The sequence below is a fragment of the Oncorhynchus mykiss genome, chromosome 17, assembly GCF_057628025.1.
Source record: "Oncorhynchus mykiss isolate SJ-2025 chromosome 17, ASM5762802v1, whole genome shotgun sequence".
Classification (NCBI taxonomy): domain Eukaryota; kingdom Metazoa; phylum Chordata; class Actinopteri; order Salmoniformes; family Salmonidae; genus Oncorhynchus; species Oncorhynchus mykiss.
The window spans coordinates 46,004,705-46,120,726 of NC_143038.1; the positions used below are offsets into that span (position 1 = coordinate 46,004,705).

Below are 116,022 nucleotides of genomic sequence, written 5' to 3' on the forward strand. Positions count from 1 at the left end.
ACTCAGTTACACCAGCTCTGTCAGGAGAAATGGGACAAAATTCACCCAACTTATTGTGGGAAGCTTGTGGAAGACTACCCTAAATGTTTGACCCAAGTTAAACAATTTAAAGGCAATGCTACCAAATACTAATTGAGTGTATGTAAACTTCAGACACTCTGGGAATGTGATAAAATAAATGAAAGCTGAAATAAATTATTCTGACATTTCACATTCTTAAAATAAAGTGGTGATCGTAACGGCCCTAAGACAGGGAATTTTTACTGGGATTAAATGTCAGGAATTGTGAAAAACTAAGTTTAAATGTACTTGGCTAAGGTGTATGTAAACTTCCGACTTCAACTGTATACACACACACACCTGTTCTGAAAGGCCCCAGAGTCTGCAACACCACAAAGCAAGGGGCACCACCAAGCAAGAGGTACCATGAAGACCAAGGAGCTCTCTAAACAGGTCAGGGACACAGTTGTGGAGAAGTACAGATCAGGGTTTGGTTATACAAAAAAATCAAACTTTGAACATCCCACGGAGCACCATTAAATCCATTATTCAAAGATGGAAGGAATGTGGCACCACAACAACCCTGCCAAGAGAGGGCCACCCACCAAAACTCACAGACCAGGCAAGGAGGGCATAGAGACCAAAGATAACCCTGAAGGAGCTGCAAAGCTCCACAGCAGAGATTGGAGTATCTGTCCATAGGACCACTTTAAGCTGCACACTCCACAGAGCTGGGCTTTATGTAAGAGTGGCCAGAAAAAAGCCATTGCTTAAAGAAAAAAAATAAGCAAACGCATTTGGTGTTCACCAAAAGGCATGTGGGAGACTCCCCAAACATATGGAAGAAGGTACTCTGGTCAGATGAGACTAAAATTGGGCTTTTTGGCCATCAAGGAAAACGCTATGTCTGGCACAAACCCAACATCCCTCATCACTCCGAGAACACCATCCCAGTGAAGAATGGTGGTGGCAGCATCATGTTGTGGGGATGTTTTTCATCAGCAGGGACTGAGAAACTGGTCAGAATTAAAGGAATGATGGATGGCGCTAAATACAGGGAAATTCTTGAGGGAAACCGGTTTCAGTCTTCCAGATTTGAGACTGGTACAGAGGTTCACCTTCCAGCAGGACAATGACCCTAAGCATACTGCTAAAGCAACACTCGAGTGGTTTAAGAGGAAACATTTAAATGTCTTGGAATAGCCTAGTCAATGCCCAGACCTCAATCCAATTGAGAATCTGTGTGACCAGCAGAACCCATCCAACTTGAAGGAGCTGGAGCAGTTTTGCCTTGAAGAATGGGAGAAAACAAATCCCAGTGGCTAGATGTGCCAAGCTTATAGAGACATACCCCAAGATACTTGCAGCTGTAATTGCTGCAAAAGGTGACTCTACAAAGTATTGACTTTTGGGAGGGGGTGGGGGTGAATAGTTATGCACGCTCAAGTTCAGTTTTTTTGTCTTAGTTCCTGTTTGTTTCACAAGGAAAAATATTTTGAAAGTGGTAGGCATGATGTGTAAATCAAATGATACAAACTCCCAAAAAATATATTTTAAATCCAAGTTGTAAGGCAACAAAATAGGAAAAATGCCAAGGGGGTGAATACTTTCGCAAGCCACCGTACCTATACTGTTTGATATCCCAAAACAGTATATTTAGATACTTTATAGGCATATCATGTTATGCCATTTGCCCACAGGATCCCATCTATAATACCTTAGAACCACACATATCCACATCCTAATATAGCAATATTATCTGTGAAGAGCTGGGAGAATTTACTTTTTCAAAAGAAGTCACTTTATGCTTAAGTTTACTTTTGAAAATACTGTACTTGCCCATAATTACAGTACTTATATTTATGCTAGTCAGTTGCATTAAGATCAGTGATTTTTGTATTATACAACTCGTTTGAGATTATCAAACGACACAGTTTGATGTTGTTTTGGGTTAATGAATCTCTAATAGAGCCCAATTGCAAACTATCAATACCGAAACATTCTTATCATTACTGTAATGCACCAATTTTGGGGAAATAATATGAAAAATAAAACATACTTTAATAATGTTGGCTTAATCTGATAGTCTGATATAAAACTAACATGTATACACAAGTAATGAAGAAAAAAAATTAACATTCAGAAAAGTTGGCCACAGACAGTATAGGCTTCGTCCATGGTGAGAAATGAGAAATTACAAATGAATTGTAATTTAATTTTAAATATACTTGTTTTCAGTGTTGTTTAATTGAGGCCTTTGCATTAGGTGAGCAATGTAAAGAAATATTAGAAATGTATTTTCTTACTAGTTTAACTTAAACTGTTGCAGTAAAGTAATGAGCATTTTTGCATTGGTAACGTTAGTTCTGGAGATTGTGATAAAATGCATAATATCTGATCAATAAACATAATTATGAAAAAGAAATACAGATCCTAATATTACTATTCCAAGAGGATTTTTTGTCAAGTGGAAGTTTCGTGAGAATCACCAATGAAAGAGTGAGAGGGGCAATGGCCTTTTATTTAACTTAACACTTCGCTGTCAAGTCCTTCAAGACCATGAACGAAGCCTATACTGTCTGTGGCCACGGTAACAGAATGATGCTAACTAGCTAACCATCTGACTAAAGTCAAAGATATAGCTAGCTAGCTAACACTTTCATCTGTGCTAACCAAAGATTATCTGTGTTAATGTAGTACAGGTTACAACCCCCACCAAAAGTGTGAGCATATAACCAGCTAGCTACATTAGCTCTAGGGCAATTCCATGATAACAGAATGATGCTGAGAGTCAGATTTTACACTTTTTAGATGCAAAGTTTGGTAACAGAATGGGTTGTTTTAATCACCCCTCCCCCCAAAAATGACCATATTCTTGGGGGTTGTAACCTGCACTAACGTTACGTTGGCGCAGATAATCTTTGGTTAGCACAAATGAACGTGTTAGCTAGCTACAGTAGTTATCATTGACGTTAGTCGGATGGCTAGCTACTTAGTTAGCTAGCTTGTTTGCACATGCTAGCTAACTAAGCTCAGCAAGTCTGCCACTAGCTAGCTAGCTATGCTAAAGTTAGCCACAAATACTGGTAACTAACCCTTCTTCTATCTTTGAGATAGCTGTCTGACCAGCCTGGCAACTGACAAGCTAACTATTAGCCAATTGCTTTTAAGTAGCGTTAGCTACCCAAGGCAGACAGTGACAGTTGGATAACATCAACAAAATAGTAAGGAACATAAAATATTACTACTAACGATGCTTTTCTAAATCATATCGGTTGCAAACATTGTAGATGCAAGTGTTTAATCTCAATGCCACGTCTTGGTTAGCATGTCTGGCTGCTAGTTACATGAATAATGCCTGTTTCTTAAGCGGTTGCTATGGTACCCACCGCCCAGAAAAATGCGCTAGGCTAGACAGCTAACGTTAATCAGTTGGCTAGCATCTCTGGTTGATGGCATCGTCAGCTACCAACTTTACATTAAAAGTACTTCAACAAACTCCAACCTCTATAGAAACAGCAACTACACAAACATTTTTGCAAATCTTCTTTACCTGTCACGATAGGCCTCGATTCTGGGATTTTATGTTTCTGCTGCTCTGCTTGTTTTCTCTTGCGACGAGAGCATCTCCCGGCACTCGGGTCGTCACTAGTTACCACAGCCAAAAAGTCGTAAACCCCGCCTATTTCTACAATTTTGCTTATTAAAATATGATTTTAAACCTAACCTTAACTACATTGCAAACATTATGCCTAACCTTAAATTAAGACCAAAAAGCTAATTTTTGTTTTCATGAATTCTTGCATATAGACATTTTGACTTTGTGGCTCTGCTATCTAGTGGAACCCCGGCACTCGGCAGCATTTACACCGCGTTCTAAACAATTTCCGGTCCGTCAAATACCGGGATAAAGACCCGCTCACAACTCCCATGGATTCTCATCAATAGAATGTCGAGTGTGTCGAGCTTGAATGCTCAGCTACCTTCATCTCTCTCAAATTACCCACTTGTTGCACATTAGGCTACATGTATTGTCACATACATAGTCCACCATTTTCATTTAGATGAAAAGGTTTATCGCCAGGAAAAACTTTCTTTCTTGCACTAATTTGTTCCACCCTCTTGCCAATTTCCTTTTCACCAGTATTTTTTTTCCACAATACTTTCTGTAGGGATAGGCTAGCCCTGTACTCGTCCAAGAGAGAATTTTATATAGGCTACAGCCCACTAGCAGTATAATTTCTGTGTGGAGGGTTGATGAATATTCAGTGGTTGGGAAGAAGTGTAGTAACAATTGTTTTATTTAGGCAAGTCAGTTAAGAACACATTCTTATTTACAATGACGGCCTACACCAGCCAAACTCGAACAACCCTGGGCCAATTGTGTGCTGCCCAATGAGATTCCCAATCACGGCCGGTTGTGATACAGCCTGGAATCAAACCAGGGTCTGTAGTGAAATTTATAGCACTGAGATGCAGTGCCTTAGACCGCTGTGCCACACGGAAGCCAGGAGCATTGATTGAATGATACAATCTCAATCATAAGACTGCAAAAGACAATAGGGAACAATAACAGGAAATGTTTAATAATGCAGATTGACATGAATTAACCATTTGTACTGACCTGGGTGAAACACATCATTATTTGTATTCCCAAAACTAGAAAATTGGCGGTGTTATGTAGCAATGTTACAGATACAGTAATGAAAACTGCCAGATGGTGGCACTGCTGCTGTATAGTGTGTGTGTTTGTGTGTGTGTCCTTCACAAGAGAAAGAGTGATTGCAAGGCACATCCAGGTGAACCCATGTAGAGCCTGTGAAATATCAGAATAGGCTAGCTTTGATTTACCTGCATAAGTCAGTTGGAACATGTGTCATTCTGATGTTTCTTGATGCATCTCGTTTATCGACACCCACAGTCAAATAGGGGGACAGGGTGTGGTCAAGGTGCATTTCAGGAAATGTGCAATAGGCCTAGTACATACAACAACTTACCCACCCCCCTTTGTCAATGGAAGTACATCAATTCACTCCCCATCTTTTTTTAGTCAGACCGTTATGTCTTCAGCAAAAGCGAGAGAGACTGAGAGAGAGCGATGTGTAGACTGATGTGTATGGGTTAGGCTATGTGTGCTGTGAGATCTCAGGATGACAGTGATCTATCCCCAGAACAGTACCTGTCAGTAAAAGAGTAGCTATAGGACACAGCAGAGAGAGTATGCCCTCATACACATCTACAGGGCTGCAGTGGAGAGGGTAAAATGTTTCAAGTTCCTCACTGAGGACCTGAAATGGTCCCTCCACACTGACACTATGGTGAAGAAGGCGCAAGAGCACCTCTTCAACCTCAGGAAGCTGAAGAAATTCAGCTTGGCCCCCAAGACCCTCACAAACTTCTACAGATGCACCATCGAGAAACGTCTGTCGGGCTGTATCACCACTTGGCACGGCAACTGCCCCACCCGCAAACACAGGGCTCTCCAGGGGCACACTGCCTGCCCTCCATGACATCTACAGCACCCGGTGTCATAGAAGGCCAAGAAGAACATCAAGGACAGCCACCCAATTCACATCCCTCATGATAAAGTACTACTGAATTACTATACAAAATCTAGGAATTGTAGGAATTGTGTAGTAAATGTATAATGTATGCACTACTCAAGATGCACTTCTCAAGTAGAGTTTTGTAGTGTTCAGTAGGAAAACAGTAGTGCTTCCAGTAGTAATCAGGTAGAGATTCTACTACTTGATGTTGGTAGTAAATAAGTAGCCAAAACACTACAGGCAAACTGCACTGACTTTTCAGTAGTGAGCAGTAGAGTTTTGCAGCTTGTGGCTGCACATCTTGTGCCCGTGACCACAGAAGAAGAGTTGAAGAAAAGTTGCTTGTTGTTAGCTAGCTAGTGTTATATAAAATATAAAATATTATCATCTTCCATCCTGTCTTTTATACCCCTTAGGCTGACACCATCTGTAGGTTTAACTTTCCTTTATGTTTTATGAATACTTACATGTCATTGTTTAGCTGTTTATAACGTTTTACTAAATCAAAAAATTTGCTAGCCAAAACGGTCTTAGCCATTGTCATAGAGATGTATTGTGTTTAGCTTAGCAGCTTGCTAGCCCTATTGAAATGTAACTTTAGCTATGTAGCCTCTGTTTTCATCATGTTAGCTAATAAGTATGTGTTTGTGTGCAAATGTATAGTATTTTCATATTAGTATACTTCCCCATTCAACTTACATTTTTTTAACCTGTTGCCAAGGAGGCCCTCAACAGGCCATTGTTGGTAAGATGGAGTTTTGTAGTGTTCAATAGGAAAAGAGTAGTGCTTCCAGTAGTAATCAAGTAGAGATTCTACTACTTGATATCTCTCTCCACAGATGATGCAATCTCTATTGCACTCCACACTGCCCTTTCCCACCTGGACAAAAGCAACACTTATGTGAGAATGCTATTCATCCCGGCACTGCCAGAAGAGGACTGGCCACCCCTCATAGCCTGGTTTCTCTCTAGGTTTCTTCCTAGGTTTTGGCCTTTCTAGGGAGTTTTTCCTAGCCACTGTGCTTCTACACCTGCATTGCTTGCTGTTTGGGGATTTAGGCAGGGTTTCTGTACAGCACTTTGAGATATCAGCTGATGTAAGAAGGGCTATATAAATACATTTGATTTGATTTGACTACAGCTCAGCGTTCAACACCATAGTACCCTTAAAGCTCATCACTAAGCTAAGAATCCTGGGACTAAACACATCCCTCTGCAACTGGATCCTGGACTTCCTGACGGGCCGCCCCCAGGTGGTGAGGGTAGGTAGCAACACATCTGCCACGCTGATCCTCAACACTGGAGCTCCCCAGGGGTGCGTGCTCAGTCCCCTCCTTTATTCCCTGTTCACCCACGACTGTATGGACAGGCACGACTCCAACACCATCATTATGTTTGCAGACGACACAACAGTGGTAGGCCTGATCCCCGACAACAACGAGACAGCCTATAGGGAGGAGGTCAGAGACCTGGCCGGGTGGTGCCAGAATAACAACCTATCCCTCAACGTAACCAAGACTAAGGAGACAATTGTGGACTACAGGAAAAGGAGGACCGAGCACACCCCCATTCTCATCGACGGGGCTGTAGTGGAGCAGGTTGAGAGCTTCAAGTTCCTTGGTGTCCACATCAACAACAAGCTAGAATGGTCCAAACACACCAAGACATTCGTGAAGAGGGCACGATAAAGCCTATTCCCCCTCAGGAAACTAAAAGGTTTTTGCATGGGTCCTGAGATCCTCAATAGTTTCTACAGCTGCAACATTGAGATATTGCATCACTGCCTGGTACGGCAATTGCTCGCCCTCTGACCGCAAGGCACTACAGAGGGTAGTGCGTACGGCCCAGTACATCACTGCAGCTAAGCTGCCTGCCATCCAGGACCTCTATACCAAGCGGTGTCAGAGGAAAGCCCTAAAAATTGTCAAAGACCCCAGCCACCCCAGTCATAGACTGTTCTCTCTACTACCACATGGCAAGCGGTACCGGAGTACCAAGTCTAGGACAAAAAGGCTTCTCAACAGTTTTTACCCCCAAGCCATAAGACTCCTGAACATGTAATCAACTGGCTACCCGGACTATTTGCATTGTGAGCCCCCCCAACCCCTCTTTTACGCTGATGCTGCTCTCTGTTTATCATATATGCATAGTCACTTTAACTATACATTCATGTAATACTACCCCAATTGGGCCGACCAACCAGTGCTCCCGCACATTGGCTAACCAGGCTATCTGCATTGTGTCCCGCCTCCCGCCTCCCATCACCCACCAACCCCTCTTTTACGCTACTGCTACTCTCTGTTCATCATATATGCAGTCACTTTAACCATATCTACATGTACAGTCGTGGCCAAAAGTTTTAAGAATGACACAAATATTAATTTCCACAAAGTTTGCTGCTTCAGTGTCTTTAGATATTTTGTCAGATGTTACTATGGAATACTGTTAGAGTTGCGTAAATTCGAATCTGGTATCAGGATAAATATAACAATGAGTCACCGATTGTATACTATGTATTTTTTATTAGCTAAGCAATAAATGGCAAATGCAACTTTCGTATATATGGGATCACTGTAATACCACGCAGGGCAGAACAGGGAACTGACTGGATGTACGTAAACAGTTGTTCTTATACTGTGATAGACATTGTTCCAACCCATCTGTTGGCCTATCACAGTAGAGGCTGAGCGTGGTTTAGACTTGCTCAGCCTATCGCAGGCACTCAGGCGGGTCCCCGCCTCTTGGCGCTTCTTGGAGTCCTCCCTCCGTCGATGTATAGATTCTTACTGTTCTGGTATCGCAGCCTAGTTATAACAGTTGCTCAGTTCCTGCTATTGTGTTGTTCAGTATTTTTCCATCTCAGTTAAACCTTGTGATGACCACCCCTCCCTATACCTACTTGACCACAACTTTGTAAGATACAGCAAGTCACACCATGTGCTCAATATTGTTACATACAATGTAACAAGGACAAAGCATCTGCTGGGCTGTTATCTACAATTTTGCAACATCCATGTTACTCAGTTCTTGTCACACACACAAACAGGCAAGTAGATGTAGCAAGCAGTTGTTTAATCTTATGATGATGCTCAAGTGCACAAATGCAGATACTTCACACAGCCAACATCAGATAATATTTAATCATATATATATATGGTAATGGCTATAATGTAAAACACAGAATCCCACAATCCCCCTTTTTCCCACACCCCCAAGGGTGTGAATAAAAATTCAGCAATGGATCATATAACAGTTACAAAGTTTAAAATCCCTTCATGTCCTCCATTCGATCCCACTATGTACTAGATTGGCTACCAGACACCTAGGACACAGTTAATTTAAAAACAGAATAAAAGAAAATGGTGTTAAATTTAAGTCCCCCTTCTGACACCCCCTAGGGTGTCACTCATGATCCTTTATTTCAGCGGTCCCAACATAGTAATATGTTAATAGCATTTCATGAAAATAATAAAATGTTTATTAACTTTATTTTTTTTTTTTTTTACAGAAAAACAGAAAAGAAAAATCAACCAAGAAAAATAGGAAAAAAAATCAACAAGTGATATATGCTTTTGTCTCCCCCTTTTGACACCCCTTATGGGTGGATAAGGATAAAACTTTATTGTTTATTGACATGTAAGATATAGGATAAAACTTTGGTCATGGAAAACAGAGTAAAGCAGAGCAAAGCATTATTATAAACCATCTGGTCCTCTCAGCTACTCCTATCCTGCACCAGGTGGGCACCATACCACCCAGGGACTCCAAACCTTCACAACAGGGAGAACAAACATACTGGAAAGAAAACTTATCATAAAACAAAAATGTAAAACAAGGAACTGTGGTGGTGTAATATTTATTCTACTACCTCACCCACAGCATACCATGGGTCATCCTCAGTCAGTCCCATTCTCCCCTGAAAGCATGATTCAGTATCAGCATCTCCAACTGGAGCATCAAGCAAAGGCATCATGCCTGAAGCCTTCACCACATCTGTAACAGACTTCTTAAAACACGGTATGATGCAAGCAGCACAACACATCAATAACAAAAATACAAGAATTAGGGTCAGAAATCCAGTAACCACCATACCAGTGTACTTACCAAACCAGGCTCCCAACCAAGAGAACAGTCCAGACTCCTCCACCCCCGCCATGGTCCTCATCTCAGCAGATAGTGCATCAAGCCCACTAAGGGCCTTAGATATACTACCATCTGGACTGGTGTTATTAGGAATATACGTGCAACATTGCTCACCGAACATCTTGCAGACACCCCCCTGACTGGCAAGAAGCATATCTAAAGCAAGTCTATTCTGTCTGGCAACCCTAGATGTGCCCTCAAGCTGTTCAGACATACCAGTGAGTATATCACGGGAGTAATTCACAAAACGCTGTTGATTATAGTAGATGTAATTAATCCATGCAGTCTGTCTAGCATCCACTATGGCTGTACCCATAATAGGTAGTAAGTGCCAGAGTCCATCGTTCCTACCCAATGCCTGAAATTCATGAGGAACCCCTACAGGCACCCCCAACAGATTAGTGTGTATGTCAACAACATCCTCCGTCCATGAAGCACTACGTCTATGTCTCCCATGGGATGGAATGTTTTCGGGTCCCCTGGATACAGAACCCAACAGCTGCTCAGCAGTAACATCAACAATGGTCAGTGGAATTATCAAACTGGTCAGAGCACACGTACCTTGCCAGTCTCCTCTAAGAATGGGTCTCAGCACTCTTTTGGGTCCACAGATCCACCACACATCAGCCAGACTACTAGTTTGGCTGGCTGAAGGCACCAGCTCTGTCAGGAGGAATGGGTCAAAATTCACCCAACCTATTGTGGGAAGCTTGTGGAAGGCTACCTGAAATGTTTGACCCAAGTTAAACAATTTAAAGGCAATGCTACCAAATACTAATTAAGTGTATGTAAACTTCTGACCCACTGGGAATGTGATGAAAGAAATAAAAGCTGAAATAAATCATTGTCACTACTATTATTCTGACATTTCCTTCTTAAAATAAAGTGGTGATCCTAACTGACCTAATACAGGGAATTTTTACTAGGATTAAATGTCAGGAATTGTGAAAATCTGAGTTTAAATGTATTTGGCTAAGGTGTATGTAAACTTCTGACCTCAACTGTCAATATATATATATATATATATAAACTCAACAAAAAAAGAAACGTAATCACTGTCAACAGCATTTTTTTTCAGCAAACTTAACGTGTAAATATTTGTATGAACATAATAAGATTCAACAACTGAGACATAAACTGAACAAGTTCCTCAGAAATGTGACTAACAGAAATGGAATAATGTGTCCCTGAACAAAGGGGGGGTCAAAATCAAAAGTAACAGTCAGTATCTGGCATGGCCACCAGCTGCATTAAGTACTGCAGTGCATCTCCTCCTCATGGACTGCACCAGATTGACAGTTCTTGCTGTGAGATGTTACGCCACTCTTCCACCAAGGCACCTGCAAGTTCCCGGACATTTCTGGGGGGAATGGGTCTAGCACTCACCCTCCGGTCCAACAGCTCCCAGACGTGCTCAATGAGATTGAGATCCGGGCTCTTCGTTGGCCATGGCAGAACACTGACATTCCTGTCTTGCAGGAAATCACACACAGAACGAGCAGTATGGCTGGTGGCATTGTCATGCTAGAAGATGTCAAGATGAGCCTGCAGGAATGGTACCACATGAGGGAGGAGGATGTCTTCCCTGTAATGTACAGCGTTGAGATTGCCTGCAATGACAATAAGCTCAGTCCGATGATGCTGTGACACACCGCCCCAGACCATGACGGACCCTCCACCTCCAAATCGATCCCGCTCCAGAGTACATGCCTTGGTGTAACGCTCATTCCTTCGACGACAAGTCGACGACCCCTGGTGAGACAAACCCTCGACTCATCAGAGAAGAGCACTTTTTGCCAGTCCTGTCTGGTCCAGCGACGGTGGGTTTGTGCCCATAGGCGACGTTGTTGACGGTGATGTCTGGTGAGGACGTTCCTTACAACTGGCCTACAAGCCCTCAGTCCAGCCTCTCTCAGCCTATTGCGGACAGTCCGAGCACTGATGGAGGTATTGTGTGTTCCTGGTATAACTCCGGCAGTTGTTGTTGCCATCCTGTACCTGTTCCGCAGGTGTGATGTTCGGATGTACCGATCCTGTGCAGGTGTTATTACATGTGGTCTGCCACTACGAGGACAATCAGCTGTCCGTCCTGTCTCCCTGTAGTGCTGTCTATGGCGTCTCACAGTACGACATTGGAATTTATTGCCATGGCCACATCGGCAGTCCTCATGCCTCCTTGCAGTATGCCTAAGGCACGTTCACGCAGATGAGCAGGGACCCTGGGCATCTTTCTTTTGGTGTTTTTCAGAGTCAGTAGAAAGGCCTCTTTAGTGTCCTACGTTTTCATAACTGTGACCTTAATTGCCTACCATCTGTAAGCGTCTTAACGACCGTTCCACAGGTGCATGTTCATTAATTATTTATGGTTCATTGAACAAGCATGTGAAACAGTGTTTAACCCCTTTACAATGAAGATCTGTGAAGTTATTTGGATTTTTATGAATTATCTTTGAAAGACAGGGTCCTGATAAAGCGATGTTTCTTTTTTTGCTGAGTTTATCTGGTAAGATATTAGGAAAACTATCGGGTTGTTCATCATGTGAAGGTTGCTTGAATAGTCTTCATCAAAGAAACAATTTCAAACAAAAACTGAAATGTCAATCATAAGCTACACCCCAAACTGATTCTGTACCAGCCAGTATATACCCACATTAAAAAATACTTCAGTATACTATGTTATAAACAGTGACGACTTTAGCATGTCAATTTTGGTGGGGAAAACTATTTTTTAGATGCATGCTAGCAAAGCTACTACACAACACAACACTACACAATACATTAATTGCCCTATGATGGTGACAACAGTGCCCACAAACTGTTGGGGCCTATATAAAGCTGTCCCAACAGCAGAGCTTTCTTCTCAGCACCTTGGAGTGAATCTTTACCACTGCTACACCTGGCTATCAGCGGAGCCTTGTCTGGCAGCGAAACAGCTTTCAGCCTCATTTAGTGCCTTTTACAAAAACATAGCGGACATGGCTGACTTGCTTAATACAAATGTGGTTTCTACTGACAATTACTATGTACAAACAATGGCATAAGGGGACTACGAGCAGATAAGAGGCAATCCGCAATTTCAATTAAGACATTAATGAGCGAGCTTGGACAGACGTAGTCAATATAACTAACTATCTGTTCAGTACTTTTAAAATGTTCAGCAACAGAATTCAGAACATGGGCCGTTCTTACAGTTTTCTCTCTGTACACCAAGTCAGAACCTGAGGATAAATAAAGGGGGCATATAAGCAGACAATGAAAGCTCTTACATTATTCAATGATGCCATTTCTTTAAAACAGGCTATCTATAGTCTACATGTGCACCACCAAGTCACAACAGTAGGCTAAGCTATGAGGGGGAAAGGGACCAAATTATTAGAGTGAGGTACATGGGCTACTAACAGCTTACTACACAACATACACTTGGTATTAATTTCTTAGCTACAATATACATATCTCCCAGGCATATTACATAATTTATGCAGCAGCATACAATACATTTTTGGACTCACCTTATTGTGCTGTGCTCACTTGAACAGGAAGGTGGTGCGGCGATCCTTGTGGGCAAATTTTGTCATAAAAGTCTAGTATTCTCTGTATTTATGGTGGTTTCAAGACAACTGGGAACTATGAAAAAAACAAGGTTGAATCATGATGATGTCAGTGATCTTCAGGTCAGAGTTCAAGATAGAGGCCTGAGTTCCCGACTTGGAATTCTGAGTTGGATGACCGTATTTTTCCAGTGGGAGCTAGTTTTTTTTCAGAGTTCCCAGTTGTCTTGAACTCACTGAAGTGGTCAATGACCTTGAGCCTTCTTGGATGGGCACTTCTAATGTAACTCTATGGCAGTACCCAAGGGGCTTGAATTTTCTAGCTCTACCTGTAGATTTTGCGGTGACGTAGTGTCCCCGTGAGTGACAGAACACTGAGAAAATCACGCCGCAACTAGAAAACATTCCCAACCCCTACACGCCGTATTTTCCGTTGGCTGCCCCACCACCACAGAAAGCACTGAGCTAGTCTGAAACACCTGCATTTTGGAGCTGCCTTACTCAAGAAAGCAAAAATGAGACCATGTTTGTGTGCCGCTTGATTAACTCAATAATTTATTTTTATTTTTACATGGTTTGCAAAAAATAGATTTTACAGACTGTACTGTTGTTTTCACTATAGTATTTATTTAGTGTAGTATACTCTTACCATTTACAGTACCATTTACAGTTAACTATAGTATAAATACTGTAGTAAAAGAAAACCGTGCTTCTTCATCTACATTGCTTGCTCTTTGGGGTTTTAGGATGGGTTCTGCATACACACTTTGTGACAACTGCTGATGTAAAAATGACTTTATAAATACAAATTTGACTGATAGTATATACTATGGTAATTAATGTAGTGTTTTTGCTGACTGTAGTATACTTAAGCAATAAGGCACGAGGGGGTGTGGTATATGGCCAATATATCACTGCTAAGGGCGGTTCTTAGGCACGACGCAACGCAATTAGAGCAGTAAAAATAAATGTTTTGTCATACACGTGATATATGGTCTGATATACCACGGCTGTCAGCCAATCAGCATTCAGGACTCCAACCACCCAGTTTATAATGTAGTATTACTATAGCGTTTTTGCAGACATGACTCTTGTTATTTTTTACAAAGAAGTGGAGGCTTTCTCCTTCAGGAAACCTACTGGAGAATTACAAAAATAACACATTTTCCATAACCAGTGAGTACAGAAATTTGCATCCTGTAGCTCTAACTCCAAAAAGTTTTGGGACACTGTAAACTCCATGGAGAACAAGAGCACCTCCTCCCAGCTGCCCACTGCACTGCTAGGTAACACTGTCATCACCGATAAATCCACGATAATAGATAATTTCAAGAAGCATTTTTCTACGGCTGGCCATGCTTTCCTCCTGGCTACACCACCCCAGCCAACAGCTCTGCACCCCCTGCAGCTACTTGCCCAAGCCTCCCCAGCTTCTCCTTCACCCAAATCCAGATAGCAGATGTTCTGAAAGAGCTGCAAAACCTGGACCCGTACAAATCAGCTGGGCTTTGTCACGCCCAGACCTTAGAGAGACGTTTTATTTCTCTATTTGGTTAGGTCAGGGTGTGATTAGGGTGGGCATTCTACAAATCAGCTGGGCTTTGTCACGCCCAGACCTTAGAGAGACGTTTTATTTCTCTATTTGGTTAGGTCAGGGTGTGATTAGGGTGGGCATTCTATGTTTCCTATTTCTTTATTTTTGGCTGAGTGTGGTTCCCAATCAGAGGTAGCTGTCTATCGTTGTCTCTGATTGGGAATCATACTTAAGTAGCCTTTTCCCACCTGTGTTTTGTGGGTAGTTATTTTCTGTTTAGTCTCTGTTGCCTGACATAATTGTACGCTTTCGTTTTGTTACTTTGTTCGAGTGTTTTTTGATAAATAAAAAAATTTTGAACACTTTTCACGCTGCGCTTTGGTCCACTCCTTCCGACGACAGGCTAGACAATCTGGACCCTCTCTTTCTAAAAATTATCCGCCGCCATTGTTGCAACCCCTATTACTAATCTGTTCAACCTCTCTTTCGTATCGTCCGAGATCCCTAAAGATTGGAAAGCTGCCGCGGTCATCCCCCTCTTCAAAGGAGGTGACACTCTAGACCCAACCTGTTATAGACCTATATCCGCCCTGCATTTCTTAAGTCTTCGAAAGCCAAGTTAATTAACAGATCACTGAGCATTTCGAATCCCACCGTACCTTCTCCGCTGTGCAATCCGGTTTCCGAGCTGGTCACGGGTGCACCTCAGCCACACTCAAGGTACTAAACGATATCATAACCGCCATCGATAAAAGATTGTACTGTGCAGCCATCTTTATCGACCTGGCCAAGGCTTTCGACTCTGTCAATCACCGTATTCTTATCGGCAGACTCATCAGCCTTGGTTTCTCAAATGACTGCATCGCCTGGTTCACCAACTACATTTCAGGCAGAGTTCAGTGTATCAAATTGGAGGGCCTGTTGCCTGGACCTCTCGCAGTGTCTATGGGGGTACCACAGGCTTCAATTCTCAGGCCGAATCTTTTCTCTGTACATCTCAACGAAGTCGCTCTTGCTGCGGGTGAATCCCTGATCCACCTCTACGCAGACGACACCATTCTGTATACATCTGGCCCTTCTTTGGACACTGTTAACAAACATCCAAACGAGCTTCAATGCCATACAACACTCTTTCCGTGGCCTCCAACTGCTCTTAAACGCTAGTAAAACTAAATGATGTATCAAATACTTATGTCATGCAATAAAATGCAAATTAATTACTTAAAAGTCATACAATGTGATTTTCTGGATTTTTGTTTTTAGATTCCGTCTCTCACAGTTGAAGTGTACCTATAATAAAAATTACAGACCTCTACCACCACTGCGACCTGTATGCTCTAGTCGGCTGGCCCTTGCTACATATTCGTCGCCAGACCCACTGGCTCCAGGTCATCTATAAAAGTCTTTGCTAGGTAAAGCTCCGCCTTATCTCAGCTCACTGGTCACAATAACAACACCAGCAGGTATATCTCAATGGTCATCACAAAGACAACACCTATTAGGTCGCCTTTCCTTCCAGTTCTCTGCTGCCAATGACTGGAACAAATTGCATAAATCGCTGAAGCTGGAGACTTATATTCCCTTACTAACTTTAAACATCAGCCATCTGAGCAGCTAACCGATCGCTGCAGCTGTACATAGCTCATCTGTAAATAGCCCATCCAATCTACCTACCTCATCCCCATATTGTTTTTATTTACTTTTCTGCTCTTTTGCAAACCAGTATTTCTACTTGCACATCATCATCTGCACATCTATCACTCCAGTGTTAATTTGCTAAATGGTAATTACTTCACTACTATGGCCTATTTATTGCCTTACCTCCTCACGCCGTTTTTTACACACTGCTTTGCTTTATCTTGGCCAGGTCACAGTTGTAAATGAGAACTTGTTCTCAACTAGCCTACCTGGTTAAATAAAGGTGAAAATAATAAAAATTAAGTAGGCCTAAACGGACAGTTCAGTTCTGTAACATGCAGGGAACACAATATATGCTATATACTTGGTATGTAACTTTTTCACTTATGGCTGGCACAAATTTGCGATATGGGGGAGGGGAATGGGCAGGGTACATGCAAATAAAATACTGTAGTTTTTACTCTAGTTAAAAAAGTGTTGTGTTTTTGCGGACATTACTGTAGTATTTACTACAGTGTTTTTTTTTTGCAGATAATACTTTATAATTTACTATAGGATTCTACAGTATAATACACCATTATAGTAAGTACTACACATGATAGAGGGATACTACAGTGTGTAGTATAGTATTCTATAGCATTCTATTGTAAGTACTGTAGACCTCTATAGTAAACTGCAGTATTTTTTCATGTGGGTATACGATATACAGTCATTGGTAGCAGATCATTTTTGGACACCGCACCGCGACAACTGCACGCCCATTGTGGCGCAGAGGGACAATCTGTTCACAAGAGCAGAGAGGCAGCGACACGACTCATTTGCATGAGGCAGCCTAGGAACGAGGACAAGCTGCGCTGCGGTTCTGGTCTGATGAGGCAGCAACAAGGACCAGAAAACATGTACATTTGAGCCACATAAAGGGCGAACAATCCGCGATATGGTTGTCGGAGCATGGAAGCTCCAGAAGACGTGTCGGTCCGGGAACAGCTTTTCCACGACCGAGTCAGAGAGACCATAGTAAGTACAGTCTGTTCTCGTCGACTGCGGTGAAATTGAGAGCTTGCCTGTTGATTGGAGTGCTCTCGCTGCACTGCCGTGATCATCAGCCAGCTGCAAATGCAATTGTATCTCATAACATTTACAATTTGCTGAATATGTCTGGCTGTAGGCTATTCCAGGAACTTGCTGTTAGAATTTGTGTATCTGTATCATATTTCTCAATTACCCTTTTGCCCTACCATTACTACTGTATACCTTCAGCGTCCCTCCTGTGTTTTTGATAAAGAGAAATGTGAGATCATGTTGCTGCTATTCAACCCCAAAATATGCCCCTACTGTAGACTACTTAAGAATATTGTGCAGCAGCATGCACTTTAATCTTACACCTGTCTACAATGTAACAACAAACCTCAGACAATAATTAGATAGTTCACCAAGTAGGCCTGATGCAGGATAGTTATTGCATTCTTGATTATATAAATTACATTTACTATAATTATTAACACCATTGTCTGTGTACTGGTAGATCCAGATGTTGAAGCATCAACATCTCAGCATCAATGAAGTGTACAATATAGCCTAACTTTAATTGAACCTAATATTCAGCTCTAAAAACCGAGTCACAATGAGTACCTGGGTATTTGTGGTAAAGATTGGTTATTGCTGCACAGGTATGTGCTCAAATCACATTATGTTATGGGATGTCAAACCTGTTGCCATTTTTATGTAGTGTAAAATGTAATTGGACCAGTATTTGTTACATTTGAAACGCATTAAATGTTGTGCTGTATGTGCTCATGTAATCCTGGCAGGATGGCTCTATCACCACAGCAGCACAGGGAAGTGACCTATGACCCTGCTTAGCACAGTAGATCTCTGTCTCTCTTCTGCCTGTCTGACTCACTGATACAGAGGACATTAAGTCATTCCAGACTCTCTCTCTATTTTCTAACGCCCATTCCTGTGAGTGCATTATAGGCTGCTAATAGCGTTTATCTTTGTGTTTATGTGGGCAATTGTGTTTCTATCCACATGCACGTGTGTCCTACGTGCCTTAGGCTGGAGAGAGTGTGCAGCCTTTTAATCAAGTAGTGGTAGTGCTAGTTAAATTTTTCATGACCTACATCTGCCCTTCGAAAGGCTGTTCAGTCTTAACAGGTACCGTGGCATGCATAGTTATCAATAATACCATTCCTCCACTTCTATTTTCCAGTAGGGCTGAATGGACACAACATGGTCTCAATGACAGAGCCATGCATTAGTAGCACAACCTTTCATCACAGAGGTGTGCCTTTTCTCACAGAAATATTCAGCAAATACTTGTTGTGTAAAGCACTAACAAGCAAAATATTTGTATGATATGATGTTTTACCTTTATATCCAAACTTTTAACAACATGCCTGAGACCGTTATCTTTTGTTCTGTCTTTACGACACCAGTGTCCAGCTCACTGACTAATAGGAAATACTGGATAAATCCTTCAGCACACAGGACTTGAGTTTGTCTAGTGGGCTGGCAGCTTAGCCTAACCTGAAAGTGTTTACACAACTGCAGAGAGGAGGATAGAGACCGACTGAGAGAGGGAGGAAATATTCTGATGTGAAAGTCAGAAATAAAGAGAAATACCAGACAGAATGACAGACAGACAGGTGGGGACAGACAGACAGATAGGAGGTGTGCGTCAGAGCTAAGACAGGGAAGGAACACTGTTGTCCTCTGGACTAGAGCAGGTGAAGGTGCCCTCAGTGGGGCTCTGTCTATCTGTCCCTTCAGGAGGATAAAAAATATAACAGGCCTGTGGTGTTTTGTCCTTCACAAAGGACAGTCTTGCTGTGACCGAACATGATGGCTGTGTTTGTTGGGATTGGAGGCTCAACTTAATGTGCATCTATATACAGTATATGCTGCATGTATATGCTGTGAACCCTCAATGGTGCTCCGTATTCTCTGTCTGTCATTTATTGGCAGTTTGCTCTGATACAGTGGGGCTTTTGTTTGGGGCATTAGCAAGCTGGGCATTAGCTGTTGGGGCTGTTGGGTATAAGCTGGTTAGCCCATGTCACAATGCTATGTTTGCCCTCTCTCCCACATCTCTCTATCAAAAGGTGGATTTACATCAGTAAAATGTGTGTAGTAAGATCTAGCTCTCTTCAACATCAGATGTGCAACTTTTCTGTTTACACCTTACTTTAGTCTTGGATGTGGTGTGGCCAAAGCCACATTCCAGCTTCATGTGTGAGTGCAGCTATTATGTTTTCAAATGTATTTTATTTAACTAGGCAAGTAAGTTAAGAACAAATTCGTATTTGCAATGACGGCCTAAGGATAGCAAATCAAACTCTACAGGAGCTTCTCATCTAAACTATATTCTACATAATGTTGCACATTTGATTAATGAAACGATTCACAAATGTGTGGATAATTTATAATCCTTTTCATTTTCAATTTAGCTAACAGAGCAAGAATGCTGTCTACTGATATTAAGGTAATTCTTGCAGGGACAGGTGGTGTGGGAAAGCCATTGTCTTTACACTATAATACCCAGAGGTAGTGTGGGAGACATCTCTAAAAGGCAGATTTGAATCTAGATCTGTCTTTTTACACTACAATATAATCTTTCCTGGAACTAGTATCCATCGTCAAAGTATTGTAGTGTAAAGAGGCCCAAAGTTCAGCTTTGTGGTCTGTGGATTTAAAACCCCTGTCTCCCAAAATCCTCAAACTGCCCAGCATGGGCTCCATTCTCTTTGAGCTGTCTGAATGCCCAGGTTGTTTCAGTCCAGCCCAGTTTATTATTCTTCAGCCTGTATCTTAGTACTGGCCAAGGACTGGTTTTAGATGGCTTGCTTGATTACAGAGCAAGTCACACATAATGTACTTTAAGCATCTGAATGTCTCAGTTGGCTATTTGGAGCACCATGTCAATCTGTAGCATCGTCTTTCAGTTTGGGAATGGGAAATTAGTTGTTATTAGGCATTTTCTGCAGTTGCGTATTTATATTGTAGTACATTGCTCTAACAAAGCTTTTACTTGTATACAGCTTAGCCTGCAACTCAACTCTCCAAAAAAGACTGGCAAGGATATGACGTCAATCCACACTTAATAAAGAGACAAACATTAGGTGAGAATAGTTTAGAAACTAAGAGTATATTGGATGTGTGAGGTATGGTAGTTCTTAATGCTAAACATGATCTGTCACAACTACTGAGCTCTGCCCTAGTTCATTGGATGTTGGTGTCACTGGGTAGGCTATGAGGTGGGGTATCCAATTCTGCCTTGTCGTTCATCCACTCACTAGGTAAGTCTGTGGTGGCTGCCATGTGTGGGTCAAGCTTATCAAATGTACATGATTATACAAGTCAGCAGGCACATCATGTCCAAGTATACATTAGGGGCATCATCACAGACACAGATTATCTCCCTGTAACAAGGATCACATTCAGATAGGAGTGCTCACATTGCTAACATTTACAGTTATAGGATGTAGCTCTGTTTTTATTTACCTTCACAACATGTTATATTGGAGTATTTTATTAGACCACCGGAATATTCTGGAACAGAACATTTACTTAGCTACCTCTGATCCCGCAGATATCTCCTTATGTCATATTTATGATATTATGTTTTTCTCTCTCTTGCGTCATCTTTATTCAGACCAGGGTGGGGATATGTTGCTTTGATTCTGGCACAGAACTGCTGCCATTCCTAGTTCCCTAAATTGGAAGTGTAGTGTCCTCCATTTTAGAAAATGTCTGGTCATTTCTGTTTTATAGGGGATGTGAGTATGTGAGTATTTAGTTTGTTATGTTGTTGGCTTTTTTTGTAATCCCAGCCGGTCTCCTCTCCACTCTCTCGTTGCTTAATCTGGTAATCCTGATCATCTGACCCCCTCATCTATCTACTACATAACTAACCCCAATGACCCTGTTTATAAAACCAGGTGCTCAATCACAGTCACAGATTGCCAAAACCTTCATTTGGTAACTAGAAATCCACTCCAATTATGTAATTCAGCATCTGTAATACAGTTAGGCTACCTACAGACAATACAGTATCACTAACCTGGGGATCTTCCATTTTCCGATAATAAACGAGAACTTAATTTTGTTGTAAAGGGAGAGAATGCAGAGTTCAACTTGATTCTACTGATCAGTGATTGATTCACATACATTAGGATGTGCCTCCTGAAATGCAGGCTTGAGGGTAAACTATTGTTTTGAAGGTAGAACCACAAGTGATGATCTGCATTCATCTCGCCAAACATGCAACAATAAATCACTCTATTCTGAGTTATGTGGCTAAACGGGTTCATAGCATGCGTCTATTGGCTTTTGTTCAGAAGTCTTCAAACAAACAGCAAGATATACAGTTTGACGTGGATGAGAAAATTGACTTTCCACTCCCTAGAATGTGCATGTTCAGTCTTATCCTTGTTTTCTCTTTGAAAGTTTAAAGACGCCTAGCTTTGACAGAGGGCATGCATGGTGTTAATCGGGCAACCATAGCAGAAATAAACACAGTGCAGGTAACCGAGAGGGAGATGATTGACTCTCCTGTGTGTTCCTGGGCTCAGTCATCTCTAAGATCATTGGGGTGATGTCTTGATGAACCAGCTGGAGGTTGAAAAGCCTGCCTGTAAATGATCTGCATTAGTGTGACCGAGAGGACTTGAAGACTTTGTCTGGTGTTTGTTTGCCCTGTGCGAACCTGCTCACCTCTGTTATACAGCAACACTCGGGGTCGACAGCAGCGTTGTGTGGATTTTCTCCATACAGTGAATTCTTGCTTTATAAATGCAAATAGAGACGAGAAAACAAACAACTAGCAACGCGCATGTTACGACCGCGGATATATTTGTAATGACCTGTCAAACACAACCCAGTATTGGCCTAAATGGACTCAATGGAATACATTGTCTTTCCATTGCATCTATAAGAACACAAAAGTTTTGTTGGGGATTTAACACATCATCTCGACACTTGCATCATAAGAGAGGAAAGATAACTTTATTTTGATTGGTGTACATTTTCTTTTGTGGAATTGAAAAAATGTAATAATTTGATACAGTTGAAATGTTAACCAATTAGATGCGCTGAAATGAAAGCATCTCCTGAAAATGAACAGTTGGATTCTAGTGATATTATGTCTGATTTCGCAAACAATGTAAAGCATGTATAGATAGGTGTAATCTAAATCCAAGGATGTTGATTTCTAATCTGAGCGTATCCTGCTATTGACACTCTTGTTGAATTATTCAACAGAATTTGACAACATGAATTAATGAGTGCAGGGAGGCCTAGACTAGGGATGGCCAACTTGGATGGGGTTGGGGGCCACAACAAAATCTGAACTCATATGGGGGGGCGCAGTTGCTTGCGGGTCTGCGTACCCACATCCATACCCCCTCCCCCACATTGCGAGCAAAACATTTTTAGCGGGCCTCCCTCTTGACAGCAGAGAGAACCATCATTTCGTGCAATTCTACACATTTTTACCATTTTGCATTTATTAGAATTGTTTTTAAAACTTTAATCAATTTTGATGACCCGTTGCTACAATAACCGAATAATAAAAGATTGTTGACTTATTCCCACAATTAGCATGGATTAATCATAGGAAGTCTGATCCTAAATGTTGATCTCAGTGTTTTTATCTCCACAGATCTGTGTCCTGCTTTTCATATGTCTCTACATTGTCTCCTATCTGGTCATCACCCACTACAAGAGGAATGCTGAGTTTACCATAGGTATGTGTGAATCTGAGAGGTCAAAGGTCAGTGAAGTGGAGTGGAGGCCAGGTCACAGTGGACTGCAAGGTCTGCTGGGTTTCTGCAGCTCAACACTACTGATTTAAGTCTAAAAGTAATTGATTGGACTCTTGATAGTTCTGTATGCCTCCCAATGTCCTCCTTTGGTCCTGTACAAGTAGGTGTTGTATTACAGCCAGGACGGCCGTATATATGTATACAGTGCCTTCGGAAAGTATTCAGACCCCTTGACTTTTTTCACATTTTGTTACTTTACATCCTTATTCTTAAATGGATTACATAGTTTTTTCCCACTTCAATCTAGACACAATACCCCATAATGACACAGCAGAAACAGGTTTTCAGACATTTTTGCTAATTTATGAAAAATACAACACAAATATTATATTTATATAATTATTCAGACCCTTTACTCAATATTTTTTTGAAGCACCTTTGCCAGTGAGTCTTAATGAGTATGACGCTACAAGCTTGGTACACTTGTATTTGGGGAGTTTCTCCCATTCTTCTCTGCAGATCCTCTCAAGCTCTGTCAGGTTGTATAGGGAGCTTTGCTGCACAGTTATTTTCAGGTCTCTCCAGAAATGTTTGTTCTGGTTAAAGTCCGGGCTCTGGCTCGGCCACTCAAGGACATTGAGAGACTTGTCTCGAAGCCACTTCTGCGTTGTCTTGGCTGTGTGCTTAGGGTCGTTGTCCTGTTGGAAGGGGAACCGTTGCCCCAGTCTGAGGTCCTGAGCGCTCTGGAGTAGTTTTTCATCAAGGATCTCTCTTTACTTTGCTCTGTTCATCTTTCCCTCAATCCTGACTAGTCTTCCAGTCCCTGTCGCGGAAAAACAACCTCACAGCAGCATGATGCTGCCACCACCATGCTTCACCATAGGGATGGTGCCAGGTTTCCTCCAGACGTGATGCTTGGTATTTAGGCCAAAAAGTTCAATCTTGGTTTTATCAGACCAGAGAATCTTGTTTCTCATGGTCTGAGAGTCTTTAGGTAACGTTTGGCAAACTCCAAGCTGGCTGTCATGTGCCTTTTACTGAGGAGTGGCTTCCGTCTGGCCACTCTAAGATAAAGGCCTGATTGGTGGAGCGCTGCAGAGAGGGTTGTCCTTCTGGTTGTCCTTCCCATCTCCACAGAGAAACTCTAGAACTCAGAGTGACCATCGGGTTCTCGGTCACCTCCCTGACCAAGGCCATTCTCCCCCGATTGCTCAGTTTGACTAGGCGGCCAGCTTTAAGAAGAGTCTTGGTGGTTCCAAACTTCATCCATTTCAGATTGATGGAGGCCACTGTGTTCTTGGGGACCTTCAACGCTGCAGAAATATTTTCGTCCCCTTCCCCAGATCTGTGTCTGTCCTGTCTCAGCGCTCTACGGACACTTCCTTCAACCTCATGGCTTGGTTTTTGCTCCGACATGCACTGTCAACTGTGGGACCTTATATAGACAGGTGTGTGCCTTTCCAAATTATGTCCAATCTATTGAGTTTACCACTGGTGGACTCAAGGATGATCAATGGAAACAGGATACACCTGAGCTCAACTTCGAGTCTCAAAGCAAAGGGTCTGAATACCTACAGTGGGGCAAAAAAGTATTTAGTCAGCCACCAATTGTGCAAGTTCTCCCACTTTAAAAGATGAGAGAGGCCTGTAATTTTCATCATAGGTACACTTCAACTATGACAGACAAAATGAGAAAAAAAAACAGAAAATCACATTGTAGGATTTTTAATGAATTTATCTGCAAATTATGGTGGAAAATAAGTATTTGGTCAATAACAAAAGTTTCTCAATACTTTGTTATATACCCTTTGTTGGCAATGACAGAGGTCAAATGTTTTCTGTAAGTCTTCACAAGGTTTTCACACACTGTTGCTGGTATTTTGGCCCATTCCTCCATGCAGATCTCCTCTAGAGCAGTGATGTTTTGGGGCTGTTGCTGGGCAACACGGACTTTCAACTCCCTCCAAAGATTTTCTATGGGGTTGAGATCTGGAGACTGTCTAGGCCACTCCAGGACCTTGAAATGCTTCTTACTTCTTCGTTGCCCGGGCGGTGTGTTTGGGATCATTGTCATGCTGAAAGACCCAGCCACGTTTCATCTTCAATGCCCTTGCTGATGGAAGGAGGTTTTCACTCAAAATCTCACGATACATGGCCCCATTCATTCTTTCCTTTACACGGATCAGTCGTCCTGGTCCCTTTGCAGAAAAACAGCCCCAAAGCATGATGTTTCCACCCCCATGCTTCACAGTAGGTATGGTGTTCTTTGGATGCAACTCAGCATTCTTTGTCCTCCAAACACTACGAGTTGAGTTTTAACCAAAAAGTTATATTTTGGTTTCATCTGACCATATGAAATTCTCCCAATCTACTTCTGGATCATCCAAATGCTCTCTAGCAAACTTCAGATTGGGCCTGGACATGTACTGGCTTAAGCAGGGGGACACGTCTAGCACTGCAGGATTTGAATCCCTGGCGGCGTAGTGTGTTACTGATGGTAGGCTTTGTTACTTTGGTCCCAGCTCTTGCAGGTCATTCACTAGGTCCCCCCATGTGGTTCTGGGATTTTTGCTCACTGTTCTTGTGATCATTTTGACCCCACGGGGTGAGATCTTGCGTGGAGCCCCAGATCGAGGGAGATTATCAGTGGTCTTGTATGTCTCCCATTTTCTAATAATTGCTCCCACAGTCTTCCCAGTCTGGTGCAGGTCTACAATTTTGTTTCTGGTGTCCTTTGACAGCTCTTTGGTCTTGGCCATAGTGGAGTTTGGAGTGTGACTGTTTGAGGTTGTGGACAGGTGTCTTTTATACTGATAACAAGTTCAAACAGGTGCCATTAATACAGGTAATGAGTGTAGGACAGAGGAGCCTCTTAAAGAAGTTACAGGTCTGTGAGAGCCAGAAATCTTGCTTGTTTGTAGGTGACCAAATACTTATTTTCCACCATAATTTGCTAATAAATTCATTAAAAATCCTACAATGTGATTTTCTGGATTTTTTTTCTCATTTTGTCTGTCATAGTTGAAGTGTACCTATGATGAAAATTACAGGCCTCTCTCATCTTTTTAAGTGAGAGAACTTGCACAATTGGTGGCTGACTAAATACTTTTTTTGCCCCACTGTATGTAAATAAGCTCTTTCTGTTTTTTATATTTAATACATTTGCAAAAATGTCTAACTTGTTTTTGTTTTGCCATTATGGGGTATTGTGTGTAGATTGCAGAGGATTTTAAAATGTATTTAATCCATTTTAGAATAAGGCTGTAATGTAACAAAATACTTCACACTGCTGTGTATAGATTTTGTATGTCTATATAAACAAGTTGTTGTTTACTATGAAGGAGCCATAACTAATTTATGTGTGCAGGCATGAGCTAGGGTGTTTTTCACTGCAGCCGCCCCCACCTCACTTGTGAGTGCATGTTTCCATCAGGAATTTACACCAAGCGTTGGTATGGTGGACAGGATGCTTTCCAAAATACACTCTGGTACAAATTACAGCCAGAGCCTGTTATGCAACCTCCCTTGGTCTCCCGGATCCTCTGTCCTGTTAGACTGGGCGAGGGGCGCAAGGAATGTTCCCCTGGGATAATAATACGCTCCGTAGGGCATACACAGTGCACAACAACCCCCACACAACACACTTGGACACACACACACACACACACACACACACACACAGAACCAGCGCCTACCTAGTCAGGAATATACGGTTTGCGGCACACCTTGGACCGCCAATATGGGTGTGTGGACTGGGGGTTTTCACAAACCAGATGTTTCTGGCTATGGTTCCATTCTAGTAATGTCTCTTGTGTAGTGTGTAAACCATGTAGGACGCCAGAGAGAGAGAGAGAGAGAAGTAAGGGAGAAACGGAGAACCAACAAAGGACTCTGTACTTAGGTTGTCTATCCAGTCTTAATTTGCTGGTACAAAACAATCGGGTACGGAATAAGCCTCAACTTCGAAGCCTGTGCCAAATATGATAATTCCGTTTTTATGACAAAATTCTTAATCGTAAGGGGTCGGGTTAGCAAATTGTTCAATACCACCCCCACCCCTTTACCAACACTTGCACATGCGTACTAATTTGTGCACTGATTTGTTCAGTTGTTGGAAATAGCTGGCCAATCTGATCAATTCCATGATCAGTCACAGATCAGGGCCATACACATATGGGGCCCAGAGATCTTCAAACAATGTATTACTGTACTTTGATAAAGATTAGCGTTTTGCTTTTGGGCAATTTAATTTCCTGCTTTCAGAAAGAACTTATTATTACCGGTTCCTGGTTTGTAGCCTGCAGCATAAACACACACACAGCCATACACACACACACACACACACACAGCCATACACACACACACAGCCATACACACACACAGCCATACACACAGACACACACTGTACGTAGGCCTACACAATAATTTGTTTTGCTTGATCACACACACTCTTCCACACATGTGCAAACATGTTTGTCGTTTATAATTGTTACTCCAAGAACAGTTTTAGCCTGCAGGTGTTTGTTAGAATCAGTGGTGTAGTGGTGCCTGGAGAAGTGGGTATTTTGCCAACATTTTTCCAAACGGCCTGAAGGAAACACACCGTGTGAAAACTTCTATGAGAAACAGTGACATACTCTTTGAAATGATGAATCCCACAGTCAGACCAACCCAAGCTGTACTGTGCAGTAGGCTAATAGTAGGCCTACTATTGAAACGGATCAACCGAGTCAGTAATTCACTGGTTTCAGATCCCCCCCCCCCCCCCCCCCCCCCTAAAAAAAAGAATCAGGTATTCGTTCTCAAAGTCACACAATTTTGTTGATTTTCTATATAAAAAAGTATGTTCTAAGTCTAACAATGCTTACTTAAACCACTTGAGGTCTGGGAAAAATCTAAGAAATTTCGTTTTTTTAGAGTAGTTGACCTTTAATTCAAGTGTGCTGGCACCTAGCACTATTGTTTTATAAGCAGTGTTTCTGTAGCACATGAGATGGAGTTTGCATAAGAAATGGCACTAGATTGCTTGATTAAAATAATCATCATGATATCATTCTGACAGGTAGGCATGTGCTACTTTGTAGCTAGTTAACATTTAATAGAGCAGGTTTTTGGGAAAGGCTTTCCATCTACTAGAAGACAGTTATGCCTGTCTTTCGCATCACTATATTTTCCTGTTCCTTAATTTGTTTGAAACCTGGACATTCTGCTTCATATTATGAGGCGTGTCATACCTTGCTTCAAAATAGCCTATGGCCAAAATCCCACCATATACATGTGGAGGCAATTATTCTTATGAAGACTTTTCCTGTTCTATTGGTTTTCTTTCAAAGTTCTTTCATTGTCTAGCAGCCAAAGGCATTATCCTAATCTTATTAGCAACCCATGATAGTTGTTGCATCTTTAAAGCCCCCCTCTTTCTAACAAATCTTTACATCTCTGTCCATGAAACCGCCTGCAAGTGCGGTGAGCATTTTGGATCAGTCACGCGTAGGCCTACTGCCCTGTGTCCATTGCTGGGCCTAAAAAGGTATACCTGCGTATACCCTCCACTACACCACTGGTGAGAATTGAGCAATGTGTGCTTGTCGCCCTTCAAGAATTTAGGGGAAGGAGGTCTTGTCTTTGATCAGGTTCTCAGCTTCTTGCCCAGCCTGTCTATCCCCTCAACCCCACACACGTTTTCCTCTGCTGTAAGCCATACTAACAATTGCATTGTGTTCTTTATATTGTAGATAACAGTGAAGATGCAACAGTCAACAAAATTGCGTGAGTAACTTTGAACAATAGAGGCTTTATTACCACCAATCATATCTATTCTGCCACAGAATGTCAGAAAACCAATATACTGAACCTACCTAAATATTTGATATTTCTATGTATCATATGGGACTGCTGCTTCTTTGGTAAAAAATCTATTTTTCTCTCTGTCTTTCTCTAGGCTGTGGCTCTGTACGTTCACTCTCTCTGTCTCTGTGGGCGCTGTTCTACTCCTACCACTCTCCATCTTGTCCAACGAGGTCCTGCTCTCCTTCCCACAGAGCTACTACATGCAGTGGCTTAACGGATCCCTTATACACGGTAAACACACACACAAGCAGCTACATTAACACACACACACACCTGACACACCTAATGCATACAGACATTTTGTTTGTGCGAAGGATGAATGACAGTTTAAAGTCATGTGCTAATGAAAGATCTTCTCAGCAGGTAGTTGGTTCAGTGCATATGCTTCACATATTTGCTTTCCCATTTCATTTGTTCAGAGATTTTGCAGTCCACCACAGGTTGCTACGGGTGTAGCTATTACCTTTACTCAGTGGTGATAAGACTACAGATACGAGCTCCTCAGAGCCTTGAACTTTTAAAACAAACGTTTATGAAACTCCACTAGAGACCTCACTCTTAGAACAATAGGTTCCATAAGGGTTCTTTGGCTGTCCCCATAGGAGAACCCTTTTTGGTTCCAGGTAGAACCCTTTTGGGTTCCATGTAGGACCCTATGTGGAAAGGGCTCTAGTTAGAACAAAAACAGTTTCTTCAAAGGGTTCTCCTATGGGGACAGCCTTTTAGATTCTAGATAGAAGAAAAAAAAGGCTCTAAGAGTGTATAGCATGTAGAGAGTGACCTCTCACTGTCTGTAACACTGTCTGTAACACTGTCTGTAACACTGTCTGTAACACTGTCTGTCTCCATCTCTCAATGCAGGACTGTGGAATATAGTCTTCCTCTTCTCCAACCTATCCCTGGTCTTCCTCCTGCCCTTTGCCTACTTCTTCACTGAGTCTGAGGGCTTCGCTGGATCCAAAAAGGTACCTGCTTCAGTGACAGAGTAGACTGGTAGCTGATGTGCTCGAGCCAAATCCACTGAGTGTTGTGATGACATGATGAGTTGGCTGAAGCACAAACAGACTTGGACCAGGCTAATGAAAGAGCATCATGTATATGTACACTGTGCTCTTTCCATGACACAGACTGACCAGGTGAATCCAGGTGAAAGCTAAAATCCCTTATTGATATTGTTAAATCCAGTTCAATCAGTGTAGATGAAGGGGAGGAGACAGATTCAAGAAGGATTTTTAAACCTCGAGTCAATTGACACATGGATAGGCAGTAGGTGCCAGTTGCACCGGTTTCAGTGTGTCAAGAACTGCAACGCTGCTGGGTTTTTCACACTCAACAGTTTGCTGTGTGTATGAAGAATGGTCCACCACTCAAAGGACATTCAGCCAACTTAACACAACTGTGGGGAAACATTGGAATCAACATGGGCCAGGATCCCTGTGGAACGCTTTCGACACCTTGTAGAGTCCATGCCCCGACGAATTGAGGCTGTTTTTAGGGAAAAGGGGGTCCAACTCAATATTAGGTGTTCCTAGTGTTTTTGTACACTCAGTGAATACAGCATGTGGTATAACGTTTGTATACCCTCTGTACACAGGGTGTGATGGCCCGTCTGTATGAGACAGCAGTAGTCCTATTCCTCCTGACCCTGCTCGTGTTGGGGATGGTGTGGGTGGCATCAGCCATCCTTGATGACAACATGGCCAGACAAAGTCTTTATGGTAAAACAACTCCTCTTCTTGTCCTCCCCTCTCTCTCTCTCTCGATCTCTCCCCCTTTTCTCTCACTTTCACATCCTTAAAACTGTTTTATGTGCTTTTTATCTTTTACCTGCCACCTCTTCTCATATTTAGTATGTTGCCGTTGTTAACTGCAAATGTGAAATGTAAGTTTAATTCCTAAATGTATCTGTAATGTGTTAAATCATTTGTCTCTCAGATCTGTGGGAGTATTACCTGCCTTATCTGTACTCCTGCATATCCTTGTTCGGAGTCCTGCTGCTGTTGTGTAAGTACAGTACATGTTTACCCAGCGCCGGGCCGGGGGCATTTCATAAATATGAGGATGACAGTGTATTTCTATATTATATGATTGCATCCCCTGTGTCTCCCACAGTATGCACTCCTCTAGGACTATCACGCATGTTCAGCGTCACAGGAAGGCTACTGGTCAAACCCAGGGTGAGTGTGTTTTTGTCCTTTAGTTTATGTGCTGTCTGTACAGCTCTGGAAAAGATTAAGAGACCACTGCAAAATGATCACTTCCTCTGGTTTTACTATTTATAGGTATGTGTTTGGGTAAAATGATTTTGTTTTGTTTTCTTCTATAAACTACTTACAACATTTCTCCCTAATTCCAAATAAAAATATTGTCATTTAGAGCATTTATTTGCAGAAAATGACAACTGGTCAAAATAACAAAAACGATGCAGTGTTGTCAGACCTCGAATAACGCAAAGAAAACAAGTTCATATTCATTTTTAAACAACACGATACTAATGTTTTAACTTAGGAAGAGTTCAGAAATGAATATTTGATGGAATAACCCTGATTTTCAATCACAGATTTCATGCGTCTTGGCATGCTCTCCACCAGTCTTAATCATATTCCAGAGGTTTTCAACGGGGTTCAGGTCTGGGGATTGGGCTGGTCATGACAGGGTCTTGATCTGGTGGTCCTACATCCACACCTTAATTTACCTGGCTGTGTGGTATGGAGCATTGTCCTGCTGGAAAAACCAATCCTCTGAGTTGGGGAACATTGTCAGAGTAGAAGGAAGCAAGTTTTGGTAAAAGAAACTGCTAATTTTGCAGTTCAATTCTTTCCAGAGCTGTATATAGCTTTGTGTATAGGTGTACCCCATTGTATGTGTGTGGTGTTGGTATGTACTGTATGTGTGTGCTGGTCTGAGTCAATGTCTTCCATCATCAGTTGCTGGAGGACCTTGATGAGACAATGAGTTGTGCTGAGTTTGAAGAGGCCTCTCTATCCAGGAACCTCACTAGTAAGTCTCATGACATAACGTACTGTATATCCATGATATAACATATGCCAATTTTATGCCATCATTTGTCCCTTTCATGCATAATTAAAGTGATGCTATTTCTCTTTAAAGGGAATGAATGGAAGCTTATCACAAAATTACAACTCTTTCTTTCCTATGTAGGTGGGACCTCGTTATGGATTAATGTGAATGCAGAGGTTCTGAGGAACCGGTTCCTCAACATTCAGGCCCGGCGGATTGCTCTGGGTAAGAACTAGAGGTCGACCGACTATGATTTTTCAATTCCGATACCGGTTATTGGAGGACCAAAAAAAGCAGATACCCATTAATCGGACGTTTTTTAAATATTTGTTTTATATATATTTGTAATAATGACAATTACAACAATACTGAATACTGAAACACTTTTATTTTAACTTAATATAATACATAAATAAAATCTATTTAGTCGCAAATAAATAATGAAACATGTTCAATTTGGTTTAAATAATGCAAAAACCCAGTGTTGGAGAAGAAAGTAAAAGTGCAATATGTGCTATGTAAGAAAGCTAACGTTTAAGTTCCTTGCTCCTAACATATGAAAGCTCGTGGTTCCCTTTAACATGAGTCTTCAATATTCCCAGTTAAGAAGTTTTAGGTTGTAGTTATTATGGGACAATTTCTCTCTATAACATTTGTATTTCACAGACCTTTGACTATTGGATGTTCTTATAGGCGCCGTAGTATTGCCAGCCTAATCGCGGGTGTTGATGGGCTTGAAGTCATAAACAGCGCTGTGCTTCAAGCATAGCGAAAAGTTGCTGGCAAACGGAGGAAAGTTCGGTTTGAATAAATGCTTACGAGCCTGTTGCTGCCTACCACCGCTCAGTCAGACTGCTCTATCAAATCATAGACTTAATATAATAACACAGAGAAATATGAGCCTTAGGTCATTAATATGGTCATATCCGGAAACTATAATTTTGAAAACAAAACGTTTATTCTTTCAGTGAAATACGGAACCGTTCCGTATTTTATTGAACAGGTGGCAACCCTAAGTCTAAATATTGCTGCTACATTGCACAACCTTCAATGTTATGTCATAATTATGTAAAATTCTGGCAAATGAATTATGGTCTTTGTTAGGAAGAAATGGTCTTCACACAGTTCGCAACGAGTCAGGCAACCCAAACTGCTGCAAAAACCCTGATTCTGCTTACACTGAATGCAAGAGAAGTGACACAATTTCAGGCACCGCATTGATTATATTAGCAGGACAAGCTAGTTAAACTAGTAATACCATCAACCATGTGTAGTTAACTAGTGATTATGTTAAAATGTACCGATTGTTATGAAAACTTGAAATCGGCCCTAATTAATCGGCCATTCCGATTAATCGGTCGACCTCTAGTAAGAAGTCATTGACTTTCCTAGAAACACAGAACATGTCCTACGCTACGTGACCTGGCCAGGAAAACTGGCTATAATTAGGGCCTGGAGTTTGTCACCTGGTCAGGAAAAACTCCAAACGATAAAAAGACTGGGATTCTCAGACACTAACTCTGGATTTCTGTTTTTGCCTTCAGAGATACGGAAGAGAGCGTCACCATGGCAGCGCAACCTAGGATACCCATTGGCCATGCTGTTGCTGCTGGCTGTAACGGTGAGGAGAGGCAGACTCACCACTCATCTCGCCTCCTCATTCAAAATGTTGTGTGTATTTTCATGTGAGTGTTTGTTCTCTTTCCCAGGTGGTGTGTGTGCTCATTGTGTGTTACCATGTGGTGGAGTTGCTGTTTGACGATACAGCTATGCCTCGAGGGATGGAGGTGAGGGGATGCTTTCCTTTACAAGCAATAACTAATAATTCAGCAAATATCTAATTTAATTCAAACAAAGATATGTTGTTGCTACTAGTTCTTGCCTTGTAACTTTTTAAGGGACACTATAGCATAGTAGTCCTGTATACACTATGAAACAGAGTTTATATAATTAAACAGAGTTTATATAATGTGTGTACTATTGACATTTTAATTGTATTATCACAGGATGTAAATAGTATTACATTTCTTTCTCTCTCCTCTTGAAGGACCCTCTCCTGGGCGCTGCCTCATTCTCCATGTTTGGTTCGTTAGGGGCTGCAGTGCAGGTGATCCTCATCCTGTATCTCATGATCTCCTCAGTAGTGGGTTTCTACAGCTCCCCACTGTTCACTGGACTACGCCCCCGCGCACAGGACACCACACTGACACAGGTACACACATACACACTGGCACACACACACTGCTCACTCTCTCTTCTGTGGGGCATTCTCATAATAACCCAACTTTCTTCCTCTCTTTTCTCAGATTATTGGGAACTGTGTTTCTCTATTGGTTCTCAGCTCAGCTCTGCCTGTATTTTCTAGGACTTTGGGTAAGTGTGCAGAGGAGGATTTGGTGTCAGGTGCTCTTGTATGACAGACTGACATACATATAAAATACCAACAAATATATGCTTTTTCTAAACATTAATCATTGAATGGTTTGGTCCTTTGGCCTTGATGATTCAGGGATCACCCGGTTTGATCTGCTGGGAGACTTTGGTCGGTTTAACTGGCTGGGAAACTTCCACATCGTCTTCCTGTATAACATACTGTTTGCCGGGCTGACCTCTGCCTGTCTGATCAACACTCTCACATGGACTGTACAGAGGGAACTCATCAGAGCATTCGGTATGTTGGGGTCACACACAGATACACAACCCTGCATGCATGTACACATGCTCACACACGTTGTGATTGGCTGATTCCCTAATCTGGTCCTCTATCTCGTCACAGGGCTGCATAAACTGCCGTCGACTGTGTCCCGCTCCACCATCCCACTCAGGCTCCTATTGGCTAATGGACTCTCAAAGATTCAGTGACACTTGAACAAGCCAATGACCATGGCTAACCAAAGTGAGTTTACCAAAAATCAGTGTCCCCAAATATTGAGCTGATGTAAACTCTCATTGAAAGAGAGAGATTGACCTGTTTGCTGATGGACGACTGGTGATCCTGTCACCACTGATATGAGAGGAGGAGGAAACCTGGTTAGATGAAACATATCGTCTGATCAGGAATGGACTTGGACCTCAGACATGATCATACATACAGAGAATAGGTACAGGTACTGCGCCAAAGGGGACCAATGCAATTTGTCTCCTTTTCTGTCAGGTCTATAACGGAGTAAGTGAGAAATAAAATAAAAAAGAAGAGGGAGACAATGGTGAAGAAAACAAAATGAATAGAAAGGGAGCAAGAATTTAGGTTTCTATGCGTAGAGTATGGAGATGGTCATCTTCGAGTCCCAAGGTCATTCCCAATATATGAACACTTCATAGACATCCAAAGTGACTTCTGCTGAAATGTCTGCCAATCTCAAAGCATCTGGATCCCTGACTCTTTGACTGGAAGGAACTCCACAAGAACTTCAGCGCTATGTACTTCTTTAGATCTGGCTTTTCCTCTCTAGCACTTATGACCTTATTTATTATTCAAATGATTTATTCTGCTGTGTCATCTTGTGAACATCATATCACTTCTTTCTGTTGTCCTTTAATGGAATGTTTTGGAAAGAAGAATGTGTCTGCATGGTGTCAAAGAATAACAGTAAATCGGTTAACAGTAATGAAAGTAAGTGACGGGTACAGTAACTCTACTTCTATGCATATGGACAATTCTACTATACTCATTTTTAGTATATCATTCTCATTTACACATTTGTATCACAACCTTGTGTAATAGGGACAGTTTATTGTTGGACTGAAAAGTTGGACAGCTGCCTTTTGTGACGAGAACAGCAACATACAATGCTTAGCACCATGGCGCTAAAGGAAATTTAAGGTAGAGACCGGAAACAATGGCCTGGAAGTTAAGACCAAGTTAAACTGTGATGTGTTTACAGTGTGTGTGTGTGTGTGTGTTTATGTGCCCGTGTTTGAGTAAAAGAGTGCCTGTGTTTGTGTCCGTCAGTGTACATTCATTTTTTTGTGCAATGTTGCATTAATGCATGGAGATTTTTCTCCAATATCTCAAGTTCCTTTCATTTTTTTAAAATCACGTTTTTGTTTTTTAATTATGAGTTTGTGTCAATAGATTTATTTTGACATCAAGTGAATGTTCATGTGTTTGTCTCACAGGGGTAAAAACATCTCCTGAATCGTCCAAATGTATTGTCATTAAAATGCCAGAACAGTAGGCTACTACATGTTAAATTGTCTATGTCTTGTAAAACTGTATGCTTTACTATGATGTATGATTGTTAGCTAGCTATACATTTGAACTCTGGTTAAAAGTATATGAAAATAGTTTTTGTAAGGACTCTTTACTGAAATAAATATTTTCAGTCTATTTCTTATACCATCGTTGCTATTTTTTGCATAGCATACTAAGAAAATGTATTGATTTGGAATCCCAGTTTCACTCCAATCTGGAAGATTGCCTGATGTTTTTAGAGCCTCAAATTGGCTAATCTTTATGTCGAGACAAATCCATGTCCCACACCATCTGTTATGTGTCTTAGTACCACATGGTATGGTAAAGATAAGTCTCATCATTTTTACCTTCTTCAATTTCGTCATTGCTGGATCTACACAAAGATGGCGTAAGTGCACTCAACCTAACATAAACATTTCATAGCTGCCTAAAGTGGTCTAACAGACATTTTGAAGTGATCACTTTCCAAATCATAACAGGGTCCACCATTCACATAGGCCTATATAAAACAGATTTTTAAAAAGCATGTTTCTATAAAGGTATGTATATGATAATCTTGTATTGTCATTGAGCATTTAATAATAAAAACAGATTAATGTGTTTTGCAATATGTGTTAAGGCCTAGCTTGTGTCTATCTGTCTCTCACATTTGTAGATAACTAATTCAGGTTCAGAGTGACATCTGCTGTACAAAATGGGGCACCCTCCTTATACCTCAATACCACTGTCGTCCCTAGCTACCACAGCCACAAAGTCATAAACCCCGCCCATTTCTACAATTTCTCTTCTTAAAATATGACTTTAAACCTAACCCTACGCTTAACCACACTGCTAAGTATATGCCTTCCCTAACCTTAAATTAAGACCAAAAGGCAAATTTTTGTTTTCATGAATGACGATATATTTACTTTGTGGCTGTTGTAACGAGTGGAAACCCAATGGCACCCTCATGTCAAGCTCTGACGTGTGTCTTTTTACGACGGTGTGCTTGTCCGGTTTCCGACAGTGTGACTCGCAAAGCGTAACCGCTGTGAATAAGCTGTTTTAGTTTCCTGTTTTACATTCTAAAAACTAATATTTAGATAATTTCAAACTAATTATCAACAAACATAACTGTACCGATAACCGATATATTGCAATTATCAGTCGAAATACGTGTTCAACCAGCTTCAGTTCTGAAGTTGCAACTCGAGGCCCCTGCGGAGTGTTAGCTCTAGCGGCACTGTAAAGTTTGTTGTTGTCACGTGACGTGATACGAATGTGGCGATAAAGTTTTTGTTTCGTTATTAAAACTGCCATACATTTCAACATTGGCTATCTATTGAAGTAACCATTTTAACACAATGCCTCAACCAAAATACAGGAAGATTGCTGTGATTGGGTACAGATCTGTAGGTGAGTCAAATAAGAAGCTAGCTAACTAACGCGTTAGCCAGCTTTTGTTTTTGTTTGCATAGCTACGCTATTGCTAGCTAAGCTAGCAAATGTTAGCTAGTTAATACCAAAACACAATACCATAGTTGTGTAACTTAATTGTGTACATGTTTGAATAGAAGTTGTCGACAAATACGAAACGTTGTCGTTGATATCATTATTTCTATTCACCATGCCAAAGTTGTGTGCTAACTTTGCCACAATGGCAGCCAAGTAACTAGTTCCTCGATGTGGCACTGTCTCGCGTCTGTCTACCTCACACTCTACTTACAGTTAGATATTTGCATTGTGAAATATCTCCTGTCACCGCAAACGTTAGGCAATTACAATTTATAACAGTTGTTCAGAGTCCGATAACTTTCAGTTTTTTACTTAACAAATGGTAATTTTCTATGATTTTGGAAATTGTTGCTCATCGGCCACCACAACAATACATTATTTCTTTACTTCTACAGGAAAGTCTTCTCTCACAATACAGTTCGTGGAAGGACAGTTCGTAGATTCATATGACCCTACCATTGAAAACAGTAAGTATTTTTTATTTATTTTATATAAATGTGTTGGATCAGTTTTGTTTATCTAATTGCACCCATTGTAAGGTGCCGTTGTGGATCAAATAATATGCATAGATGAAAATAAGTTATAGGTGGTTGTATCCAGAATGTATTCTCATTTCATGACCATGTTATATCCAGCAATTACCGTTTTCTCCTGTATGTTGCCTGTGATGTAGGACTATTCCGTTGCTAAACATTTAGCAACTGAAACCTTTTATTGTTTACCCTAGGGACCTACCACAATTTGCCCAATAGAAACGTGTTTTCGTTGCGGAACGTTGTACGTTTAGGATAAACGGCTTCTGTTACAAAACATTTTGCAACGGAATCTGACTAATGAATACACCACTGGCTTGGGCTTGACCACTGTCTCTTCATCTGTTTCCAGCCTTCAACAAAATGGTGTCTGTCAACGGTCAAGACTTCAATCTTCAATTGGTCGATACTGCGGGTCAGGTATGTATGCTTTACATTGTACTACATTACTTACTCATTTATTTACCTCAGTTTCTGAAATAAAAACACTATATACATACTAAAATGTAACCACCTGCTGGGTTCCGGTGATCAGTGGCAGTTTGCGCCGATGAAATGTAGAATTGTTGGGGTATTGACAAAAAACAATGGTCAATATTTATTTCAGAAGCACTTGTCTGTTGTTTTTGTTTTCAATCTAACCGATTGCTCCCCTTATCGCTACAGGACGAGTACTCTATTTTCCCTCAGTCTCATTCAATGGACATCCATGGTTATGTCTTGGTCTACGCAGTGACTTCCATGAAAAGGTGAGTAGTCACAGGTACATTTCATTCTGGGTTTATCCATCAGAGATCGTGTTCAATAGTCACTTGTATAGGGTTGCAGGTGTGATTGCAGGGTACAGTGAAAATCTTATGGTCCAAGCTCCGACATGCAGGATGAAGTGAAAAAAATAATGAAAATGGTCGTAAAAAAATAACAATAGAAATAGCACAATATACATCATAACGGTAGTAGGGGGGAACATCTTTGCCCTTGTGACTACTGTGTGTATAGATGGTTGCATGTGCACACATGGACCCTAGTAACCTGTCTCTTTTTGTCTTTCACTTTTTGCAGTTTTGAAGTTGTTCAGGTTCTTCATGACAAGCTTCTAGATATGGTTGGGAAAATACAGTAAGTTAAGCAAAATTATGAAAGGTTTAATGCTGCTTTTGATGATTTTGTGTCTTAAAACTTTTGTTTTTCATGTAAGAAATATCAATGGATGTTTTCTTTTAGGGTGCCAACTGTTCTTGTTGGGAACAAAAAAGATCTCCACATGGAAAGGTAAACTTACTTGAGCTGAATAAAGGTGGAGAGCAATGTTGCTCCCACTCACATGCATGGCTGGTACAGTATGTGTAGAACCATGACACTATCTGATATATGGTTTCACCTTGGTTATCCAACCAAGGCCTTGGACCTTGTGACTATAGAGGTACATAAGTGCCCCCTGAAGATACTGTATGTGATTTCATTACATCATGCTCAGTGTGTCCTTTTTCCCCTCAGGGTGATCAAGCCAGAAGAAGGGAAGAAGCTGGCCGACTCATGGGGAGCAGCGTTCATGGAGTCTTCTGCCAAGGAGAACGAGGTAGACAAATATATATTTTCTGTAGACAGAGCTACTCACCAAAATTGTGTGTTTATTCAAAATAATTAAGGTATTTATTGATTTGTTTTCATCTCTGCATTGCAGACCGCTGTAGAGTTATTCAAGCGGATCATTCTGGAGATGGAAAGGGCGGATGGGAACGTTGCCTCAGAAGATAAGAAGTGTGCTGTGATGTAAGAGGGTCTAACCAGGACAGCAGTAAGCTCATTGGCCGAAACCAGGAGACACATCACCACCAGCCTGCCAATCATGACCTCCCCAGCACCAAGGAGCTGCAGTCGCAAAATGGCCATTTATAATTCAATAGTGTTTTGCAAAGGCAGCCAATCACACTCAAGACTGACAAAGGAGAACTCTGAGAGGTGTCACACAAGGGTTTCACTGTCAGTTTTACTGAATTCTGTCAAGTTTGGTTGGCTTAAACCAAACCCCATGAAAAACAAAACATATGAAAATGCCAAATGTAATGTATGAGCCACAAACTCAAACTTTACACACAAAAAACGTCTCCCTGATAATCTGATAATTGCAATCAACTAGCTAGCCATGCATCAACAGATGGAGCAGTGACTGGCCAGTGTCCCTGACTCTCACTGGCTAGCTTCACCTTGTACACCTCGACTCCTTTTCTCAGGTCATCTGTATACTTCAATGAATACACCGGCCATGGCAGAGAGCCACAGTTCACATTGCTGTTGTAGCAACATTGGAAAGTTGCTATGATTTACAACTGATTAATGTCTTAGTTACAGTATCTTGGAATGAGTTTTCTTTCACACAATACGTGTGTTGCGGAAATACATTTCCTCTAGCATTGGTCTTGGCTAACATTGTTTCACTGTAAAACTTTCAGCAAGTCAACTTCAGGTTACACTTCATCCTTGAACTGTAAATCATGTCATTTAGAAAACAACCATTTTTATTTTCTAGAATACATTTTGATGTTCTTCAGCACTTCTGGTTGGCAGATTGGTCCTCGCTCCCTTCCTCTCTGTGATTTATCTGTCATCTGACCTTAATAATTGAGCTGTAATTATCCAGTAGATGAGGCACCCTTGAATGAAGTTTCAGATTAGAAGAGTGGAAGGGATCAGTTATATTTAAAAGTTGTGGCCTTTTGATCCCAGAGAACTAGAATCCTTAACACAGGTTCGATAGTGTTGTTGGTTATATCCTGAGATAATACAAGTTTGTTTATTCAGCAGCATATTTAATAAAATGTCTGCATATAATTATACAATAATTAAGAATATTATGGACTTGCAGTTTTTGCATTCACTGATAATTCCTTACCACTGTGGACTGCAAACCAGTTCATGGGGACCACAGGATCTGCTGGTTTAGTTTTTGGGTTTTGATTCCAGAAGTGATGTTGGCTTGCTCAAGCTCAATAAGGACGCTGTATGACCCATTAAGACTTATACATTTAGTATTGAGTCAGGGAATAGCAGCGGTCACACAGTGCTCACCATAACCTGATTTGCGTGTCCACTTTAGCCTTACAAACAGAAGATCAATTAGAAGCCAATGGTTTTTACTGACATTACTTTCATTTATCCACCCTCTAGTATCTATTATTTGTTATTTTGATGTTTTTTGGGGATAGAGTGCTTCTCTTTGAGTAAGTAGTAGGTTGATTGATTGATAGGTGATTGATGGTCAAAGAGAAGCTGGTGATGCTGTGTCTTGTGCCTTACCTTACCCTTCAATACCCCCTTTATTCAACCCACCTGCTTCCCTACCTGACTCAAGGTGCTCTAGTTTTTTTTCCTGTTGCCTTGATCCAATGGGCAAAAACCAGGTGGTGTTGTGCAACCAATATCCCCACGGTCAATGTTAACTCAGAAATCTTGCTGTAAACAGTTTTGTATATATAAATAAATCCTTTACTCCATTAAAAGTCTATTTTATGATTGATTAGTTGTGCTGTAGATGCTCAATAACTATCTGTGGCTAAGAATAAGAATTCCACAAGTCTCTCAGGAAATTAGTAATCATTTGTTTGACAAAACCGAGCAAAGACTAATTATGATGCTAACAATTATGTAATTGTCCCTGTACTAAACCTAAACTATCATAAAGCGCAATAGTAATGGCGTCTTTTTGTAGGCACTAACTCCACCATGGCTTGTTGGCCAAAGCTTATGGCGAAATTAATGGAGATTTTGTTTTTTGGATCAACACTGAAAATAAGGTCTCTGCTAAACAGGCTTAGGAGATCTTATATGTTTTGTTCTATGAGATCATCTTCATCAGCAAATGTCACTTTTTGGAATTTTGAAGCATTTATATCAAAAAAGCACTTAAAGGCTTCATAATTCATAAAGGTCATGTTAACTGACATCATCTCAGAACAAAATGTAAAAGATCGCCTAAGCCTGTGTTAACCTCAGACCATATTTTTGGCTTTTATACCAAAACCCAATTCTTTCCCTATAAGAATGATGGCTGAAGGAACCAGAGGTAAATCACTTCCAGTTTTAGGACTACAAGTTGGCGCGCACCTTGATGGTCTTTATGGAGGATTGTCAACTATGGCATAAGGGGACGACGAGTGGATAAGAGGCAATCCGTAATTTTGATTAAGACATTCATGAGTGAGCTAGGATTGACGTAGTCAATATAACTCTATAGCACTTTTGAAATGTACAGGGACAGACTTCAGAACATTCTAGTAAAAATTCCCTGTCTTAGGTCAGTTAGGATCACCATTTTATTTTAAGAATGTGAAATGTCAGAGTTATTTATTTCAGCTTTTATTTCTTTCATCACATTCTCAGTGGCTCAGAAGTATTTGGTATTTGGTAGCATTGTCTTTAAATTGTTTAACTTGGGTCAAATGTTTCAGGTAGCCTTCCACAAGCTTCCCACAATAAGTTGGGTGAATTTTGGGCCATTCCTCCTGACGGAGCTGGTGTAACTGAATCAGGTTTGTAGGCCCCCTTGCTCGCACATATTTTTTCAGTTCTGCCCATACATTTTCTATAGGATTGAGGTCAGGGCTTTGTGGTGGCCACTCCAATACCTTGACTTGATTGTCCTTAAGCCATTTTCCCACAACTTTGGAAGTATGCTTGGGGTCATTGTCCTTTTGGAAGATCCATTTGCAACCAAACTTTGACTTCCTGACTGATGTCTTGAGATGTTGCTTCAATATATCCACATAATTTTCCATCCATATAAATGTTTCTACCTCATGATGCCATCCATTTTGTGATGTGTACCAGTCCCTCCTGCAGCAAACACCCCCAGAACATGATGCTGCCACCCCCGTGCTTCACGGTTGGGATGGTGTTCTTCGGCTTGCAAGCTTCCCGCTTTTTCCACCAAACATAACGATGGCCATTATGGCCAAACAGTTCTATTTTTGTTTCATCAGACCAGAGGACATTTCTCAAAATAGCACAGTCTTTGTCCCAATGTGCAGTTGCAAACCATAGTTTGGCTTTAATATGCCGGTTTTGGAGTAGTGACTTCATCCTTGTTGAGCGGCCTTTCAGGTTATGTCAATATAGGAATTGTTTTACTGTGGATATAGATACTTTTGTACCTGTTTCCTCCAGCATCGTCACAAGGTCCTTTGCTGTTGTTATGGGATTGATTTGTACTTTTCGCACCAACGTACGTTCATCTCTAGGAGACAGAACATGTCTCCTTCCTGAACGGTATGACGGCTGCGTGCCATGGTGTTTATTCTTGGGTACTATTGTTTGTACAGATGAACGTGGTACCTTCAGGCATTTGGAAATTGCTCCCAATGATGAACCAGACTTGTGGAGGTCGACAATTGAGGTTTTGGCTGATTTATTTTGATTTTCCCATGATGTCAAGCAAAGAGGCACTGAGTTTGAAGGTAGGCCTTGAAATATATCCACAGGTCCACCTCCAATTGACTCAAATGATGTCAATTAGCCTATCAGAAGCTTCTAAAGCTATGACATCTTTTTCTGGAATTTTCCAAGCTGTTTAAAGGCACAGTCAACTTAGTGTATGTAAATTTCTGACCCACTGGAATTGTGATACAGTGAATAATTTTAAGTGAAATAATCTGTCTGTAAACAATTGTTGGAAAAATTACTTGTGTAATGCACAAAGTAGATGTCCTAACCGACTTGCCAAAATTCTAGTTTGTTATTAACAAGAAATTTGTGGAGTGGTGAAAAACAAGTTTTAAGGACTCCACCTAACTGTATGTAAACTTCTGACTTCAACTGTAAGCAGACAACGAAAGCTCTTACAATATTCGATGATGACATTTCTCTAAAACAGGCTATAGGCTACATGTGCACCACCAAGTCAGAACAGGAGGCTAAATTATTAGAGTGAGGCACATGGGCTACTAACAGCTTACTACACAACATACACTTAGTATTACTTTCTTAGCTACAGTATACATATCTCCCTGGCATATTACATAATTTATGCAGCAGCATACAATACATTTGTGGACTCACATTGCTGTGCTGTGCTCACTTGAACAGGAAGTTAGCGCGGCGGTCCTTGGGCAAATTTTGTCATCAAACTTTGTCATCAAAGTCGGGCTTTCTCTGGATTTATGGTGCTTTCAAGACAACTGCGAGCTCTAAGAAAAAACAAGGTCAAATCATGATGATGTCAGTGATCTTCAGGTCGGAGCTCTAGAAAGAGGCCCGAGTTCCCGACTTGCAATTCTGAGATGGATGACCGTTCAAAATGTATTTTCCCAGTCGGAGCTCGTTCCTAACTCACTGAAGTCAGAGATTTCCCAGTTCCGAGTTTCCAGTTGTTTTGAGCGTGGCTGAAGTCATGCTGGATTGACAGCATGGCCAATGTTGAATGTTTATCCTTTTAAGCTTGGAAAAGAGACCCTTAATGCCAGAATTCGACCACACACCCACTACACTGAATAGCAGGCATTGTAATGCTTGCAGTTAGCCACTGATTCCTTCCAAACAACTTATTGTTGAATTTGCAATTTCCAACTTGTTGTGTCCAATGGCCGATGAGCACCGGTACGTTTTATCTATAATTTCTCTTCATCATTTCCCTTCATTTGAAAAGGATTTCCCAGTAGATTGTCAACTTGATTCATGATGATGACTGCTAGCTTGCTAGCTAAGATTTTGAAAGTATGATGTTGACATGATCAGTCCAATCAAAGCTACGGTAGATATAATGTGATTTGACGTCATTTTATCTATGGCCAATGATCTTGAGCCTTCACGGATGGGCACTTCTAATGTAACTATGGCAGCACCCAAGGGGCTTGAATTTTCTAGCTCTACCCGTAGATTTTGCGGTGACGTAGTGTCCCCGTGAGTGACAGAGCACAGAGCAAATCACAACGCAACTAGAGATCATTACCAACCCCTACACGCTGTATTTTCCGTTGGCTGCCCCACCACCACAGAAAGCACTGAGCTAGTCTGAAACACCTGCCTTTTGGAGCTGCCTTACTCAAGAAAGCAAAAATCAGACCATGTTTGTATGCCAAAGCGACTTTGGGTCCTTGAAAAGCTCTATATAAATCTCATGTATTATTATTATTATATGCTGCTGATCAACATGACTTGCTTATATTTTTACAACTCATTTTCATTATATTTATCCCTCCTCTCTTATTAGGAGATGGAGTCCAGACAGACTTTGTGAATGGACATAAGAGAGAATTAGCAAACTCACACACACCCTAAAACAGGAGTGGGCAAACTTTTTGGCTCGAGGGCCACATCGGGATTTTGGAATTCAATCGAGGGCCGCATTTGTTGGGGGACTAATTGTTTGTTAAAATCTATTTGCGGTAGCTTCCTGAGTGGCACAGCGGTCTAAGGCACTGCATCGTAGTGTTTGAGGCGTCACTACAGACCCGGGTTCAGATCCCAGCCTGACTGTGACTGGGAGACACATGAGGCAGCACACAATTGGCCCAGCATTGTCCCGGGTTAGGAGAGGGTTTGGCAGGCTTGTCTCATCGCGCTCTAGTGACTCCTGTGGCGGGCCAGGCGCATGCATGCTGACCTGGTCGCCAGGTGTACACATTGGTGCGGCTGGCTTCTGGATTAAGCATTGCGTTCGTGTTTCGGAGGACGCATAGCTTTTGACCTCTCTCCCGAGTCCGTACAGGAGTTGGCCGAAAAGCACCCATCAATCAAAGCACACCTCAGACACAGCAAATCATATTTCTCCTTTCCTAAAACCATAGGCCTATTAAAAACCTAGGCTCACCTTGGCTGCAGTCTGGGGATTCCCTGCTTTGCGATCTGTTGCCCATTTCAACAGCCAGGGTTTCATTAAAGAGGCTTAGTCAGGATACTTTTTTTTATCGCATATTTAATTATAGTGCATTGCATTGCATAACTTATAGTTACGCACTATAACTATAACAATGAACTTAAATTCATTGTCACAAAACGTGCGTCAGACAAAAAAATATGTATTTTGTTTCTGGCTGGCATATGTGGTGGTCGCCTAAAGTCACTGTATTAGGCAAGGCCTCATATATATAGGATAGCAAACGAATGCTGGAATAATAGCCCAGCCTATGAATTAACCTTGCGCTTGCTTACAGCAAACTGGCGGGGATGTTTGAATGGGTGAGAGCTTTGGCTGGTGGTAAAAATGCAATAAATGTAAATCCTCTGTTCTCCCCACGCCCAATATGTTACAATGAAATGTATTCCATTAGAATGCCCAATGTTAGAATGTTTCAAATCAAATGTATGAATTAATTTAGAACGTTTTCTTATCAGTCTAATTTCCATAAACATTGTGATTGGATGAAAGCAGGGAGGGTTATCGAAACAGGATCAAATCCACTGCTCTCCTCGAGCTCATTAATTATATAATGTTCATATTTGAAGATTGCCAAAAGGCCAGTCTCATTGGCAATGACAAGGAGTGTCAAGGAATGGAATGTTAGCTAAATAGAATGGTACCCAGGCTACCCCTTTTACCCCGTATCACCCTTTCTTCACGGTCATGCGCAATCAGAAGGAAGTACTGTTAGAGGGGGCAATCGCAATCTCTCGCGTTTCCGGGGGAGTTCCAGTCATTCCAAGGCATCTTTCTCCTCGTTCATTTCACGCTATCAGTCCAGCTAAGTTTAATAAACAGATACCTTGGGAAAAAGTCCGGCGTGAGAAGAACATTTGGTTGTTTACTTCGCTACCTTACAGGACCAAGCAAGGACGAGACAGTGAATGGAAAATGGAGTGTGTAAGTAGTTTACACCTCGAGCAACGTTCAAGCGGACACATATTAGTTAGCTACAGCTAGCAAGTTCAACTTCGTTATCTGTGGTAGTGTTTCGTAACTGGTCAGCGTACCAAGCTCATTAGTAGTGGCTAGCTAACGTTAATTTGTTGCATCCTTGTCGTTGTCACATTTCAGTCAGTAACGTTCACTTCTTAGCGCTAACTAGTTTACATCATGGATACTTTTAACATACCAAATTGGTGGCCATCGTTGGCTTTTGACATTGTCAAGCCCTACTAGTTATGTCAGCGTCCAGAACTTTTAATCTTACTCTACTTCGCTAGGTGAACTAACGTTGGGTAGCTATTGTGTTAACTAACGCTACATTGACAGCAGGAACTGAACTGTCTAGTAACGTTATCCTAGCTAGTGTTTATTTTATTTTATTTCACCTTTATTTAACCAGGTAGGCTAGTTGAGAACAAGTTCTCATTTAGTGTGATCCAGCTAAGCCTGTTGTTTGCTAACGCGTTACCTTTCTGTCCAAAGGTTCTTATATCTAAATGAGACAAGGACAGTTAGGCAATGACTCCCACGTGTTTGTTACATATTGGGTTAGGAATAGCAAACCCAACATGATTGAACCACTTTCAGACAGCAGTATGTTCGCTAGTTCATATTCCTGATATAAAGAAGGCGATGATTAGCCACGACTAACACATTGGTGGTAAAATAAAAAGCACTGGGTTCCTGTAGAGGAAACATAAGTGATTTCATTTCCTTGGCATTTCGCAGCAATTACAAGGAACACAAATATAAACGCAACCTGCAACAATTGCAAAGATTTTACGGAGTTATAGTTAAAATAAGGAAATCAGTCAATTGAAGTAAATTCATTAGCCCCTGATCTACGGATTAAACATGACTGTGAATACAGATATGCATCTGTTGTTCAGAGATGCCCACAAAAAGGTAGGGGCCTGGATCAGAAAACAAGTCAGTATCTGGTGTGACCATCATTTGCCTCAGGCTGTTGATTGTAGCTTGTGTAATGTTGTCCCAGTCATCTTCAATGCTGTGCTAAGTTCCTGGATATTGGCGGGAAATGGAACACGCTGTCGTACATGTCAATCCATAGCACCCCAAACATGCTCAATGGGTGACATGTCTGGTAAGTATGCAGACCATGGAAGAACTGGGCCGTTTTCAGCTTCCTGAAATTGTGATGATGGTGGCGGATGAGTGGCACGACAATGGGCCTCAGGATCTCATGACGGTATATCTATGTATTCAAATTGCCATCGATAAAATGCTATTGTATTCATTGTCCATAGCTTATACATGCGCATACCATAACCCCACTGCCACCATGGGGGACCCTGTTCACAACATTGACATCAGCAAACCGCTGTCTGGGTGGCTGGTCTCAGATGGTCCTGCAGGTGAAGAAGCCGAATGTGGAGGTCCTGAGCTGGTGTGGTTAAACATGGTCTACGGTTGTGAGGCTGTTTGGACGTACTGCCAAATTCTCTAAAACAACGTTGGAGGCAGCCAATGGTAGAGAAATTAACATTACATTCTCTGGCATCTGCACTGGTAGACATTCCTGCAGTCAAATGCCAATTGCACACTCCCTCAACATGAGACATCTGTGGCATTGCGTTGTGACAAAACAACATTTTAGAGTGGCCTTTTATTGTCCCCAACACAAGGTACACCTGTGTAATAATGCTGTTTAATCAGCTTCTTGATGGATGGATGGATTATTTCGGCTCACTAACAGTTGTAAATAAATTTGTGCACAAAATGAGAGAAATAAGCTTTTTGTGCATTTTTCTGGGATCTTTTATTTCAGCTTATGAAACATGGGACTGGCACTTTACATCTTGCATTTATAAATGTGTTAAGTGTAGTTAAAATGAATCAATGAACCTTTACTCTGACCCTCTTTCAGATGCCACTTTCTGTTGATGATGTGGATTGTAAAAAGGAGCCACTTCTAGAAGGTAAAGAACATATTTTACTTTTAATGCATAGCCTAGCTATTTATCCTTTCATTGCTGTCTGTAGCTATCATTTAGGATAAATAGCTAGGGTATGGATGCTGGTGCAATCTTAATCCTATGCATGGTGAGAAATTGTTAAATGGATAATCCACCCTAGAAATTAAATGTGACGTGCTATGTCATAAGGTTCCCGTCAATGGAGATTGTTTGTTATCCCCTATCACATTTCATAACGCTTTTAAAACAACTACCTGCACTCCAGATTGCCAAATCGGTTAAAAGATGGTATGGGCATATCTATCCGCCGATCAGCATTACAAAGTATATATTTGCTGACAACTAAACAGTGGAGCAAATTATTCAGCTCATTTATTCCTTCAAGTACCATCGTGCAATGTGTTTTTCCTCCTCCCAGCTCGTCCTCTAGTCTTGAAAACCCAACCCTAGGCAACACAGTGGCTATGGTCTGGTTTCAATGATGGACTCTTTTGGCATAGAGGAACTATGTCTATGGTCATGTTTTCAAGACTACTTGTCCTCTAGCCTGGTTGCCTTTTCTGTTCAGCTATTACATTCCACTCTTGTCATTTGCCAAAGTTAATCTTGATGAGGTCAGAGGATTTGATCCGGATTTCAAAACCCCTCACTGCTATCATTTATCAATGTTTATGCAAATTAGTCTCATAGGAAAACGTTCTAACTTAATACATTTGATTGGAAACATTCTAACTAGTGATGCACCGATATAACATTTTTTGTCAGATACCGATATCCGATATTTTCCTTGCCTAAAAAAACAGTACCGATAACCGATGTAAAAGTTTTGCTGCCTTTTTAAGCATTCTATTACAGTTAAATAGTGGATGCCGCGGTCTAAGGCACTGCATCTCAGTGCTAGAGGCGTCACTGCAGTCCCTGGTTTGATTCCAGGCTGTATCACACCCGGCCGTCATTGGGAGTTCTATGGCCCAGCGTTGTCCGGGGTAGGCCGTCATTGTAAATAAGAATTTGTTCATAACTGATTTGTCTAGTTAAAGGTTACACACACACACACCACACTGACCAAAAAGTTACTTTGTTGGCGTTTACATATGTCCCCATTACCAGTAAAACATAATCAAAACCTATTTATTTAACTTACTTGCTGTGCTGTTTTTTTTCATTTGTTCAGTCGTTTCATTCTCAACCAGGATTTCTATGGAACGCCTTTGCGTTTTTATCTAGTTATTACACATTGATTACACTCACTTGTATTTCATATGTCGCAACGATTCATCGATACGTATGACATGACGCTGGTAAAGTTGTCATTAAAAAAAGAGCTGGCGTGGGCCTCCCGGGTGGCGCAGTGGTTAAGGACGCTGTACTGCAGCGCCAGCTGTGCCATCAGAGTCCTGGGTTCGCGCCCAGGCTCTGTCGTAACCGGCCGCGACCGGGAGGTCCGTGGGGCGACGCACAATTGGCCTAGCGTCGCCCGGGTTAGGGAGGGCTTGGTCGGTAGGGGTGTCCTTGTGACTCCTGTGGCGGGCTGGGCGCAGTGTACGCTAGCCAAGGTGGCCAGGTGCACGGTGTTTCCTCCGGCGCATTGGTGCGGCTGGCTTCCGGGTTGGATGTGCGCTGTGTTAAAGAAGCAGCGGCTTGGTTGGTTGTGTATCGGAGGACGCATGACTTTCAACCTTCGTCTCTCCCGAGCCCGTACGGGAGTTGTAACGATGAGACAAGATATTAGCTACTACAACAATTGGATACTACGAAATTGGGGAGAAAAAGGGGTAAAAATAAAAAAAAAGAGCTGGCTAGATCATGGATGCAGGCAATGTTCTTCCCCAAAAACATAGCAAAACAACAATCTGTTTCAGTAGCTATAGTTAGCTAGCTTACTGTAGCTAGGTCTCATCATCTAAAATAACCCTAATTTATAAGACTGTTCTTATTTCATTAATGGTGGTCGGACCCATCTAGCCACAATAACGATTAGCCACAATAGTGGACTTTGCGGTTAACATTCAAACATTCATTTATTCACTGTCAATGACATGCTTTATTTAAGGCAAACTGCAAATTCCACTGTTGTGCCTAATCCCTATTGTGGCTAGCTTCACAACACATAACCCGGTCTGGTTGAGCCTCACTAGCAAGATGATGCAAGCTAGCTTTGGGCAACAGTGTTAAGTAGCTGGCTGGCTATTTATTTTCATGACATGAAGTTCAATTTCAATAGGTGAACAACACGTGGCAACCTAGCTAGTACTTACTCACAAAGATTCCTAAATCATTGCTAAGAATAATGAAAATGACTGCAGTTTCTACTGGTCATTGTTTTCAGGCTGGTTCAGCTAGGTGCCAAAGCTAGCTACCCCAGAAGTTGCGGTCGAACAAATTATGCTTTATTACCAACGCGGTATTGTAAATACATCGTTCGTGACCAGTGTTTGCTTATTTGCAGACTTTTTTTTGTACAGCTTTGACAGTCCCAAACGGTGTTCCATAGTATGTATGTTGTGAAGCTAATAGTAGTGACGCTATTACTGTGTAACTCCAGTAGGGCAACATCTGAAAAATAGCGCACTTGGTAGTAGAGGTCGACCGACTATGATTTTTCAACACCGATACCGATTATTGGAGACCAAAAAAAGCCGATACCGATTAATCGGCCGATTTTATTTATTTATTTGTAATAATGACAATTACAACAATACTGAATGAACACTTATTTTAACTTCATATAATACATCAATAAAATCAATTTAGCCTTAAATAAATGAAACATGTTCAATTTGGTTTAAATAATGCAAAAACAAAGTGTTGAAGAAAAAAGTAAAAGTGCAATATGTGCCATGTAAGAAAGCTAACGTTTAAGTTCCTTGCTCAGAACATGAGAACATACGAAAGCTGGTGGTTCCTTTTAACACGAGTCTTGAATATTCCCAGGTAAGATGTTTTAGGTTGTAGTTATTATAGGAATTATAGGACTATTTCTCTCCATACCATTTTGTATTTCATTAACCTTTGACTATTGGATGTTCTTATAGGCACTTTAGTATTGCCAGTGTAACAGTATAGCTTCCATCCCTCTCCTCACTCCTACCTGGGCTCGAACCAGGAACACATCGACAACAGCCACCCTCGAAGCAGCGTTACCCATGCAAAGCAAGGGGAACAACCACTCCAAGTCTCAGAGCGAGTGAAGTTTGAAACGCTATTAGCGCGCACCCCGCTATCTAGCTAGCCATTTCACATCGGTTACACCAGCCTAATCTCGGGAGTTGATAGGCTTGAAGTCATAAACAGCGCAAACCTTGAAGCACAGTGACGAGCTGCTGGCAAAATGCCCGAAAGTGCTGTTTGAATGAATGCTTACGAGCCTGCTGGTGCCTACCACCGCTCAGTCAGACTGCTCTATCAAATCATAAACTTAATTATAACATAACACACAGAAATACGAGCCTTCGGGCGTTAATATGGTCGAATCCGGAAACTATCATCTCGAAAACAAGACGTTTATTCTTTGTGAAATACGGAACCGTTCTGTATTTTATCTAACAGGTGGCATCCATAAGTATAAATATTCCTGTTACATTGCACAACCTTCAATGTAATGTCATAATTACTTAAAATTCTGGCAAGTTAGGCAGCCCAAACTGTTGCATATACACTGACTCTGCGTGCAATGAACGCAAGAGAAGTGACGCAATTTCATCTGGTTAATATTGCCTGCTAACCTGGTTTTCTTTTAGCTAAATATGCAGGTTAAAAAAAATATATACTTCTGTGTATTGATTTTAAGAAAGGCATGGATGTTTATGGTTAGGTACACATTGGAGCAACGACAGTCCTTTTTCACGAATACGCACCGCATCGATTATATGCAACGCAGGACACGCTAGATAAACTAGTAATATCATTAACCATGTGTAGTTAACTAGTGATAATGATTGATTGATTGTTTTTATAATATAAGTTTAATGCTAGCTAGCAACTTACCTTGGCTTACAATGTAAAGCAATGTAATCAGGTGGTTAGTGTTGGACTAGTTAACTGTAAGGTTGCAAGATTGAATCCCCGAGCTGACAAGGTAAAAATCTGTCGTTCCCTTTGAACAAGGCAGTTAACCCACCGTTCCTAGGCCGTCATTGAAAATAAGAATGTGTTCTTACCTGACTTGCCTAGTTAAATAAAGATTAAATAAAGGTGTAAAAAAAAAAAAAAAAAAAATCGGCCAAATTGGTGTCCAAAAATACAGATTTCCGATTGTTATGAAAACTTGAAATCGCCCCTAATTAATCGGCAATTCCGATTAATCGGTCGACCTCTACTTGGTAGTGTGTACCAGAGCTCGACCAGTCGGTGAAAGCCAACATCACCCACGACAGAGAACTGTTGATTGTTAAGGACAATGAATTCCATTATTTTGGCATTATTAATGGATTTCGCCTTTTGAGTTGTCTCGCTGAAATGTTCTCACACTTTCAAATGACTGCTCGACTTGTTGACTGCTCGTTCCACACAGCAGACATTGGGCTAGGTTTGGAATGCTGTGTTGCACAACATTTTACATGGCATCATTACGTCATGTACCTACGCTGTGAACTTTCATGTGCCTTAATAACAAACTTAATAAGAAACTTGTATGCCACCTGTAAATACAAATACAATTGTTAAATTACGAGCCTAGAAGTGTGCCATATATCTATCTGCTTCTGTCTATTTGAGCTGGTCAGTATTTGTAGGTAATCCCGTCTAACGCAGCTTTTAAATTTGTTTTATTGTGTAGTAAAGCTGCATAAGTGTTGCTCTCCACTTTCTGGAGGACCCAGTTTTGAAATCAGTGGAATTTGAGTATGATAGCTAAGGGGATGGAGAAAACACCTGTCTCCGGATTACAGCTTCAAACTAAGGGAAACCATGGCATCCGACAGGAGAAGTGTCCATCCGTGAATGATGTATATTGGTAAAATAGTCTAGCTAGCTACATTTTCAGATATTACATAGTTCTAGCTAATGTTACGTTTATGATCTTATTATCCGTATCTCAGACCCGTTTGCTTAGCTAGCTATAGCCTAATGTTAGCTATCTAACATTGAACCTGGTTGTTTAGCTGCCTGCAGGGTAGTAACGTCATGAGTTGGGATTATAGTTCATTGGCATCCGACAGGAGATGAGTCCATCCATGAATGACAGTCTTGCTAGCTACATTTTCAGATATTACATGTTTCTAATTTTGACAAAGCGTAATTACACTGTTGCCAGCAGCAGTTAGTCACCAACACTGGATAACATGAAAACAGACTAAAATTGTCAGTGGGGTGTTCTCTCATTTGTCTGGAAGTAGCTAGGAAACTAGCCAATGTTAGCCAGTTATCTTGGTCGCTTGACTGCCGTTCTGACTGCTCGGATCAACCCTACTCCTCGGCCAGAGCGTCCAGTGTGCGCTCTGAATGCTCCAGAGAGCGAAACGCTCTGAATTTACAAACGGACAATCTGATAGCACAGTTGCAGTCACCAACGTCTGGATAACATAACAGCCTAACCAGCTCGGCTAGGGCGAGTAATGTTCAGTGAGCTGTTCTCTGATTTGTATCTGGAAGTAGCTAGAAAGTTAGCTTGGGTGCTTGACTGCTGCTGTTTAGTACAGAATGCTTGGATCAACCCTTAAAGAGATTCTTCTTCGGTGGGCTTTATCGGCGGTTGGCATCCAACGTTATGGTGCATTACCGCCAGCTGGAGAGACGGGAAGAAATTATATAGACTATATCTAATGATCTTATACTCAATATACTATTTCTAATCTCATTTCCTTTATCCCCTTCTCCCTCATACTATATCTCAGCCTCTCTCTTTCCCTCTGATACTGCCCACACTGTAGCAATTCATGCTCCATGGTCTCTGTTTCCTGGCAATAATCACACTTTCCTGTTGGATGCTTTCCTATCAGATTTAAGGACTTATTCAACTGGCAGTGTCCCACCATTAATCTTGTAAAAATAGCTTCTTCTGTCCCTTCCTGCTGTCCTTTCCTTTGTACTTGAAATAAATGCCTGCCCTTAGTATCTCTATTCCCCCTTAAAGAGATGGGTGGGGCTAAACCTTAAGGGGGTGTGAACGTTGCCGAATGGGTGTAGGACAAAGAACGTCTCTCCAATAGTAGTACCAAAATATTAAAAGGCAATTTTTTCAAAAGTGAGTTTACAAGTTTATCAACTTTAAAATCAGAATTACTTTCCCATTGTTCCTCAACTGTAGTGAATGCTGTACCATTTTGTAGCAGAGTCTCTACTGTTATCCAACGTAAAGAACACAATTTCAAATTTTCCTACATAAGACCGATTTGAGCCAGTCTGTCACATTTTGGCTCCATTCATTGTTCCTTCTATCCTTACCAGTCTCCCAGTCCCTGCCTCTGGAAAGCATCCCCATAGCATTATGCTTCCACCACCATGCTTCACGATAGGGATGGTGTTAGATGGGTGATGAGCTGTGACTGTTTTTTTTCCAGACATAGTGCGTTGCATTCAGACTATACAGTTACATTTGTCATCAGACCACAGAATATTTTGCCTTATGCTCAGTCATCCATGTTCCTTTTTGCATACTCCAGGCGTGCTGTCGTGCCTTTTTTTCAGGAGTGGCTTCTGTCTGGCGACTTTCCCATAAAGCCCAGATTGGTGAAGTGCTGTAGAGACTGTTGAGGGTCTGTAGTGACGCCTCTAGCACTGAGATGCAGTACCTTAGACCGCTGCGCCATTTGGGAGCCCCTGTATATTGACATGCATTGTCAAAAATATACATCAGCTGATATCTCAAAGTGCTGTACAGAAACCCAGCCTAAAACCCCAAACAGCAAGCAATGCAGTGTTGAAGCACGTTGGCTAGGAAAAACTCCCTAGAAAGGCCGAAACCTAGAGAGGAACCAGGCTATGAGGAGTGGCCAGTCCTCTTCTGGCTGCGCCGGGTGGAGATTATAACAGAACATGGCCAAGTGTTCATAAATGACCAGCATGGTCAAATAATAGGTCTGGGACAGGTAGCACGTCCGGTGAACAGGTCAGGATTCCATAGCCGCAGGCAGAACAGTTGAAACTGGAGCAGCAGCACGGCCAGGTGGACGGGGACAGCAAGGAGTCATCATGCCAGGTAGTCCTGAGACATGGTCCTAGGGCTCAGGTCCTCCGAGAGAGAGAAAGAGAGAATTAGAGAGAGCATACTTAAATTCACACAGGACACCGGATAGGACAGGAGAAGTACTCCAGATATAACAAACTGACCCTAGCCCCCCGACACAAACTACTGCAGCATAAATACTGGAGGCTGAGACTGGAGGGGTCAGGAGACACTGTGGCCCCATCCGATGATACCCCCGGACATGGCCAAACAGGAAGGATATAACCCCACCCACTTTTCCAAAGCACAGCCCCCACACCACTAGAGGGATATCTTCAACCACCAACTTACCATCCTGAGACAAGGCCGAGTATAGCCCACAAAGATCTCCGCCACGGCACAACCCACAGGGGGGGCGCCAACCCAGACAGGAAGATCACATCAGTGACTCAACCCACTCAAGTGACGCACCCCTCCTAGGGACGGCATGAAAGAGCACCAGTAAGCCAGTGACTCAGCCCCTGTAATAGGGTTAGAGGCAGAGAATCCCAGTGGAAAGAGGGGAACCGGCCAGGCAGAGACAGCAAGGGCGGTTCGTTGCTCCAGAGCCTTTCCGTTCACCTTCACACTCATGGGCCAGACTACACTCAATCATATGACTCACTGAAGAGATGAGTTTTCAGTAAAGGCTTAAAGGTTGCCTACATGGGTAAGCAGACCGTTCCATAAAAAATTGAGCTCTATAGGAGAAAGCCCTGCCTCCAGCTGTTTGCTTGGAAATTCTAGGGACAATTAGGAGGCCTGCATCTTGTGACCGTAGCGTACGTGTAGGTATGTGGGTATCAACTGTGGGACCTTAAATAGACAGTTTATTTATTTTTTTCTTAATGTAAATGACATATTTCTGTGTTTCATTTTTAATAAAATTTTAAAAATGTCATGTTTTCACTTTGTCATTATGGGGTATTGTGTGTAGATTGGGGTGAGAAGTATTTAGTCAGCATTTTTTTATTTCAGTCTAACACAACAATGTGCATAAGTCAAGGGTTATGAATTCTTGCTGAAGGCACTATACTATATATTAGACCTAGCCTACTCCAGTGCATTTAGGCGACCGCTATAGTCCATGAGCGAGCCCCCCAAATTTGGGCCGTCGGGCTCACTTGGGCCAACGATGTCTGTTGTTTTTCAAGGTCTATGTCCCTAGAGTTGGAAAATGTCAGAGCAGTGCAGCAATGGTAGCTTTCTGTGTTATCACTGTTTTGTTCCTCCCGCCAATGTTTATTTGTAACAATTTTTTATCATAGTGTAAAGTCCCAATGTCAGTATACAACATGTTCTTGCTCACGTATAGTTGCAGCAAAGTAGTCAATGGAATGTTTCATTGATTGGTGCATATTCAAAAAAGTGGATATTCGCAAAGTCCATCATGATTTATGTATTGTAACAGGCTCACAATGTGGTTACTTAAGTCCGATTTGGCTATTTTCACTGCTGAACATGTAGAAGTTGTCCCCTTTCAGGTTTAGAAGTAACTGCTAAATGCTAACTCCCGTTCGTATAAGCTGGTTAGCATAGCTAGCATACAGAAATCGGTGGTGCTAGTCAGTTTTTAAATTTAATGCAGTTGATTGGTAACAATGACATGAACATGTGTTAGGGTTGCAAAGGGTCGTAAACTTTCTGTTAAATTTCTGGAAATTTTCCATGGAAAGCTAAGAACGGGATGTTAACTTCTTGACGCTACCCATCCCTGTCGGGGGATCATTTTCATCAGCAACCGCTGAATAGCATAGCACCACAGTCAAATAATATTACTAAAAAAATATTCATATTCATGAAATCACAAGTGCAATATTGCAAAACACAGTTTAGCCTTTTGTTAATCCACCTGTTGTCTCAGATTTTGAAATTATGCTAAACAGCGAAAGAATGCAAGCCTTTGTGTAAGTTTATCGATAGCCTAGCATAGCATTATGTACACTTAGCATCAGGAAGCTTGGTCACAAATCAGAAAAGCAATCAAATTAACCGTTTACCTTTGATCTTTGGATGTTTTCACTCACGAGACTCCCAGTTACACAACAAATGTTCCTTTTGTTCCATAAAGATTATTTTTTATACCCAAAATACCTCTGTTTGTTTGTCGCGTTATGTTCAGAAATCCACAGGAAAGAGCGGTCACGACAACGCAGACGGAAATTCCAAATAGTCTCCATAATGTCCACAGAAACATGTAAAATGTTTTTTATAATCATTCCTCAAGTTGTTTTTTTAAATATATATTCGATAATATATCAACCGAGTGTGAGGGTTTTCCATAACACCGGGTGGAACAATGGCCGCTGTACTCTGTAGGGCAAAACTCATTCTGAGAGCCCCCACTGATCCACTTACGCAATGTGATCTTTCACGCTAATTTTTCAAAATAAAAGCCTGAAACTATGTCTAATGACTGTTGACACCTTAGGGAAGCCATAGAAAAAGGAATCTGGTTGATATCCCTTTAAATGGAGGATAGGCATGCATAGGAACAGAAGGGTTTCAAAATAAGAGGCACTTCCTGATTGGATTTTCCTCAGGTTTTCACCTGCAATATCAGTTCTGTTATACTCACAGACAATATTTTTACAGTTTTGGAAACTTTAGAGTGTTTTCTATCATAATCTGACAATTATATGCATATTCTAGTTTCTGGGGCTGAGAATTTTTTTTTTTTGCCAAAAACGAAAATATTGCCCCCTACACGCAAAAGGTTAAGCACGGGAATTTTGCTTAAATTCATCAAAAAAGTTAGCATAACAGCGAACCTTTTTTTGTGGGATACACAAGGCAATTCTAGGTCTTGTGGCATATTTTAGTTTAGTTCAATAGAATCAACCCTCTGCATGCACTTCCATCACGTACAGCTGATTCTCAAGATCTTGCACACTAATGAGATGCTATTGAGCCCACACTACTACACTGTCTGAGCCTAGGACTACATGCTTTCAGGTACATTTTGATTACAATACTGGATGGGGTGAATATATTTAATGACATAAATTATTATTTTGTTAACTTGTAAATAGCCTACAGCAAAGTGTGTTTAAATAATTTCTAACTTGTTAACAATTTCTGCTAGTTAGTTTTTGCTACCATTTGGGTTTTTAGCTTGCTTGAGCCTGCTGAGTGTTAATTCACGTTTCTGTACATTTCATTTTAAAACATGTATCTTACAAATGAGTTGTTTAATCTAACTGCTTAACTATTTATCTGTACATGGAATTTTATTTCTTTTTTTAACTAATTTAAAAAAAATCTTTACAAGAAGATGTCACAGGCACTATTTGATGTGTGAAGACATTTCACTGCAGTTAATGTAGAAGGAAAAGCTGTGTACATTTGCAAATACAGTGCCAAATCGTATGTCAAAAAATCAACAAAGATGCAGAATCATCTGGCCAAGTGCATAAAGTTCCCTCACCGCTCACAACATGCAACCTCTGACAAAAGTCCCTTTACGTCTATTTGAGGTGGAAATGATGAATCAGACACCTTATCGATAGCAACAGCACATGGTCCTCCTGGAATCAGACATAGTCAGAGAAATGCTGATGAACGACTTGCTCGAGCTGTGTATGCAACTGGTTCACCTCTGATGCTCACAGGCAATGTATATTGGAAGAGATTTCTGAATGTTCTCCGCCCAGCATACACCCCTCCAATCACACATGCTTTATCTACTCATTTGCTGGATGCAGAGTTCAAGTGAAGGTCAAGCAAGACTGTATTGCAATCATCACTGATGGGTGGTCGAATGTTCGTGGCCAAGGAATAGTTAACTACATCTCCACCCCTCAACCAGTATTCTACAAGCGCACAGACACAAGGGACAACAGACACACCTGTCTCTACATTGCAGATGAGCTGAAGGCGGTCATCAATAACCTTGGACCACAGAAGGCCTATGGTGTCGTCACTACCGTGTCTGGCCAAGTACACTTACTGGTAGTCTGGCCAAGTACACTTCCAAGCAAGGGCTTTGGGATGGAGATGCAATATGGCAGTCGTGCCAACATATCTCATCAGCCACCTGGTGGAAGGGACTTTGTGGATCTGAGGCTCTTTCCCTTGTTGCCTCATCATCCTCCAAATTCCACCAACATGATCCACCTAAGAGCGCAACTGGTCCTTATTTGGGAACACACACACACACCAAAGCACGCAACAGGCTGACCAATACAAGGATTGAAAAATTGGTGACCATCCGGGCAAATATGAGGCTTTTTGAGCCTGACAACAAGCCATCCTTAACTAGATTAGAAAGTGACCGTGAAGATGAAGCCTCAGTCTGATGTTCAAGAGGTGGATATTGAGGAGGTCCAGGGAGAAGACATGGAAGACAACCAAAACTTTAGTTTCTAGACTATCATTTTACAGCTGTAAACTGAGCAAAAACACTGACATTCCTGTATTGCAGGAAATCACGCACAGAACGAGCAGTATGGCTGGTGGCATTATCATGCTGGAGGGTCATGTCAGGATGAGCCTGCAGGAAGGTTACCACATGAGGGAGGAGGATGTCTTCCCTGAAGCGCACAGCGTTGAGATTGCCTGCAATGACAACAAGCTGAGTCCGATGATGCTGTGACACACCGCCCCAGACCATGATGGGCCCTCCACCTCCAAATCGATCCCGCTCCAGAGTACAGGCCTGTAATTACTTCAACGATAAACTCGAATCCGACCGCCACCCCTGGTGAGACAACCGTGACTCGTCAGTGAAGATCACTTTTTGCCAGTCCTGTTTGGTCCAGCGACGGTGGGTTTGTGCCCATAGGCGACTTTGTTGCCAGTGATGTCTTGGGAGAACGTGCCTTACAACAGTCCGACAAGCTCTGTCCAGCCTCTCTCAGCCTTTTGCGGACAGTCTGAACACTGATGGAGGGATTGTGTGTTCCTGGTGTAACTCGGGCAGTTGTTGTTGCCGTCTTGTACCTGTCCCGCAGGTGTTGTTACATGTGGTCTGCCACTGCGAGGACAATCAGCTGTACGTCCTGTCTCCCTGTAGCGCTGTCTTAAGCGTCTCACAGTACAGACATTGCAATTTATTGCCCTGGCTACATCTGCAGTCCTCATGCCTCCTTGTGGCATGCCTAAGGCATGTTCACGCAGATGAGCAGGGACGCTGGGCGTCTTTCTTTTGATGTTTTTCAGAGTCTGTAGAAAGCCCTCTTTAGTGTCCTAAGCTTCCATAACTGTGACCTTAATTGCCTTCCGTCTGTAAGCTGTTAGTGTCTTAATGACTGTTCCACAGGTGCATGTTCATTAATTGTTTATGGTTCATTGAACAAGCATGGGAAACAGGGTTTAAACCCTTTACAATAAAGATCTGTGAAGTTATTTGGATTTTTACGAATTATATTTAACCTTTCTGATCTCCCCATCCCGGATCCGGGTTCGTGAATACAGACTCAAGCTCATTACCATAACGCAACGTTAACTATTCATGAAAATCGCAAATGAAATGAAATAAATATGCTAGCTCTCAAGCTTAGCCTTTTGTTAACAACACTGTCATCTCAGATTTTCAAAATATGCTTCTCAACCATTGCAAAACAAGCATTTGGTAACAGTATTGATGGCTAACGTAGCATTTAGCATTAGCATTCAGCTGGCAACATTTACACAAAAAAACAGAAAAGCATTCAAAAAAATCATTTACCTTTGAAGAACTTCAGATGTTTTCAATGAGGAGACTCTCAGATAGCAAATGTTCAGTTTTTCCTGAAAGATTATTTGTTTAGGACAAATCGCTCCGTTTTCTGCGTCACGTTTAGCTATGAAAAAACCCCTGTATCCAGGATTGTGTAAATCTATCAGCAAGCTCATTAGCATAACACAACGTTAACTATTTATGAAAATCGCAAATGAAATGAAATAAATATGCCATCTCTCAAGCTTAGCCTTTTGTAAACAACACTGTCATCTCAGATTTTCAAAATATGCTTCTCAACCATAGGAAAACAATAATTTGTGTAAAAGTAGCTAGCTAGAGTTAGCATTTCGCGTTAGCATTTAGCGTTAGCATTAGCGTTAGCATCCAGCACGCAACATTAACAAAAACATAAAAGCCTTCAAATAAAAATCATTTACCTTTGAAGAACTTCTGATGTTTTCAATGAGGATACTCTCAGTTAGATAGCAGATGCTCAGTTTTTCCAAAAAGATTCCTTGTGTATTAGAAATAGCTCCGTTTTATACATCACATTTGGCTACCAAAAAAAATCCATAAATTCAGTCCTCAAAACGCAAACTTTTTTCCAAATTAACTCCATAATATCGATTGAAAACATGGCAAACGTTGTTTAGAATCAATCATCAAGGTGTTTTTCACATATCTCTTCATTGATACATCGTTCTTGGACACATGCTTTCTCCCCTGAATCAAATGGTAAAGTGGAAGCAGCTGGCAATTGCGCACCGAATTCGACGCAGGACACCAGGCGGACACTTGGAAAATGTAGTCTCTTATGGTCAATCTTCCAATGATATGCCTACAAATACGTCACAATGCTGCTAAGACCTTGGGCTAACGACAGAAAGTGTAGGCTCATTCGTTGCGCAATCACAGCCATATAAGGAGAGAATGGAAAACAGAGCTTCAGAAATTCTGCTAATTCCTGGGTGATGCATCATCTTGGTTTTGCCTGTAGAATGAGTTCTGGGGCACTTACAGACAAAATCTTTGCAGATTCTGAAACTTCAGAGTGTTTTCTTTCCAAAACTGTCAAGAATATGCATAGTCGAGCATCTTTTCGTGACAAAATATCGCGCTTAAAACGGGAACGTTTTTTATCCAAAAATGAAATAGCGCCCCTAGAGCTCTAACTGGTTAAGACAGGGTCCTGAAAAAGGGACTTCTTTTTTTGTTGAGTTTATGTTGAAAATGCGATGGATCGTTGGGATCATTCCATATTCCCTTTTGTTGTTCCATGCAATCATCACATGTGAATAGTCAACTCATTTCATTAAAGTTCAATTCGTAACTAAATTGTTTTATTTCTATTGGAAGGATTTAATTATTTGCAATTGTCTATTCATCATAAGGTTAAAGGTTTGTTTCTGTCTCCATATGATATGGTAAATATATCCAATGCAAAAAAACATCTACATTTTAAATGGTATTAATTTGCATATTTCCGTTAATTCCCTTATATTCCCACGCAAAGTTTCCACCTCTGAATAATCCCCAAAATGTGCAACCCTATTTGTGCTTGACATCCATACAAGTATTTTACTCCGATTTCTAGCCTTAAGGTAGGCACATTTTTCTTTGAGGCAATGAAGAGACTCGGGGTCATTCCCCCACGTGCTGACTTCTTTACCGCATCTATACTCTTTTAATAATATATCAATGGAAAACTTAGATTCACATCTGTCCATCAGACACATTTTTGGAATGTTCAGGTCAACATAACCTTGATATTTGATCTCTAGGGTACAAATCAAAATTACTGTGTAAATCACTTTAAAATGTATCTGGGTTTCCATTTTTATCTTTTTGACAAGTGGTTCTGAAAGGTCATGAAATTACTTTAAAAAAAAGTATAATTTAACTAACTTTTTGAAAGCACCTGCTACAACTATTGTTTAAACACAGCCCATATTGTGCCATTGACATTAGAATGTGGAAGCTTAGCTTACACCTCAATCACACCTACAGCGCCATTGCTCAAAATGGTACACAGCATCATCTGGATGTGTTACAAAAGTTCATCATTCACCATATGCCACCATTTCTGTCAAGCCGTGTACACATACCATTTGAATACGTTCGATAAATCCAGCGTATGCGCCACACAGAACACTGCAACTGCCTCTGCAATGCAATGCTGCAAGGCAAACGCATGGTTCCATTGGAAATTAATGTATTTCTGGTGTACCAAAACGCAATGACCCTGTAGGTGTTAGTGAGGCTATAGAATTCTATTTAGTGGTTCAGCTATGTTTTTGGATTGTGACTTTGTTGATAGAGGCACCACATTGCACACACAGCTAGAACAGGGTTTTAAAATGGTTTGTAGATAAAGGGCCATCACAGGATTCACAAATTAACCCCACAGAATACTTTTTCCAATATGGCCTTCAAACAACTCAATGGGGAATTGAAAATTAGATCAATTTTGGCATAACCATAGCTGAATGAAATACAATTGTAGTTTGCCCAATAATATCTTAAAATGTTCATAGTGATGTTGAATATTCAACTAAATGTGCCAGATATAAAGATGTTACATTATCCACAAAATTGTGGTAAGAATATGCCCAAGAGGTTGTCTGAATCGCTGATTTTCTAAAGATGTCCTGATCAATAGGTGCAATATTTCAACTTCAAACATGTAGAATGGATATGGTCATGGGATGTCAGCTGGAAGGAACAGCGTCCATTTTACGGGCTCCTGACCAATTGTGCTGTTTTTGTGTATTTTTAGCGATGATCTTAGTTTTTTTGTACCTAATGTTTCCGCCACCGAAAAGAGCTTCTTAACATCAGAACAGCCATCATTACTTCAATTTCTAATTCACTGAGTCGGGAGGCAAAAGGCATTCAGGCCCAAACAGTACAGATGAACCAACAGGACCCTGAACAGCCCCCCCCCCCCCAGCCTTAAACTGCTAAATAGTTAGTACTGTAATCACAGCCAAAGGTGCTTCAACAAAGTACTGAGTAAAGGGTCTGATTACTTATGTAAAGTTTTTTTTTTTTTTTTAAATAACCAAAATATCATCTAAAATTTCTAAACCTGTTTTCGCTTCGTCATTATGGGGTATTGTGTGTATTGATGGGGGTGGGGGGGAAACGTTATCAAATTTAGAATAAGGCTATAACGTAACAGTGTGGAAAAAGTCGAGGGGGAGGGTTCTTAAATACTTTATGAAGGCACTGTATGTAGGCAATTTTGTGACCTTTCAGAAGAACCACGTGTCAAACAAAGATTAAAATGTATCAGGGTTTTCTTTTTAAAATAATCTATACAGGCAATTCTGATATGTACCCTAGAGGTCAAAGGTCAGGGTTCTGTTGACCTGAATATCCTAAAAAGGTGACTGACCTCTGTCCAAAGATATATGATTTAAAGGATTTAATTCTACCCTATGACATTATTTGTCATAGGGTAGAATCTCATATGGGGAAATAATTTCTGGGATGGAGGGATGAGAGTAATACACACAGTTACCATTGCTGCACTGCATTTTCCAACTCTCCAACTACCAATCAGCAACTGCGCCGGACATCCGGCTGCATATTGAACGTTGAAATTGCTTAAAGGCTAAAAAAGACTGGTACCCAGACTAGTCCTCCTTGTACTATGTGTTTGTGAGTGTCGTTGCCAAGGCAACACCCACTCACGAGGGAAACGTGGTCTAAACCAGGGGCTCCAAAAACATTTTCATGTGTGTAGCTGTTAGCTTTCCAGCTTGACCAGAGAGAGAGCACTGCATTGTGTGTTTAGTAGTAGATTTAGCTGCAATAGATATCCACAACGATTCTCAAGTTGCCCTCAATTGTATTATAACGACAAAATAAAACCTATGTTCACCAAAAATGTTGTTCTCATATATTAGTTATTCAGGAATGTAAATGATAGCAATTATTGGTTTTGAGTGGATTGCTCTTTTTTTATGATTTAAAAAAAAAATATATTTACTTGAGTTTGTAAAAAGTATTATGTTGCCTGTGTAGGAAGGAAGCCTCAAAGTGTAATGTGACAAATGTTGGAATCTATTGAGGCAGCTCTAAAAAAAAAATATGACAATTGAAATGTATATAATGAATGCACAGTAAATTGAACCCGTTTCCCTCTTGTCCTCATTCTCCTCAGACTCGGATTATAATGTCTACACCCGGTTTATGAAGTCTCATCGGTGCTATGACTTGGTCCCTACCAGCTCCAAGTTGGTGGTGTTCGATACTTCACTGCAGGCAAGACCACATCCTGATTTGAACTCTTTCCTGTCAAATTAATCTAGACCCAAGACGCTGCTTTGTGTTTGTGTATAACTTGGTTCATCTCTCCGTAGGTAAAGAAGGCATTTTTCGCTCTGGTGTCCAATGGGGTGAGAGCAGCACCACTCTGGGACTGTAAGAAGCAGTGTTTTGTAGGTGAGAAAGACAGTCCATTGTTGCCTGGGTGTTTTTTATTTTTTGTATTTTATTTTTAATAATGCACAACGAGTGGAGTTGACTCTGTTCTCCTGCTGATCTCTCACTGCAGGCATGCTGACCATCACAGACTTCATCAACATCCTCCATCGCTACTACAAGTCTCCTTTGGTAAGGCCTAGCTTTCAGGCTGCCCTCGTCTTCCACTGTTTCTATGTTTTAATGTTTATAGCGTTCCCTATCTCAATTTCACATTTGAATCATATCAGTGGTGGTGGAGGTTGGAAAGGTGCGACAAGTGATTTGCAGCACTTACATCATATCTAATGAACAGTTGACCTTCATGCCTCTCACTACCCTTGCTCTGTTAGTCAGCATTTTCACCTGTTTTAATGTTTCAGGTACAGATATATGAGCTGGAGGAGCACAAGATAGAGACGTGGAGAGGTAAGGGCATTTAGTAACTGTAATAATTAATGACAGATCATCTACTGGCATAAGGCTAACTAGTGCCTATTCTGTTCTCCTTCATCATAGAAGTCTACCTTCAAGACTCCTTCAAGCCCCTAGTCAGCATATCCCCCAATGAAAGGTAGGTCTACTGCCATGGTGAGGGTTGTCACTGGACAGTTGGTCCAAGTAGCCAGAGCTCAATTCAGTTACTGACTGGCACTGTTTGTCTGAAAGGGCCCTGATATGGTCACAAAGGTATTTTAATTTCCCCTTTCTCCTTCCCTGTTTCAGTCTGTATGACGCCGTGTCGTCTCTGCTGAAGAATAAGATCCACAGACTGCCTGTGATCGACCCTCTGACAGGGAACACCCTCTACATCCTCACTCACAAGAGGATCCTCAAGTTCCTCAAGCTCTTTGTGAGTCTCTTTTGTGATCCTCTTTCTCACGCTCTCCCCGTTCATCTCTCTCACCACGTTTTATCACCCGCTGTTCTTTGACATCTCAAGGTTGCTTTCTCGGCAGGAGAGAAGTTAAGACGAGCAGTTCTAGGTCTGTAGGCCTTGTTAATGAAATCCACACCCCAATGTTTATTGATTGTGGTGAGGTAATATACTGTGTTTAATTTGTGTGATTTTTTTTCAAGCCACTTACATTAGTGTAACCTTGTGTTATTCCCAGATATCGGAGATGCCGAAACCTGCTTTCTTAGGCCAGACTCTAGAGGAACTGGGCATCGGAACATTCCATAAGATTGCAGTGGTGCGTTCTGACACACCTCTTTACACAGCACTGGGCATCTTCGTGGAGCAGAGAGTGTCTGCCCTGCCTGTCGTCGATGACAATGGTAAGTAAGGGGGGGACAGTTTGTTGAATGAAGGGTTAAATATGACTTCTGACCCTGATATGGTATGTAGTACTCATGTGCTCATGTCTTTCTCTCTCAACACACAGGACGAGTGGTGGACATTTACTCCAAATTTGATGTCATTGTAAGTACTGGACAGCTGTATTTAAACAGTATAGTCACTGATCAGCAGAAAATATCGTTTTAGCTCATTGTGGGTGTTTGAGAGACAGGCAAAGAGTACTGAAAACAAGCAGCATATAGAAGTAATAATGTCCCCCACACAGAACCTAGCTGCAGAGAAGACGTACAACAACCTGGATGTGACTGTGACCAAAGCCCTGCAGCACCGCTCTCAGTATTTTGAGGGAGTGCTCACCTGCAACACACACGACACACTGGAGTCCATCATAAACAGACTGGTAGAGGCAGAGGTGAGAGAGACAGAGACGCCTGTGTATACACATTCTATTACTGTTTGGGTCCACAATTTAAACAGTTTCTTGGGAGTTTGTCAAGGTCAATACAAGTAGTACACACAATCATAATGTAATATATACACCGGTGCCGAGATCTAACCTTGCCATTGCTAAGTCAACATCACCTTACTTGAAGGTGGAACAACTGCTAAAGCCTTTAGTTTGTGTAACCTATGATTTGTCTCCGCTCTCTCAGGTGCACAGGCTGGTGGTGGTTGATGAGCAGGAGGTGGTGAAGGGTATTGTCTCTCTCTCAGACATCCTCCAGGCACTGGTGCTCACTAATGGAGACGGAGACAAGGGTAAACACAAACCTGCGCTATGCACTGACCTTGATTAATCAAATGAAAACGATGTGAATGTCATTAAGTTTCAACTCAGTCCCTGGGAAGCAATGTTTTAAAATTGTTTTGTGGTTTTAAAGGAATGAAATAGTTTAAGGTGAAATAAAGTGATTTATCTGGTGTTTGTATTTCAGGAACTGCTTGAAGGAGTGATTAAGGGAAGCCTCCTCCAAAAAGATGAGGATAAATAGAGAGGAGGATGATCCTGAAGGAGAGGAAGAAATAGGAGTGCCGTGGGAGAGGGAAAGATAGGAATCTGTCAACAACCCCTCCTGTACAAATGTACGTCTTGAACATGAGGATCTCTCTGCACAAAAATGTGAATCCCATTGACTTTCTCAATTCAGCAATATAGACACATAGGGACACTTTAAACCAAGCCAAAAACAAACAAGAAGCGGCCAATGGAGTGGAGCTGTATGTCCATTGTCCACTCTGAGCGGCCCAACACAACCTAGTGTCCCTCTATTGGCGCAGGTGATGGACCGATACAGTGAAGGAATGATGTCTAGTTATGTGAAGGGGATCAATTATCCATTTCTCAGACAGATCCATTCCCTACCCGTTCTCTCCCATTTGGTCTGTAGACACTGGAGAGAGGAGTCAGAAACTTTCCACCCTGTCCCTTAACTGAGCAGCATTCCTTTTCCCCCATCATCCTTATAGGGTTGGAGTCTATAAAGCACAACAAGCCAATCATGGATCAAAAAGATCATGTATGTCACAGTGGAACAATATATATTAGTACTGGAAGCTACCACAGCAACTCGGCTGTTTTGGTTACAGTAGGTGAAGTCTGGAATGTCCGAGTTGGCACTGCTGTAGCTGTAATTAATTTTATTTCTAATATCGATGCACAACCACTGACTTATGTAGTAAACGAGTTGTTTCTGATTTGCTATTTGGCATAGCGTACATTTCACAATTTTTTTCTTATTCTCTCTTCAGTTTGTAAAGTGTCATGTGAATTGGAGTGTTATGATTTTGCTCAGTGTGTCCTTGTTTGATTTGACACACACATTGTCAAACCCAGAAGACTGGAGACATTTTTATGGCAGTAACACGAGTCTGTTTTTAGGGTTTGTTTAGCGGTGATCCTCAATCCTTCTAGCGCTAGATGAAATTATTTTTTGAAAGTTTTCAACAACATGCAGTGAGTGTGTGGATTGATCATGGACTCAGTCACTTGTGAACAATTGCCTGTCTTCTGATTGGATGTATCCGAGTGCTCCTGAGATATTCATCCTGATTGTGTTAGGGGTAATTCGGTGAAGCAGTTGACATTTTGGACAGTCCCTTTTTTGCCGTGACTTTATTCCATTACCTTATAGGATTCCATTTTAGCCTTTCATTACTACCTGTACTTTCCTTTTCACGTTCCCAGAGGGCAAACCATGTATGAAAGGGACTTTCTTGGGCCATTGAATCAGTACATTTCCAACTTTTCAAAATTGACTTTTGCTCACAGGTTTTAAGGTATGAATAAGATGTGTACATGTATGTAAATGATTTTTTTCTTCCTAATGTGAATTGTAATTTAATGCATGAGCAATAAATATTGTTTTTCTGCAGTTTCCTGTAATTAGTTTTATATATGTACTTTTTAATGTGATTTGGTGGAGCAGTAGGGTTGTAGGTCAGCTGGAGGTTGTGGGAAGAGCAGGATGTGATAACACTAACTTAGGGCAATGGGATGACCATGGATCAGGGGATAGACCTTTGTTTTGATTTGAATGAGGGGTAGAAAGGTTGCATTGGAAGACTCATTAAAAGGCACTAATGGAAATAGTGTTTGCATTAGATGTACACACTGGTATGTGTGAGTAAAATAAACACAAAACTTAGGAAAACGGTTGTATTATTACTCTAGGCTATATGCATGATTGGAAACCAGTCCTGAAAAGGCTCATGGTTTTAGTCCAGATGTCTGGATAGAGACCTGGGTGTTCATAATTCAGTGCTTCATTAAACACAATACAACAACATGTCATACCACCCCTTAACAGTGTGTGCTCAAAACAAGGCCATAGACACATCCCAACCATGGCCTATGACATTTGCATAGGATCACTCCCTGACCAAAGACAGGCGGATGTGTGATGAGATTGTCTAACAGTATGCAGACAAACACCCAGGTCCTGCCTCCCACTCACAGCCATAAACAACCACATTTTCAGGAAGAACATGTACACATGTTCTTGGACATCTCCCAAGAACTATATAAAAATACAGTACAGGTGAGCATGACATGGTCATTAACTAACACAAATAAATACATACAGGGCATACATACAGTATTTCCTGTGGAACAGCAGTCATAAGTATCAGTAGTATTTCATTTTTCAAAGGTTCAACCCCTGCCTGTATGCGCTATAGCCATACTGAATAAGCACCCTTTACAGAGGGTCTGATGAATCCTCACTCTTACTTAGCTTTATGAAAATGTGAAATCTGGGAGAGGTATTTACCTTTCACTGAGGAACTGTGATTAAAATGCTTACTGAACATATTAAACACCCTCTGCTTTCACTGGTATAATCTGCAGTAAAACAGTGAGGGGTGTTGAACTTGAACGGTTTGGTTGCGATGCTGTGGAGTTAGTGCACACATGGGCCCTGCAGAGCATTTTCTAGGAACTCACAGCAAACTGGCAGGATTAAGAACACAAGGAAAGATGCTTTAAGTCCGCAGTACCTTTTGAGTAAGTGGTCAACAAAACAAAAAGCAAACATTAACAGTACATCATTTTCCTGAAAATAACATTTGGTAATATGATTTGACATGAGGTAAATCATTATACAAACTATTTACAATTTGCATATCAAGGATGTAAAATAGGTTGAGTAGAATTGAAGAATATGGAGTATTGACTCAAAATCAAATACTGTTCTATAGTAATGTGAGACATCAAATTGGAGGGACTCAGTATGCGCTTTCAATGACAGTGTACAGTAGTGTTGCTTTGGAGATATTCCATTGGTTCATCAGTGGATGATTGACAACACAAATAAGCCCCTCCCATTGTCTCCCATCCAAGAACAGTTACCAGTGTTAAACTGTTGTCAAGTCAAAAAGGGTAATATATACAGAACCACACTAACCATTTAAGGTGAGACTGTGGTTAAGCTTGGCCCGGGAGAATATAACCTGAGGGGAAACGTACATGGAGGTATTGTGAGGAAATAAAATCGAATTCATAACAGCAACCCGCCATTAGAGTCTGTGTGTGAGCGCGTGCACACACACGAAATGGCTATACAGTCCGTCGTCATGAAATACCATAGAGCCAGGTGTTTGTATGGACCATTCCTGCCTCTAAGTAGGCAATAGGAGTTACAAAACAACATAGGTTTACAGCAACCAATGTTCTGGTAACCTGATCTCTGTGACTCACAGACCACTGCTACCATAAATGATACATAACATGCCCACATAAATGAGGAAGACTTGGTCTTCATGGATTTTAAAATCAATTTCTCAGTGTGTATGTACATACAACGGAGAGATCAGTATACAGTATTCAAAGACGGACCTCATCTTCCCCCTATATACACACACTCCCTGACAAAAGAAAACAATTGAAAAACAGACCTCTGCCATCAGTGATTCAACATAGCATCAATACAATATAAAGGCAAACAAATACAAATGTATAGGTACTTGTGAATCGAATAAAAAATATTGTATAAAATTAAATTACACACATCCTCTAACTACAGTTTTATACAGTGTACACTGAGTGTACAAAACATTGTCTTTCCATGACAGACTGACCAGCTGAATCCAGGTGAAAGATATGATCCCTTATTGATGTCACTTAAAGAAGGATTTTTAAGCCTTGAGCCATGGATTGTGTATGTGTGCCATTCAACGGGTGAATGGGCAAGACAAAGGATTTAAGTGCCTTTGAATGGGGTATGATAGTAGGTGCTAGGTGCACCGGTTTGAGTGTGTCAAGAACTGCAACGCTGCTGGGTTTATCCCGTGTGTATCAATACTGGTCAACCACCCAAAGGACATCCAGCCAACTTGACACAGCTGTGGGAAGCATTGGAGTCAACATGAATTGAGGCTGTTCTTAGGGAAAGGGGTGGGGGGGTTCCACCCCAATATTAGGAAGGTGTTCTTAATGGTTTTGTACACTCAGTGTTTATCCTGCCATTGAGATTAACATGGGCATTATCGGGAGTAGTAGTAATATCAGTAATTGCAGTCATTTTAGTAGGAACAGAACAGAGAAGGGGGCTGCAGGAACAGGTTTGTGGGTCAGAATGGTGGGATAGGTTGGGGGCAAGGGATGGACAGGGGTTGCCAGTAGTTTTGGCTGAATAGACGAGGTAGGGTTTGTCACAACTCAGGCGGTGGTGGCTTTAAAAACAAAAACTGGCAGGAGAGTCATGTAATGTTTTTTTGTTTGTTTACATTTTCTGTCGTTAGCTTGTGCGTTCTTTGAAAATACACTGACCCTCTATCTCTCTCAGTATTTTTTAGTGCAGGACAGAGTCCCCAGTGCTCTCCTCAGATCTTTGGGATAGGGCCCTCTCAGACTTTGATGTCCTCCTGGACACTCAGCTGGGACAGGGTCTTCTTGATGCGCAGGGCGGTGAGGCGGGCAGCTCCGTTGGCGTACCAACACTCCCTCATGATCTTCCCCATCACACGCAGGGTCTTGGGGGACGGGGAGGGAGAGAGAAAAGAGGAAGATAGATAAAGTACAGTGTTATATAAAGCTCAGGAAAATTGGACCAACAGTTGAGCGAACATGAGGAAAATGAGGTTAGAGGAAGTCATATGCACAAGGATAAAAATAGGCTTATCGTAATACTGATAAGAAACCAGTGACACTTTCATATTAGTGAGTGACTGCTGTGTTTTCATAATAGGATTGTTTGATTGACCTCAAATGAACATGCATATCCATGTGTCCCTACCTCGTAGCTCTGCCACCAGTTGGGCACGTTGGGCCGTAGCTTCTGGTCACACACCAGCTTCCTCATCTCCTCTATGGAGGGGTCAGAGGGCACCAGGTCAAAGTACGGTAGCTGGTACTCCTCATGGATACCTCGGGGCAGAGGTCAAAGGTCAGGTTTCTAATCAATTGTGAATTCAACTTTTAACTATAGTGAGATAGAGAGATGCATCCCAAATGACACCATTCTCCTTATATAGTGCACTACCACTTGGAGACCTATGGGCCCTCGTCAAAAATAGTGCACTATACAGGGAGCCCTATGGGCCCTGGTCAAAAGTAGTTGACTATATAGGGAATAGGGTGCCATTTGGGACCAGCCAGAGTGTGCTGAGGGGGAGCCTGTCTGACCTGCAGCGTTGCAGCGGCGTGTGATCTCCCAGTAAACCAGGCCCAGAGCGTAGATGTCTGCACACTTAAACGAATCAAAATGCCTCATGTTGATGCTCTCATCCAGAACCTCAGGGGCCATGTACCTGACAGAGAGAATGTGTGTTTTATTAAGCTGGGGTGGCATGAGGGTTGTAAGTTGAGAAACAAAGTATTTCTTACGGTTGAGGACATGTGTGTGTTTGCACCTCTTTGTGCCCACTCTCTGGTTGGGGGCGATGTCTATGGTGTCGGTGGTGGACTCATGGCGCACGGCCAGCCCCAGGTCAGCAATGGCACAGGTACTGTTTTTCTTCACCAGGATGTTCTTTGACTTGAGGTCCCGGTGGGCAATACCAGGCTTACCTAGAGGAGGGCCGAGAGAGTGAGCCTACCTGACAATTACTGCATTCCTGGCAATCAATGGAAGTCATGTAACTGAGCATTAACATGTTCGTGTGAAACGTGTGTTTTATGTTGTCCAATTCATTTGAATCAAACAATCATAGATATCTGCAATATACCATTGTATACTACAGTAGACAAAAATGTAAATGTTCTTCCAGAATGACATCAATAATTGACCTATCAAGGAACATCTCTGTTGGTCTGAGTCAGTGCACTCAACAGAGATGCTTAAGTTTAGAGGGGCTGCTGTATAAGTCATACAGATCCATAACCCAGACTCTGACCAGGCTGAATGGGAGAGCTGGCGTTTCCTACCAGCTATGAAGCATGGCCTATATTTACAGAGGCACACCCTCACCCTGTGTGCCCAGGATCTCCATGTGCAGGTGTGCCAGGCCGCTGGCAGCAGACAGTGCCAGTTTGATCATTCCCTCGATGGTGATGGAGTAACGGTTCAGGTAGTCAAACAGAGAGCCGTATTCGTGGTAGTCTGACACCAGCCACAGCTGGGTCCATGTGCCATTATCTATGACAGAAAGATTGTTGGACAATACGTTCAGAGACCAATGTTCAGACCCTACACCTAATATAACAAAACTGACCTGAACACCAGAAATCTACAAGCAGTGCTCTTCGAAGGGGAATATTTGTTGTGATGTCATAGAACGACGGCCAGTATTTTGTTACCTTTGTTGTCGGCGGCGATGAATCCCAGGATGTTTTCGTGGCGCAGCATAATGGTCTGGTAGATCTCAGCCTCGCGGAACCAGGAGCGTTCCTCTCTGGACGAAAAGATCTTCACCGCCACGTCTCCTCCTCTCCAGCGGCCGCGCCACACTTCCCCGAAACGCCCTTTCCCTATAATCTCCTGCAGCACGATGGTCCTGGCCACTGTTCGCTGGACAAACAGAGGGAGGCCTGCACAGAGACACATGATCAAATCAAATCAAATTTATTTATATAGCCCTTCGTACATCAGCTGATATCTCAAAGTGCTGTACATAAACCCAGCCTAAAACCCCAAACAGCAAGCAATGCAGGTGTAGAAGCACGGTGGAGCATGATGGAGAGGACCAAGGCATATGGGACACAGAGACAAGGCAAAAAGAAAGAGGACTATACAGTTAGACAATCACATTGTGACACATGTCTAATATCAACCACATTTCCCCCTATGCATTTTGTTTTCTTCTATGGAAGACATTATTAAAGCTACAGTCACTAATCTCTTTTTTTCCTGTTTTGTGACTGCTTGAATTGATCAGAGCCCTAGTGTGGCTGTACTGACCGGAGCCTGATCCAGAGGTGGACAGGTCGTAAATGAGGTCCTGCAGGGTCTTGTCCTTGGCCATGTAGAGATGGTCACAGGAGGGGTCCTCCACCTCCAGCCTCTGCCTGTGGCTGTAGGCTTGCTGGTGGTACTGGAACAGGAACACACCCATGATTAGCAGCACACACAGCAGGCAGACGGGCCCTGCGACCACTGCTACCAGCTCCACTGGACCCCATTTAGCATCAGGGCCAAAAACACCCCCCAGGCCTGGCCGAGACGTCACTGAGAGAGGGAAGAGAAAGAATCAGACTAAATACATATTTCACATTTCATGAGTGAACATAACACAATTCCCTGAACTGTGTTTTGAGACCCTTGTCCTCTATTGTAGCAGACATCCTAGCCCTGTGGTTCGTAACGTGAGGGTGTGCAACCTGGGACATGTGCTTGTGTGTGGCGGTATACAGCTTATATTCCATGGTCGAGGTCGAGACACTCACCAGAGGTTACTTTGAGGTCGAGGCTGTTGCAGTAGTTAGTGTAGCAGCAGTGTGTGTAGAGGAGGCCCTCAGCGCTCAGGCAGTAGAAGGGCTGGCCCGGAGGTACCAGCTTGTCCCGGGTGATGCAGATACGGATGTGCTGCTCCAGCCCATTGATGAAAGACGTGGAGGCCATGCAGGCCCCGTCTGTCTCACACTGGGAGCCAGTCTTCTCACACTGGGCTGTGGTGCAGTTACACCACAAAGCTGTACAGAGAGAGAGAGAGATTATTTCAATATTTTTGAATAATGGTTTGGATAAACTCAAAACATGCTCAAAGCTGTAATGTCATAAGAAGTTGTGCTGGCACTGCCACATAAAAAACATTTCATGTCAACTTCACTCCACTGTATGAGATGCAAGTTTATATACAGCAGAGGGCGCTCATCGACAGCAGCAGTACCACACAGGGGCCCTTTGACAATTACATTTCCCTGGCACCAACTTAGTCCAGCGTGATCAAACGCACATCCTTTAGCGGGGTGCAGGGCCAAAGAAAGTTGGTATAAAATGAACAGAGGCAGTACAATCAGCAGCTCCAGCAGGTATCTTTGTTCACAAAACAACGTTTCGATCCTGCAAGGATGACCTGATGAAGATCCTTGCTGGATCAACATGTTGTTTGTGGTGGAGCTTCTGAGTGTGCTGGCTCTATTTATTTTATACTGACACCAACTTTCCCTATGATCATGTCAGATAAAGCATTGGACTACAGAAATTGGACTTCCTCCAACTGAACAACACCATTTCCCAGAGAATAACCAAACTATTTCAGCTTTTCTCTTGGAGAAAAATCAGACAGACGTCAACACTACTTTTTGTAAGGACACGTTGAAATAATAGCCAGTGAGTTTATTCGAAAATAGCCCGAGATTTTAAAGAGAAATATATCTCCTTTTGATAAAGCTGGTAGCATGCTCCATCAGGATAGAGAAGGCTCCAGAGAGCGATACATCTTCAGTATTTTAGGTCGCAGGGACTAGGACTAAGTTGACATTGTACAAATCTCTAGTCGTTGAAGAGGTAAACAACCCTTTAGTTTGATGATCCTTTAACAATCTTTTGAACTATACCTCTCAGAAATGTTTCAATTATTTACCATGCCCCAAATGGCATAATTTCACAAAACTAAGCAGAAGCGGAAAAGTGTGTTGTTTGAAACCATTTCAGATGGGGACAAACATGTTTTTAACCCAAACGGTCACAAAATTGACCCTATTAGCTAATGGTGTTTTTAACATCACAAGAGTACAACGAGACAGCACAACACCCCTACCCTACAGAGGTGGTTCATCCTGGAAATAGAGTATCAAAGGTAAATCAAACTGCGTGCCAAAGCTGTCCGTTTCAAAAAGACTCGTTCAGCGGCAGGCCGGGAAACAATTATAGCCATTCCAGAGATGGATTGAGATCTCTACTTGGAAATAACTCCATTTTGCATGGACATTGGCAGTGTGGTGAAAGGGCAACAACCTCTCCCTCAATGTGACCAAGACAAAGGAGCTGATCGTGGACTACAGGAAAAGGAGGGCCAAACAGGCCCCCATTCACATCAATGGGGCTGTAGTGGAGCGAGTCGAGAGTCTTAAAGTTCCTTGCTGTCCACATCACCAAATAACTATCATGGTCCAAACACACCAAGACAGTCCTGAAGAAGGCACAACTTCCCCCTCAGGAGACTGAAAAGATTTGGCATGGGTCCCCAGATCCTCAAAACGTTCTACATTGGCACCTGATGCCGAGCGGTATGGCAACTGCTCGGCATTTGACCGTAAGGCGCTACAGAGGGTAGTGCGTACGACCCAGTGGGCCAAGCTTCCTGTAATCCAGGACCTATATAATAGCCGGTGTCAGAGGAAAGCCCATAGAAATGTCAGAGAGTCAGACTGTTTTCTCTGCTACCGCATGGCAAGTGGTAACGGAGCGCCAAGTCTAGGTCCAAAAGGCTCCTTAACAGCTTCTACTCCCAAGCCATAAGACTGTTGAACAATTAATCAGATAGCCACCGGACTATTAGCTTGACCCCCCCCCCCCCCCCCTCCATTTGTTTTGTACACTGCTGCTCCTCGCTGTTTATCTATGCATAGTCATTTCACCCCTACCTACATGTACAAATTACCTCAACTAACCTGACTCGGTACCGGTACCCCCTGTATATAGCCTCCACATTGACTCGGTACCGGTACCCCCTGTATATAGCCTCCACATTGACTCGGTACCGGTACCCCCTGTATATAGCCTCCACATTGACTCGGTACCGGTACCCCCTGTATATAGCCTCCACATTGACTCGGTACCGGTACCCCCTGTATATAGCCTCCACATTGACTCGGTACCGGTACCCCCTGTATATAGCCTCCACATTGACTCGGTACCGGTACCCCCTGTATATAGCCTCCACATTGACTCGGTACCGGTACCCCCTGTATATAGCCTCCACATTGACTCGGTACCGGTACCCCCTGTATATAGCATCCACATTGACTCGGTACCGGTACCCCCTGTATATAGCCTCCACATTGACTCGGTACCGGTACCCCCTGTATATAGCCTCCACATTGACTCGGTACCGGTACCCCCTGTATATAGCCTCGTTATTGTGTTAGTTTATTATTTTATTGTATTTTTTACTTTAGTTTATTTGGTAAATATTTTCATAACTCTTCTTGAAATGCACTGTTGGTTAAGGGCTTGTAAATAAGCATTTCACAGTAAGGCCTACACTTGTTGTATTCGGCACATGTGACAAATAAAGTTTGATTTGATTTCACATTGAGGGCTTCCACTATTTTAAAGTAGTAAACTAGGTGGGGATTCCAAACTTGTGAGTGATCAGCCAATGATAAGAGAATTGTATTTTTCTTTAAAATTGGTTTGCCTAGTTTGTAAATGGCTTTAAGCTATATCACCGCCAACTGGTGACACACAAGATGTGGTTTAAGACTCCAGTATTGCAAGTAGCGGTAAATCACAAATATTAGCTTTACAATTTTTTCCCATTTTTTCTTTAAAAATGGAGATAGCTCTAATGGCGTTGCCCATGATATTACAGATGCCATAATGGCACAGATACAAAGTTGAGTACCTCTTTCCCTCTCTAAGATTCTAATCTCTCACAAGAATACAGTTCTGTTTTAAAAGGCCAGCTTGCTACCTATTTTCATGATTCCTCTCCTCCTAATTCGCCTATTGTCCACAAGTTCCATAACTAGCTAGCTAGAGCAAGTAACGTTAGCTAGTTCAAGCCAATGTTCTAAATAGGACAGAGCCTTCATTTAATTTAGCTAGCTAAGGAGAAAATATAAAGATTTGAGTGATGAGCAGTAAAAATGTAGGTTAGTTACCATTTTCTAGCTTACTTTTGTGACTGACTTTCCTTCACTGCCATAAACTGTTGTTAATAACCTGCACCTCACGTAACTATTTCACCTTGAACGCCTAGCCTGAAACAGGTTTTTGGATAAAAATCACACAATATCAACCCAGTTCAGTAGACTTTGTATGGGGAGTATGAGAGATTTTCACAGGTCTGTCAGACAGCAAGGTCAGCACAGCAGGCAGTGAGGTCTCTTTGGGTGAACCAGATCACAGAAATGACACATACACAGAATGAGAAGCAATTTTACAAGTTATTGCACATTGCAGACATCACAAGAAAGCTCAAAGACATCTGGGTAATTTGATACTCTCAACATACAGGCTCTATAATGGTAGACATACATGATGGAAGAGAGGTTCAAAGACAAAAGGTCTCTGTTTAGTGCAGACAGCTTGCTTTTAAATAGTGGTGTTCTACTGACAGTGTTACTATAATCAGAAGTGGACTTTGCCCATACAATTTCATAATCCTTAATCAACATCACATTGGCCCTTTGTGTGGCGATTACAGGGAATTTGACCAACCCAGACTGAGCTGAGATCAGTGGGGGTATCGGAGTGAACCCAGAATGTAGTTGTTGGGATAAGCCATCCTCCGGGTCAGCTTCCCGTGTACAGGGAGGGGTGATAAGACGAAAGGGGGAAACCCTAAAGTTTTTCGGAGTTTGTGGTCTGTACTGGAGGTTTGGGATTAGTCCCAGGCAGACTAGTCCTGAAAACGAGGACAGGGGAAGTAAAAGAAAAAGTAAAGGCAGGGAAGGGGCGTTCAATGTGTTTTAAACCCCTGCGGCGAGGGCTTTTTTTTGTGGTAGTGGTTTGTACAGAGGAGGGGGTTGACTTGTTTGAGCAGCTGCAGCTGTCATTAACCCAGTCTAGACAGTGACTGCCTCAGTGAAATTTTGGATAATTGAATTTCATTTGGGCACAGAGGCTGACATGGTGTGAAATTCCGATATATTTTTTTTCTTCCATCATAGTCTGTAAATGACTTCAATGTTAACACCAGACCTTCTGTTGCATTTCCCACACAACACACATTCCCAGGAATGAAGGAAACATGAGCTTTTTGGTTTCCAGAAGGTTCATCCTTTTGTAAATAGATTGATTAATAGGCTTAATGTTGATAGGAGCCTAATTAAAAGTGCAACCAGAACCCGGTGAAGATAAGAGTTCAAAAACATGGATAGCTACAGTAAAGTCGTGAGAAATGATAGGTGATTATTACTTGCTGACATGCTGTAAACTGGGGTTGAGGTTGGAGGTGTCACTCGAGATGAGGGTGGAGGAAAGAGCTCTGCACGAAGCAGGCAGCACTCAGACAGGGAATAACTGATTAAGATACCCAGGCGCCACCAGGCAGAAGAAGAAAAAGAAAACAAACACACTGCTGTACTCACCCCATCCCCTACCTCCCCGACAATCCCACTCCGATCGATACACAGGAAGTGTGTGTGTGTGTGCGCGCGTGCTTCTGTTTTTGTATCTGGGCTCCCAGTCTTCTGATTATATAGCAAAAGCTAGTTGGCTTTCTAGACACAGGTTCAGTGATCTTAAGCAGGCAGTGTGTTTCTCAAACAGTACTTAAATCAGTGAGAATGCTTGGGAGGCATGTTTACGTTCACATGTTGGATTGACCATTGAGGCAAGACTACAATCTGGAGAAACTCTAGTATTAGAAAACATGCTAAATCAGACCGGTGAGAACATGTAGTGCTATGCTGGAACAAAATATGTTTCCATGTCGATCAATTCAAGGCCATAGCGAGGTCTGTTTTTAAACAGACAGTAAAACCTGATAGTTAATAGCTAGGAGGCCCAAACTTGTATCTGGTTATAATAATAAATTATGATAATTATTATGATAATTATTATTATTAGGTGAGTGTTTATATTTGTCCTATTTCAAGGGCACATTGGTGGATTTTTCACCTTGTCAGCTCGGGATTCTAACTAATTATAGTGCCTAATGGAGTCTGGCCTCAGATACTCCAATGACTCCCTAACACAGGTGTCCTTGGAATTCAGACAGGATGCATAGTCTCAATTTGAGGAGGGGAAAAAACATTGAAAAATCAATGAGTGACTACAGAAGATTCGATAATACAGTTATAGATAATACTAATAGAAATGAGATAAGGAAAAACAGACCTCTTTCAATGACTGAATGACTCATGTAGTAGAAGATAATGCTGCAAGCATTTTACGAATACACGCCTCTCAATGTAATTACATGGCTGTTTCCCAAATCCCATGACTTACATTTTCTTATCTCACTACCTCGCCCAGCTCCCTTGTTGTCCAGCTCCTCCCTTCCCATCCTCTATCTAAATCCCTCTCCCTTTCCAAATATCACAAACCCAGGGAACGTGAGTTGGTCACTCACTGTAACCTCTCTTCATTAAACATCTCAATCATACTGTTTCACACACACACACACACAATATCTTGTTTGCCTTTAAGCCTCCGTACTCTGATGCGGTTTATCAACAGGCACGTACATGCAAAATTAAAGGCCATGGATTTTTTTAAATTTTCTTGAAAAAAAGTAAACCCTTTCACCTCCCAACCTTGGCACAAGAACAGCTGTGGTTTAAAGCTTCCCCTGGGCTTGAGCGAGGTAATCATTTATTTGGGGGCTTTTATTTGGTGTGGTTTAGAAATTAACACACGCACACCCTCCTGCCCGTTTGTGTCTGAGGGGTCTTTCAGTTTCAGCTACTATGCTGTGGGAGTATTCCCACGTCAGAAGGGAAAAAACATTTCTTAATGACATCTGTGGCCTTGACTCATTCAGACAACACACACACTGTAAAATGATAACACTAGATTAATGCTTAGGGGTGGAGCCTATTATATATATATATTTTGTTGTCTTATACATGAGAGCATTTCAAATCGACCCCAATGTGTACATTTCAAAAGGCAAAAATATGAGTTTGCCTAAATATTACTTCAAATAGACCCATAAGAAAGGCAATCTATGTACAGTACCAGTCAAAAGTTGACACACCTACACATTCAAGGGTTTTTCTTTATTGTTAGTGTTTTCTACAATGTAGAATAAGATTGAAGACATCAAAACCATGAAATACATCTAGTAACCAAAAAGTGTTAAATAAATCAAAATATATTTTATATGTGAGATTCTTCAAAGTAGCCACCCTTTGCCTTGATGACAGCTTTGCGCACTCATTACATTCTCTCAACCAGCTTCACCTGGTATGCTTTTCCAACAGTCTTAAACGGTGTTCCCATATATGCTGAGCACTTGTTGTCCAACTCATCCCAAACAATCTCATTTGGGTTGAGGTCGGGTGATTGTGGAGGCCAGGTCATCTGATGCAGCCCTCCATCACTCTCCTTCTTGGTCAAATAGCCCTTACACAGCCTGGAGGTGTGTTGGGTCATTGTCCTATTGAAAAACAAATGATAGTTCCACTAAAACAAACCAGATGGGAGGGTATATCGCTGCAAAATGCTGTGGTAGCCATGCTGGTTAAGTGTGCCTTGAATTCTAAATAAATCAGTGTCATCAGAAAAGCACCCCCACACAGTCACACCTCCTCCTCCATACTTCACGATGGGAACCACACATGCGAAAGACATCCGTTCACCAACTCTGCATCTCACAAAGACATGGTGGTTGGAAGCAAAAATATCACATTTGGACTCATCAGACCAAAGGACAGATTTCCACCGGTCTAATGTCAATTGTTCCTGTTTCTTCTTATTGGTATCCTTTAGTAGTGGTTTCTTTGCAGGAATTTGACCATGAAGGCCTGATTCACGCAGTCTCTTCTGAACAGTTGATGTTGAGATGTGTCTGTTAGTTAAACTCTGTGAAGAATTTATTTAGGCTGCAATGTCTGAGGTGCAGTTAACTCTAATGAACTTATCCTCTGCAGCAGAGGTAACTCTGGGTCTTCCTTTCCTGTGGCAGCCCTCATGAGAGACAGTTTCATCATAGCGTTTGATGGTTTTGCGACTGCACTTGACAAAACTTTCCGAATTGACTGACCTTCATGTCTTAAAATAATGATGGACTGTTGTTTCTCTTTGCTTATTTGAGTTGTTCTTGCCATAATATGGACTTGGTCTTTTACCAAATAGGGCCATCTTCTGTCTACCACCCCTACCTTGTCACAACAACTGATTGTCTCAAACACATTACGAAGGAAGGAAATTCCACAAATTCACTTTTAACAAGGCACACCTGTTAATGGAAATGCATTCCAGGTGACTACCTCATGAAGCTGGTTGAGAGAATGCCAAGAGTGTGCAGAGCAGTCATCTCAAGTATATTTGGATTTGTTCAGCACTTTTTCAGTTACTACATGATTCCATGTGTTATTTCATAGTTTTGATGTCTTCACTATTATTCTACAATGCAGAAAATAGTAAAATGAATGAAAAAGCCTGTAATGAGTAGGTGTGTCTGAACTTTTGACTGGTACTGTCAATTATTTTACCATTGGGGTGATTACAATGCTGGACAGTGCCATGGCACCTTCTGGACATTTGATATCCAGTCACACCTCAGACCTTTTTTGCGCACGCACGCACGCGCACACGCGCACACACACGCACACGCACACGCACACGCACACGCACACACACACACACACACACACACTCAAGAAGGTTGTTATTTTATGTTGTTATTGAATTTTTGATGAAAGTTTCATAACATCTATTTTTGCCATTAAGTTAAAAGCACTTTTAAAAAGGAAATATGGCTTATATAAATCTAGATGCAAGTCTTTTAGATAAAATGGGAGGACCTTGATGAGATTTCAAATACACACCACAAACTGCATCTGTGTTATTGTACCGGATCTGAGCGCAGATCTGAGTACACACAGGCACACCGCACAAGTACACACGTCAAGTGGCCCTGTGCTGAATGTGTGGCAAGGTTATTCACTGGCACTATAGAAAAGCATATACAATAAATAGGCTACACAACTTACAATTTCTACACAGACAGGCTAGGCCTTACTTGGGAGAAAGGAGGTGGTGTAGAAGTAAAGTGAGAGGAAATGTTTTCAACAGCAACGTGTTTTTAGAGAATGCTGTGATGCGTCAAGACTGTCGAAGAAATAGTGTGGCAGAGCAAACACTTGAGGACCATGGTTGTGTTAAAAGCGGGGGTTTGGCGTGTTACTAAAGTCAAGCACAGTACAGGTATTGTTTGGCGACAGGGCTGTGTGAAGGGAGTGGGGGAGGGAGAGAGGAGAAAAAGGGTACAGTAGAGAGAAGGAGAAAAAAGGCTACATGTGCACATTGTATTGCTTTGTACATTGTGATGTAGCCTAAGGACACTTCACTTTAAATGTATGGCAAACAAAAAAATACAACTCTGTTGACTACTTTAAACAATTTACACTGAACATTTTACAACACTTTTACTGCAAGAACTGTGCAGATGCAAAGTTTGGTAACATAATTTCAGTAAAATTGGCCTCTGTTTTTTTATGCGACCACATTAAAACTGTTAAATAGGCCTATCTGCTCCGAATTAAGATTCAAAGATGTCTGCAGAAAGAATGGGGTGTCAGCTACAGATGTAGGATCTTCATTTCAGCCAGTTTGTTACACCTGGAAAATGATCATGCAGGAACAGAACATTTTTTTGTAGTGGATACATTGTTCATTACAGCAAATCAAGTCTGACATTTTAAAGTGGAAATTATAAACTTTAGAAGTCTTTTTAAACCTTGAATACACTACAAGTTTGCATTTCTTGCTGGACACAGAAATTAATAATTATGGATATGAAAGCAAGGCTCTGAATGCAGGGCTCTACAGTGTGAACACCTGAATATTTAGAAGCACCAGTGCACCAGCGACTCCTGTGGCGGGCCGGGTGCAGTGCATGCTAACCAAGGTCGCTAGGTGCACGGTGTTTCCTCCGACACATTGGTGCGGCTGGCTTCCGGGTTGGATGTGCACTGTTTTAAGAAGCTGTGCAGCTTGGTTGGGCTGTGTTTCGGAGGACGCATGGCTTTCAACCTTCGTCTCTCCCGAGCCCGTACGGGAGTTGTAGCAAAGAGACAAGATAGTAATTACTAACAATTGGATAACATGAAATTGGGGAGAAAAGGGGGTAAAAAATAATTTTAAAAAGCCCAAGATAGATAGACACCCACCATTTCAGATGTTTTTTTAAAAATTATAATTTGTTTTACCCCTTTTCTCCACAATTTTGTGATATCCAATTTGTAGTTACAGTCTTGTCCCATCACTGCAACTCCCCTACGGACTCGGGAGGGGCCAAGGACGAAAGCCACGCGTTAATTTGTCGGAGGAAACATCGTCCAGCTCCCCTAACCCAGACGACGCAGGGCCAATTGTGAGCCGCCTCACGGGTCTTCTGGTCACGGCCGGCAGTGACATAGCCAGGGATTGAACGCGGGTCTGTAGTGACACCTCAAGCGCTGCGATGCAGTGCCTTAAACACCATAGTACCCTCCAAACGCTTCATCAAGCTCGAGACCCTGGGTCTCGATCCCGCCCTGTGCAACTGGGTACTGGACTTCCTGACGGGCCGCCCCCAGGTGGTGAGGGTAGGTAACAACATCTCCACCCCGCTGATCCTCAACACTGGGGCCACACAAGGGTGCGTTCTGAGCCCTCTCCTGTACTGGCCATGCACGCCTCCAACTCAATCATCAAGTTTGCGGACGACACTACAGTGGTAGGCTTGATTACCAACAACGACGAGACGGCCTACAGGGAGGTGGTGAGGGCCCTCGGAGTGTGGTATCAGGAAAATAACCTCACACTCAACGTCAACAAAACTAAAGGAGATGATTGTGGACTTCAGGAAACACCCCCCTATCCACATTGATGGGACAGTAGTGGAGAGGGTAGTAAGTTTTAAGTTCCTCGGCGTACACATCACAGACAAACTGAATTGGTCCACCCACACAGACAGCATCGTGAAGAAGGCGCAGCAGCGCCTCTTCAACCTCCGGTCGGCTGAAGAAATTCGGCCAAAAGCACTCACAAACTTCTACAGATGCACAATCGAGAGCATCCTGTCGGGCTGTATCACTACCTGGTACGGCAACTGCTCCGCCCACAACCGTAAGGCTCTCCAGAGGGTAGTGAGGTCTGCACAACGCATCACCGGGGGCAAACTACCTGCCCTCCAGGACACCTACACCACCCGATGTCACAGGAAGGCCATAAAGATCATCAAGGACAACAACCACCCAAGCCACTGCCTGTTCACCCCGCTATCATCCAGAAGGCGAGGTCAGTACAGGTGCATCAAAGCAGGGACCGAGAGACTGAAAAACAGCTTCTATCTCAAGGCCACCAGACTGTTAAACAGCCCCCACTAACATTGAGTGGCTGCTGCCAACACACCGACTCAACTCCAGCCACTTTAATAATGGGAATTGATGGAAATTGATGTAAAATATATCACTAGCCACTTTAAACAATGCTACTTAATGTTTACATACCCTACATTACTCATCTCATATGTATATGTATATACTGTACTCTATATCATCTACTGCATCTTTATGTAATACATGTATCACTAGCCACTTTGTTTACATGCCCTACATTACTCATCTCATATGTATATACTGTACTCGATACCATCTACTGCATCTTGCCTATGTCGTTCTGTACCATCACTCATTCATATATCTTTATGTACATATTCTTTATCCCTTTACACTTGCGTGTATATGGTAGTCGTTTTGGAATTGTTAGATTAGATTACTCGTTGGTTATTACTGCATTTTCGGAACTAGAAGCACAAGCATTTCGCTACACTCGCATTAACATCTGCTAACCATGTGTATGTTACAAATACATTTGATTTGATAAACCACTGCGCAACTCGGGAGGCCCCTCCATTTCAGATGGTTCTGAAATTGTTTCTGTAGTTAGAAACAGATAAGATTAGCATTCCTGCAACATTATTTTGTTGAAATATAACTTGATCTGAGGAAGTAAGATAATTGATTGGACCCAAATTGGTAATTTGAAATTATAGGACTCATAACATTCAATAAATATTGTACATAATATCTGACTTGGACCCAAAGCATTTTTAACAATAGCTAGGTTTCCATCAAATTGGTGACAGATTTTCATGTGAAAATTTCCCACCGGAAATGCGTTTCCATCAAATTGACTTGAGGATAAAAGGCTTTGCGTGATGACCCAGTGCACATAAATACCTTTTGCGGGTAAATGGGTTTCTATCGCATTTTCATGGTTTTCTCACCAAAAAATGTTTTGTTATAAAGTGAGTGTGCCCACTCTGGTATTGGCACATGTACTCTAGCCCAGAGTTTAATCTGCAGCCTAATAAACTGCATCCATTTCCAACAAGTTGTAGTGGTAGGTCCACACATTTTTCGCATGCCTCCAATTTTATTTCGATATGATTGTTATTATTTCAATATTTGAGTATAAAAGCTTTTTCACCAACATTTCTCTCATAATTAATTTTATTGACACAAAAATACCTCATCTTGTCTACTGTATTTTGTTTTGTCGACATTTGGAAAGTTTACCATTAGGCCAATCATACATTTTTTTTTATCCGACATGTACTTTACTGGCTAAAGAAATGTTGGATGGAAACCTGGTTAATGGATAAGACACGGGGATTCCAAATATATGGTCAAAAGCCAACCACACCAATCAGTATGAAGCTGCGGCTTGGAGTATTGTTTCTAGTATTTATTCCTAGTGAATTTTTCCCCTTGTTCAGAGGAATTAGTAATTGACATCGTTAGGTTTATATCCAATCCTACATTCTGAAATTACCAGGTTCTGACCACTGTTCCTGCTAGATGGTGATTTAAAAAAAAAGATTATTGGAGTGGTATCACAGCTCCCCCTTGCAGTGTAAGGCTCCGTGGCGAAACGGATGCCATATACTTAAAATGTTTCCAAACTTTGCATCGTATTTAGTGTCGCCAGAGTCTGTCAATAGAACAGGAAGTTACCAAACCACAGAACAAGATGAAAATGTGGTTTTAGGCAATGAATTTAAACAATTAGTACTCACTTATAGGAATGGATAGGCCTATTGGAATAGTAAAGTTAAATAATACACATTATATGACTGTTGCCTCACGTTTTAATTTGTGATGGTAATTACATTTGTTTTTGATGATGATTATTAGGTTGAGGTCGCTAGCGACAGTATCTTCAACCTAGGGTTCGTAAATTCACTCTGGCTATCTACTCGGATTTCAGAGCACTCTCGTCTGAGTGTGCCAGAGCGCAGAATAACTGATGAATTTACGAACGCTCAACACCCATTGAATATGGCCGGTGTCAGTAAACATCTGAAAAAAAAGCTTAATTAAAATTGTTTCCAGCAGCACAGTTACAACCACCAATGCTCTGGATAACATGAAAATAGCCTAACCAGCTCTGCTAGCAAGCTAGGGTGCGTTCGTAAATTCACTTTGGAGCGACAAAGAGTGCGCTCTGGTCATTCGTAAATTCAGAGCGTTGCCAGATTGACTATTTACAAACTGACAACGTTAGCTTGGGTGCTTTAATGCCGTTGTGAGGTCAGAACGCGGATCAAACCTACTTCTCGGCCAGAGCGTCCAGTGTGCACTCTGAACGCTCCAACAGCTAGCTAGCTAGTAGCTAGCTAGCTACTCTGTAAACTAGCTTGACTTGCTAGAAAATTAGATAAACAAGTTGAGAAAAAACAAACTAAACAAAACATGTTTTATTATCACCTGAAACAATGTTTCTTCTGTCTTGAATTTAAAGGTCATATTTTGCAATGTCCCAAAATAAATGCGATCTCTGACAAGAAACTAGGCTCTCCTCCATCTTGTCTTGTTGTGAAACCCTATGCTCTCTGTCCAGTAGTAGCGGAATGAGATTGCGTGAAGATGACATATAGCATAATGAAATACATCACGATGTGTATGGGGCATAACCTTCCAAAGAGGAAGGAAGGCATAGAGAAAAATAGAGAAGGCATAGAGAAAAAAACCTAGAGAAAAAAACCCTTCCAAAGAGGAAGGCATAGAGAAAAATATGCCTAATGTCATTGATCACATCAACAATGGGTTTATCCAACTCATAATGGTAAACTAGATCATCCTAAAGTTAGTTACTTAACTTTGCAGACTCAACAGATAAAGCGTATAGAAAAGGACATGTTTAAATGGGTATATTAGGCTAAGTGACAAAAGTTGAGAAGAGCAATCAAATAGGCCCACAGAAAGAAACAGGATTTAAAAAAAGTTGAAATAGGCTGAGACTTTCACAATAAATCACAGTTGTAAAGAGAAGCTGTGATAATTTAGTCCAGGCTTTTATCACCATTCATTCCAGTAGATTAGATAACAAACTGGAAAATCTCCATTACTCCATTGTTTGGACATTTTTAATCTCCACACATGGATACAACCAAGCCCCCTGCCCTGCCCAGAGAAAAAGGTCCATATACATGCAATCTGTATTTACACTGTTGGAAACTCTTTTGAAGCCACAAGCGCCCAACCATATCATCCATGTTATTCAAACATTAGGAGTTCACGATCAAGGGCTCTTTTAAAGAGACTAGGACTGAGTGTCTATAGACCTTGAAGCCTCTTCTCTCTACATGTACGAAACACGCTAAAGGCCATGGAGAGGGAGAACTGAGGCCGAGTTCTGTTTACTCATTTATGCTTTTTCATAAATGTATATTTTATCCAGTAATGATAAACTCAGGCTGATTGGTAGAACAACACACAATGGCCCGTTTCGCAATATACTCCAGCTCTTCGAAGCTAAATAGGTCAGCCTCAGACACCAGCTTGCTAAACCATTGTGTTGTAGTCTCAGCAAAAGCGTTTAGATCTGCACTTTAAAACCACGACACTAGCTATCTTGTTTGCAGAGTTTACAGTTCACACACCAAAATAAACTGCTAAAAAACAGATTTTCACAGGAAATGACGACAAAAACATAAGGTCAAATTTAGGAATAAGGAACTCATACCTTACTTGATGAGGAATCTGAGTTAGCACATTTAAATGCTTTGATATTGAATATTATGAGGTAGTTTATGATAAATAAATAAACTAATATTTCCATATTCGTTTTTGAGAATACAGCAAATTAATTAAACTTTGATTAGATGACTCAAGGCAATTTGTTAAACCACTGCTTTTGGATTCTTGTGAATTGTATCAAGGAATGGTGGAAGGTCCTTGGTAGACAACCTTGGCTGTTCATCCCAAATCCTAAAAACTGTGCTATGTCTGAGATGTTTACTAACGCGATCCAAGTATCCATCCAATTAGCTTCTAGCTGGCCAGAGAACTAACGTTATGCTATTCTCAAGCAGTTAGTTAGCTAGCTATAAAGCATATGTATACATAACGTCAAACAGTGTAGGTAGCTAGCTAGCTAGCTAGCTGATTCTCTTATTTTCATCTCTATTGCAATACTATTAGCCGTAAACAATCAGGTTCAATTAGCTAACTCGACTTGCTTTATACCAAATCCGTGCGCCATGTTGTGCTATTACTAAGCAATGTAAATTCCATTCACAAACAGAGCAAGTAAAATACACACAGGCAGGAATATAAACTTAATCGGAAAAACATTACACTTACCATCATAAATTCCAAATATGCAAACCAGGACGAGAATAATTAACAAAATTTGATTATTAGCCATGATCGCTATATTCCCATTGCATTGCATTAATATTTGGGCTAGTAGTGTGGTATTGACAGCGGAGCGGACAAAAACACACAGCTCCAGTCAGACAACAGACAGACAGACAGACACGTTGAAGGGGGTGGGTGGAGGATTTAATTAAAGGGGAGTAACGGCTAACTAGTTCTTATTATGAAGTATGTCGATAAAATAAAGTTGGTAGGCCCTCTAGAAAGCACAATGTAAGGTTTGTATTATCTGTTCAAGGCTTAAAACGTAAACTTTTAAAATCAGGTGGTTTACATATTGAATATGCCTTTAACCTTGTAGCTAGCTATACACCATGTACCACACACATAATATAACCTTACATGATCTCTATGATACCCATGGGGGACGGTGGGCGCAACTTTCACTGGGGACGGGAACGGGGGACATGGCCCCCCCACATGAAATTGCATTTTTGTGTGCCCTATCATTGCACTTGTGATACAAACCTGGGGGGTACTTTAGGACCATGCGGACGCCTCAGAGCGGTCTGGTAGGTTTGTGTGCAGAATGGATTTAGGACCACGCAGACTCCACCTGTGTGAAGGCAAATCTTCTGAAAGGCTGGTGTATAGGACCAGCACAGGAGAGATTAACAGTGGCAGCTGTTGTCTGTGTTGTGCTTTTTCTCCGAGTTGAAAAAGCAATGAGATCAGAAACTGCCTACTCTTTAGTTGACTGATCTAGCAGGCAAGGTAACTGCAATTTGACAGAAAAAAATATTTATTCCCAGCTAGTAGTGTAACTGACGTTTTAATTCAGCTAACGTTTCATTTCGACTGAAGTGAATGAACTACTAGCAATTCATTAAATTGTATAATATAATTAAATTATATAAATATTTATCTTCTATGTGTCAAATAGAAATCATAGAGATCGTGTGTTTATAGATTGTGTATAGGCCTGTCTCCCAAATGAATCTTCTCTTTGTGCCAGACTGGGTTCAAATGCCTTCTGTTTAATATTTCTGTATTTATTTATCAGTCTGGTTGAAGGTGCTACACAATATTGATTATTGAATTATCATTGATCTAGTTCAGTCTTATCAATAACTTAAACATATTTAATAATGATCTCTTACCTAGAAGGGCCATGGGTAATAATAGATTGTGTAGAAATGCAGACAATTAGCTTTAGATGTCAGACAGATACCACATCCCTTAGCAGACTATGCTACTGAACTTCTGAAAAATAAGCAGTGTGAGTGTATTGACATTGACACTATACATTTAGAAAAGAGGACACAGAAACCAAATCCATCCTTCCTCCTAGACATCCCTTCCTCCTAGACACCGAAACGTGCCTTTAGGCTGGATGCAGTACAGTAATTAGTCCGTTCTCATTGTATTGTGTTACATTGTAGAGGCATCAGAGTTACCTCATACTGTCCTTCCACTCAGCCCCACCTTGGGTTGATGTATGTGTTGACAGTAGAAGAGGGTGTGGCCCTGCACACGTATGTCACCCATGCTAGTTTTATCCAGTTTATTCTATCATCTATCTATCTATCTATCTATATATCTATCTATCTATCTATCTATCTATCTATCTATCTATCTATCTATCTATCTATCTATCTATCTATCTATCTATCTATCTATCTATCTATCTATCTATCTATCTATCTCACACAGAAACAAACAGACAGACAGACAGACACACACACACACACACACACACACACACACACACACACACACACACACACACACACACACACACACACTTGCTGCACACATTCAAAAATAGTTTTTCACTTCATAGAAAGTATCCAGTATTAGGCTATTTAATGCAGTCATAAAGAACAGTATAGTGTTCATTGCAATGCAACTCTGTCTTGCTGTATGTATCCTCCCAACATTCCTCTCGGAACCCAAAATACGATTACCATCTAGATGACAAACACAGTGAAGCACTCGTGATCTTTATCGCTCTCTCGTTTTTTTTTTAAATAGAAGGAAGCTCTTTTTTACTCTGTAACTCTCCATGTGTACAGCAGTCAAAGAATGAAAAGTGCAGCAATTTACTGAAAATAAAGTTTGTAATCTCTTTACTTAATTAAATCAGTCATCCATGATTATTGACCCTACTATAGACTAATTACATTTGCAAGTATTTGCTTATAGGTTGAACTCTTTTGAATTAGCTCTAGACCATAATATAGTGTGTCCTACAACTTGATAGGGTTATTGGTCTGCACATCATGGCGGCGCATGCCCCTGGCCCCCCGTCAACTCCCAGTTGCCAGACTGACCAGACAGGCGGAGTCTTTGAAGGGGTATTATCTCTCTGAAATTCACTGAATCCCACACACTGTACAGATATATACAGCCATACCCCAGACAAAATACTGTAGTATACTATGCTCTAAATACTGTAGTATTTCTATAATTATATACTATAGTATTCACTATAGTGTTTTTGCGGAAGTATGCTATAGTATTCACTGTAGTGTTTTTGCGGTAGTCTACTGTAGTATTCATTATAGTGTTTTTGTGGACTTTACTGGAGTAAAATGCTATAGTATGCACTACATGATCTAGGGATACTACAATGTGGAGAATAGTATTCTCCAGTATACTACAACATTCTAAAGTAAGCAATACATGATCAAGGGATACTACAGTGTGTAGTATAGTATTCTGTAGTATACTACAAAATTATATTGTAAGCACTACAGAATCGAGGGATACTACAGTGTGCAGAATAGTATTCTACTGTATACTACAACATTCTATATAGCAAGTACTACATATAATCAAGGGATATTACAGAGTGTAGTATAGTATTCTACAGTATACTAAAGTTTACTACAGAATACTATAGAATTCTATAGTAAGTACTATAGTATTCTATAGGAAACTGTACTATGTTTTAATGTGGGAGGCCTACACATAGCCTACACAGAGCGAAGAGTAGAGAGCAAACACTGCCTTCAACCCCATACTGACCAACTGTAAGACACACTATGGCTGATGAACAGGAGTGTGAGACTGAAATGCAAGACTTTAAAAATAGAAATGTAAGGGTTTTAGTTCTTAGTAGAGAACTATGAATCCAAAGAGCCAATGTGATTGATGTATACTTTTTTAATTAGTGTTGTGTATTACAGTCTGATCTTCAAAGTATTTTGTATTCACTTATTGTACTTAGGGCCTCTTACCCTGATCATATTTACAGACAAAGTAAGAGAAAGTCTCAAGTAAAGCAATGAGGAATGTAAAAAGCGAAACAAGGTCGCTCTCTGCTGGCAGGCTTGAGGTAATGCGTAGGCTAAGTGAAATCTGTTTTTTTACCTACAGACATGCTTATGTCTGGCTCATCCATCAGATTTGTTTTTAGATACTTAATGATGGTATGGCCAGAACTAACTTCCCATTACCTTTGACTTCGTTCCCCATCTCAGACTGAGATTTTGTAGTTTGGAAGTTACATATCTTGAAAACTTGATTGCTGACATGCAAAACATTTTGGGAATATATCAACAATGGACTAATGAAACAATTACCAAAGGGTAGTTTTTGGTTGGAGTTTTCCTTTAAGTTATCCCAAGTTGTCTTAAAAATATCTTCAGCACCACAGTAAACAGCACATAATCAAATCTCTTCATAAAATCACATCATCTCACTATGGTTTATTTACAATATTTACAAAATAAAAGGACCAACACATTTATAAACTAAATCAATTCATTATATCAGTAGTAAGAAAGCTATTGTTTGAAAATGGCATCCAAATTTGGAAAAATACAGACAGCAGAAATGTCCAACTGCACCAACCAAAGTGCCTTCGTTTCTATAATAAGCATTCAACAAAACGCAATATTTTTGCACACTTGCATAAGCCTTTAAACATTTGCAAAAATGATCATTTTAGCACTGTGATTTGATTTAAGTTATCCCCGAGGTGTAGGCCTAGTATACGTGTGTTTTTGTGAGTCTTGAATTTCTGAGAATTTACAGAAAGGGACTAAGCCTATCCTTTTCCGCAATACACTTGTACATACAGTAGGTCTATGTGTAAAGAGAAATTACCATCTAGGATGATGGTTTAGGAAGACTGTCTCTTTCACTGTTGAAAGAGACCAAAGGCAATTAAAAGTTCCTTGTGATAGTAAATCAGTAAACCCTGAGTAGTAAATTTGTTTTAGATACAGCAAAATCGTATTTCTCCATTAAGACAAAAAGACAGCATTGTATTATCGGTATACCCTGGATAATAGTTTAATCCATCCCCTAAAAGTCAAAGAAAGTTTCTAAAACAGTTTTTACAAAACTAAATATTTACAAAGCAGTATGAATGATATGACCTTAAGAAAAACTTTTACTGCGTTGGCCAAATTATCTGGAGTTCAGCCCTTCTAGCACTGAGCAGTACTTCAGAATTCAGATACAGTCAAGCTCACAGTGTGAACGTGGCATAACGTTTTAAGTGTAACTCTAGGAAAAAAATATTGGAAGTGGGCGGAATTAAAATAAATTGGCATTGTTAGACACCTCACTTCTTCTGTTTCTTCTGTTTCTTTTCCTTCTTGGTCTTCTCTTTTTCTTTCTCTGCCTTCTTCTTCTCCTGTTTCTCTGCCTTGTACTTCCATATGGGCGGCTCCAGATGACCCTTGTGCCTCTTCCTCTTCTTCTCCTTCTTAGGCGTGGGCTCTCCAGACTTGACTATCTGGATCTTTGGGATGCAGCCAGAGGGGAACACACTGTTCCTGTGGGCCATGTGCCTGGGGATGAAGGTGCGCACCCCGGTGGAAGCTATAGAGATTATGCTGCCCCTGCGCTCTGTGTCCACACAGCAGGACGTGGCGATGGTCTCGGCTGAGTGGATGTGGGGAATGATGGAGGATACGGAGCCATTGCTGTGGCACACAGAGCTCTCCCCCAGCTCCTTCTCTGAATGCTTCTTCGCCAGCTCTGGCACGGCCAGGCGCCTCTTCCCCACTTCAGGGGGGCTGGTGGGGCAGAGGGGCCGGCAGCCGGTGGCCACTAGAGGGCTGTGGATGCTGGTGGTGATACGCACCATGTGGTCCAAGACCCCGTTTTCCTGGGGATCTCGGGGAAAGTTGAAGCCGAAGGTGGACTTGATGCGCTGGGTGATCTTCTGGCTGGCGCTTTTGTTGGCCATGGCCTTGGCCACCAGCACCTTCAGCTCTGGCCATTCGGGGACGTAGCTCTCAGCGAACTGCTCAGCTCTAGGACGCAGGTTGAGGCGGCGGAGGCGGTTCAACGTCTCGTAGCGACCCGTCTTTAGTGCCCAGTCCCGCGCACACTTCTGCTTCGTAGAGTCTACAGCATTTAGGTCTGCACCTGGGAGAGAAATAGCAGAGAAGGAAAACAATTGCTTTCAGGCCACAATATTTATCCATTGAAACACTTTCATTGATGTTACATTGCATATAACCCTGACCTGTTCATTGGACGTGCTACCTGTCCCAGACCTGCTGTTTTCAACTCTCTAGAGACAGCAGGAGTGGTAGAGATACTCTCAATGATCGGCTATGAAAAGCCAACTGACATTTACATCTGAGGTGCTGACCTGTTGCCCCCTCGACAACTACTGTGATTATTATTATTTAACCATGCTGGTCATTCATGAACATTTGGACATCTTGGCCATATTCTGTTATAATCTCCACCCGGCACAGCCAGAAGAGGATTGGACACCCCTCATAGCCTGGTTCCTCTCTAGGTTTCTTCCTAGGTTTTGGCCTTTCTAGGGAGTTTTCCTAGCCACCGTGCTTCTACACCTGCATTGCTTGCTGTTTGGGGTTTTATTGTGGATTTCTGTACAGCACTTTGAGATATCAGCTGATGTAAGATGGGCTATATAAATACAGTGCCTTGCGAAAGTATTTGGCCCCCTTGAACTTTGCGACCTTTTGCCACATTTCAGGCTTCAAACATAAAGATATAAAACTGTATTTTTTTGTGAAGAATCAACAACAAGTGGGACACAATCATGAAGTGGAACAACATTTATTGGATATTTCAAACTTTTTTAACAAATCAAAAACTGAAAAATTGGGTGTGCAAAATTATTCAGCCCCCTTAAGTTAATACTTTGTAGCGCCACCTTTTGCTGCGATTACAGCTGTAAGTCGCTTGGGGTATGTCTCTATCAGTTTTGCACATCGAGATACTGAAATGTTTTCCCATTCCTCCTTGCAAAACAGCTCGAGCTCAGTGAGGTTGGATGGAGAGCATTTGTGAACAGCAGTTTTCAGTTCTTTCCACAGATTCTCGATTGGATTCAGGTCTGGACTTTGACTTGGCCATTCTAACACCTGGATATGTTTATTTTTGAACCATTCGATTGTAGATTTTGCTTTATGTTTTGGATCATTGTCTTGTTGGAAGACAAATCTCCGTCCCAGTCTCAGGTCTTTTGCAGACTCCATCAGGTTTTCTTCCAGAATGGTCCTGTATTTGGCTCCATCCATCTTCCCATCAATTTTAACCATCTTCCCTGTCCCTGCTGAAGAAAAGCAGGCCCAAACCATGATGCTGCCACCACCATGTTTGACAGTGGGGATGGTGTTCAGGGTGATGAGCTGTGTTGCTTTTACGCCTAACATAACGTTTTGCATTGTTGCCAAAAAGTTCAATTTTGGTTTCATCTGACCAGAGCACCTTCTTCCACATGTTTGGTGTGTCTCCCAGGTGGCTTGTGGCAAACTTTAAACGACACTTTTTATGGATATCTTTAAGAAATGGCTTTCTTCTTGCCACTCTTCCATAAAGGCCAGATTTGTGCAATATACGACTGATTGTTGTCCTATGGACAGAGTCTCCCACCTCAGCTGTAGATCTCTGCAGTTCATCCAGAGTGATCATGGGCTGCATCTCTTGGCTGCATCTCTGATCAGTCTTCTCCTTGTATGAGCTGAAAGTTTAGAGGGACGGCCAGGTCTTGGTAGATTTGCAGTGGTCTGATACTCCTTCCATTTCAATATTATCGCTTGCACAATGCTCCTTGGGATGTTTAAAGCTTGGGAAATCTTTTTGTATCCAAATCCGGCTTTAAACGTCTTCACAACAGTATCGCGGACCTGCCTGGTGTGTTCCTTGTTCTTCGTGATGCTCTCTGCACTTTTAACGGACCTCTGAGACTATCACAGTGCAGGTGCATTTATACGGAGACTTGATTACACACAGGTGGATTGTATTTATCATCATTAGTCATTTAGGTCAACATTGGATCATTCAGAGATCCTCACTGAACTTCTAGAGAGAGTTTGCTGCACTGAAAGTAAAGGGGCTGAATAATTTTGCACGCCCAATTTTTCAGTTTTTGATTTGTTAAAAGAGTTTGAAATATCCAATAAATGTCGTTCCACTTCATGATTGTGTCCCACTTGTTGTTGATTCTTCACAAAAAAATACAGTTTTATATCTTTATGTTTGAAGCCTGAAATGTGGCAAAAGGTCGCAAAGTTCAAGGGGGCCGAATACTTTCGCAAGGCACTGTACATTTGATTTGAAGGCTACAGCTAGCTGAACATGTTTTCCTCAACTCTTTCAGAGTATTGATAAATGTGAACTGGCATTGAGAGACTGTGACTCCGTTGGATACTACAGATCTTCCGCAGAGGCCAAAATAGCTAAATAACCCTGGATAATCCCCTGGCAACCAAGACGAAGGAATCAAAGATTATGGCAGAGTGAATTAAGGTAGGTTGGTGTCCCCAAATTGATCCCTTAAACCTGGCAGCCATCAATAACACATTCAATCAACCAGGGAAAGCTGACCTCAAACATGGGTAGACACACCACAGGTACATCAGGTACATCCATCCATCCCAACCCAACCCCATTACTACATACTTCCTATAACCTTAGGCCTTCAATCAGTATGTTCATGCCAAGCCCCAAATGGAACAGAAATTAATTAAGACCATAATTGCAAATTTGCTGACTGGGAAGCAAAGCATTGGGTAATCCCATTATTCTATGTGTACTACTATGTCTTTCTCCTCTCTCCTTCTCTGGTCCTTTTTTCCAAATCTGCTTAGAGGTATGCCCTTTGGAATCTGGAGTAATTTAATTACTTCACCTAGTGGGACCTAATAGATGGCAGTGGACACAATCAACTGTAGTGTGTCACTACCAGGGGCGGACTGGGACCAGAAATCGTCCCCGGCATCTATAACACACCAGACCATTTTTTCCTTGATGCCCCCACCGGCCCATCTTTTTCTTCGAGGCCCACCACATCGGCTCATTTTTTTCCTTGAGGCACCCATATTAGAATGATAATTATAATTTTGAGCAAAAGACCCAAGTTAGACAGGCCTACTTGGCTAAAAATGGACCAACCCATCTGGCATTGGCCAGAAATGCCAGATGGCCAGTCTGCCCCTATTTACTACGAACACTGAGGTGCCTCTGATAATACACACATGTGAGCTATTTGCCATTGTGAATGATGCACAAACATATAATGTAGGCTTATACCCAGTAAACACAGGTAGGTAGATTACATTTTTGTACTTCTAACATCTATTTGTTTGGTTGTCTAAACACTTCTAAGATATTCCCTCATGTATACAGTAGGGTGTATAGTAGTGTTGAAGTGGAGGAGGCCTCTCACACACCGGCCATGATGAGGGAAGACACCACATCGTCTCGGCCCTGCATGGCAGCTTTAATGAGTGCAGTGAAGCCACGGCAGTCCCGGATCTCTGTGTCTGCTCCGGGGTAGTAGTTGAGGATGTAGGTCACTGTAATGGTGTGACCTGGAGAAGGACACAAGGTGATAATGGGTTTAGGAGATCATGAGATGCCATTGAAAAGATTAAAGGCCTGTGACAACTGAACAAAAATATAAATGCAAATATGCAACAATTTCAAATATTTTGCTGAGTTTCAGTTCATATAAGGAAATCAGTCAAATAAATCTAATCTAATCCTAATCTATGGATTTCACATGACTGGGATTACAGATATGCATCTGTTGCTCACAGATATCTTTTAAAAGAAGATAGGGACGTGGATCAGAAAACCAGTCAGTATCTGAGTATTTGCCCACTGAAGTTGGTTACAATACTGTCAGGTCAAGACTCTGGGGAGGACAATGAGCATGCAGATGAGCTTCCCTGAGACGCTTTCTGACATTTTGTGCAGAAATTCTTTGGTTGTGCAAACCCACAGTTTCATCAGCTGTCAGAGTGGCTGGTCTCAGACGGTACCGCAGGTGAAGAAGCCAAATGTGGAGGTCCTGGGCTGGCATTGTTACATGAGGTCTGTGGTTGTGAGGCCGGTAGGACGTACTGCCAAACTCTCTAAAACGACGCTGGTAGAGAAATGTATATTCAATTCTCTGGCAACAACTCTTGTGTACATTCCTGCAGTCAACATGCCAATTGCAGGCTCCCTCAAAACTTGAGACATCTGTGGCATTGTGTTGCGTGACAAAATTGCACATTTTAGAGTGACCTTTTTATTGTCCCTACCACAAGGTGCACCTGTGTAATGATCATGCCGTCAGGTGGATGGATTATGCTTCTACACCTGCATTGCTTGCTGTTTGGGGTTTTAGGCTGGGTTTCTGTACAGCACTTTGAGATATCAGCTGATGTACGAAGGGCTATATAAATACATTTGATTTGATTTGATTGGATTATCTTGGCAAAGGAGAAATGCTCACTAACAGGGATGTAAACACATTTGTGCAAAACATTTGAGAGAAATAAGCTTTTTGTGTGTATAGAACATTTCTCTGATCTTTTATTTCAGCTCATGAAACATGGGCCCAACACTTTACATGTTGCGTTCATATTTTTGCTCAGTATAGTACTCTAGAAAGGGTGGTGACATTTGGGACACAACCTAGAAATCTTGCTAGTGAGGCTTGTTTTACTGTGTAGTATTTAGTAATAGGTCTGGTGAGAGTGGCTAACCTGCTTGTGAAGCGATCATCAGTGCAGTGTTGCCATCGTTGTCCTGGTGATTTATGTCCAGGTAGGGACAGTGGTGAAGATGTTGCACAATTTCCAAAAAACCCTTATAGCACGCCACCATCAGACCGGTCTATTGGGTGAATAATTAGAATTAGAATGATATTAAAAAAATTGCAACGCAACGGATTCAAGGCTGCAATTAAATCCAAAACCAATTCTGCATGGCTTTAATGAAAGCATTCAGTGTCTATATACAGGGCATGGTGCTCCTGGTATTTTAACTAGTAACCCTCACGACACGCTGGATCATACACCACCAAAAGGCATCCCAAATGTGAAACAACAAGAGACCCATACCCAACCATTGTGGTCCACCTTCATGACCTCCTCTTTGGTAACCCCTCTCTCCAGAACCTTCCGGAGTGCCAGGGTGTTGTTCCGAGCACACGCCTCATACAGCGTGTTGGCGGTGCCCCGTGAACCACCTTCCTGCTGGTAGTCTGGAAGCACTGAGTCATCTGAGAGGACACTCCCAGAATCCGACTCACTTTCTGACAAAGACACCTCTGAGGCGTCTTCGTCAGGCCCTTTGCCTAGGAGGGGGTCCTCGGACACAGAATTCTTCACGGTGGCCATCTGTTGGCTTCGAGAGACCCGAAAGCAGAGTGGAAGAGACGGAACTGGACCCTCAGTCTACATCCCAACTGGAGCTCTGAGGAATAGAACCAGAGAGGTCAAAGGTCAAAGACTGAAACACAGTCTGGCATGGGCCCACACCTAGAGATCTAGGGAACTAAACCAGTGGTCAGACCAGTTTGTTCATTGTGTTAGCATTGAAGTTGAGGCACACCCATAAAGATAGATAGAGGACGCAACATTGAATCTGTCCCATTATGGCGTCTGTGAGACACCATTTTGAAGTAGTCAATTTTCTTCTTCTACTACTTCTATGAGTTGGTTAATAAACTGAAAGAGTGCATATTGCCACCTGGAGTGTGTTTGAACAGGTATAAAGCCAAGGTTGTCAATTTACTGCCACCTGCAGTTATGGAATGTTTCCTCAGGAGTATAATTCATTGGCTGATCCCTCCTGATGACCTGGATGGAATTATTTGATCCTTCCTTAACACATAAGAAGTCCCATTGAGTTGATTACTTCAAAATGGTGAAAGTGCTCGATGTCACTGCCCATGCTAAAACACTAGAGTGCACTAGAGTCCTCGATCTATCTCTATGGGCACACCCACACAGCCATTCAAGGAGCTCTTAGAGGGATCTGTAGATCAACAACACATATCTGATATGATTGACAGTTTGACTGAAGATAATGTAACGTAAGGCTCCGTCAGGGATCATGATAGCTAATCTCTTTGAGAGTGGTTACATTTCTCTATCCCCATCGCTCAGCTGTTAACCAAAAAAGTGTTGGGATGTCCGGTTTGTTGTTGTCTGAATCCCAGATTGCCTGTTTAATCTCTGTGTATGGCAACGGAACGGTCGTGGCTGAGCATGCTCAACGTGCCTTCAGTGTTGAATAACTGGATCAGCATCTGAAATCCCTTCTGAACACAATGCTAAATCAGGCAACATCACATTAAGAATAACCTGAGTCACACGTGGGACTTCAGCCGCTCGTGTTTGGGCTTTAAATCCAGCCACACCTGTATGAGGCATTTCTGTCATCCTGGCCACTGAAACTACTCCTGTTGTTTTTCCCTTAAGAGGATAAGCCTCAGAGATGTTGAGTTTTTGTATATACCTATTACTGATGCATAAAGCGTTACAGATGCCTCACATAAACAGCATCCTCCCGGACACCCTAGACCCACTCTAATTCTAATACCGCCCCAACAGACCAACAGACGACGCAATCTCAATCGCACTCCACACTTCCCTTTCTCACCTGGACAAAACGAACACCTATGTGAGAATGCTGTTCATCGACTACAGCTCAGCGTTCAACACCATAGCGCCCACGAAGCTCATCACTAAGCTAAGGACTCTGGGACTAAACACCTAAATTAAACACGTCTGCCACGCTGATCCTTAACACTGGGGTCCCTCAGGGGTGTGTACTTAGTTCCCTCCTTTATTCCCTGTTCACCTATGACTGCGTGGCCAAACACGACTCCAACACCATCATTGAGTTTGCTGACGACACAACAGTGGTAGGCCTGATCACCGACGACGATGAGACGTTGTCGGTGATCAGGGAGGAGGTCAGAGAACTGGCAGTGTGGTGCCAGGACAACAACCTCTCCCTCAATGTGAGCAAGACAAAGGAGTTGATCGTGGACTACAGGAAAAGGCAGGCCGAACAGGCCCCCATTAACATCGACGGGGCTGTAGTGGAGCGGGTCGAGAGTTCCTTGGTGTCCACATCACCAACGAACTATCATGGTCCAAACATACAAAGACAGTTGTGAAAAGGGCATGACAAAACCTTTTCCCCCTCAGGAGACTGAAAAGATTTGGCATGGGCCCCCAGATCCTCAAAGGTTCTACAGCTGCACCATCGAGAGCATCCTGACCGGTTGAATCACTGCCTGGTATGGCAACTGTTCAGCATCTGACCGTATGGCGCTACAGAGGGTAGTGCGAACGGCCCAGTACATCACTGGGGCCAAGCTTCCTGCCATCCAGGATCTATATAATAGGGGGTGTCAGAGGAAAGCCCATAAAATTGTCATAGACTCCAGTCACCCAAGTTATAGACTGTTTTCTCTGCTACTGCACAACAAGTGGTTGTGCCAAGTGCCAAGTCTAGGACCAAAAGGCTCCTCAACAGCTTCTACCCCCAAGCCATTAGACTGCTGTACAATTCATAAAAATCGCCACGCACAATTTACATCTCTTGTACACTGCTGCTACTTGCTGTTTGTTTGCTACCTATGCATAGTCACTTCGCCCCCACCTACATGTACAGATTACCTCAACTAGCCTGTACCCCTGCACACTGACTCAGTACCGGTGCCACCTGTATATAGCCTCGTTATTGTTATTCTTGTTGTTTTACTTTTTATTATCACTTTTTTATTTCAGCCTATTTGGTAAATATTTTCTTCTTCTTGAACGGCACTGTTGGTTAAGGGCTTGTAAGTAAGCATTTCACGGTAAAGTCTACACTTGCCACCGCATGTGCCAAATAAAGTTTGAGTTGATTTGATACATGTATCCTCACACTAGAGGTTCAGTTGAGCCAATCACATTAGTGCAAGTGTTTCAGCGACCCCAGTGACCCCATATCATGCCAAACTGTTAAAGAACAAATGGAGGGTTGAGAAACCAACAGATTGATAGAGGTCCACTGAGGACATAGTGTCACCCAGGGAGACAGGTGTTTCAGAGTCCCTGGGGTTCCAAATCCTTTTATGCAAGATTAAAGACACTCTATTTGCAACAAAAAAATATAATATCAGATTTGTTTTGCATTGACTTTGATGTCCGCAGCAGAGACTGAAATGCAGTCGAGTGTCTTGAAGCATTGCCACTCAATGACAGCAAACAGTCAACAACTTCTTGTGGTCTGTTCAATTATCGTTAACTAGAGAATGTACATTTCTAGGAGGCCATATCATTATAAATAACATATCATCTACAATTAAATCTTCAAAACTGTCTCTAGTAGAAACTGTTTCTACTCGAAATCTTTAAAAACACACCCCTGAGGAATGCACTTACCTACAAAATCCAACAGGTTTCTTCACACTGCCTCTTTTGAGAAGATAATGTTCAAAACGCTCAAAAAATGTATTCTCTGTATTTTCTGTCTTAAGGTATCCAGGTGTATATATATGATACGCCACCAAACAACCGTGTGAAGTTACAGCAGCCACTTCCTCGTCCACCTCTTCCCCTGTGTCCTTACAGTGAGTGACAGGTGCATCCAGGTCTCCCACACAGGCCTGTCTACGCCGGTGCATTTCCCTTGACCATCCCACAGTTTGCCTGATGATATGAGGATCAGAGGAGGAGTCTTAACATAGACATCATGTGTCTTGAGTCAGCCACATGCTCTCTCACCTCATCCTAATTACTGAGGATTTCAGGAGGGGATTATTGACTGTGGCCATTTCCATCTCTCTGCAAACCACAAATGCATTGAGACCTATGTGTTAAAACTAACTGACTATCCCTTTTCCCATTATATTGTCCTCTCTGAGCTACTGTAACACAGTGTTAGCAAATGATGTAGTGTACTCACAAGTGTCATGTAAGGTTTTCCCCAATTGTTTACATTCAGTTAATCCGTTCCCTTATTGGACATCATTTTTGAAGGAGTCAGGTATGACTGTGGTGCCAAAGTTCCCCTCAAACCAACACACCCTTGTGTTGTCCTCCTGACCAGTGAGAGTTATTTATCTTACAGTCATACTTACCTCACCATCCCGTGGCTCCCTAGTTTGGACACTGTTCTGATGTATCATTCATAGTTTGTGAAGCTTAAAATCTGCACAAATGTGTTTACAGAGGAGTGTGTAAAGGTTGCAGTCAGAACAGACTGACCAGTCCAGTGGAGTTGAAGACAGGACTGTAAGGGAAAGTAAATATGAATATCAAAGTCTGATCAACAGCCTTTCCCATGATGCCTCAGTCATAACATTTTTTGGTCTGTTCTTTATTTTCTCTGACGTCTGGTAGATTGACTCGCTCCACCTTCTCATTCCATCCAACTACACATGGTCCTGTCTGGTCAGAGTGTACTGTGGGACAAAGCCTTGTTACCAAACACACTGCAGTTTGTTAAACCCCACCAATGGGATGGTCTTGACTGGGATAAGGCTTGACTAAAGTACTAGTATAGGGACACATGGCATGGATACAAAATGTGAAGTAGCCCGGTTTTTGTATTTTTATTTTAAAGAACCAAATACATTTTCCCCATTCACTCACAACACCTCTTTCACTCGAACAGACAGAGAGCAACAATGGTGCTTCACTAAAAGCAGTTTAAGCCAGTGGAGCCAAATTGTTTTCTAGGACTAACTATCAAATTCCATAACATTTTTTTACCAGTACTGACAGGGGGAGTCCAAGTTTATGTACAGAGAACCTTCAGAGGCTAGTGGCTTGTATATGATTTGTTATTCGTATTGCTTACTTTTTTGTTGTTGTTGGTATTTTCTTAAAACTGCATTGTTGGTTAAGGGCTTGTAAGTAAGCATTTCACTGTAAGGTCTACTACACCTGTTGTATTTGGGGCATGTGGCAAATATATATAATTTGATTTGATATATTACATGTGTAAAATATTTCAATTTATGGCACTCTCATCCACCGAACACTTTTCCCATGATCGTTTAATTTCCACCAGGATCTTCAGGTCTGTCGGTTTGATTTTGCAGACAAGTGGAACAGATTAGAGTTACCACAGAGTGGCGCTACTGCTGAGCTAAAAACAATACAGCACTGTGGTCCCTTTTACAGCAGTGTTTCCCAAACAGTTAGAAACAGCAGCTAATTCTCTCTCTCAGTCTAGTTGTGTACTGTAAAGCAGTGTTTCCCAAACAGTTAGAAACAGCAGCGAATTCTCTCTCTCAGTCTGGTTGTGTACTGTAAAGCAGTGTTTCCCAAACAGTTAGAAACAGCAGCTAATTCTCTCTCTCAGTCTAGTTGTGTACTGTAAAGCGGTGTTTCCCAAACAGTTAGAAACAGCAGCTAATTCTCTCTCTCAGTCTAGTTGTGTACTGTAAAGCGGTGTTTCCCAAACAGTTAGAAACAGCAGCTAATTCTCTCTCTCAGTCTAGTTGTGTACTGTAAAGCGGTGTTTCCCAAACAGTTAGAAACAGCAGCTAATTCTCTCTCTCAGTCTAGTTGTGTACTGTAAAGCAGTGTTTCCCAAACTCGGTCCTGGTGCCCCCACTGGGTGCACATTTTTGTTTTTTGCCATAGCGTCTGAATCAGCACTACACAGCTGATTCAAATAATCAAAGCTTGATGATGAGTTGGTTATTTGAATCAGCTGTGTCTGTGGTACTCAGTGACGTGTTGTGTTGGATTTGCCCCTATTGATACACCCTCCAAAGCTGAATTAATAACTTCGCCATGCTCTAAGGGATATTCAGTGTCATTTTTTTTTTTTTTTTTTACACATCTACCAATCTGTGCACTTCTTCGCGAGGCATTGAAAAACCTCTGTGCTCTTTGTTGTTGAATCTGTGCTTGAAATTCACTAGTCGATTTAGGGACCTTACAGATATGTGTGGGGTATAGATATGGGGTAGTCAATCAAAAATCATGTTAACCACTATTATTGAACACGGAATGCAACTTAGTCCAACTTATTATGTGACTTGTTATGCACATTTTTACGACTGAACGTATTTAGGCTTTCCATAACAAAGGGGTTGAATACTTATTGACTCAAGACCTTTCAGCTTTAAATGTTTTATTATTTTCTAAAATGTTCTACAAACAAAATTCCACTTTGACATTATGGGGTATTTTGTAAGGATCGGTGACACAACATCTCAATCAAATACATTTTTACTTCAAGCTTTAACACAACAAATGTGGAAAAAGTAAAGGATTGTGAATACTTTCTGAATGACTGTATGTGCAACTGGCTCGGGCAGACAAAACAGCCAAATACTCCATGTAAACATGAATCACTTCTCAATTGCGATACTGTTCTAGAAACATAAAGCCCTTTACTTTCATATCACATATAAATAATTTAACGAATGCAAAATACACACTTACTATACACCAGTGGCAGTCGGTGTCATTTAGGATGAGGGAGGATGATTTTTATTTTTTATGAGTGTGGAATTATTTCTATTGCAGCCTATTGGATGACTCTCATTCATATTCCATTCACCCAGCTCAATGTAACATCGATAATTTGGGCTACTACGTGCTACAAACATCTTCCCTGTACCCATAATGAGGTTGCTACAACCTAGCCTATGAATGAAAGTTGACAATGTGGAGAATTTTAAGGAGTCAAGGTGACAGACAGTGACACACACATTCAATATCTCCTTGCACACTCTTGCCTGCATCTAGCTGATCTAGGGAGTAATCATTAGTCCAACAGTTGCAAAAGTGAATTTCTATCCCCCCTTTCGTTCCGTTTGCTTCCGTTTAAGAAACTTTTTTCAACAGAATCGGCAGAATTTCTCATTTTTTATTTATTTCACCTTTATTTAACCAGATAATATGCCAATATGAAGGATAAAGGTCCTTCTGCTTCCAAAACCATACCTCAATTCATGGCCAAGGTTGTCAACTGTACCGCAGGAATGGAATGTAAACAAAAGAGGATATATGTTGTGGTGGCAGTTGTAGAGAAGTATTTGGGTGTTCGAGATTTACTGCAGAAGAGTTACAAGGTGTTTTGAACGATAGTGTCCCGTCCTCCTAGGCTGCTGGCCTGGTGGAGGATGCGATAGGGCCAAAGTAGTGGAAGAGTGTTGAGGTTTTAATGGGATTAGGGTAAGTTGGTTGGGCAATTTTTTCACAATGTGTAATGAATTCATACTAAAGAATCATAGGCTGATACACAGCCAGTACAGTAGGTGCACCTTCTAAGTCATATTTTTTAAACATATTTTCAAATTCCTTATATTAAGCAAACCAGACAGCACAATTGTCTTGTTTTTATTTATTTACGGATAGCCAGGGGCACACTCCAACACTCAGACATAATTTACAAATGAAGAATTTGTGTTTAGTGAGTCTAACCAGATCAGAAGTAGTAGGGATGACCAGGGATGTCCTCTTGATAAGTGTGTGATTTGGACCATTTTCTTGTCCTGCTAAGCATTCAAAATGTAACAAGTACTTTTGGGTGTCAGGTAAAATGTGTGTAGTAAGATGTACATTATTTTCTTTAGGAAATATTGAAGTAAAAGTAAAAGTTGTCAAAAATACAAATTCTGAAGTAAAGTACAGATACTCCAAAAAACTACTTAATAGTACTTTCAAGTATTTTTACTTTAAGTACTTTTCACCACTGGCCTTTGATAAAAAATGAATCCATGCTTTTGTTACTTCTAGGTTAGACTACTGCAATGCTCTACTTTCCGGCTACCCGGATAAAGCACTAAATAAACTTCAGTTTGTGCTAAATACGGCTGCGAGAATCCTGACAAGAACCAAAAAATGTGATCATATTACTCCAGTGCTAGCCTCCCTACACTGGCTTCCTGTCAAGGCAAGGGCTGATTTCAAGGTTTTACTGCTAACCTACAAAGCATTACATGGGCTTGCTCCTACCTATCTCTCTGATTTGGTCCTGCCGTACATACCTACACATACACTGCGGTCACAAGACACAGTCCTCCTAATTGTCCCTAGAATTTCTAAGCAAACAGCTGGAGGCAGGGCTTTCTCCTATAGAGCTCCATTTTTATGGAATGGTCTGCCTACCCATGTGAGAGACGCAAACTTGATCTCAACCTTTAAGTCTTTACTGAAGACTCCTCTCTTCAGTGGGTCATATGATTGAGTGTAGTCCGACCCAGGAGTGTGAAGGTGAACGGAAAGGCTCTGGAGCAACGAACCGCCCTTGCTGTCTCTGCCTGGCCGGTTCCCCTCTTTCCACTGGGATTCTCTGCCTCTAACCCTATTACAGGGGCTGAGTCACTGGCTTACTGGTGCTCTTTCATGCCGTCCCTAGGAGGGGTGCATCACTTGAGTGGGTTGAGTCACTGATGTGATCTTCCTGTCTGGGTTGGCGACCCCCTTGGGTTGTGCCCTGGCGGAGATCTTTGTGGGCTATACTCGGCCTTGTCTCAGGATGGTAAGTTGGTGGTTGAAGATATCCCTCTCGTGGTGTGGGGGCTGTGCTTTGGCAAAGTGGGTGGGGTTATATCCTTCCTGTTTGGCCCTGTCCGGGGGTATCATCAGATGGGGCCACAGTGTCTCCTGACAGTGTCTCCTGTCTCCTTGGCCACTTTATAAACTGAACAAAAATATAAACACAACATGTAAAGAGTTGGTCCCATGTTTCATGAGCTGAAATAAAAGATCCTAGAAATGTTCTATACACACAAAAAGCTTATTTCCCTCAAATGTTTTGCACAAATTTGTTTACATCCCTGTTAGTGAGCATTTTATCCTTTGGCAAGATAATACATCCACCTGACAGGAGTGGCATATCAAGAAGCTGATTAAACAGTATGATCATTACACAGGTGCACCTTATGCTGGGGACAATAAAAGGTCACTCTAAAATGAGTAGTTTTTACAAACAAGACAATACCACAAATGTTTCAAGTTTTGAGGGAGCGTGCAAATTGCATGCTGACGGCAGGAATGTCCTCCAGAGCTGTTGCCAGAAAATGTAATGTTCATTTTCGACCATAAGCCGCCTCCAACGCCGTTTTAGAGAATTTGGCAGTACGTCCTACCGGCCTAACAGTTGCAGACCACATATGTGGCATCGTTTGGGTGAGTGGTTTGTTGATGTCAACTTTGCAAACAGTGCCCCATGGTAGTGGTGAGGTTATGGTATGCTAAGGACAACAAACACAATTGCATTTTATCGATGGTAATTTGAATGCACAGAGATACCTTGATGAGATCCTGAGGCCCATTGTTGTGCCATTTATCCTCCACTATCACCTCGTTTCAGTATGATTAAGCACGGCCCCATGTCGCAAGGATCTGTACACAATTGCTGGAAGCTGAAAATGTCCCCAGTTCTTTCATGGCCTGCATACTTCCATGGCCATGTCACCCATTGTGCATGTTTGGGATGCTCTGGATCAACGTGTACGACAGTGTGTTCCAGTTCCCGCCTATATCCAGCAACTTCGCACAGCCATTGAAGAGGAGTGGGACAACATTCCACATTCCACAATCAACAGCCTGATCAACTCTATGCGAAGGAGATGTGTCGCGCTGCATGAGGCAAATGGTGGTCTCATCAGATACTGACTGGATTTCTGATCCACACCCTACTTTTTTAAAGGTATCTGTGACCAACAGATACTGAATATCTGTATTTCCAGTCATGTGAAATCTATAGATTAGGGCCTAATTCATTTATAATTGACTGATTTCCTTATAAATCAAATCAAACTTTATTTGCCACATGCGCTGAATACAACAAGTGTAGACTTTACTGTGAAATGCTTACTTACAAGCCCTTAACCAACAGTGCCGTTCAAGAAGAAGAAAATATTTATCAAGTAGACTAAAATAAAAAGTAATAATGAAAAGTAACACAATAAGAATAACAATAACGAGGCTATATACAGGGGGCACCGGTACTGAGTCAGTGTGCAGGGGTACAGGCTAGTTGAGGTAATCTGTACATGTAGGTGGGGGCGAAGTGACTATGCATAGGTAACAAACAAACAGCGAGTAGCAGCAGTGTACAAGGGAGGGTCAATGTAAATTGTCCGGTGGTGATTTTTATGAATTGTTCAGCAGTCTAATGGATTGGGGGTAGAAGCTGTTGAGGTGCCTTTTGGTCCTAGACTTGGCGCTCCGGTACCACTTGCATTGCGGTAGCAGAGAAAACAGTCTATGGCTTGGGTGCCTGGAGCATCTGACAATTGTATGGGCATTCCTCTGACACCGCCTATTATATAGGTCCTAGATGGCAGGTAGCTTGGCCCCAGTGATGTACTGGGCCGTTCGCACCACCCTCTGTAGCGCCTTACGGTCAGATGCTGAACAGTTGCCATACCAGGCAGTGATTCAACCGGTCAGGATGCTCTCGATGGTGCAGCTGTAGAATCTTTTGAGGATCTGGGGTCCCATGCCAAATCTTTTCAGTCTTCTGAGGGGGAAAAGGTTTTGTTGTGCCCTCTTCACGACTGTCTTGGTATGTTTGGACCATGATAGTTCGTTGGTGATGTGGACACCAAGGAACTCTCGACCCGCTCCACTACAGCCCTGTCGATGTTAATGGGGGCCTGTTCGGCCCGCCTTTTCCTGTAGTCCACGATCAGCTCCTTTGTCTTGCTCACGTTGATGGAGAGGTTGTTGTCCTGGCACCACACTACCAGTTCTCTGACCTCCTCCCTATAGTCCGTCTCATCGTTGTCGGTGATCAGGCCTACCACTGTTGTACCGTTAGCAAACTTAATGATGGCGTTGGAGTCGTGTTTGGCCACACAATCGTGGGTGAACAGGGAATACAGGAGGGGACTAAGTACACACCCCTGTGGGGCCCCAGTGTTAAGGATCAGTGTGGCAGATGTGTTGTTGCCTACTCTTACCACCTGGGGGCGGCCCGTCAGGAAGTCCAGGATCCAGTTGCAGATGGAGGTGTTTAGTCCCAGAGTCCGTAGCTTAGTGATGAGCTTCATGTGCACTATGGTGTTGAACGCTGCGCTGTAGTCGATGAACAACATTCTCACACAGGTGTTCCTTTTGTCCAGGTGAGAAAGGGTAGTGTGGAGTGCGATTGAGATTGCGTCATTTGTGGATCTGTTTGGGCGGTATGCAAATTGGAGTGGATCTAGGGTGTCTGGGAGGATGCTGTTGATGTGAGCCATGACCAGCCTTTCAAAGCACTTCATGGCTACCAATGTGAGTGCCAGGGGGCGGTAGTCATTTAGGCAGGTTACCTTCGCTTTCTTGGGCACAGGGACTAGGATGGTCTGCTATATGAACTGTAACTCAGTAAAATCTTTTAAATTGTTGCATGCTGCGTTCATATTTCTGTTCAGTATAAATCATTTTCATACTCATCAAACCATTCAGTGACAACCCGTACCCTGTGGATGGGGTCATTGTCATCCTATTGTAGCCAAAATAATGGCCCACCCTTTTTATACATGAACCTAAGCATGTTGGGCCCATTGTTTAATTAACTCAGGAACCACACCTGTGTGGAAGCACTTGCTTTCAAAGTGTTTCCATTATTTTGGCAGGTAGTTGTATCTTCTTCCATGGAAGCTTCAGTACGGTAGCATTACTGTAGGCTTAAGAGCCGTATCATAGCACTGCAAGGCAATAGGTAAACATCTATGCAGAATTACTGTTCAAAGTAGAATATAGAGCGCTACATGAAACTTTGGAGGACTGGATGGCTCCATATACTTAACATAAGATCCAGCCCCTGGCTGACATGCCCTCTGAGATAAGCAGGTTAACATTACATAGTTCCAGACAACATTGTGCTGCTGCCCTGACAGTGTATTTTCACAAAGGCATTCCACAGATGAGATGAGACCACTTATTCCAGGGCTGAGATATAAACTGGCTTGAGGCTTAAACGTTTCTAAAAGATTCCTTGGTTAAATGTAATCTTTCCAGGCACAATTAACATAAATCACCAAATCCAGCTTGAGTCTGATTTAATTTTGTCTAATTTAATTTTGTTGTGTGCATTATCCAGTCTGTTGGCTTAATGCATTCAGTAGGCTTGACTCTGTCCTGAATCTCTCTTGGATTGAATACTTCTGAGACCAATGAGGACTGACTACTGCCGGGTGAGGAGAAGTGGAGAGCAGAGAGGGGATTCAGATGGACACAGAGACCTAGTGAGATAGGGAGATCCTGAGACTTGGAGGCCGGGTCGATGTAAGGAAGTGGGGATTGAGGATGGCAAGGGGTGTGCTGTCAAATCTAGTAGCCCTCTATCAAGGGTCAGTTTGACCTGTCAATCAGAATCAAATCAACCATCAACTCTAGTGGGTCACACAAAAGTATTTCAGGTGGACTGCATGGATCCAAATGGATTATATGGTGCAGTGATTTGCTTCACCACTAAGTGGCAGCATCAGACCCAGTCTCTGTGCCATCTGTTGAGTCCCTCGGCTCCTTGCTGCAGACAGGGCAGGTAAGCACATAGAAGGGTGCCTGCCTGTCGGCAGCTGGAGGGCTCCAGGCCAGAGGTCCCTCTGTGGAAAGGGTTATACCTGAACCAAAAGGGTTATACCTGAACCAAAAGGGTTATACCTGGAACCAAAAAGGTTATACCTGGAACCAAAAGGGTTATACCTGAACCAAAAGGGTTATACCTGAACCAAAAAGGTTATACCTGGAACCAAAAGGGTTATACCTGAACAAAAAGGGTTATACCTGAACCAAAAGGGTTATACCTGAACCAAAAGGGTTATACCTGAACCAAAAAGGTTATACCTGGAACCAAAAGGGTTATACCTGAACAAAAAGGGTTATACCTGAACCAAAAGGGTTATACCTGAACCAAAAGGGTTATACCTGAACCAAATGGAGTCCTTCAAAGGGTTCTCTTATGGGGACAGCCAAATAATAATTGTTGGTTCTAAAAAGCACCTTTTTCTCTAAGAGTGTAGGGAGAGAAATCAAGACACTTTTCCTTTGCCAGGAGTCAAATGTGGTTTCAGGAGAGTGCAGGAAATAAGAAGTGCGACAGGGGCTGGGGTTGGGTCAGGGGGCAGATGTTTATACAGTTTCGAATGGGAAGGAAAGGCTAATATGGCAGTGTTTGGATTTCAGAAGCATGGTTATTGGAAAAAGGTCAAAGCTTTTCAGGTCACTTGGTTTGTCATTTAGGCAGGGCTTTTAAAGGGGCTTTGGTAGATTGCCATGGGACCAAGCACATTGCGATATTTTTATAGCCTTAATCTCCTGGGGGGGGGGGGGGGGGGGGGGGATTGTGATTTTCCACCCATGAACGAGACAGTCAAAAGAGAGAGTAAGTGAGATAGAAAGAGAATGGATATATACTGAGCAAAAATATAAAAGCAAAATGTAATGTGTTGGTCCCATTTGGGTTGGCAGGTAGCCTAGTGGTTAGAGTATTGGACTAGTAACTGAAAAGTTGCAAGATCAAATCCCTGAGCTGACAAGGTGAAAATATGTTCTTCTCCTCCTGAACAAGGCAGTTAACCCACTGTTCCTAGGTTGTCATTGAAAATAAGAATTTGTTCTTAACTGACTTGCCTAGTTAAATAAAGGTAAAATAAAAATGTTTCATGAGCTGAAATAAAAGATCCCAAAAATGTCCCACATGTACAAAAATATTATTTCCCTCACATTTTTTGCACAAATTTGTTAACATTCCTGCTAGGGAGCATTTCTCCTTTGCCAAGATAATCCATCCACCTGACAGGTGTGGCATATCAAGAAGCTGATTAAACAGGTGCACCTTGTGCTGGGGAAAATAACAGGCCACTCTAAAATGTGCAGTTTTGTCACACAACACAATACCACAGATGTCTCATGTTTTGAGGGAGCCTGCAATTGGCATGCTGGCTGCATGAATGTCCACCAGAGCTGTTGCCAGAGAAGTTGTTGCCTCACAGCTGCAGACCACATGTAACCATACCAGCCCAGGACCTCCACATCCGGCTTCTTCACCTGCGGGATCGTCTGAGACCAGCCACCCAGACAGCTGATGAAACTGTGGGTTTGCACAACCAATGAATTTCTGCACAAATTGTCAAAAACCATCTCAGTGAAGATCCTCTGCGTGCTCATCGTCCTCACCAGGGTCTTGAACTGACACATATAATTGCTCTGTAAATACAAAACATGTATCTAAAAGGCAGGATAGAATAGTGGAAAATGAGTGAGAGAACTATATACAAAATGGACTGAAAAGAAATGAGAGTAGAAAATGGATTGCAGGAGATGAGAGAGAGATGTGAAAGAGATGAGAGAGAGATGTGAAAGAGATGAGAGAGAGATGTGAAAGAGATTAGAGAGAGTGATGTGAGTGGTACAGTGTGAGTGAATGGGCTGGTTGGTATGCAGTGCAGTCAGTTATGGTGGTTGGTGGTAATCAGGCTGAGCATCCCAAATGGCACCCTATTCCATCCGTATAGAACATTTCATTTGACCAGTGCTCTATGGGCCCTGGTTAAACGTAGTGTTCTATAAAGGGAGTAGGGTGCATTTGGGACACGCCTGAGCATTGGCAAGGTTGGCACAGGCTGGGTAATCAGCATTATTTCTGCTCCACTTTAATGTAACCGTGTCACCCCATACATTGCTCTCTTCTGTCCTCTCTCTTTCACTTTTTCCCTCCCTATCTTCTCTTATTTTATCTGTTTAACTGTTTCATGGGTTCTATGTTGAGGACTTCTTTGAGGCCTGACTTGGTCTGATACTATGTTGCTGTTGTCTGATTTTGTCAGTACCATGTTTCCCTCTTGTCATTGTCCTTT

At 41.8% G+C, this 116,022-nt stretch overlaps 6 protein-coding genes, 2 long non-coding RNA genes and 1 pseudogene across 11 annotated transcripts in view; 4 read left to right on the forward strand and 5 right to left on the reverse strand.

Moving 5' to 3' along the window:
* LOC110494312 (zinc finger protein Eos) overlaps positions 1-3,664 on the reverse strand; it is a 19,978-nt gene extending 16,314 nt beyond the window's left edge. For 2 of the 3 annotated variants that reach the window (XM_021569269.3, XM_021569267.3), the window contains exon 1: positions 3,554-3,660. The gene's annotated coding sequence lies outside the window, so the exon portion shown is untranslated. Of the gene's footprint in view, positions 1-3,553 lie in introns of all 3 variants that reach the window. The other variant, XM_021569268.3, reaches the window with a different exon arrangement.
* A 2,176-nt stretch (positions 3,665-5,840) lies between these two features.
* On the forward strand, positions 5,841-8,095 carry LOC149976051 (uncharacterized). Its single transcript, XR_016487979.1, has 2 exons — positions 5,841-5,975; positions 6,386-8,095. It is a non-coding gene; the product is annotated as an uncharacterized LOC149976051 (long non-coding RNA).
* Positions 8,096-11,071: 2,976 nt separating this feature from the next.
* LOC149976052 (uncharacterized) lies at positions 11,072-11,916 on the reverse strand (annotated as a pseudogene).
* A 4,943-nt stretch (positions 11,917-16,859) lies between these two features.
* On the forward strand, positions 16,860-36,381 carry LOC110494314 (limb region 1 homolog-like protein). The gene is made up of 16 exons (XM_021569271.3): positions 16,860-17,426; positions 23,071-23,155; positions 28,909-28,942; positions 29,115-29,254; positions 29,885-29,988; positions 30,618-30,741; positions 30,959-31,027; positions 31,136-31,200; positions 31,951-32,023; positions 32,186-32,269; positions 33,589-33,665; positions 33,754-33,831; positions 34,092-34,256; positions 34,351-34,417; positions 34,554-34,715; positions 34,821-36,381. The coding sequence occupies exons 1-16, from the start codon at positions 17,361-17,363 to the stop codon at positions 34,904-34,906; spliced, it is 1,479 nt and encodes a 492-aa protein (XP_021424946.1). The 5' UTR covers positions 16,860-17,360; the 3' UTR covers positions 34,907-36,381.
* Positions 36,382-37,008: 627 nt separating this feature from the next.
* LOC110494318 (GTP-binding protein Rheb) lies at positions 37,009-41,766 on the forward strand. The gene is made up of 8 exons (XM_021569274.3): positions 37,009-37,634; positions 38,129-38,200; positions 38,619-38,686; positions 38,933-39,015; positions 39,329-39,385; positions 39,491-39,538; positions 39,764-39,845; positions 39,951-41,766. The coding sequence occupies exons 1-8, from the start codon at positions 37,583-37,585 to the stop codon at positions 40,041-40,043; spliced, it is 555 nt and encodes a 184-aa protein (XP_021424949.1). The 5' UTR covers positions 37,009-37,582; the 3' UTR covers positions 40,044-41,766.
* A 4,938-nt stretch (positions 41,767-46,704) lies between these two features.
* LOC100136666 (5'-AMP-activated protein kinase gamma-1 subunit) lies at positions 46,705-69,990 on the forward strand. Of its 2 annotated transcripts, NM_001124637.1 has the most exon segments (14): positions 46,909-47,060; positions 48,470-48,596; positions 48,994-49,045; positions 66,017-66,117; positions 66,216-66,297; positions 66,410-66,468; positions 66,699-66,744; positions 66,835-66,889; positions 67,042-67,168; positions 67,431-67,596; positions 67,704-67,741; positions 67,884-68,030; positions 68,272-68,377; positions 68,554-69,395. In NM_001124637.1, coding segments are annotated over 13 exon segments (993 nt in total). In that variant the 5' UTR covers positions 46,909-47,060; positions 48,470-48,593; the 3' UTR covers positions 68,565-69,395.
* Positions 56,078-62,414, reverse strand: LOC149976053 (uncharacterized). Its single transcript, XR_016487980.1, has 3 exons — positions 62,286-62,414; positions 61,855-61,916; positions 56,078-56,213 (listed from the first exon to the last, which is right to left on the reverse strand). It is a non-coding gene; the product is annotated as an uncharacterized LOC149976053 (long non-coding RNA).
* A 270-nt stretch (positions 69,991-70,260) lies between the features above and the next one.
* Positions 70,261-91,156, reverse strand: LOC110494313 (activin receptor type-1B). The gene is made up of 9 exons (XM_021569270.3): positions 90,969-91,156; positions 75,939-76,184; positions 75,454-75,720; positions 74,853-75,083; positions 74,524-74,691; positions 73,967-74,123; positions 73,740-73,864; positions 73,351-73,481; positions 70,261-73,087 (listed from the first exon to the last, which is right to left on the reverse strand). The coding sequence occupies exons 1-9, from the start codon at positions 91,057-91,059 to the stop codon at positions 72,962-72,964; spliced, it is 1,542 nt and encodes a 513-aa protein (XP_021424945.3). The 5' UTR covers positions 91,060-91,156; the 3' UTR covers positions 70,261-72,961.
* A 3,531-nt stretch (positions 91,157-94,687) lies between these two features.
* On the reverse strand, positions 94,688-101,648 carry LOC110493235 (photoreceptor ankyrin repeat protein-like). Its single transcript, XM_090205717.1, has 4 exons — positions 101,321-101,648; positions 100,964-101,093; positions 99,659-99,799; positions 94,688-96,371 (listed from the first exon to the last, which is right to left on the reverse strand). Exons 1-4 carry the CDS (start codon positions 101,597-101,599, stop codon positions 95,560-95,562), a joined length of 1,362 nt encoding a protein of 453 aa, XP_090061843.1. The 5' UTR covers positions 101,600-101,648; the 3' UTR covers positions 94,688-95,559.
* Positions 101,649-116,022: the final 14,374 nt, after the last annotated feature.

Bases quoted from the DNA above. Each gene is read 5' to 3' on its own strand.
- LOC110494313 (XM_021569270.3), bottom strand. From the start codon at position 91,059: ATGCAATGCAATGGGAATATAGCGATCATGGCTAATAATCAAATTTTG. The intron at 74,124-74,523 runs GTGAGGGTGTGC...GCCCTCCTCTAG, and splicing joins GGAGATCCTGGGCACACAGG to GTAAGCCTGGTATTGCCCAC. The intron at 73,088-73,350 runs GTAGGGACACAT...CCGTCCCCCAAG, and splicing joins ACTGGTGGCAGAGCTACGAG to ACCCTGCGTGTGATGGGGAA.
- LOC110494314 (XM_021569271.3), top strand. From the start codon at position 17,361: ATGGAAGCTCCAGAAGACGTGTCGGTCCGGGAACAGCTTTTCCACGAC. The intron at 33,832-34,091 runs GTGAGGGGATGC...CTCCTCTTGAAG, and splicing joins CTATGCCTCGAGGGATGGAG to GACCCTCTCCTGGGCGCTGC. The intron at 34,418-34,553 runs GTAAGTGTGCAG...TTGATGATTCAG, and splicing joins TGTATTTTCTAGGACTTTGG to GGATCACCCGGTTTGATCTG.
- LOC100136666 (XM_021567414.3), top strand. From the start codon at position 46,824: ATGCGCAATCAGAAGGAAGTACTGTTAGAGGGGGCAATCGCAATCTCT. The intron at 47,061-48,993 runs GTAAGTAGTTTA...ACCCTCTTTCAG, and splicing joins GTGAATGGAAAATGGAGTGT to ATGCCACTTTCTGTTGATGA. The intron at 67,742-67,883 runs GTAAGTACTGGA...TCCCCCACACAG, and splicing joins ACTCCAAATTTGATGTCATT to AACCTAGCTGCAGAGAAGAC.
- LOC110494318 (XM_021569274.3), top strand. From the start codon at position 37,583: ATGCCTCAACCAAAATACAGGAAGATTGCTGTGATTGGGTACAGATCT. The intron at 39,016-39,328 runs GTGAGTAGTCAC...CACTTTTTGCAG, and splicing joins GCAGTGACTTCCATGAAAAG to TTTTGAAGTTGTTCAGGTTC. The intron at 39,846-39,950 runs GTAGACAAATAT...TCTGCATTGCAG, and splicing joins CTTCTGCCAAGGAGAACGAG to ACCGCTGTAGAGTTATTCAA.
- LOC110493235 (XM_090205717.1), bottom strand. From the start codon at position 101,599: ATGGCCACCGTGAAGAATTCTGTGTCCGAGGACCCCCTCCTAGGCAAA. The intron at 101,094-101,320 runs GTATGGGTCTCT...TTCACCCAATAG, and splicing joins AGGTGGACCACAATGGTTGG to ACCGGTCTGATGGTGGCGTG. The intron at 96,372-99,658 runs GTGTGTGAGAGG...TTTCTCTCCCAG, and splicing joins GTCTTCCCTCATCATGGCCG to GTGCAGACCTAAATGCTGTA.